Source organism: Gymnogyps californianus, chromosome 21 (assembly GCF_018139145.2).
Source record: "Gymnogyps californianus isolate 813 chromosome 21, ASM1813914v2, whole genome shotgun sequence".
NCBI classification, from domain to species: Eukaryota; Metazoa; Chordata; class Aves; order Accipitriformes; family Cathartidae; genus Gymnogyps; species Gymnogyps californianus.
Window position 1 is genome coordinate 6204676 of NC_059491.1, and position 106927 is coordinate 6311602.

The following is a 106927-nucleotide window of genomic DNA, read 5'->3' on the forward strand; positions in this document are numbered from 1 at the left end:
TCTGTCTCAGACTGAGTGAGAATGCTGAAAGGAGCAAAGACGCCCACATACTGCTGCATCCAAACAGTGCTTATACTTAAACTGGGACAGTAGAATTTGTAACAAACAGTTCTCCTTTGATAGATACCTATCCCGGCGGAAGGGCATCCCTATTGCACTTTGCACCCAAACACTGAGCCAGCAATATGGCTATGCAAAGTCTCTGTCTTTCCCCCAATCCCAGGTGTCACATCTTCTTTTTGTCATTTAGGGTAAAACCCAGTCCTTGACATTACTGGGACCACTAGCATTGATACCATTTGATGCCACTAATTCTGTGAATAGAGGCAGGGCTTCCCTGCAAGACACAGAAATGGAAAGGAAGTCACAGCCGATGTGTCATGTGGCAACAGATGAGTTATATTTCAATCTTTCAACTGGTAAGGTGGCACATTCAGAGATTCCTGGGGGGACTTCTGCAGCCTTTTTTTTTAGTGCTGTTCTGAGCTATGCAGCCAGTCAGTTTTGTTCTGCTGCTTCATCTGGTTAGCATTTCCTAGGTTGTTTCATTTTGGCATTTAATACTTTGCCTTGGGAGATCTTCAAGCATGCTTCATATTAGCAGTCAATAGCACTCAGGGTGCAGCGAAGGACAGGCTAGATAGGGCTACATGTGTGGCTTGTTTGAGAATGTCTGAGTGTAGGTTCAGCCCTGCACAATTCTCATGCATAACCTTGCACTGCACTGCTTGAACTGGAAATGAGATTGAAGGATGACTCATACATTTCCACATTCAGCTTCTGCAATGAACTTCTGACTCCTTGCTCATTCCTTAGAGGCCCCATCTTTTCTGTAAGAATAAATGATGACAAGAAAGCAACTGACCCAGTAAAACATTGTAGTCTTACCCTGCAGACAGGTAAAGCATACATTGGGCAAGGAAGGGAGGGTTTGAGAGGGGTCATCCCGACTTCTTGGTTCTGTTAGTTCGTTTGCCATACTTGGGGAAAAGACTGCTGTTATGAACGGGACAGGAAATGGTAAGTTGTAGCTTTACTGTGTGGGGTTGGGTTGATCACTTATCAACTTCCCTAGCCCTAAAACGGGACAAGCTTTCTTTCAGAATGAGAGATGAAGAACTCATGATTTGTACCAGGCTTTTAGGCAAAGAGTTCAGTCATCTAGTTCTAGGGAAAAAGCTAGGGCCAAAGGAAGCAACTAAGTATCTGCCAGCCATTCTAGCTACCTGGCTATAGACTTCAGTGCTCAACCCCAAAGACTGACCTAAACGTGACTCAGTTTGCCAGCACCTTGCAATTGCTTTTTTATTGGTGTTTATCAAGACTCTCTTTGTCACTCCTCATCTTTTTGTCATAGTACTGATGCGTGCACAAAAGCTTTCTCTTCCTCCAGAAAGCTGCTAAGTCCTATACACGCATTAGTCTTCCTGGACACTGACTACAGTCCAAGTATAACGTCAAACCTTCCCTCAGCTGCATTACGTGTGTAAGCAGCAGGAAGAACCGTTTGGCTGGGTGTTTGGAGTCAACAAACTCATCCAGGCACACTTTTAACCTCGTGGTGGCTTTCCATTTTGGAAACAGGTGCTGTGCAATACACATCAGGCAGCTAGAGTATCCAGACTATTTCCTCGCCTGCAATACGGCCGTCTGACAAGAAATCACCACTTGCCACGCAGTCCGCAAAGGCACGCTCCAGAACCACCGTGCATCAACTCACGTGGCAGCGGGCACGGTTCAGGGCAGCGGCCGGGCCTCCACCTCCCTCCTGACCCGACGACGTGCCGCCAGCGCTCGAGGACCCACCGCGGCGGAGGGGCTGCCGTGGGACGGGGGCCGGCCGGGCGCGGAGGGATGCCTCCGCGGGGCGCGGCGGGGCGGTGTCCCGGCTCCTCCCGCCCCGCCGCCCTCCCCCTGGGCGGCCCGGGCCCAGCCCCACGTGAGGCGGTCCCGCCGGCGGGAGTCACGAGGCGGGCGGGCCGCTGCTATGGAGTTGCCTGCCGTCAACCTGAAGGTAGGGGCCGCGGGGCTGAGCCGTTCCCGGGCTTCCCTGGCGGGGAGGGGGTCTCTCCGGTTGCCCCGTGGCCGGCCGTTCGCCCGCTCGGTCTCGGAGAGAGCAGGCTGCCCGCGGCGGGGCCGGGGGCTGCGCGGCGCTGGCCGAGGTCCCGCCGTGAGGAGCGGGAGGGCTGCGAGGGGCTTTCTGCCGGGGCGGCGGCGCTCTTCCTCGGCCGCGGCTCGGGGGAGGCAGGGGCGTGGGCGGCGGGATGGCATCCCGGGGAGCGGGCGCTCGGCCCGGCCCGCCCTCTCCTCTCACACGCTGGCCAGCTGAGGGCCTGGTCCAGGACCTGGCTGAGGGCCTGGTCAGGAGATGTGGAGGCCTCCGAGGAGGAAAGACTGATGTTTCTAAACCTTTTTCATCACATGGGCAAACGTTGCAAAAGCTCTTGGTCATTAAGACCGGCAGGCAATGACTCCAAGGTTCTCTCTTACTTCAGGGCAGTTGCTAAAGTGGCCAAGGACTGGGTTGGGACAACAGCTGGTTATTAACTTGTGTCCATGGAAGTTTCCAGCTCAGCTGACCAGAGCTAATCCAGGATAAACAGTACACAAGATCCTGAGGAGGCAAAGTTTTTGCTTGTCAGGCAAAATATCATAGAAAGATGATCCCACTTACTTTGGGGTTATCACCTGGTAGATAATGAAATTGCGTCTCTGTTGGGGGGGGTGTACTTCAATTGGGGACAATTTGAAAATTTCGGTGAATATCTGGTAACCAGAGAAATGGGAAATAAGGCACTTAACACAGTTACATTACGCTTTTCACTTTGGGAAGAAGCACATACTTGCGGAGAAGCTGGACGATGCCAAAATCACTTTTTTGCTTTTGATGTTGGATATTGAAGCCTTCCCTGATACTAGACAGGTGAAATTTTCATCTATTTTTTTTGTTTTCATATTTTCAGAGCCCTGAGATTTCTAGGTGTGTGTGTGCCTTTTTCCAGCTTCACTACTTTGTGTATCATGTTTGGTATGGCAAGTTTCAGGTGCTTTTGTTGGTTAAAACTTTGCCTAGAGAATGAAAGCGTCACTGATCACATCAGGTTTTTTTCTGCTATTGATTCATAAAGCTGTAAGCAGTGGCCTTGGAGCAGGCTGCCTACAGGTTGGGTGGGAGGATAGTATTATCTCAGCTGCCGTTGTGAATTCAGCTTTGTACAGGAAGGCTTTCATGTGGCTGTGCTAAATAAAAGCTTGGCATTCATATAATGATGTTTCCCCCTCTTACTAGTTCACCAAGAAAAGTAACTTCCCTTGTTGGAGGTAAGTAAGCAAATGGATTTTTCAAGGCCTGGCATGTGGATTATATTACATTCTGGAAACTAGCTGATACTTTGCTCTGACAAGTTTCGTCTGTTGTGTGATTCCCAGGGCGCTAGGAAGATTAAAAGATGTTGCCTTCTGCTTTGTTTTTTAACTTGGTTTGTTTTTTTTTTCCCCATGCTAAAACAACAGTGAAAAATAAGGACATTTAATTAAAAAGTTTGCCAACATGAAATACGTGTTCTACCATGGGAGGTGGAGATAGGGGAGCTGAAAAACACAGACTTCCTGAATGGATGAGTCACCATGACAACACAACTAAAATGTTGCCTTTCTTCTCTGATTGCAGACAACCATTCCCAAATCTCTTACTCGATAAGAGTGAGCTTGTCCTGGGCAAACTGTTTTCAGCATTAAGAAATTCCTTGTTGTCAAGTCTGCCGGTACTGCTCTGGGGCTGAAGAGCTGGGCAATAGGGAGTTAATAATTGTACCTGCATCTTTGTACTGTTCCTGAGTTAGGGCCTGCTTCCCTGAAACATATCACAAAGGGAAAGATTCTTATTCAGTAAGGGACTGGAAATAACACACACTGCTGCTATTCATTGGCATGATCTGCTTACAGTTTCTGTGAGGTTGAAAAGATGAGCCTCATGACAGAGGTAGCTCCAAGAAAACTGTATGACTGAGCTGTGTTTGTGCCAGAACATAGCAATGTCTTAGTCCTGAGGTCTCTCTTTAAGCTACTTGCAGAGCTATAAAATTAATGTAGCAGGTTTTGCCCTAGAGTGGATGAGGAACATGCCCATGAAACAGCATCAACTGGCTTAGCTCTAATAGTAATGCTCAGCAAAGCATGTGGGAAGCAGCATAGCCATATTTTTGCAGTGAATGCTTGACACCTAGGATTATTGTAATAACTATGCAGAGCCTCGAAATACGAAGTTTGAGTTTGATCAAGCCTGGACAATACCCTGCAATCCATGTGCCTGGAAACATACGTTTGGTGCTTGGGCATTTTAAAATGCTAGGTCACAGAATCGTAGAATAAGTTAGATTAAAAGAGACCTCTGTATGTCATCTAGTCCAACCTCCTGCTCAAAGCAAAGCTAACTTCAAAGTTAGATCAAATAGCTAAACTCAAAATTCAGCTGACTTTTAAAAATCTCTAAGGATAGAGCTACGACAACCCCGTTGGATAGCCTGTTCCACTGCCTAACCGCTCTCATTATTATCACTCTGTTATAATAATGAGGAGCATCCTCACAGGTGGCCACTCAGATCTATATTTTGGTTAGCATATCCTCAGGTGAAAATGTCACTCAGAGCAGATGAGCTCACTCTCAAAAAAAAAAAAAAAAAAAAGGTAAAATAAAAAAAGTTAGATACTGCAAGAAAATAATTGTAATTTGGAACCATGTAATTTTTAACTTAGTCAAAATTCAACTTTTTGCTAGGTTCTGTGCTGAAGCATTTTTAAAGGAGTGAGTTCCTGTTCCGAAGAGTTTCCCATCTAACAAGACCCAGGCAGACCCAGGCTCTTTTTATGCTTGGCAGTTAGTTCCATCACATGCTGGGATTTGCAGAGAAGCTAGGAATGCCCCTTAGCTCTCCCCAGTTTCCAGTGGGATGCTTTTAATCACATGGTCATCCTTCTGCCCAGAAGGGGTGGGGACAAAGGTCCCACCTTTCTTATTTTCTGCTCTCAGCACTAGTTCAAGTCTTAGGAGTTATTTTCTCAAAAGAAGAAACGTATGCCTTTCTTAGGTACACTTGAACAGATGGAAAAAATTTAAATTCTTCTGCTGTCTCATCAGGAGACTGCCTGCAAATTATCTAATCTCACATAGTGACTGTAGCTTTAAAGAATGTTTTTCATTAACACTACATTTTCTATGTTAAAGCATACCAAGACCACCAGCTAATTCCATAGTGCCCTGAAGAACTGTCAAGTAAATTGGACTAATAACCAGGAAGGAATGCCTTGTTTTTATTTCGGCAGTCCTTCATACTCTCAGCCCTAGTTTACCTGATTTTATGCTGATGAATAAGCATGCTTCATAATTTAATAACTGCAATATTGATCTAGACAGCTTTTAAAAAAAAAAAAAAGGCCACCTTGCCTAATTATGTTAACTGGTGAGCCTTGAGGGGTCTTGCGGGTACGTAACATGCAATTCAATACTACCTAATTAGGAATTTCCCCGACGTTGTGATATTCTCTTGAGTAAATGCTATTTGCATGTCTCCATTCTTATCTAAGAACATCTTGTGTTTTACTGATGAGCAGTTTCTGCCTGGTCTCCGTGGTACAATTTGGGAGAAGGGAAAGTGGGGGGTGGTGGTGAAGCATTTTGTAGGCTTTCATGAACAATTAAAAAAAATCATTAATAAAAATCTGTTTAAGCAGTGTTTGAGGTTACAACAAAGTCTAGGCTACTCAGGGTGAACGCTCAGCAGATGTGCTAGGGTACTGCAGAAGCAAGAGCTCTGTCTTATCGTAAGACATCTACATTGTGGTATCTTGGCAGCGCAGTGTGAGCCACAGCAGATGTGTCACTCCTGTTGATTTCCTGGCTGTGCTTCACTCATGTCACAGCTTCATTGGTTATTAACTCTCTTCTTGAGCAACTAGTTTTATATTAAGTTAGAGCATGGATAGACATTTTAAGTCAATGAATGTAGCAGGATGTCAGTAGATCTTAATTTTTTTTTTTTTAGTGTCTTAATGGTCCTATCTGCACACAGCTTTCCTGTGTCCACCAAGTAATTTAGCCTTTTGCTACTTACTCATTTCCCAATTTTCTTTTTTTTTTTTTTTTCTTGTGGGAGTATGCGGGGGGAGTGTGCTTCAGAGGGGTGGTGCTTTTTTTTTTTTCCTGTAACCGATGTCAGTATAAATGCCAATTGGAGCCTTTCTCACAGCTAGAAAAAAAATGGAAGAGCGCCTGTTTCCCATGGATCCTCTGATATGTCCGGGCTTCAGCCTTTCTTTTATGAGGCTGCTAATAGAGCCTGTCTTTCATATTCCTGTTTTCACAAATGTTGAGAGAGTGAATATGAGTGATCTCCCTTTGAGATTGGCCAGCAGGCTCAAAAGCGAGTGAGCGCATGGATATAGGTGTAGAAAAAGACTGAAGTAGTATATTCTTGTTCCCACTTGCTGTCTTAATAAACATGTAGAGTATGTCTCCTTGGTTACAGAAATGTCAAGTGCTGATGAAGAGAATCCTTCTGTCATTTGTTACAGTAAGATGCTTTCTTCTTGGATTTGTCCCCTTGAGCACAAGGATCAGGATCATTAAGGACATTTGCAAAGTACAGAATCTGTGACAGCATTATCTTACGGCTACTTAGGGCACTGCCGGCATTTGGGCCCTGGTGGCTTCACTGGGAGTGAAAAGGACTGTGTACTAGGGCAGGATCGGGTTCTCAGATTCCTGGAAGATGCCTTCAGGTCTGTTAATATTGCAGTGAGGTTGAACCACTGCTCTGAACAGACTGGAAGGAGGTAAAAGGAGGATTTACTGAGGACTGGAGTGAAATTGCTGGGAGCTGCAGGCATGACTATCCATGGACTTCTTGGTGATGGGATGCCAGATTGGTCATGTATAAACTGCTAGCATAGTGTGAATCAGATTGCCTGGCCTTCTGTACAAACTCTTCTGGAGTTCCAAAATCAATAACCCATTTAGAAAAGACTAAGTGGGCCCTGAATCAACTGTTGACAGAGATGACAACAATAATGAATGACTACAGTGTAGCACCACAGGAAATACTCAGCAACAGAAGCAGAGAAAAATGGTTTTGTGTCTTCACTGTCCCAGTTGCTACGCCAGCTTTCTGCACTGGTTCATGGGTCCAGGGCACTCTTCCACCCGTCCCTCGGAAACAAGATGGTGTCATTTCACATCGATCCTCCCAGAGTTCTCCCAACTTGCTGACCTGTCTTCCTCTCTGTTTTTTTTCATAGGCCATCATTCTGGTACACTGGCTGCTCACAGTGTGGTGAGTGATTGGTAACTGGCCTGGCCTGGGTGAGAAGAGGGTATTCCTTCAAACTAGGAATGGGACATTCTCAGGGAATCGGCACTCCCTGTTTGTGCCTGTCTGTGTGCAAGAAGATCCTAAATCTAAGAGTAAGGTGTTTGTATGGGAACAGGGATGAATGCAAACGAACTGTTGCAGGCCTATTGTGAATGTGGGCTGGGTTTTTTTGTCTTGTTTGGCAGGGGATGCATGAATTACATGTTTCCAGCCTCCTATGCCTGGGGAAATTTCAGTGTCCTTGCAGTGGGGATCTGGGCTATTGTGCAGCGAGATTCCCTTGATGCTATCATGATGGTGAGTGTAAGGGTATATGCCTCCACCAGGCTGCTCAGGGAGAGGGTGGAGGGCAGAGACAGCTTCTTTGAGTCAGTGATGATTTTCAGCTGTTCCCAATACAGCAGTGAACAAGTCAAATTCCCTGTTTGGGTGGTTTTGTTTTGTTTTTTTTTAAGAGAGCATATAAATCTATAAGCACTGTAAACCATGATGAGAAGCATTCGCTATCACTTATTTTGCTTCTCAGAGGTGAAGCATACTTGATTCTTACTTTTTTTACCTGCTGTTGTGACTTGTAATGCCAGAGGAGGACTCAAAGCATTTAATATGCTTGAGTTGGAGGGGCTTTTTAAAACCCTTCTCTGCACGTTAAAGAGATTGGCAAGCAAAAATAAACAGTCCTGGGGCATATCACGAGAAGGTGTCTGACAGATGTGAAGAAAACGAACGAAATACAAGATCATTCATTTAGGAATCTCTGTCTACCTGGGGCAGTGTCAAGGGTTAGCAATGTGTGATACTGGGGTGAAGGCATGATTGTGTGAACACAGATCTTGCAGGAAATAGACGCAGTGACTGACTGTTACTCCTGGTGGTTAATCCCCTATTCAGTTCATGTACCATTCTCTCTTTGTTTCCAGTTCCTGACTGGCCTGCTGCTCACGGTCCTCACAGACATCATTCACATCTCTGTCTTCTACCCTCCAAACAACTCTCTCGCTGATGTGAAGCGTTTCAGTATAGGCATGGCCATCTTCAGCCTCCTCCTCAAACCTGTGTCCTGCTATTTGGTGTATCGAATGTATCGGGAGCGTGGAGGAGAGTACACCTTTAACATAGGTAGGATGCTTACTCTGCCTCCATGTCAGTGTGGGCCACCTCCTCTGGTGTTAGGGAGACCACCTTGCACTTTGGACCCTTCAGCCTGCGCTCTGTGCAGCTGGATTCTGCCCTCCTTTCTAGGGAGGGGGGGTGTTCTCTCTCTCTTGCTCATGTCTGTTCTCCCATTTTGTGGTTCTGGTGTGTCTTAGGCCTTAAATTTACATTCTTCGTCTCTTCCCTTGCAGACCTGGAGTCCTTGTCTGACAGCCATTTTGCCCACAATGGTATTGATACCACTGCTTTCTCTCTTACTCAATATAACTGAGAGGCTTCTCCTCTCTTCCTCCTCCTGCATTTGTGTGTGCTTGTTGGAAGCCTTTGGGTGTCCTTCTCTCTTTGCCAACCCTTTCTTTTCCTTCTAGGGGAAAGCAGAGGCAGCATCCCCTCTAGCTGGATTATGCATGAGAGGGAAAGAAGCTGGATTTCTAACTCCATGCTTTCTCTGGGCCTCACATGTCCTAGCTACCTTGATTGCTTTGGACCTCCATTTCCTCACCTCAAAATGGGACTGATGTTTACCTCATGGGACTTTGCCTGGAGGCACTCATTTTTCTCCTGGTTGTACTTGCTAATGATAACATGGCAGCCTTGCCAGAGAGAAGGGGCTGTGGCTGGATGTTGTGGGTCTTAGTCAGATTTCCCAAGCATGCCTGGTGCTACTTCATGCTGGGGCACCTGCCAGGGATTGTTTGCTGTGTGGGAGTTCACCCTGGCAAAACCAGCAGCCTAGCACAGTTATCTTTTTGCCTTCCTAAGAAGGCTGTGCAGGACAAAGTATGGTATAACTGCATTACAGTGTTTGAAAGCTATCTCTTGTGCTGCTTTGGTGCTAGCAAAGAAGATAATGCTTCCTGTGAAAAGAGATGGATACCTGCAGAAGAGGAGAGGCCATGGAAGGAAACCATGGCTTGGGGCGCTACGTGCTATTTGCATCTCTCTGCTAGCGGAATGTGGATGTCTTCTCCATCAGCTACTTGTGCAGATGCCAGACAGATCTGTCTTAACTGGGTCAGAAGGCCTGTGAGTCAACTGCAGTGCCTTGCTGTGGGCCATGTTTGTGCCAATTTTTATAAGCTGCTCACTGTGCTTGTAACTGGGATTTGACATTTGTATTCCATGGAAAGTGTATGTATCATGGAGGAGTTCATCCCTTTGCTTGGAATTTGGGAGCGCTCCTTCTTTTCAACCACACTATCCAACACAGGCATGATACTGTCTGAGAGTCTCCTCTCAGGCACAGGTTGGAATTCAGACACTTTGTAGTTTCATATCCTCTCCTGAACTGTCTTTCTCACAAGATTTTCAGTACAAACTGTGGTGCTGTTTTGTTGAATGTGGTTGACAAATTTCCTCTGTCATTTTCCTGCTGTCTGGCATTTTCCTTTTGAACCTAACAGTGTTGCATTTTTCCTGGTCTTCTCTGTCTCGTTTTCTTTCCACGCAAAATCCCTTTTTGTTGCTTGGCAGCATCCTTTCTGCATAGAACAAACCTCACGGTTTGGTGCCCACCTTTGATTCAGACTGCTTCCAAGCCATGGCAGATGCCTGGCCTATAGATGAAGAGCTGTCCAGGCACGTTCTCTGTCTGTCTCTCTTCTTTACCTGCTCATCCCCTGGACAGTAACATGATTTTGTACCAGTCTTGTACCACAGGCAAATTGTTCATAGTGCAATTGGGAGCACTGCTGGATTCAAATTTAGTGCCATGCTGTGGCATATTCGAGGCATAGCTGCGTTGTTGGGAAGAGTGGTTCATGGATGAATCATGCTCTTAAATCTATGCTGTCAGCTAGCCATGGTTCCTGCTGCTTCTGGTTTTGTCTGTTCATTTTTCCACTAGATCTCATAAACTTGATCTTGCTGAAATATGCTATTACAGGAGCCTGTTAGGCTGCTACATAGTATCACGGGTCTTGCTTTCCGCACCACCATGTGGCTACTAAGAGAGCAGTCCTCAGGGAATGAAGAGGCAGGTTTAAATGCATCTCAGTTATTCTGCCTTTGTTGCAAAGATGAGTTTTCTTACCTCCTGCCTGTGTAGTAAGGATCACAGAACACAGGTGCTGGGGAGCTGGTAGAGCAGCTAATGTGGTGTGCTCCTGAGCTGTTGGTTTCTTCTAGGGCATTCGGTTCTTGTGCTTTTTTTTCCCCCAAGCTTGTTCTCTTCCCTCTCCATTCAGGTGTCACCCATGCAGGCCGGGATCGCAGCGCCTATGAGCCAATTGATCAGCAGGATGCCCCTCCACAGCGGCCTGACTCAAGCAAGACAGCCCAGCAGCCATTCTGAGGCCCTCTCTGCAACAGAGAACGGACGCTTCCCTCGCCCAGTCTAGCCTTCTGCTCTTCCCATGTCCGTTCTGATGGAGCAAGACCTGCTACTGAGCAAACAGGAGAGGACCTGATTTTACATTTCCTTGCCTCCCTGAAGGTTAGGCAGATGGGTTCCTGTAGTAAATCCAGCAGATCTCGAAGATGTCATGTTGAGCACACTGACTCTTTGTAATCCTGGTACTCTCCTTTCCTCCCTCCCCCTAAATCCCTCCTCTGTATATCTGAATGGACGCAGCTTCTGCAGTCTTCCAAGTCTTGTATTGTGCATCCTCTCTATTGTAAGTAAGGGAACCACTCAAAATATTCCTGGACAAGCTATCTTTAAAAGGCTTATGGACTGCCCTTAAACAATACAGTTTAGCCTGCTTTTATGCAGATACATTTCCAGGAAACATCTGGGAGTTCCTGAGGGCTGGTTTTGATGGTGTTATTTAACTAAGATTTATGACCATAACTCCCTATGCAAGCTGTGGTGGTTTGCACAAAGCTGGGGTTGGTATAAAATGCTCTTACTGGGCCAGGGAGCTGCTTGTGCTCCCAGTATCTAGTCTCGGGGTTTATTCACAAGTTGAATGTCCTTCAGGATACTTAAAATGGCTGTTGGATGGAGGTTATTGATACTCTGTGCCTTGAAATGTCCTTTTGCCTTCAGCTGCCTATCTTAACAGAACTTGAAATGTTACATTTTTCTAAGAAAACTATAAAATGAACACAGTTTTTCTGTGTTAGAAAAAGTTACACTGGTCACCTATGTCTCATTTTGAAAATGTAGGTATTCCTGAGGGTTTGGGACTGTAGCCAGGCAGTATGTGAGAGTCATTATGGGGGAAGGTCTACAGGGCTTCGATGGCTTTTAGTCTAAGCTTTACTCAGACAAGTAGAGGGTACGGCTTGTAAATGTGTGGGTGGGAAGGTGGGCTAGTAAAATGAGGATTGGGGAAAGGAAGAGATGGGTTTATTTACACTGCAGTGGTGAGCTCTGTGAGGTGTGACAAACTACAAACTCTAATCTTACGCACAATAAATCTGCCCTGCTGTGGCTTTCAGGTAAAATCCTAAAAAAAAATGTTCAACAGGATTCTTTTTCAGAAGAAAAAGAGTATGTCAGCTTTGGCAGAATGAAAATACTAGTGCTAGGAAGATCTGCGTTTTTCTGAAGCAGGTTCATTTTCAAAGTTTACATCTATTATTCTACAATTGCATTTCTCTTGACAAGACCTGCTGCTGCATTGACTTTTCAGTGACCAAGAGCCCTGTTAACTTTGCTCTAACCTCTAGAACCATTTTTAAAACCAAGCAATTTTTTCCCGAGTTTGACTGCTTTAAACATAAGCAGATGTTTCCTCCACTATGCTGCACAAGCACTATAGTGACCTGCTGCTGTACCTGGACCATCATCATTTATGCCTGGACCAAGCACACGGTAAATGCCATAAAAGTGCGATAGTCTGGTTTACTCTCCTGAGATGAGTGATGTGCATTCATTTTGCAGGCTGCCATGCAATAGAGCATAGGAACAGGAATGGGTCTACTCTTGTGATCAGATGGGGAAGAGAGAAGAATAGGTAGGCAGAAATTTCTGGGGCTTGCAGAGGAGTTGCAGAGCTGGCCTTTATGTTTTTTTCAGCTACTTTTATAATAATAATAAGCTAATAATAATATTTTTTTTAGCTAAACAGTTAATGTTTTTTTCAGCTCTTCAGAACTGTACAGTGACAGCAAAGATCCGTGAATAACGCATTTAAACGCTCAGGTTTTTTCTTCCCTAAACCTGTGAAGCACAGACTGAAAACAATTGTTTTAAATGCAATGCTTTTTGTGTATTTGCGCCAACAAAGAGTCACATCTAGTGAGGCCTTCCCAGCCATTCTCCATTGCAAAAGATGCCACAAAATCTATTGATACCCATCTAGCTGACCTGCTGTGCACTTTTCTGTGGAGAATTCAGCGCATCTGGGAGCTCAGGGGAGCAGAGCAAGTCAGGGGTTATGCTAGGCTTACTGTGCCTCAAGGATACCTGTTTTGGGCAGTAAATCAGGGAGGTGATGACAAAAATGAGGCCCCTCTCCTGGCTTCTGAGGAGGAGGGCATTTGTTTCGGCAGTGCTTACAATAAGCACCAACGCGCTCTTGGATCAGTACCTGGTTTCGTAGGGCGTGTGGGGAGCCATCGAGCCTGTCGTGCTGGAGTGCAGCCTTGCTGATCCGGGCAGCCTGGCTTCACCGCGGGGCTCCTCACCCAGACGTGCAGCAGGTCTGATACTCTGCTCAGGGGTTTTTTTGCTTTGGTTTTGGGTTTTTTTTGTTTTGTTTTGTTTTTTTAAATCCTCGGGTCCTGATGTGCCCGGGGTTTTTTGGTGATGAGCCGGCAGCTCTCTAGGATTGACCACAACCCTCCCGGTGCGGGTGCCTCCCTCAGCGGCATCGCCTCTCAGGCGGCCCGAGGGGGCGCGCGGGGCCTGCCCGCGTGGCTAATGGCCGGCCTCAATCGACGGGGCGGCCGCGCGCCGCCCGCCCGCCCGCCCAGGCTCGCACCCCGGCACCGCCGCCAGCGCGGGCGGGGCTCGGCCAGGCTCTCTTGGGGGTGGCCGCGGGGCCCGGCGGTGCCGCCCAGCGCTGCTGACAGGAGGCGGGTTCGGGGCGCTGGGCGGGCGAGGAGGAGGAGAACGTGCCCCCTCTCCTGAGGCGCTGCCCCGGGGGAGGCGAGGTACGCCTCACGTCCCCTGGGTGAGCCGCCGCGGCCTGCCGGGCCCCGCCTCGTCGGGGCCGCCTTCAGGACTCAGCTTTAATTAGCCGGGGGCGAGAGCGGCTTTCCCGTGGCCATCTGCAGCCCCGGTGACAGGCGGCGTTGCTAATCGCGGGGGATAAGCTGCTTACAGCGACCCAGCTGGAGTGCACTCGCTGCCGGGGTTTGGGCATTAAGAGGGGACAGAGCTGCAGGTTTGTCCCTGCAAAGGAGGTGCAGGCACAAAGAGGTACGTGTCCCGTCCCTGAGGTTCTGGGAGGCCCAGTGGCATGTTCAGTGGCGGCTATCGGAGTAAGTGCCTATGAGGGGTGCGTCCGCACCCGCGGAGGGCGCTGGGAGCCATTGGGGATGCTGAGTGGGGGCCTGGGGCATGTGCCCTGGCCGTGCCAGCTGAGAGCAGGCCTGAAACGTCTCCCTTGGGCTGGAGGTGATGGCCCTCCCGCTCCCACCACCGCATCCTGGACACTGGGTGGTTCTTGGGTGGCAGCACCACATCCCGGGACACCAGCTGGTTCTTGGATGGCAGCACGCGAAGAGCACTGGCTCGGCTGTTCCTCAGGTGCCAGAGCAGTAACTGCCCTCTCTCTGGTTAAGGGAAGACTGCTTATGTGTGCCTGTTGATCTCAAAGGGGCAACAAGAGGCTCATGCGATAGCAGCGATGGTTCGGTTTGAAAAGCCTTGTTTCTAAGGCATGTGAAGCGTGATCTTGGACCAGTCACCGGTCCCAACTTGCAATGTGAAATGGATCAGCCTTGGTTTGCAGGAATGGGAAAATTAGCATTGTCTGTGCAGTGCTTATGTGTTTATTATGGGTCTGTCATTGTTACTGTAATGCTAAAATGGCATTCACTTGAAAGCTTGATTTACTTTTCATGAACTGTGCTATTTACTTTTGCTAACAGAAATACATTGATCAGCTTAATTTTTGTTTGCTTAATTGGATTTGTTTCAGATTTTAACGCGTTAGTGTGTTGCTGCAAAGTGTATATAGTAAGCATGCGTTAAATGTTTTAGTTGGAAACATAAGAGCTAATACGAAATCCATTGGTCATGGATTTTGCAGTTCGCAAAATGTGCAGCTTGCCTTGAGTATAGAAGAAGTTTTAAAAAAGCACTTCATAAAATCTTGTTACCTTTTCAGTAAGATTAATTACTCCTTAAAAGTGGTTACACTAAAGTCCTGAATGGCAATTTTGGGAAGGCAGACAAACAGGATTTTTAAAGGACGCTATCTCTTCCTGATCTCAATGAGACTGAAATTAGGAATGAGTCAGGTGAAGACCACCACCTAAAATAATCATGGCAATGTGTTGAGAACCTGGTACCTGGCAGAAAGAACTGAAATGGAGAACTAAAAAAATTGTATGAGTTATCAAGAAAATAGATTATGTCTAGGTTCTTGAGCAAAAAGTAGTCCAGTGCCAGATTCCAGGTGTTCGTGGAGCAAAACAACACTCATAAACACAATGGTTTCATGTCCTTTCACAATTCAAATCCTTTATAACACCCTTTTGTGATACATCGCTTGTTGGCTGGATATTCCTGGGATGCAAGGAGTGCTTCTACGGAACACCAGCCCCCTGCATTTTGTGGTTATGCTTCATGCAGTGATAGGCACCCTAAAGAAGGCAGCCATGCTTTGTCTGTTCACTCTGTAGTTGCCAGCTTCTGCTTGTCTGGAAAAAATAATGGGATCTTTCTGTTCATGGTACACTTGGTGATGTATGAAAGGCAGTAACAGCAGTTCCCAAGGATAAAAGCAACACTGCATGACTATCTCCTGTTGCTTTAGTAATTGAGTTTACTCCCCAGTTTGTGGTGATTACTGAAAGAGTTTGCACGTGAGAAGGACACGCAGGCTGTTTGCAAACAGGGATGACTGAGGCTCAGATGCTTTCTTAGAAGAGAATGAGATAAACGTGGTTTGGAAACAGAGAGCAATTTGACAGGAGGCTTTCTGGTATGCGAGTAAGTTTGAAAAAGACAGCGGGCATTGATTTCATAGGCCATGCTGTGTCTTTGTTTTCAGGTTGACTGGGGTGTTTTTAAGATGATACAGGTGTGTGTGTCTTTTCACAATACCATTTTCATTTTTTAAAAGGGGGGTGGAAAAGAACGGTGGTTAGAATAACAGTGTGATTGACAACTTCTTTTAAAATTTGAGGGAATGAAAGCACAGTCCCCTCAAATTGCACTTACCTGTTAGCAGCAACTTATGAGTCTGTGCTCAGCATGAGTGTTATAGGTATAACCATCTGACTTAGTGGATAGACTGCAAATTAGGTCTCCCATCTATGCTGTAACTCTTCCAGGTTAGGGGACAATGTAGATTCTCTGGATGTGTAAACATGGTTTCATCCTTTAGTGTGGACGAGAAGAAATTGGCCTCCATAGCCTTGAACCTTTGCAGGGCTGTAGCATGATACGCGAACAAATTTTCACTTGTTAAGCAGTTCAACAGTACCTTAAGTCGAGGCACTACCTTTCCTATTAGCCCTGGAGAAAATACAAGTGTGGAGGAGATCTGAGCTGGATTTCCAATCAGTGAAGAGGGATAAGCATTGTACTTCAGCTGGAATCACGTTACTCTGACTTCTGTAAAAACGTTTTCTTTTAGACCTATTCTTGTTTGGTGTCACGTAGATCTGCTTAGATGTAAAGCATTCTGGAAAAGCAGCTACAGACTACCTTGTCTTGGCAGCAGGATAATTCAGCCTTGCTAGCAACAAGTTCTTTTTGAGGTGGCAGGCGCATGCGTAATGCTGGAAGTCTTTGTTTTCCAGGTTTTCTGTTGAGAAGTGAGTCTGTCCCCTTCAATCATTCCTGCTCTGCCAGACGTGATTGTCTGCTGAGAAACAGGAAGAGAGTAGTGTCCGTAATACTTTCAGGACTGAGGCTGGTGGATTGGAGACAAGAAATTCATAAGGAAAGTACCCAAAGCCTTTGGCAAACTAGGCAAGATGTGATGAGAAGTATGCATGCTCCTTTGTTTATATTTCTTCTTCTTTTTCTTCAGAGCAAAGAAACATTCAGAAGAACGTGAATGTTGATCTGTATTTGGGCACTAGAAGTCAAGTAGACATTTCTCATGACTGGCTTGAGGCTGCGGCATTCAGTGTAATTCCCAGCCAGACAGCAGAACAAGGCCAGCTGTGTACCGCACCTCTGTCAGCTAGGAAGAGAGATCCCAGTCTGAGACAGACTAATCTCTCCTGCCCTTCTCAGCCGTTCCGGGACACCACCAGTTGGTTCTCCAGTTCCTGCTTCCTGCAGCAGAATAATCTCTGCTCTAGGCTGCAGCAGCACAGCACTAAGTGTGTGGCTCATAGGATTCCCCATCTTGCTTTGTTAGTGCTCCCTGCTGTGAATCCCTCTCAGAGACACTCACGCCTTGAGACATATAGTTTAGAAGGGAGAAGGAGTGAGAGTATTGACTTTCCTCAACAACACCATCAGAAAGCAAAGGCAGCTGGCAGCTGCTCCATACACACTGCTCGCTATCGCTATTTAGAAAGTAGGAACGAGAATAGTGACTATCCAGTGGAAAAACAACAGCATCAGCCTCCTGCTGCGTCTTGTATGGATCCTGTGAATCCTTCGCTGGTCAATGCATGTTTGTCATCTCGTACTGTAGATTCCCCTCTTAGGCATGAATTAGTGGTGTGTCCCTCTTCAAGGAGCTCAAGTGAAAGTGTGAACGCTTGTCGTAGTTCAGCCCTGACCTTGGGGGATCTTGACCCATCTGGTTTGGAGTCCCTTCAGTCTCTTTTGCAGTCCTCACAGATTTCTGCTAGTTTGTACTGTTCAATCCAGAGGCTTAAGCAAGAAACTGCTTTGATGGGTATACGGGGCTCCCTCCCTCTGGAGCCCAAGTCTTCTGCAGTCAGTGGCAGTTTGTACTTTGCTCCTGATGATTCACCTCCTAGTATCCTGAGCGCAGGAGAACAGCTAGCTGGAGTAAAGACCAGTGCTGCTCAGGCAAGACTGAAATGGGGTGTCCCATTTGCTAAAGACTGGAGCCTTGCTGCAGTGACAAGGGACTTCAGTTGTGCAGAACCTCTCTCTGTCTCTCACAGATACGGACACATTGACTCAAAAACATGGAGAACCAAAATTTCAGCTGACATCCAGCCAGAAACCCTCTCTTCTGGGGTGGGCTCTGGCGGGCTAGTGGATACAGAAGCAGATTTCTCCTACAATTGCTCCCCTTATTTCAGATGCCAGTCCCAGGCAAAGCCAACTCTGGAAACTGGTAGTCTTTATGTTCACAGAAAAAGTCATTCCCCTGAAAAGGCTCTTAAAGGAGAAGAGACATCTCTTGGGGCATCCCTGTGTGCTGTATCTTGGAAGAAAGACCTTCCAGCCAGTCTGTATCCAGAGGGTCTGCAGGTGTCACTAGAGACAGATTTGGGGGCGGCTCAGATGAACGTTGGTGTAGCCATGTATGGGACTCCAAGGGAAGTGCGTGTGAGAGTCGCTTCTCCTCCTGGAGATAAAGGGTTTAGACCAGTCCAGCAGCTTAGTATTAAATCTGTAGAAGTCAACAACTCTGAACCTCATGTTAAGTCCAGCAAAGAGTCAGAAGAGGTGTGTGACTCTAGGTCAGGAGCGGCCAGAAGAGTGGCTGTGGTGGGAAGCAGCCAGTCCAGCCCTTTCGGTATTCAGGTTGTAGAAGGCTTTGGTGAATATTCTGACATAGATTGTGTGAATGTGAGCAGAGAAGGAAGGAGAAACAAATACTCCTACCAAAGCAGCTGGAGGAATTGGGAAGCTGACGCCAATGTCGACCAGCCTGAAGAACCTTCTGTGGAGAGGAGTGCCAAAGAACCACAGTGCTGTGAAGAAGGGAGCCAGACACAGGAAACTGTGTCCAGAGAGGTGAGGGTGTGCTCACTGTGTAGCATCCCTGTTCACAGATATTACTTGTGCTTGTTTCTACTTCATGCTACAGGTGCAGAGTTGAGGTACAACAGTGATGGGGATGCTTGTCCTATAATTTTTTCTGGCACTGAATGGCCAGATTATCCTCTTATGGTCCTGCTCCATCCCAACATACGGATCTTTCCGTCTCGCATGCTTCGTCCTAAAGACCAGCTTGTTAACTTGGTTGTCCTTGGGAATGTGAACACCTGTTTATATTCTCCGAATCTGCATGCAGAGGGAAAGCATTAAACTGGTTTTTACTCTGTGCATAGTTGCAGGGCCCTGAGATTTCAGTTTTGTTGTGCTTTTCCATGTCTGAAGTATGTAAGAGTATTCACAGAACAACGGTGGGGGCAGTGTCAAAGGCATCTGACATAATACGCTACCCGGAGGCAGCACTGTTCTGGTCTCCGTCCAAAATGACTTGCCGTGCTAGGCACAGATAAATTCTTCAACAGAGTAGAGTAGTGTGAATAATCATCTGAGTTACTGTCTTTTGTCTGTTTGCAGGTCTTGGAGAACAGCTGCTGGTCATTGAAGGTGAATGAGCAAAGGTAAAAGACTCTCTGTTTATGTGTGAGTGTGCTGGTAGTTAACAGGGCAGGAATACTGCTGGAAAGTGGCTAAGGAGCCATGTTCCTGGGAATGTTTGGTTTTAGGACTTAACCTACGTTATTCTGCTGTGGTTGGCTCAGGGGCTGCATCCGTTTCTTTTCAAAGGGTTGCCATCTAGAATGGAGCATGCTGTAAAAAATAATTTCTGTATCTTTTAAATTCTAGCTTCTAAATTCAACCTTGGTTGTTGCTAGCAATGAAAAAGCATTGGTACCATATATGCTACTTTTCAGTGCAGCAAATTCCGGCATGCTCACTGCATAGTTAGCAAAGATCCAAGAACTGGGCTTATCCATGAGATGGGATTCAAATTTGTGACCTGTGGATGAGATGTGTGTGAGTTTCCTAAATTGGTTGCAACAGTGAAACCTTAATTTGCTGTGAGGCTGCAGGTTTTTCACTCTTCAGAGAGAATGATTTGAAACACCTCTTTTCAGCTTGATGGCTGAACTCTGATTGCCACCTCCTGGCTGTGTTTAACTTTCCTTTTTGTTAACTGGAGCTCACTTTTTGTTTTTTCTCTTTAAGTTTCCAGCACTTGTGTGACAGACAAATGCTAACTAGGTGTTTCCAAGCCTGGAGGGGACACATCCTCTGGAAAAGGGCTGCAGCCAGGCAGCTTTACAGACATCAACTGCTTCGGAAGGTCCTTGGTGCTTTGCAGTGGGCTGTGCACCAGAGGAGGATGCAGCTGGAGGTAGCCCAGCAGAGACATGCCTCGGCTCTGCTAGCTGTCAGCTTCTGCAGGGTGAGGATGGGCTAGGGACAGTAGAAGTGGTGCCATGAGTTTTCTGTTGTGCAATCAGAGAAGGCAGAAATCCTATTTGGACAGGGAGGAGGAAGGGGTACCCTGTGTGAAATTCAGTGATGTGGACCCTGATACTCTGCCTGCAGTTTGTTCTAATCATGTGGTTTCTCCTTCAGTGGAGGGAAGCTGTGGCAAAACGGAGCAAGAAGCAAGCTCTGCAGCCTGAGCCATATTCTTATACCCAGAGTTCATCAGTGGGGTTTTTTGGAGTAGGAAGATTAGCAACTATGACAACCTCAGCTCAGCACCAGCTTACAGTAGGATACTCAAAGGAAGCTGAGCAGGCTTGTAGGTAAGCTGAGAGCATTCTCTTTGTGTTATCTTGGACAAGTGGAGGTTTACAAACACAGGGAGAAATTTTTCTCAACTGGTGGGAAACTTGTTTCCAGGTCCTTGGATGTATTGCTGCAGATAAGCACTGCAAGAATTAGTAACTTAGTTTTAAGAACTAGACAATCCTATTCCAGAGCTTCTGTGCACTAGTGTTTTCAGTCTGATTTGAGTGTCTGACAGAAATACTCCTGTACTATTTCTTGAGTTCAGCTATCACCTGCATATGTGATACAGGTATAAATGAGATTGGAGTGAGGCAATACTACAGCCTCCAGCAGGACAGTAGAAGTGTCAAAAGAAAAACCTTTTGTTGTGCCTTCTGATTTTGAAGGCAGAAGAACAAGTCCAGACAAAAAGAGAGAGCTACCTAGGGAGAAGGAAGGCTCTGGATTCTGTTCTCTGAGTGCCGCTTTGGACAGATGCGTGTTAAAGCATGCTTGTGACTCTTTCAGGGTGGAGAGAGGACTGTGGACACAGCTTCATCGTAGGCAGAGAGGAGATGAGTTCTGCTGGAGAGTTCAAGCAATCAGAGATATGAGACGGCTAGCTGGTAAGCACATGTTCCATAGCCTTGGAACAGCTTGGAGGTAATCAGTGTTTCACCATGTTTCTTGGTTTGTGTCTAGTTGTTGCTTTGACCAGACTCTTTCAGAACCTGATCCTGCAAATAGCTGGGCCGGTATCTGTGATGGTGGAGGGTGGCCCACTCACTGTGTCATACACCTTTTGCCTTGTTCCTTGTATTAATTCAGCTGCAGCAGATGCTGTTGCTCCAGCAATGTGAGCTGTCTCCCTTAAGTGCCCTTTCTCAGACAGCTGGAATTCACCCAGAGGATGTTTGCTGTGTGACACTAAGTTGTTTGAAGTTCTTCTAAGTTATTTTTTCTTCCTGTCAATCTCTTCCTGCCCTGCAACACAGCAGCTTTCAGACTGTGGCGCCTGCAGAAGGAGCTGCTGAGCAAAGAGGAAGCCAGGCTTTTGGAAGCCCGTGCTCTGCTGGAAAAGAAGCAGCTACAAAACATTTTCTGGGTGTGGCGTTCCCGATGCTTGGAAATGGAACAGATTTTAGCACTGAGAACTCGGATCCAAAGAAACTTGGTCTCCCGGTAAGTTGATGAGGTCTATTTTTCATGTGAAAAGTCTGTTCACTGTGAAAGTCCAAGGAATGACAGAGCTAACCCAGACAGTGATGTGTTGTTCCATCTTAATGCCATCTATTCTTTTGTTTTAGGAGTTAATAAAGATGAAAGTAGGAATAGAAAAATGAAAAGGAACTACTGTGGCCAGAGACGTTACGACTTGCCTCCTGTGCGCTGCCAAAGCTTTTTGGTCCTGACCTTTGATGTTCTGAAAGACCAAACCCGAGAGCACCCACTGTGCCGCTGTGCTCTAAGCATGACAGTGGTTTTTTAATGAAATAAACAAATAGAAGCTCAGAAGATGACAGCGTCTGTCTGTCTTTCCTGAACTAAACCCAGTCTCAGGAGGAGACACAAGCTTGTACACCTGGTTTTCCATGTAGTTTTATTTTCCTTTGGTATTCTCAGGTGCTTCAGTGCATGGAAGGAGACTGTTGAGCAGAAGGCACGTTACAGGTGCAACCTGGCCCGTCTCAGAGCAGTATCACTGAGGAAATACTTCCAGCAGTGGGTTCAGATGCTGCAGGTCAGAGAAGGTGATAAGCAGGCAATGGTGAACTACTTCCTCCTACGATGGAGGCAGCGTTATGGTGAGCAGCTTGGGGTCTGTGCAGAATCTAAGATTTGGAGGTGCTTAAGCTCCTTCCTCCTCTTCTTGTATGGTGAAAAACAGCTGAAAACAGCCTGATAACAGAGAGGCTCAGGTGATACAGGGTATTAACAAATCAGAGTGCGCAGAGGACTAGTTGTTCTGGACGTGTCAGTGAAGCTACAGGGAGATTTGTTGCTCTGCTTCATAAACCTAGCAGAAAGTCTTAAACCTTGCTGAAAAGAAGCAGTTTGAGGGCTGGGCTGGGCTGAGTTTCTTAGGAATGCCTTCTGACAAACGTTGTCTCTTGTCACTCTCTGTAACTGGTTAAGGACCAGTTATAAGCTCAGTAACTGACAAGACTGCGACAAAGAGGCATGAAGAACAGCCATTGTGGACTGTAGAGAGACGGTTTCCGGAGAAAACAGGCTACTCTTTTGATGACTTCTGCCAAAAGGTGACGCTCCAGAGAGTGTACCTGCTGTGGAAAGCAAGGCTGTGCGAGCATCACAGAGCTGAGTGAGTGAAGAAGAGCCAGTTCCTGGAGCCCTGCCCTCATTGGTAGTGTCCACTTGACTTGCTGGTCCTTCTGGAAGAACCCCTTTTACCATCTATCATCCATTGTGTCTGTACTAGTGTCCCCCTCTGGTATCCCTTTTCAGTCACTTTTCTGTCTCAATATCTTCTGTCTCAGTTCTTTCTCTCAGACTTTGGAGCAGTGTAGACTCAGAAAAGCTCTGAAATTATGGTACCAAAAGTGTCTCGTGCTGAAGACAATTGAACAAAGTCCTAAGCACTCGCACAGGACTGTCTATGAAGAACCTCTTGCCATGCTGTTTTCTGAGGACCTCTCAACATCTTCCGGATTTGACAGCAGTGCTCCAGCTACTCTGGCCTCTCAAAGCTCACTGGAAAAGGTAAGGAGGTCTTGATACATCCAGACTGCTCTGGGGTATTAAATTGCTGGGATTTTTCAGGGGAAAATTTCTGCTTCAACGTGATATTGTCACCAGCAAACTGTGCTTAGTATTTAGGCCTGAAGAGCGCTGAGCCTGTAGGGTCCTGGAGTTTAAATGTAATCAGAAATCGTAAAGTCACTTCTCTCTGTGTCCTTCCTGGTTCATCATTTAGTGATATGGGGAGGTGCTGAGCTAGTGAGGTTCTCTTGTGCACTTGCTGCTGTTTGTGGCTGCAAGGTGGAAGGGGTGAGGTACAAAGAGCCTCATCACTGGGAAAGTGCATATGCCTGTTTCCCCTTTTCTCAGCGCAGAAATAACTGTATAACTATTCAGTATAGAAATAACTTTGCCATCACTTACATGTTTGCACTCCAGAGCTGTGCTTGCAAGCCTGCCGTTCCTTCGGATGCATCCTGGGTTTCCCTGAATGCTTGCCAAAAAGAGGAGTAAATGGCATGATCAGAACTGTTAGCTGAGTGATTCCACTGTGAGGACACTTACCTCACAGCATGTTCTTCCCTCTATACCTGCAGGAATGCAGTTTTAGTGACAGCAGCCAGCAGAGCTTCTCCTCCATTCTGACTGCTGAGGATGTCACACACATGCCATATTACAGTTCTTTCCTGCAACTACACCAATGCGCAGAGCTGCCAGCTGAGCTGGGTGGGGAGCTGTACTTGCAGGCCTCCTTTCCTCCACAGAGTACTGGATCTGGGTGAGTTGGAGACTGGTTCCTTGGGATGCTGGTAGCAGTGGCCCCTTGTTTGGTCTGGCTGAATTCCTTCCTTCTGGATAGTCCCTCATGTCACCTCACACCATCCTTCCAGATACTTTATCCTCTTTTTTCTTTCCCTTTTCCCCTAACACTTTTGTCTTGCAGAAGAAATTGGTTTGTGGGAGGTCAGTTCCAGTCTTTGGCACTGCAGAGTCCAGACAATAATGTCCAGCCTCTCACCAGTTACTCTACATGGGAAGAGGTAAGGCTGAAAAGTGGTGCGATGCATGTAAATGTACAAGTGTTTTCTGCATAGCTCAATTTAGCGAAGAGCCTTTGGGTTTCAATATCAGCATATGGAAGGTCTCGCTGCTGTTCTGTCTTTGTTCTTCTCTCTCAGACAGAAATTTTGGGAGATTGAGGCATTTCTCAAGGTAACTCTTCCCTGCTATTTGCCAGCTGAGTTGGAAATTGGCCGGGTGTCAAGGATTTAAAAGGGATGTGTTAGACCCTCATGTCTGGGTGTTCATATGGGGGGGGTGGGGTGTGGGGGGGTTAGCAACAGGGAGCTGGGCAATCATAGAAGTCACAGTGGCAAGGAGAAGGGCTGAGCTGCATGGAGTAACTGTGTTACAGCAGCAGTTCAAGGCCCTTTTTTGCTTTTCTGGATTACAGGACTGCAGTTCTGACAAGGAGGTGAAGAGTTGCTGGCACCAAGCAGAGAAACACTGCCTGCAGAGGTACTTCATTGTCTGGTCAGCTCGGACTCAGCAACTTGTAAAGGCCCAGCAGTACTGCAGGCTCATTCAGCTGTCTCGGTAGTTATTGTGATTTCCAGAAGTTTCCTAAAGCTGTCTGTTTTGAGAGCTCTACACTTCCTTTTTAAAAAAAAAATTCTTTCTCTAGCTATCTTTTTCTGTCTTCAGTGGGAGTTTTGCAGCCCATTATTTTGTTGGTTTTTTTCCTGCTTCAAAATTATTATATCTGAACACAATCATTTCTGGTTTGATGGGATGCCTCACAAATTAGAGCAAGCCCAGCGCTGCTGCTGATAAGCCCTGGTAACTTCCTATCCACTGAACTGGCCTTGCTCTCTACTCATTTGGAAGTTGAAGAGCACAACAGGCTTGGCACAGCTAGGACAGAACACCTTACTCCCAACAGCTTGCCCTGTCCATCGTTTCCCCTGACATTTAATGTGGAAAGGATGTTAACAGATCAGATGTATTTCCTAAGCTCTGTCTTGTGTATGTTTATTGTTAAAGTTTCACTTAAAAGGGTGTGAATCTGTGTGAGTTGTTCTCAGTTCTACAGTTGGTGCAACGACCTTTGTCTTTCTCAGAGCCTTTCTCAGCTGGTACCACTGGGTCATGGAAAATAAGAACCGAAATGCAACAGCAGCCCTAAAACATCGAGTTCATTGCTGCCAGATGGCTTTCAGCCTGTGGAAGAAGAGACTGGCCCAGAAAGTGGAAGCCGACCAGAGATTCAGGTGTCACATTCACCAGATGACTGGTGATGCTCTGTGGCGTTGGCATTCCTGCTGGCAAAGTGAGTTACCGCATCCTACAGCAGCACTTGTGTCTGTAGGAGAGGGATGCTGTGGGAATGGTTGGGATGGAGAAAGTCCCACTTCTGGTTGTAACTGTGCACTGCTCCTCTGGAATGGCAGATACTAGTCCAGGGGTCAGTAAGTGCCTGTGTCACTGCCTTCGTGTGGTTTCAAGTGGGGCACGTGCCCTGCTGTTTTGTAGTGCTTTGTGCTAGGGGAGATGCTCCTTTGGCAGCTGATTGGAAAAGGGGTGGATCTCGCCTTACCTGCGCTACCAAAGGAGTGTTCAAGCAGTGCATTTTAGCAGCTGGGGAGTTAATGGAGTTCAGATGCCACATTCCGAGCTTGAACATGTTTCCTCAGACCCAACAGTCAGGCTTTGCTTCAGTGGGAGCAGGGTGTATCTTTTGGGGCTGCTTAACAGTCCTGATCCTGTCCCTCAAGGGATTCCATGTGCTTTAAGTGCTAAGTACTTACACTGTGCCAGGGAAGGAACACTCCCAATTTTTGATGGAAAACTGCCTTGCAGATGAGAGTAGAAGTGATCTGTGATCCTTTGCTTGGGGAAGGGCAGGGGAAAAAAAAAAGCCTGACTGCCTTGCAGACAAAAAACTACAAGGTGAGTTGAAAAGTCTCTTCAGCTGCTAAAGAGAGGACAGGAAATCTCAGAAAGTCTGGTCCCATTTGGTATTTGCAGCAGATGTATTCTTTGCTCTTGTCTGGACTCTGTGATGGGACAAAAAAACGTTGGGCTCAGCTCAGCAAGCTCTTGTGTTCTCTCACAGGGAAGCGTGCTGTGAGAGAGCTGCAGCAGCGATGGGTTCAACACAGCTGCCAGGAGAAGAAGAGGATGGTCCTGCAGACGTGGTATTGCCAAACAAGGAAGCAGAAATATGCTGCTTTATTCTGGGAACGTCTTCTCCTGCACAGGTTTGTTTCCTGCCCTCAAAGCATTTCTGAGGGAAGCTTTGAGTGAAGAGCAATTTATGTAGCAGAGAATCCAGTGTATTCAGACCCAGCTTGAGTTTGAAAGTACAGATAACTTGTGTGTAAATGAAGCTTCTGTAGGAGTGCTTCCCTGAGGGTGTTCCTACATTAAGGGGTCTGTTCACACACTCCCCATCTCGTTAGTCTCATTCAAAACTTCTTTTCTTTCCAGAACTTCTGTTCAGTCTTAGTTATGCAGTGTGGTATTTGTAAACTAAGCAAGGGAGATGCAAACAAATTTGTGTAGTTTAAAAAAAGTGAAAGTCTCATTTCCACTGGAATTATTCAGTATTTGCCAAAAGGAATACTGGGCAGAGGTCTTACAGAGATCTGATGTTTACAGACATGAATCTTTTAGATTCTGGACACAGCGTGTTGATTTTAATCTAAACTAATGTCAAAAATTGAGTTCAATATATTCCTGCAGAAAAGCAATATTCAGTAAGGCCTATGAAGAGAGAACCATGATACTCAATTCATCTCGGTGTTAGTTACAATATAGGTGAAGCTGTAGTATGTTTTGGAGTCTTATGTTATGGTGCCGATCTTGAAAACACAAGAATTTAATCGGAAGAGCAAGGTGTCTGCTGCCAATCATTAACAACTTCTTTTCTCTCTTAGCTGTTGTTTAGTAGCTTTCTCATTGAAATCTGTATTGTTTGTGGTTTATGTTCTGTGAGGCTACTGTCTGCCTGAAACACAGCAAAGTGTCCAGCTGTAGTGAACCAGGAATTGTTCAGGTGGTTCTCTTTGAGATAATTCAGGAAGATAAGAATGAATAAGATTATTTATGCCAAGGATTCATTTAAGGCATGAGAAGTGCAGGTTTGGCCCTGGCAGATTTCCTTTTGAATTGCAGGTTCAGGCTGAGAGGAGACAAAGATCTGCAGAGGAAAGAGCAACTAAAAACCCAGTAAAACCTTAGTGGCTGTGATGCTTAGACTCTGCACTCACCCCACCCAATTGCATTTTCTTCTGCAAATCAATCTGTGTGGTGGCACCCTAGTGGGAAGCGTGTTTGAGAGAAGTCCTTAATGTTGCTCCTTCCTGTAGAGTGTGTCCCCACCATTAATCTTCCTTCTGAGTTCTCCTTTGATGAGAGAGCGCTTCTAATTTCTCACCTGGATATGGTACAGGCTGAGCCCTGTCTCTTCTGAGGGGGGCATTTTTCATGCTAGAATAACCTGCAATAGATTCTCTTGATCTTCAGAGAAGCCTGCCAGGCAGAGGATATTTACACCTCTTCCCTATGGTGCAGTGGGGTGATTTGCATAATGAAAGTCCAAGTGGAACAAGGAACCAAAAGGATAAGCCAGGAGTTAAAAGCAGATTGGCTTCTGGGGTTGCAGAGGAAGACTGGCGTCCTGTGCATCAGCCTGTGAGATATAGAGAGATTATCATGGGTGCAGATTTACAGTGCTGTTAATAGTAACTCCTGTAGACATTGATTTTTTTGGAATAAAATTGTCTCCATAAAGATTCCAGTTGTACATCCCATGTATGCAGGCCCTTAGTTTCTGGCAGCCAAGAAAAAAATTAAAACCTGAATCTTGACAACAAGCTGCTGTCTTAAATGCAGCCTGGTTCTGCAGCAAGCAGACTTAAGGAGTCTGCTGGGTTCCATACTGAAGGAGATTTTAGCAGTTTTATTCTCATCCCATAAAGAAAAAGCCTTCCTCAACCATCGTCCTAAAGGTCAGCTGCTGGCACAGAGAAAGATTGAAGACTAACTAATTTAATTCCTTTCTTTTTTTGAGGGGTCCACTATGTGTAGTGGCAAGGCAGCCTAGGAAAAGCATTTGTTTTGTAGGCAAAGGAAAAACATAGTATAACATTGCATTCAGTTTGCAGAGGCCTTTGAAGAGGAGGAAATGCTAAAATGGCCAGAAGGAAGCATACATACTCCTGGGCTTTGAGGAGTTGAAAGGTAACAGTGCTGGGAATCTGAAGTAAAATGAGGGCAAGTTTTTAGCAGAAGGACACTGTAGTTGAGGAGTCTGAACTTACACCTCCCAAGGACAAGGCACTGGAAAAATAAGTAACACGGAGAAAGATACATAAATGTTGACTGCAGAAGGAATAGTAGGAACAGCGTTTTTTCTTGTTGAATGCTCTTCTGCTTGCCTTGACCACTTACGCGTGACACTGCAGGGTGGGGTGAGAAGGTGGAATTGTTCTCTAGCCTGTTCAGTGCTGACATGGAAATGTGACTTTAGGCATCTGCCGCTTTTCTGTGCTTGTATTGTTTTTCAGGTGCCTAGTCACGTGGGCCCAGGTCACTGCTTGTAGACTGAGGCAGCACGAAGCCCTCTCTTGTTTTAAAAGGGTCAGAGAGCACCGTCTCCTAGTTGTGAGCTTTACCGAGTGGAGGGTGAAATTCTTGAGAGCTGAACAGCGGGTGCCGGGAGAGAGAAACCACAAGTGGCGGGAACCCTCTCAGGGTAAAGCCTGTCACCGCTGGCGATTGGCCTCAAGGGGACAGCAAGCCCTGCGCCTAGGATCTGTGGCTACTGTAAAACAGGTAAGAAAAGATGAAGGTCCCTATGAGACAGTTATTCTTAAATGCCTGTTCTCTCGTGAAGACCTCAGTGAGTCACTAGGCACTGAGATACAGTGACAAGGCTTTGTATAAAAACCTGGTTTGACTCATGGTGACTGCTTAGTCCCTGCCTTGAAATTCTTTAGACTGTGCACGCAACTTCATCACCATAATCTGGCACTGATAGCAGCAACCATCTGGAGCACAGCAAAAAGGAATGGGGACATTTTGACCAGAGAGACAGGACTACTCCTTCCTCTCTTCTCAAGAATGAGATGGGATAATCACTGTCCCTGCAGAGCAGAGCAAGCTGTCAGAGTTGCAGCTTTTTTAAAAGACTCACAGCTAGAAAACCACAAAGGGGTCGATTGATTTGGAAGGGCTGAGTCAGTCCTGCTGGGATCTCATCTGTGCAGTTTCCAGCCTGGGGTCTAGCACATTACTTGCAGGGATATGAACATAAGTGTATCTCTAAGGCTAGTTTGTGTGTGTGCTGTCTGTGCGCATTGTGTTTAGTCTTAGCTGCAGCTGTGTTATTTCTTTTTGCAGGCCTGCAACTACTGGACAAAAGCAGCTGCCTTTTCCCAGTGCTCACGGCAGTGCAGTACCCTGATAGGCGCTAGGAAGAGCAGGAAGATGTCTCTGTCTTGGTCCATGAGTAAGAAAATGCCCGCTCCTCTCTTCCTTTCATGGGGCCATGTGGGGAGTGTGAGTGAGGAGGGAAGGGCAGTAGTGTTTGCCAGCCAGGCGACTGGGATTCCTCTGTGGAGTAGGTGCTCATGGCAGTCAAACTCTGATTGTGGCTTGCTTCTGTGTTCAGGAGCCAAAGGACTAAGGGCCCATGACCGCTCTGATCTCTGCTTCTCTGCCTCTGAGGTTAGCTCCTGTGTGATTCCTCTTTTCTTTCCTAGAAAGCAGAAGAGGCAGAGAAAAGGGTTCAGCACCAGCTGCCCCTCTTGGGCTTTTTCCCAGTGCCATTCACCGCTGGCTGGTGATCTACAGAAACCAAAACAGGGCTGAAAGGTTGCTGCTCCCTCACCTGGTAGAGAGACCTGGTGTGGTAGGACCCTCTCCTGCACATGCAAGAATCCAGAACAAAGCAGAGGTGGACTTGGAGGAGTGGGATGAGAAGTGGCTTGGGTAAGTGGAGTGGAGGGCTCTGGGCTTCGTCTTGTTGCTGCTGTCAGGGAAGGACTCCCTTGTAGGGCTGTTGGGCTGATAAAGCTTATTTTCCCCTCTTGCCTATAGGAGGAAGTATCTGAGGTGGTGGCATCACACGGTGATACTTCACCAGTGGCAGCGTGACAGGAGACTGCGCTGTCTGGCAAGGGGATGGCATCAGTGGAAAGAAGCCAGCAGGGTGGTGGTACTGGCTCAGGTGTTGGTGAGTGTCTGGTACTGCCACCAGGGTGGCAGTGATGGGTGTTACTGGGCAAGCCTGCTCTGCTTGCAGCCTCATATACATCCTGGGAGATGAGACCTGGGGATTTAACAAGTACCAGAGTGCACCAGAAGTCCTGATTTGCTGCTGTGGCTACTTTTTCCATCTTTCTCTTTGAAATGCCAGCATGGCAGACTGGCATATCCACATATTTAGTTGTGCTTTATTCCATCTTACAGATGGGAAGCTGAGACAGGATGATTTGTATAGATTGTCTGTAGCCTGTGCAAAAAGTCCACAGCAAGTATTACAATCTTTGTCCTTATCTGTGTTCCTGATACATCCCTCTGGTGTCCACAGCCTACCAAGGGCTGTCATTTGGCTTCCCCTTCTGCTCAGGCCCTAGCCATCTATGGAACAGACCCATGTTCTGTCTGGCTTCCTTGGCATTAGCTGTGTAAGATGTGCTCTGACCTGCCTGCCCGTGGGACAAGATGACGCACATATAGCGAGCGCATCCATAGTCACTGAGGAGCTGTGCCAGAGCACTGATGGAGCACTGTCCTTTCCCCAGGGTACTGTGACTTAATTAGCCACAATATTTGCAGGAGACAGTAGTTCAGCAAGAGCTTTGTTAGTAGTCAGCTTTGTTTGTTACCAATGCAAAGTCATTCAAGAGGGACCCAGCCGAGCAGCTGGAAGCAAGGTGGGACAAGAGGGAAGTGAGGTAGTTGCCTGCCAGAGCCCAATTAATCTGTGCACTGCCTCTTTTTCCTGGCAGGACCAGCAGCGGCTGATAGAAAAGGCCTGGAGGGTATGGAGACGACGACATTTGCAAAGCTGTGTGGTGCAGAATTTTTTGGAGGAGGAAGCCAGGAGCCTGCTATCTCAGGTAAGCATTTATGACTGCTTTAATTCCGTGGACATCAGTGGACCAAAAAGCACCCCAAAGGGACAACTAGTGTTCCCTGTATCTCTCTCCCTGCACAAAGCACTTGTTTAGGGAGAAGCTGAATACATTAAGGAATGGGACTTGCCTATAACAAAGGGAAATAGCTTCCAGCTTTATATGGGGTCATCTTTGGGTGTTTTTCAAAGCTTTGTGTCAGCAGTCAGTTTCCCTGATGTGTGCCCCCTTCCCCACTGTCACCAGAGATGTTAATCCACTAATCCCCTGCCTCTCAAGAGCCCACTCAGGAAAGATACAGGCTCCACATTGGTGCAGGAGGACTGTGCTGACTTGCACCCAGGGGCAGGCAAATTGCTATAAATTTGACTGAGCAGGCAAAGCCTTAGAGCGCAAATAGCCAGTTTGCTCCTCTGCCTGCCTCCCAAAGATCCATGCAGGATTAGGTCGTCCTTTAACGAGATGAGAGCAAATACTGAAATTAGAGGGCAGAGGGGGCATTGGTCTTTCTTTTCTCACATTGATTTGTACTCTGCACTTCACTTAGTGGCTACAGGAACATAGGGGAGACAGGGAAGGGCTCTGAGTGAATGGTGAGGCAGTTGGCATTAGCCATTGCTAGATGAAAAGCTGTGTTTACAGGTACTGTGAGGGTGGCTGCAATCCCTCAAGGGTAACCTGAGTATTTGATTTGTCCACTTTACTATTTAAGGCCTTTGGAAGGTGGCGCCAGCTAACAGCATTCCAGCTCAAGGACAAAGGACGCTGCTGAATGGTGAGGGCCTGCCTGCAGCTGCTGCTCATTTCAGGACATGTGGAGGATACAGCTGGCTGTCACAACAAAGAGCTGGTCCTGTGCAATCAAGAAAGCGAATGCTCTGCTCACGTGATAAAAGCAGTGCTGCACGCCAGAAGCACGATAGCCAAAGGACAACCAGGAAGAGATGGTACCTAGTGAAAGTTCCTCTTTAAAGGACTTGTATCCTACCTCCCTAGAAGCACAACTTTGAGAAATTATTCCCTTTTGTTGTGAGGTTGCATTCCCTTCTCCTCTGGATCCTGATTTTGCTGGAGTTCTGATTAAAGGTCAAAAAAACACCTTATAGGCTCTCCCTTTACTCAGTGTTTTTTTTCCTGGACAGGAGTTTAGTGTCACGCAGGGGAGTAAGCAAATACGTCAGTCTTAAAGAGATGAGCAGGAGTCTGCCTGTGCAAACGCTACATCCTGTTGATTCCAAAGTCTGGACTGTCCTCGGTAGGTGTGAACACAGGTCTTTATTTTTAGATTTGGCTCTTCCCCTGGGGGGGATTCCCACATGGCTCCCACCTCCTCCCCCTGTCTAGGTCCATCAGCTCTTCATTAAGCCTTTCAGTGGGTGGCCAACCTTTTGACTGCTTCCTGCTGGTTCCTTTCTGTGCTGAATAGGCTAGGGATGAAGAAACCTGCTGGGAACAGCTGAGCACCAAAAGCTTTGCTGAGGCAAGACAGGCGTGTCTGACCCCCAACCTTCCCATTACTTGCTTCTGTGATTGATGCCCTGTAATTACCCTGGATATATGAGCCCAGTCTCAGACAGCTGTAATGAGAGGGTCTGAAGAATCTGGAAAAGGCTTTTCTTCCTTGCATGTTTGAAAGAGATGCTCACAGTGTGGCAGGGATCTCGAAATTCCACTGGGAACTGCCCCGAGGTCTTGTTTTCCTAGCCTGTGGTAGCTTTGCAGGATTGTTAAGTACACAAAGCAGCCTCCATAGCTGCTCAATGCTGTGGGGCCTAAGGCTGTTAAGAAAAGATAGGCTTTCTCTACAGGCACTGGAAAAGGACCACTACAACTCCTGTAACCTTGCAGAACTGAGCCAAAGGTTGTAGCTGGTTGCTTTTGGTAAATTCTAGGATTTAAGCTTTCTCTGCTCTACCATGGAGCTTTGTCCATACTTTACTTAGGGCATGTGTTGAAAGTGAAGGCAGAACTACCCCATAAACAATTGGTTTTCTTAAAATTTTCTCTTGTGCCAGGCTGATTAGTTTGCAAACAACATGAGTCTTTGCTACTTACAAGAGTATGGCCTAGTACAAAGGACATTTGTATTTGTGTATTTTATTGTACTTAATGTAAGAAATAGTGTGATTCTTACTCAGTCTCATCCAGAAGTGGAATTCACATATTCCTATTAAAAAGAAAACAGGAAATACAATAAAAGGAGAAAAGTTAGGGAGAAAATTTGAACCTTCTTCTGGAGTGAGTGCAAAAGAGCCTGATATGATCAGTTGTGAAGAAATACATCTTAGTGCAATGTAAAAGCAATTTGAGCTTCTTTTCAGGGTTGGTAACTGCTGAAATAGTCTCCTTGCATAGGCACTGCTGACAGGAGTGTTTCTGCCCCCAAGGCAGCATTTCTGGCATGAGAAAGTTACCAGAATCCCATTGAGTTTTATCACATTGATGCACAAGAGTTCTCCTGTTACTGTAATCAACATAGCCATGATTAGCACCTCTTTATCCTGCAGAGCTGGCCTTCAAGCTCAGTCTAGAGCCTCAGCTCAGAGGTTCAGGTAGTTCTGGCTGTTGTTCAGTGAGAAGGGGTCAGGGAGCCTTTGTGTTGGGGATAGAGCATGTAGTGTGGGTAGATCAGAGAGCTAGCCTGGTCACTGGGTTTAGGAGTGTGTGGTCCACCATCAGCACAAGAGCTGCTTTTCCTCCCCCTGCAGTCAGTGGACAGAAGGAGGAAGTAAGGGATTAGAACAGGAATTTTCACTGCTGAGTCGGAGAGTTCAGCAGCTCAAAAGTATCATCCACAACCTGCCAGAGGCAGTTTTCAAGTGGGAAGTCATTGTCCACCAGGTTGACCAAGTAGTAGTTGTCATGGATGTACTGGATGATCATGCGAGAGGGTGACTCCTCTTCATAGAGCTTGGCCCATTGCTCGATCCACAGTGCAAAGGCCTCATCCTGCCAAGGAAAAAAAAAAAATGTTGGCAGTGGTGTAATGCACATGTTAGAGCTGCATTTGCATATTACTTCATTTAGGACAACCAGTGTCACACATGCCTGGCCAGCCTGCAGCTCGTTCCTTAGTAAAAATTGCAAGAGTGAGCAAGGACCCTCATGCTTTCCAGTCAGTGGGAAGTGCCCAGAGCTGAAAGGAGACACGTTTGCAGTAAAATGGCTCAATACTGCCCCTGTGCGTGTAAGAGGGGAGGGAGAGCTACTGCCCAGAGCTCTGGGGCCCGGTACAGTGACAGTGGTAGCTCCCAAGCCTCCTGGTACTGGGCGCTAGGTGTCTGTGAAGAGCTCTTGCCGGAGCAAAGTTCTCCTTACACTGAGGGAGCAGGAGGAACAATATCTGGACCTCTGCAAGCTAATACCACAACAGTACTCAATTGTGAGAAGTGTCACAGACTAAAAACAAACCAGACACTCTGAACTTCCAGGGCATCACAGCAATGTATCCAGCAGGAGGGAGGACTCACCTTCCAGGAGAGGAAGCTTACAGGATCCACTACAGTGGGCTGGATGATCTCTCTGCCTGGGAAGATGCCCCAGGTGACAGCATTGGGTTGCAGATCTGGAGCATTGGTGATATTCTGGCCCTGCCAAAGGAAGGAAAACCTTTCTGAAGCAACTGCTGGAGGAGGGATTGAGTGAGTTGGAACAAGTGCATTTACCCTCTCCTTGTTAAGAGATCGGACAGCTGCTGCGCATCACAGCTGACTTGCTTCACTTTCCCTTCCCTTCACGTCCCACTTTGTTCATAGTGATATCTGAATCTTTGATATTTGCCTCTCTCCCAAGGTGGTGAAAGGAAAGTGTCCTGTAAACAACAGCCTACCTTGACATTGACAATGTGGTAGTTCACTCGCAACTCGTACTTCTTCAGCACTTTGAGCAGTGCCGTGACGATCTCACTGGAGGTGAAGAACTCTAGGTATGCCTACAGGGCGGGATGGGGAAGGGCAAAAAGAGTAAGAGCCTTTACTCACGGCAGGGCTGGGACGCATAGAGGCAACCAAGAGAACAGCTGTACAGTCTGGGCTGCTTGGAAACCAGGCAGCTTAAGACTTGTATGTCCATTCCCAGAAACATGTACTACAGAGGATGCTTGAGCAAAGGGCAGAGCAAATTACTAAGGGAGCTGGCGGGGGAGGAAATAAAAAATTAGGGAGAGCAGAGGTAACAGCCCAGGAGCAGCCAGCTCAGGAAAGCTACAATCTTCCTAATTTTCATCCACATAAGCAGGCAGGCTGGAATAAGCTCCAGAGGGCATAACCACAACTGCTGTGCCGGGGAAGCAGCCTGTGCCAGACAGAGTGCTTGGAAGAGGCCTGAGCTTGACCTCTGTTCTACATGGTACCCTGTGAACAGCAGTGTCCTGCCAAGGCAGCCCAGTCTGTCAGGAGCAGAAGTCAGGGGTCTCAGCTGGGCTCTCCTAAGCACCCTACCATTCCCTGTCCTCATCTTTTGTTCACAATTCTCCCTGTGTGCTTATACAACCTAATTCTGTACTTGCTCCATCTACCGCTGCTCTGTGCTTGGCTGCTCCCAACAACTGCTTCCCCTCCCCCCGTTTCCTGGCTATTGTGTGAGATGATGGATTTCCCCTCACCTCAGGGGAATTTTTTCCTTTGAAAACATAACTGCATTTGCCATCTGCTGGTCTCATGGCTTTAGCGGTTTGGATCCCTTTGAACAAGGCTGCTTTGTTTCCTAGTATGAGCCACTTGCTTGGCATTTACCTTGATGGGAGATTCCTATCACAGCCATTAGTGGCAAGGCTCTAGGGCCTGAAAATGCATGACAGTAGGAGGCAGGCCTGGGAGATAAGGCCTGCTTGCAGGCCAGAGAAGGAACCTGGCAGCTGTCTGAACAGCGCAGCAGTAGTGCTGTGGGTTGGGGGCAATTGGTGGAGAACTCTGCCTTAGAGAAGGGCAGATACAGTAATAATTGGGCATTTAAAAATTACCCTGAGAAGATGGATGGTAGAGATACTACCTCATTGATTCCCATTTTATGAAATACATGGGTGCTTCCTGTATCACTGAATGGCATGTATCTGTATCTGAAACTTCATAGCCCTGCTCTAGAAAGAAGTTACCAATAATTACTTGCTGAGAGTAAAACCAAGAAACTCTATAGATGTTCAATACACGTTTAGAGGTGGGGGAAAACAGCTATGAAGTAAGCCATAGAGATGACATAGTCTATCTCTTACGACACCAAAGGAGCTTTGCCTCATCTCAGCAAGAAGGCATTAAGATAAGGAGCAGGCAGAAGGATTATCTGGGTGAAAGCCTAGGACCTCCCTACCTAGCAGAGACCAAACTGGGTCATAACTCTTTGCTGCCTAGCCCAGAATAGTGCAGTACCTTCTGGAAGACATAACCCCCACTGGGCCCCCAGCCTACAATGGGGTCTGTGGATGGTTTGCCATTGATGTTTGGCTGGGAGTTGATGGTCAGGATTCCTCGTCTGTTAACCTTCTCCAGCTGCTCCTTCAGAAGATTGGTTTCAGTAGCAAGAGGGTCATCGTTCCAAGGCATACACGTAACCTACCGTGAGGAGAAAGGATGGCTCACAATGGATGTAACAACTCTTTCGTTAACATCTGGATGTTGAAGGAATTCAGAAGTGCCCTAATGGTCTCAAACACACCTACTTCAGGACAGAATTCCCAGGTTTGGTTCAAGGGGCAGGATATCTTCAACTCTAAGAATGACTGCTGAAGTCTGTCGGTACTGGTCCTGTCATATTGTAGCAGCTTTCCTTTTATGTTGAGCCCTAGCTCTGGCTGTTGGATTCCCTTCAGCCACTATCTCAGCAAGTCCTTTTGAATAGGGAAGTGCCAATTCTTGTTTAGAAGAACAATGTGGTACCAGGAGCAAGAGGAAATACGCACTATTGTCTGTGCCACACTGACCATCCCTTCCTGGGCTGTCACTCACCTTGTGCCCGTTCTTGTTGGGTTCTCCAGTGATGTAACACGTGAACACCTCAAAGACGCTTTCCTCACCAGTCAGCTCTTCTCCCCACATCTTCAGGAGCTCCTCCCGGGGAGACTTGCTCTTCAGGTAGAAGAGGTAATAGTCCTTCAGTTCCCCAAAGGCTGGAGAGGAGGAGTTACCCCTGTAAGGGGAGCAGACACAGGATTAACAGGCCACTGAGGAAGATGAGCTGATTTGGTGATGCAGGAAGACAGCCACCCAGGAAGAGAACGCATTCAACAAAATCCACCTGGAGACCAAAAGCTTCAACATCTTGGTGCCGTTCTCCTCACCTCATTCAAATCCAAGCAACTGGGGACCACTTTGTTAAGCTGCCACCTGCTCTGTCAAGCCCAAAGCATGCTCAGGACACCCACTAACAACAGAGACCAACTATGGAGCAGGCTTTCGTACCACACCTCTACCTCACTGCCATTGCAGGCTGACAGCTTACCATCGGCCATTGGGGAAATCGTCCCATTCTTGAGTTCGATAGATGTAACTCTTTGGCCTAGAGGCCCAGAAGATTGGCCGAACATCTTCAACTCTTCTCTTGGGGTGAGCACTGACTGCCCAGGGCAGAGGCCGCCTGCATGGGAAGAGCAGATGTTAACACAGTTCCTCTGTTGACTTTCCACTAGAGGCTGGAAGCCCTTCCCCTGGAGAAGTTTGCCTCTGGGGAGAGCAAGTAACAGGGGCTGAGAAGAGTTCTATTTGTCAAGAAGTAGGACAGAAAACTGTTCTTCCTTTATGGAAAATCTTTTCCCACTCAGTTCCCTCACAGGATGCTCGGTAGGTGTCTATTAAATGGTTAAGTACAGGACTGACAGCTGAAATTGGATGAAGTAAGGGAAAAGCACTGTGTGAAGCTATTTTTAACAAGAAGAAAATACAGCTATCCATTTTCCTTTGCTTCCTCTTGTCTATGCTGAAGCCTGTGGACTCGGAGAGAAGTCCACATGCCCTTTATCAACTGCAGAGAACCCTAGAAATCCACAGTGGGAGCTTACATAGCACCTAGCCTGTAAGAGGGGTTGTGGCAGACCTCAAAAACCATGTTTCTTCCAAGTGGCAGCTCTAAGAGTTTAGGTTTTTAAAGTTCCAGAACAGGCTACTTTAAGAACAGGCTACTTTAGAGCCACTTGGCTAAAACAAATTCCTCCTTCAGCTGTCCCCTCTATTCCTCCCAGCTTTTGTCAGAGACCTGCAGGAAGGGTGAACTTCTAAATGCAGAAAGGTGCTAAGAAAAAAAAAAAAAAAAAAAAAAAGGGCAGCAGAGGAGAGGTGCCAACCCATCCATTGCTTGAGCCTTCAGTAGATGGGATGGATGGATGTGAAAGAGGAGCTAACAGAAGCCAGCCTGTTCTGCTCACCTGGGGTCCTCCTTCCATATGCCCAGGCGCTTAAGGACTTCAGTAGTAGCCACTTCCCGATTGAGGGTGTAAAAATGGAGCCCATGTACCATGCCACTATCCAACAGCTCCCGGCACATGGACACTGCCAGCTCCACCCCATAGTTCCGGATAGCCGCATCATTGTCCTTGATGGGTTCAATCACATCTTTGATTTCTTGAGGCACTTCCAGCTTGGAGAGCTTCACCAGCTGGCGCAGGGAGTGGTAACCCTGGGTGAGGATGCAGGGGATTTTCATTTTTCCAAGGCCCTTTTCTGACATCCCAGTAACACAGGTACTTGATCTCGATTTTGTGGCAGAAGATTTAGAATTGGGGCTCCTGGATTCTACTCCTAGGCCCCATCTCTAGGATGGTAACGCAGTCCTGGTCATGTCACTAGGTGATTTCTTCCCATTTCTTTGCCTGAGCCCAGCATGCTGACAGTGATGACTAACACCTTAGGACTGGTGGACCATTGTCCTTTATATCCCTTTTTGCCATATGGGCACAGAAAACCTTTTAAGCTTGTTATTACATGCCTAGGAGTTTAATTTGGCAAACCATCTACAGATTTATCACATATTTAGCACTCTCACTTCCCAGAAATTTTGTGGAGGATATTTACAGACCTCTCTCAGGCATGACCCACAAACACCTAACATCCTGCATCCTTATTCCCTCCCTGAACCAGAATTACTGGATTTCACCTGTATGGGGAAGATGCCAGGAATAATGGGGCAGGTGATGCCAATGGCTTGACAGTCCTTCATGAACTTGAGAAAGGTTTCTGATCGGAAGAAAAGCTGTGTAATGATGAAGTCTGCCCCAGCAAGGACTTTCTCCTTCAGATGCCTCAGGTCTGCCTCATAGCTCTCTGCTTCAGGATGACCCTTGGGGTAGCCTTTGGGGGGAAGGGGGGAAAAAAAAAGTGAAACCGTGGTGGTCAGGACAACATGCTAGAAATTAGAAAGTAGCCAATCTGATTGTGCTGTCACTACAGCCCAGGTCCAGAGAGGGACTGCTGAGCTGATTTCCCTATCTCAGACCCTACCCCACACTCTGCAATGAAAGACATTTACCTGCCACACAGATGTCAAAGTAATCATCAAATTCATTGCGAATGTGCTTAACCAGGTCAACAGCATAGTTGAAGCCATCTACTTCTTCCTCCCATTCCTCACCGACAGGATCTGAAAAGAGAACAAATCTACATCTCTCTCCGTTTGCTGGACTCAGATCTGCTAGTGCTGTAAAAACCTCCTGCTATCAAAAGGAAGACAAGATGAAACTTCCAAGTTTGCAGTTTTACCCATGGACTGCTTTTATCTACCCTTGTGCTGGAGAGACTGCTAACAAAGGGATCAGGTGAAATGCAGTCTCAAGATTGAATTCCTGTAGCAGAAGGAGCCTCTAAATCTTATTTCTCCATTTTTACCCTGGAATTCAACACAACAGCAATACAACCTCAGCCCTACACATTATAGGACAAAAGGATTCACCTCCACGCAATGCCATGATGTTCTTCAACCCAAGCCGCTTGGCCTTCTGCAGATGCCCTGTGATGTCATCCTTGGTCTGATTGCAGCATGTCATGTGCAGGATGGTCTCCAGGCCACAGTAGTTGACTGCAGTGTTGGCAATAATCATGGAAGAGGTTTCCTTGTCAGATCCTGGGTCCCCTGCAGGGTGCCACGTCACATCAATGAAGAGTGGACCACCTGCTCCCATGCGGTCAAACCTGTGGATTTTAGAGCTGTGTTAGCCTACCATGTAGCCAACTCCCCTCTCTTTGCCTGGGATATCTTGCTCACTGCTGGAATGCCAGCAGGCAGAGCGAGCTTGGATGACAGCAGCAGGAGAGACCAAGAAAAGTGTTGAACTAGGAGTTTAGCAAGTGGCCAATGTAAATGGGGAAAGTCATCCTTTAAGGCTGTATGAGGAGCAGCTTACAATCTCTTTGAAGAAGAGGCAACTTAAGTGTTCTCTGTAGAATAAACTTCCTCCCAGCATGCTCTATTAGACTGATATGTCTTCTGATAGACAGCAATGCAAGTCCCATTCCTTTTGAGATGGGAGACTATGCTGCAACCCCCTGTTCCCAGCTTTAGCTGTAGAGGCCACAAATACAAAAAGATGGACCAGATCTCTGTTGTGTTCCCAAGTGTGCCTAACAGAAGAAACAAAGACTCCCCCAACTTGTCTCTCTCCTGCTCTGGGTTGGAAAAGGCCCTTCTGTTTAAAGTAAACCTGGCACTGGCATACAGAAGTTACAAAAAGAGTTATGAAACTCCCTCTTCTCCTCCAGGTGAGTACATGGTGGCTCCCGGGGCTCCCCACTAGGCTCCAGGATAACCTTTAGCTCTGGGGATATCTATCTCGGAGGCTAAAACTGTAGTCCTCAGTAATAGAGGCACAAACCATAGTGGCTGGATGATTCTAAAAACAAGTGGGAGTCTCTGTTCCAGAGACTAGGGCACACTGTCCATCACTTAACGTTCTCTGCTTTTAATAGGTACTTTTCTGCTCTGTTGTCCCCCAGCACTCTGCTTCAGCCCCAGAGCATGACAGTGAGGTTGCTCTATCTTCACAGAGCATGGGAGAGGGGAAACAGTCTGGCCCCCTCAGTAACCCCACCATGACACTTAACTCTTCAGGGCCTCCAAGGAAGACAAGTTACCTGGTGTCCATTACCCTCCTCAGCAGGAAAGCACAGCCCCATTACCTGCTTCATCACCTGGAAGGGGAGACAGAGCATGGGGCAGAGCCTGCCTCATTAGCTATTTCCCAGCCCTCCTCCAAAGACACTTCATCTCTCCCCTCTCCCACCCTGCAGCCCTCACCTGGAGATGAGATTGACAGCAGCATTGGCTGTGCGTGGAGGGAAGAACTCTAAGGAGAACCACTTGTCTCCAGAGTCCTGCCGTCGACGCATCTTCTCCCGCAGTCGCTCGTGACGGTCAGCATCGAGGACAGGGGTGGAGCAGCGTGAGCTGTCCTTGGAGCTCTCGCTCCCGCTACTGCTGCCACCATCAGACTTGGAGCTGGAACTGGCACTGCAGGTATGCTGGGTCTCATTGACCATGGTGAGCTCTCTGGAGGAGGGGAACACAAGGAGCACAGTGGGTACAAGACAGGACACAGATCTCAGCAAGGAGCTGTTACTGCTGGGGTGGACAGCAGATGATGAAAAGGAAGCCTATGCCAAGATCCAAAATTAATCATCATCAAGGAGTCCCTTTTGCCAGCCCTCGCTATAAGCTGTAGTGGGGGATCTGGTGAAAACACAATAAAAAGCGTGTGTTTAGATAGTGTTGAGAGAAATAACCCAGCAGATGGCTTCATGCCACTTTGATGCAGCTCGTCTGTTCCTGCTGGGTCAAATTTGGCTCTCAAAAGAGTCAGGTCAACATCACTTTTGCCCTGACTACAGCTTAGCAAGCCACGATACCCATGTGCATTAGGTGAGGGCCTCTTTGATCTTGTGGCCTTGGGCTGGACATGCCAGCAGATTTTTTTTTTTTCTATGGTAGCTGGTTCTTGGACTGTATCCATCTTCAGAGTTCCCATTCTGTTTGTTCCCAAAAAGCAGTGCTTCTTTACAGTGTAGGTAGGAGAGCAAGTGCTAGTGGGGCGGGTACACAAGAATGCACAAACTATTCCTGTGTCAAAAAAAAAAGTGAAGAATCCCCTCCGATCAGGCCATCCCCAAAACTACCATCCTTTGTTTTGTCTTTGCTGGCATCACACAGTTGCATTTCTAACAGTTAGCCTTCTTCCACAAGACACACCATCTCCGCAGACAACTGTGCCCTGCGCCAATACCACTGCACACACTCGGCTCTTTCCTTTACCAGATACGCTGTTCATGTTTCTTTCCTTGCCAATTGTGGCTGCTTGGAAACAAGGTCAGCAGAGACCATCCCCTTCTCCCTGCCTTGCAACATGATGAGCTGTGCTTGCTCGGCTTCACAAAAAGGAAAACGGCACTGCAAGTCAGTGGTACAAGTGGGTCTAGGATGCCCAATTCCACTTAGCTCCCAGAAGTGTTTCACCCTATGCCTTTAAAATTAGGTAGTGATTACAGATAATTAGAGAAGAGCTGCCATAAAATTTGGATCCGCATTATTTGCTTATGTACCTGCCAAAACTTAAAATTGTCACTGGGAAGCAGCAAGCTGCCCAAGCATTACGTAATATTGGAGCCTGTTTTGGAGGAAATGGTTGCGTGAGCTAGTGTGCACTTTGTCCTTATCATAAGCTCTGTGGGTTTAGGTCACGCAAGAAGACTTTGAACTCATCTTCTACTGTTTACACTGGTTGCCAATCAAGAAAACCCCTTTGGGAGAAAGTCTACTTTTACCACCTGGGGACCTCTCCAGCTGGCAGGAGATACCAGAAAGGAGCACAGGCCTTCTGCTGCCAAGAGCAACTGGGAGTCTTAAATCTCTTGTGTACCAACATAGTGCGCCATGGTAAAAATCAGCACCACAGACCTATTGACAAGTGAAGCAAAAGCAACTTGGTGCACAGTAACAGCCCTGACCAAGCTCTCTCAATAGGACTTTGCCTGACGTCCACGTGGCACTAATCTGGGAGAATTATCCCAAAGCATATGTTGATCAAGCTAGCGGCACAAAATCTCACTTCTAGCAAGCATGCCACAGCACTGTAGGCAAATCAAAGGACCTCTGTTTTCCCACTTGAGATTTGACACCCATCACAAGGGAAAGGTTCATGTATTAATGTGTCTACAGGATGAGACTTGCTGTTGAGGAAAGGTCCTTACCTTACTGGCAATCTAGAACCACAAAGACAGGAGAAATGCCCCACTTAAATTTTGTCTACAGGCAGCATTTGGAGCACTTACCATCAGATGCATCACAGATTTGCTGGCAGAAGCTTGCAGTTATTGCAAAGAGAAAAAAGACTTTCTAAACAACAAAAACAGTTGCAAAATAAGACAACCTTAAACACCCATCAGCTCCACTGGGTCAGCACTCCTGCTCCTCTGTCTCTACCACGCTGCAGAGCTCAGAGCAAAGATGTGTGTCCCAGCACATTGATGCGGATCAGCATGGATGTGCCTGTTGTGTTGATGTGATGCTGGTGATGCCTGTTTGCTTCGCTGTAGGTTATTTTTCTGCTTCCAGGCCTGAGCTGACACCCACACACGCAGTGTGGAGGTCTGCATCCTCCTAAGCTTAGTTCTACCACCCAAGCTAAACTCGGCTGCGTAGACGTACACTCCACATGGGGCATGCACGCCTGCAGGGGACTTGTCCTGGGCCACGGTATCGGGCTGACAGCCCTACGGGGCAGACGAGGGGCCCGCGGCTGGATCTACCGCCATGCCAGCAGGGCGGCTGATGCGGCAGCGGCACGGCCACGGAAAGGCCCGTGGGAAAGGGCCGGAGGGGAGCCCGGCACCCCCGTGGGCTGCCGGGGCAGAAGGGGCGCCAGCAGCGCCGGGGGGGGGGGGGGTGTCCCTGCTGCCGGGGGGTCCCTGCGTCGCAGCCGGGCTCGGGGCCAGGGGGGGAACAAGTTGCACCCTGATCGTTCCTTCACCTCAGCTGAACCCGCTGGGAGCGCGGCTCGGCCCGAAGCAGCCGGCGGGCAGACCGGGCCGCGGCGCAGCGGCAGCCTGGCCCGGCATCGCGGCTCGGCCCGCCGCGGGGGCAGGGATCGGGCCCCCCTTCCCAGGGCCCCGCTCACCTGCCGGCGGTGCTAGGCGCTGCATATCGCGGGCGGCCGCATCCCGCGGCGCTTTAAGGCGGGGCGGGGCGGGGCGGGTCACGTGGTGCGGCCGCGCTTTCCCTTCTCCGACATGGCGCCGCGACCTCAGCTCCCCGCGCGCGCCGGCGGGGGCGGGGCCAGGCGGCGGCCGCGGCGGGGTCACGCGCGGCGCGGCGGGTGGGGCCGGGAAGGGGCGGTGGCGGCGGCGGAAGATGGCGGGGTGCGGGTCCGGGCTGTGCTGCTGCTGCTGCCCGCGGTGCTGCGGCGAGCGGGAGAGCCGCACACCCGAGGAGCTGGTACGGCCGCGGCCCCGCGCGCCCCCGGCCGCCCCCGGCCTCGTGCCTGCTGGCGGCGCCCCGACACCGGGCCTCGGCCCGGCCCCGCCGCCGCCGCGCCGGCTCTGGGGAGCGCCCGAGGGCGGGCGGCTGTAGGGGGCGTTGAGCGTTGCTATGGCGCAGGGCCCGGTGCCTCCACCCCCGGTGCCGGCGCCTCAAGGCCCGGTACCTCCGCCCCGGTGCCGGCGTCTCAGGGCGCGGTACCTCAGGCGGCGCTTGGCCCAGCGCCTCACAGCCCGATGCCTCAGCTGGCGCCTCATGGCCCGATACCTCAGCCGACGCTCGGCCCGGCGCCTCAGCCCGTTCCCGCTCTTTTGCCTCCTGTTGGGCCCGGTACCTCAGCCGCTGCTGGCAGTGTCTCGGCCCGCACTGTCCCGGTACCCCAGTCAACGTTTTCTTTGGCTGGGCCTGGTATCCCAGCCGCTGTGGCCGGTGCCTCAGCCTGCACTGCTGCTCCTCCCGGGTACAGGACCCCTTGCAGCCGTTAGAGGGGATTGGCTCTGGCAGGGGCTCTCTCCAGCTGCCCGGCATAGGAGAATGCTGTCTGTGCAAGTTTCTTGTCCTGTGCTTCCTTGTAACCCGTTGCTGTGAAGGAAGCTGGAATGTGGGTTTAGTACTCTGCTTTGCTATGCTGTGGGGAGCTCCTGTATAGAAGTAGTGTATTCTTGCTGAGGGGCAAGCTTTAAGGTAAGATCCTATACAGTTACCCCAAAGTAAGGGGTGGTCTGGTAATCCATACTCTGACTTCATAAGCAATAGTGGCATAGGCCTTCCCTAATTTTGGCTTTGCTGCCAATGTTCTTGAGCACCTGTACATGCATTCATTCCCCTGATGATTTTTGCTTTCCCACATTTGTTTTGCAGACAATCCTAGGAGAAACTCATGAAGAGGAGGATGAGATTCTTCCACGCAAAGACTATGAGGTGGGAAATTAGCTGATAGCAGCTTGTGAAATTAATGTGAAAACAACTGCAGACAAGTTTCGATCTGTTTGAGTTTGTAATGGGGCAGGTACTCAAAATGCATCACTAGTTAGATTGCATTGGCTCCAGCAGAAATACCCAGAGTTGCTGCGCTTGCAAAGAACTGCACCTCATCATTACACGTTTCTGGGTTAAAGCCCTGTGAATAGAGCTTGAACATCCACTGCTTAAGTCAGGCTCTTGTTGAGAAAATTGATTTTCAGAGTCTGCTGCATTGTTCCACATTTTTAGTGTGAGATTTACAGGCTCTAGTGGTCTTCTTTCCTCATGACTGTAGAAAGCGTCTGTGGCTACTTGGTCACTGTTGCCTTACTGCTGTCTCTGATGTCATGCTGGCTCACCGCAGATCTTCCCATCTATCGGATCTTGCTTCTTACAGGAGATTTTTGCTTTTTGCATGTCTGTATAGTGGCCCTGAGCTATTTAGAGCAATTGCTGTCAGCATGGGTGTCACCAGCTCAGCCTGTTACTGCTTGGCTTAAAAAGGTGAAGTTGGTGTAGACAGAAGCTAGCGGTACTTTGTGAGTACGACTGGGCAACTCTATATTGCTTTTAACTCCCTGCTGTGATAAGTTTAAGAATTGATGCTGTTCATCTGGAGAAGAATTCCTATCTAGTGTTCCTGTTGTAGTGAGAGGTTAAATATAAAGATCTAATGTTATGCCCTGCACTGTCAAATTGGAGGCACTTGAAGTAAAGTCTAAATCTGTACAATGTGACTTCTTTAAATTAAAGTTGTATTAATGAGTCGTGTTCCTGTTTGGTTCGCTGTCTCTCTCAGTGTGGGCAGTGAAATTGGTCTGTTCTTTTATTTCCTGATTTTCAGGGTCTGGCTCTGCTGGAAATATTTAAATGAAGTTGTTTCCAGGAGTTTTTTCTCCTACTGTTGTTTGCAAAACTTACTGGGGGGGTAGTAATGACTTCTGTAATCTTTAACAAGGTCTTTTATCCATAGTTTTTTGCTCAGTCTGTTGCAGCTGATTCTCTTAAATTGACCTTTTGGCATTCTTTCAGAGCTTGGATTATGATCGCTGTATCAATGACCCATACTTGGAAGTTTTGGAGAGCATGGACAACAAGGTAGGACCTTGTTCTTTCTTTTTCACTAGCTCGAGGGCTAAAACTGTGGAAATCGCCCAGAGAAATTTGCCCAGAGAAGTTGTGGATGCCCCCTCCATGGAAGTGTTCAAGTTCAGGTTGAATGGGGCTTTGAGCAACCTGATCTAGTGAAAGATGTCCCTGCCCGTGGCAGGGGGGTTGGACCAGATGATCTTTAAAGGTCCCTTCCAACCCAAACCATTCTATGATTCTAAATACATTCCACTGTGGGAAGTTTTGTCGTTTTTTCTATTCTTTATGAAAGAAATTCTATGTGCTCTCTTGGTTTCTCTATGAAAAGAATAAAAATATGTGTTTTCAGTTTGCTGTTGTCACCATCTTCTGTTGATTTATCACTCTAGCTGTAACTGAGCTGTGGAGCCTTTTTCTGATCCCCATTTCTATGTTGCTTTGACCTGGCTTTTTTTTTTTTTTTTAATGCTCTTCCTAAGCAGAAAGCCCAGAGGTACGAAGCAGTGAAGTGGGTGATGGTTTTTGCTATTGGAGTCTGCACAGGACTGGTAAGGGTCATGCTGTTCGGGGAACGAGGAAAATTCAGGAGACTAAGCAGGAATAATTTAGAAGTCAGTGGCCGAGGAGTAAAGAGGAGGAAACATTCATGAAGTGGAGAGCTTAGTAGCTGGAGTTGTCTTTTGGGAATCACAGCACGTCGTTGCTAGATTATTTTTCAAGAAGCCTTTTTTTCTTTTAGCACTTGCTAGGCTTTCTTTGCAAAGTATTCTGGCAAATCCTTAAATTCTGCATACAGGAAAACTTACCCAAAGTGAGCAATTAATAAAAAAGGATGCCAATTTACAGTTGAACTGTATTTTTTTATGTTTGGCAATACTAACGTCACTGCGTGTGCTTTCTAGAGTGTTTGAAAATTAGCTCTGCTGACTGTATGCCTCAGTTAAACACCAGCTTTCTTCTGTACCGTGAAGTATGTTGTGGGTGTTAAAAATGCTACCAGATTAGTACTCTGAAATGCATCTCTTCAGGAATAATTCTAGGATGGATCTGTCCCAGTGAGAATGAGGGAGGCAGCAAATCTGAGCTTCCGAAGTTACTTTACTCTGAACAACGCTTTTTTTGCCGCCTTCATCCTCTGTCCTCCCATGTGTGCATACTTCTGGTAGAACTTACTAGAGAGCGGTCTTTGTTACTTGTATGTAGTAATTTCTGATGGCAAATCTGTCTTCTTTTTCGTAGGTGGGCCTCTTTGTGGATTTCTTTGTACGGCTCTTTACCCAGCTCAAGTTCCGGGTGGTACAAAGCTGTATCTTTTACCTAGTGTATGGGTTCCTGTTAGATTCAAGTGACCTTTTCCTTTCTGTTGCCATGTTTTGCTCAGAACAGCTGACTCTCAGAATTCTGCCATCAGTCATGTTGTTGATGATTAATCAAGTTTTCAACTTGCCTATGTAATTCAGCACTTGAAACCAAGGAAAGTTTCCAGTATCATGTACATAGGCAAAGGCTAATCCCTGAAAGAATGAGTGGTTTCCCTTCCTTGTAGCTCAGTCTTGAGCTCTGAAAAGGAAGCCTGGCTTCCTGATGGGTTGTGTCAGCTGCCCTGGCTGGATTAGGAAGTGCAAGCTTGGCTCCTGATGCCAGTGGGACCCCCAGACAGTACTGAATGATTGTGTGTTGGTGGGGGGAAAGTTGTTTTCCTTGACCGTCCCTGTAGCGGTGGAAGAATGCACTGAGAAGGGCTGTCTTGCGTTGTCCTTGCTGGAGCTGCTGGGGTTCAACCTGACCTTTGTTTTTCTTGCCAGTCTTCTGGTCCTGATCCAAGTAAGACTTAGGTCTGCTGCTGCTCCTTACACAGCCTCCCTTTCCTCTTATACGGGTCCTGGGTATGAAGTATCCTTGCTGGAAGCACTTTCTGCCCCCCAAGACATCAAATTAGCTTCACAGTGCTAATTGTTTTAGCTAAGCAGGGTCTCTTGGTCCCTTGCTGTGCTCTCTGATGAGATATTGTTGGGTCAGCTATGAAATCGATGCAGCACAGCATCAGTGTTTCTTCTCTGCAGCCTGTAGCAGCTGGATCAGGAATTCCTGAAATTAAGTGCTACCTCAACGGGGTAAAGGTTCCAGGGGTTGTGCGTCTCCGGACGGTGGTGTGCAAAGCTATGGGAGTGCTCTTCAGTGTGGCAGGAGGTAAGAAGGGCTGTGGTGTATTGATCTTGTTGGGGTAAGGAATCACTGAAGGGGCAAAAATGCTGTCCCTGCTGTACATAGGGCACAAAAGGCTCCTCTTGCCTTTCCAGTAAAATGATTTTGATGGCCTGGAGCAGCGTCATGAGCCCTGAATGCATATATAGAGTAGAAAAGAGACAGAAGGATCAGGACTATCAGGGGAACAGGTACTTTTCTGGGTGGGCTAGTCAGAAGTGACTCTTTGTAGCTCAGTCAAAGAGGGAGACCTGAGAATTCTCCAGAACACATTGTCTAGAGCAGCCTGAAGGAGGCTATGTTCTAGGCAGCAGGGCAGAGTAACTTGGAGAGTTCAGGGTACTTGTAACAGCTGTCTTTGAATGGTTCCACCCACTTGGAGTGCAAAATCTCTGCAAGTCGTCAAAAACATTTGGGGGGTTTAGGGGGCAGGGATCAGCACCTTCCTTCACCTTGAGGGGAGAGGGAGGAGTTGCAGGCTCAGCACAGGGGACTGTGCCATGGCATGGGAGTGGTGAGCTGATCTCTCCTGGCGTTGTCAGCAAGGGAGCGTGGGCGCAGGGAGCGTGTTGCCTCATCAGTCCTGTTTTTTCAGGTCTTTTTGTCGGGAAGGAGGGTCCAATGATTCACAGTGGTGCTGTCGTGGGTGCGGGTTTGCCACAGGTTAGTGCTGGCCTGGGTCGCTTGCCTGGTCACACCACTGCTTTGTGAGTACTGTGAGGAGTAAGTTTCCATCTCCTATGTTTCTAAATCTTTACTTTGTTTGTAGTTCCAGAGCATCTCTTTGAGGAAGATCCAATTTAACTTTCCCTATTTCCGCAGTGACAGGTACTGTACCCAGGATGTGGAGGAGGGGAGAGGAGGATGAGTGAGCAGACTTCCTTGGGAGAAGGGTGGCGGGCTGGGATGAGTCAGTCGGTTGTTTTTTCAGTTTCTCTTTAGTGTCCTGCAGTTTCATTCTGCAGCAAGACAACACCAGGACTTGACTCTTCCATGCTGCTCTGCTCTGGTCTCCATGTTCATTGATGTTCTCTTGTACTACTCAGCAAATCTCTACCCATTTAAAACCTTTAATCTGAATGGTTAAATGGCTTCATTGTTGGGAACAAGCTCAGTTGCTCGCCCCTTATGACCAAGATATACTACAGAGAAGGCTGGTTCACCTGAATGTGAACAAAATCTTGCCCTTCCCTCTCTGTAATTCTTTCAAGTGATGCTGGAGTCCCACGGTTTGGGATGGTTCCTCATATACTGGGCAGCTGCGTAGTGCCAGAGTTTTGTTCTGTGTTGGTGCTCTAGAGAAAGAGCATGATGCTGCAACGACATACTGAATAAATAGTGTTGCCTGCCATGGCCAGCACTTCTCCCAGCTGTCACTCCTGTATCCCTGGGATATATCCATAAATGGGAATGGTCTCTTACTTTGCAGAACCTAAGCACCTCCAGAGCTCTACTTTGCTAAACTGGGATTGTTTTCCTCTACATTTCAGGGATAAAAGGGATTTTGTGTCTGCTGGAGCTGCTGCAGGTGTTGCAGCTGCCTTTGGAGCCCCAATTGGGGGCACTCTCTTCAGCTTGGAAGAAGGTTCCTCTTTCTGGAACCAGGGACTTACATGGAAAGTGGTGAGTAACGACTCTGGCTCTTTCTGTGTGTCTCTTCCTTGAGCTGGACCTTTGGGATGTCCGTGAGGGCATTCAGATTATCCTGTCTCCTCCTGAGCTCTCCTGGCAGGAGGGAGATTGCCTGCTCTATCAGTGCTCCAGAATTACTACAGATCAAGAGCAGAGATGAATCTGGTACTATCTGGAACTATGGGACAACTCTGTAGGCAGCAGATTTAGTGTACCTGGGAGAAAGGGCTTTTGTGTCTGGGCTCTTTGCAGTCCGATCCTTTGGGAGCAGACAGAGTAGGCAGGTGCTGGATTTCTTTCTGGTTTTCTCTGCCTTTGGGAGCTGTATTGCAGCAATGCCCTGTGCCTTCAGGTTGCTGATTTCTCTGGCTGTAGTGCCTACTTTCATGAAGTTGACAGTATATTAAAAATGTTTTGGATTTCATGATGCTTTTGGCATTTCTTATGCCCAATGCCCTGTTGATGGGATTCAGTTAGTCTACTCTTTCTCGGCAGTGATAAAAGGAGCCAGGGGATTTGCAAAGATAGCTACTCTTTCAGAGCCAATGAAGACCTCAGTTCCAACTGTAAACAAGTTGTGTTAGTGCCTTGTAATTGATTTGCAACTGCAAATTAGCATATTTGATTTAAAAAAAAAAAAGAGCTTTTGGTGCAAGAATTACTAGGTGAGATTCCTAACTTCTTGTGCAGGAAACCAAATCAGATGATTATAGTAGTCCATTCTAACCCTGCTGTCTTTTCAAGCAGGGAATGCGTGTTAAACCTCAGTGGATTATTTTCCTAAAGCCTGAGAACACTTTTGAGGTTCCCTTCCCCAGGAATAAGTCTCAAGGAAGAGCTGACTGTGCTAATCTTAATTTTGGGAGTCTTTACTTCTTCCTTTTTTTTTTTTTTTCTTTTTTTCTTCTTCAGCTTTTCTGTTCCATGGCTGCCACCTTCACCCTGAATTTTTTCCGCTCTGGGATTCAGTTTGGAAGTTGGGGGTCTTTCCAGCTCCCTGGTCTGCTGAACTTTGGGGAGTTTAAGGTAAGATTTAGTGCTGTTATTTCCCCCCCTGCCCCCTCCAGTCTCTTGTCGGTTCACTGTTTCTTTCTGGTTTTTTTCGATACACGCTTATATTTCAATGAAGGGCAGTTGATATTTAGCTGCAATACATTGATAGGCTAAGACAGAATTGTTCCCCTTTGGTCATAGCTGCTGAAAGTCTCCTGCTGTGGAGACAGAAGCATTGGTAGGAAATTGCAGCAACCACTGTAATGCTTTTTTTTTATACTTTTCTACATGTAGTGCTCTGAGTCTGATAAGAAATGCCACCTCTGGACAGCTGTGGACTTGGGCTTCTTCATTCTGATGGGCATTGTAGGAGGCCTTCTTGGAGCCACCTTCAACTGCCTGAACAAGAGACTTGCGAAGTACCGCATGCGGAACGTGCATCCCAAGCCAAAGCTGGTCAGGTATTTGTGCTCTCTTGAGTTTGTGCAGGGATCTCTGATCTGTATTCAGTGTCCAAAGCAAAAGCATCAATCTAGAAGACCCAGTGAGTGGGATTGGAGGAAATCCCAGACCTATTCTTTTTGAAATCACAAAATGAAGCCTCCAAAAGTGAGCACCAGAAACCAGATGTTACAGTCCTTGTGCATTTTTGTAATTACTCTGATGGTACAGAGAGAGCTGCAACCCCCCTTATAAGGGCTACGAAGGGAGATCTTTATTATAAAGGCTATAGCTGAACAAACCAGAGCTTTGTCTCCATGCAGTATTTTTTTATGTCTTGTCCAAACAGATGTGGAAGGAATAGCTGATCCCACTCTTTTTCCTTTTTTTTTTTTTTAAATTATCTTGGTTAATTAAATCTACAACTGAGCTAATATCTGTGCTAGTTAGAGAGGGAATTGCCATGTAATTCTGGAAAATAGCTGTTTGTTTGCTCTAGACAATTCCTAAATAAGAAGCCCAGGTTTAAAAAAAAAAGTGCATTTCAGCAGTTAGAAGAGAGAAGAGATTATGAGAGACTATGCATCAACCTGTCCAGTCCTGTCTAGCCTTTTACCCTGTAAAGATGTACAGAACATCATTTCCATGTGAACAGCCTCATCACCGAACCCTTCCCTGTGGCTTTTTATATGTGACTGCTATGTATTCTCTGGGCAGAAATAGCTCCTTTTTGGGGCAGGCAATTAAAAAGGGGAATTAACACAATCCCTGCCAACTGAGTCATAATTCAGCTTGACTTGCAGAGTCCCCTGCTTCTGATGTTAAGCTGTGGTGACTGCTGCTTCTTGCAGCCTTATCAAAGTTGTGTGCAGAGCTGGGACTGGGTTGCAGGGCTGAGTGTGACTTCACTGTATGGTTTCTATTGTGTACTTGCAGAGTCTTGGAGAGCCTGCTGGTGTCGTTGACTACCACGGTCGTGGTCTTTGTAGCCTCCATGGTTCTGGGGGAATGCCGGCAGATGTCTTCCACCAGTCATAGTGGCAATGACACTCTGAGCCTGCAGGTGAGCCATCTTATGTGAAGATTATATGTCCGCATCATACTGTTCACCCTCGAGAGAAACACAGGCACATAATGAGCTTTTGACAGCATGCAGTACATAACAGAACTTCAGTGAAAGCTGATGGACAGTTGCAGGAGCTTAGGGTAATAATAAAAGCTACCCTTTGTGCTTTTGTACTTTGGCAAAACAGCTCAGGCTGTGCATCGGGGAGCCCATTGATGCTGCAGGCCCCATCTCTGCTATTGATGTTTGGTCTGAACTTCCCAAAGTGTGGGCTGAGAAGGGTTACTCCCATTCCACCCAAAGGCTAATGTAGGAGAGAGTGGATTTTAACTGTTCGTGTCTTTTGTGTCCTGCATTAGGGTATGTCAGAGGATGTGAATTCAAGCATCAAAACTTTTTTCTGCCCGAATGAAACCTACAATGACATGGCCACACTCTTCTTCAACCCTCAGGAGTCAGCTATCTTGCAGCTCTTCCACCAGGATGGTGAGTGGCTAAGAGACAGTGCCTCATCCCATGCTTAGGCTTCAGAGCTTCATCTTGCTTGAAACAGCCTTGTCATAAGAACCACAAGGCTAAGAGCATCTTCAGGCCTTCATGGCTCTGGGGGACTGCTAGTACAACACTTGAAAGCCTCCTCCATGGGAAGAAAGGCCTGCTTTTCCTCTCTTTTTCACTTATTCATTGTCTTCATGTGTGTTTGGACTGGGAGACTAAGTAGCTGTTGTGAGATGAGCCTTCTGTGAGCTGAGGGGTGGATGGTGCAAGACTACTGTCTTTGTCCAACAGACATGTGCCCCTTTAGTCACGGTTCTTCTTGTGTTGCAGGTACTTTCAGCCCAGTCACACTGTCCTTGTTCTTCCTTCTCTATTTCTTACTGTCCTGTTGGACATACGGGATCTCTGTGCCCAGTGGTCTTTTTGTGCCATCACTGCTTTGTGGGGCTGCCTTCGGACGCCTGGTCGCCAACCTCCTCAAAAGGTGCATTGAGTGTGCGTATGTGTGTGAGAGATGTGCTGCAGACGCACGCTGAGCTCTCAGGTTAGTTTAATCTCCGGGCTCTGTGTTTTGCCCTAGCTACATTGGCCTGGATCACATCTACTCCGGAACCTTTGCACTGATTGGGGCAGCAGCATTCCTGGGAGGAGTGGTCCGCATGACAATTAGCCTGACTGTCATCCTAATTGAGTCCACCAACGAGATCACCTATGGGCTCCCAATAATGATCACCCTCATGGTGAGTGCAGGGTCTTAGCTCTGGCTTCTTGCAGGCTGCTTGAACATGTGCTGGCCCTGAATCTCTGTTCCTTCCAGGGCTATGATAAGCCAAGGACTCTTGTACTTGGAGCAACAACTCAGTAGACCTTCCGTTTGCTCTGCAGGTAGCCAAATGGACAGGAGACTTTTTCAACAAAGGCATCTATGACATCCATGTGAACTTGCGAGGAGTGCCTCTTCTGGAGTGGGAAACAGAGGTGGAAATGGATAAGTAAGGCTGCTTCTCTTGGCAGGGCTGTGGTAGGGTTCTTGCTCAGAAAGGAATGCTGTAATGTGAGGCGATGATGCTTCATCTCCAACAAACCTGGCTGCTCTGAGAGGAGCAGCTGTGAGGAGGACTGTTGTGAGAGGAGTTGGGAGTTGTGCATCAGGCCTGCGGCAGGAAAGAGGTGCTGGAGTCCTTTCTGAGGAGGGGCGGATGGGTGGAGATCTGAGGAGCAGATTTGTGAGGTTCAGCAAGAACTCTGTGAAAATGTTCCACTGGATTTGACTTCTTGCAGAAGTTCATCTTCTTTCTACCTGTTGTCTTTTCCTCGTAGTGTTTAAACACTTTCTATGTTATAAGTCGAAACCTTTTTCCTTGCCTGTAGCGCATCATTGATGCAATGTTATGTTAAAAAAAAAAATAATAAAAAAAAATTGTGCCAGCACTGCCAATAACACAGTGAAGGTGAGCACACAGGTACAAGGAGCTGGCAGAACTAAACTGCAGCAGACTGCTTCAGGATCTCGTTTTGGGACTGGTTTGTTTCCTTGTTTGTCTATCACCAGCCTTCTGTCGCTGACATGATGCATGCAGCAATCTTGGATTTCTGTTTCCTCAGACTACGAGCCAGTGACATCATGGAACCCAACTTGACATATGTCTATCCACACACCAGGATCCAGTCCCTTGTTAGCATCCTGCGCACAACTGTCCATCATGCCTTTCCTGTAGTGACTGAGAACCGGGGCAATGAGAGGGAGTTCATGAAGGGAAATCAACTGATAAGTAACAACATCAAATTCAAGGTAAAAAGTTGCTTGTTTGATAAGTTGAAGGGTAGAGAGCTTTGTTTTGCAAGTGGAAGGCCCTTTCTTTTGTTATCTAGGCTTTTGTCAGTGCAGAATTCAGGTCAGAGATAAGCACCTACTGCAATACAAAATTTTCAAGGACTCAATTTCATTCCATTCTCTGGGTCATGGTAAAGGCAGAAGAGTGGGCTGCATTCCTAGGGGCAGAAGTTAAGAGGACTAAGTAATCTGTTCAGGATAGACATAGAAAAAGTTTGGATTTGGCACTGAAGTACTGAACCCACCGTTGAGATCAGTAGTAGGTGCCTAAATGCTTCCCTCCTTTCTAGGGGGGGGTAGTGGGGCAGGTGCTTTAGTCTCTTGGGAAACTTAAAACTTAAGGTCAGAATGAATAATGAACGTGCTTGTGGCATACTCGTGCTCTAGCAAAAAAGGGTGCCTGAGTTCCTAAACTCCAGGTTCTCTGTCCAAGGAGAGTACAGTCCTATTGGCTATTCTTACAAGTACTGCAGCAGCACTGTCTAAGGAACACCTTATCTGGTGACATAAAGCTATGATCAAATAGTTCATAGTCGCTCTTGGATAACTGTTGACCTGCTTAGTGAGTATATGGAAATTGTTTGTTGTATCCAGAAATCTAGCATCCTCACCCGAGCTGGAGAGCAGCGCAAGCGTAGTCAGTCTATGAAATCCTACCCTTCAAGTGAATTGCGTAACATGTGTGATGAGCACATAGCAACGGAGGAGCCACCAGAAAAGGAGGATCTGCTGCAACAGATGCTAGAGAGAAGGTGAGATCCTGGTAGGCACAAATGTATGGAAACAGGGTGTTTCCATATGTTGAGATGTGTTGTGATGCTTCCTACAGTCCCTGTCATTCCATATGTCAGAGGAAACAGTGCTAGTATCCACATTTTAGGAGAAGTGACTTGTCAGGTCTCATGAGCCAGTGCTGGGGCTCACACCTGTGACAGAGTCCTAGGCTAATGGCTTGATGGTGTCCAACCTGTTAACTTAAATTTCCTTCAAACACCTATCCAGAAATATTTCCTGGAGAGGATGGAATACCTGGGGAAATGTCTTGTCTGTAGAAATCGATGCCCTCTTGTCTGCAAAAACCTGAGGGCTCTGCAAAGCTCACTTCTCCCAAGAGAGGAGCTAATGACCTAGTGCCATAATACTGATACTACCTTTCTGCTAATTGGGCTGAGTCACCAGGCTTGTATTGGAGTTGCTTCCAAGCAGAAGCCTAGTCTAGTGAATCAGTTTCTAACCTGGTGATTGTGACTCTTATGAGTGGAGTCCTGACCCTGACGTTTTGCCAGATGCTTCAGCTTTTATTAGAATCTGAATAATTTGGCACTGAAAATTGCTTTAGTAGCAAGTGATTTGAAATTGAGACTTAGGAGACTTCTCCATTCTGCTGCTGTTGTCGTACTCTGCCCATGGTAATGGCTCTTGACCCCTCTCTGCTGTTTTGTTTGGTGGAGAAAAGACTTGCTTGTCTCTAGCAAGAGTCCCTGAAATGTTCAGGAGAAGGTTGCAAAGAGCTGAAATAGTTGTTGTTTTGGAGGCGGGGGTATGTGTCTCTGCTTAAGTTCATGCAACTTATAACATGTAGTGTTAAATCTGTCACAGATACACTCCCTACCCCAACCTGTACCCTGACCAGTCTCCCAGTGAAGAGTGGACCATGGAGGAACGCTTCAGACCTTTGACCTTCCATGGCTTGATCTTGCGCTCACAGCTGGTCACCCTCCTTGTCCGGGGTGTTTGTTACTCTGAGAGCCAGTCGGTGAGTCTTCCTAATCAGGAATTGTAGCAGAGACATCCCTGCCCTCAGCTGAGAAGGTTGGGAACAATATTTATGGGCTGCCAAAAAGAATTTACCTATTGTTACACTTTAAGGAATGCATCTGTCTTTTAAAAGCTGCAGACAGGTAATGTGAATTCTCCCTTGCAGCTCTAGAATAAAGAGAATTGAATTTCTGTTCAAGTATCCCCAGGAAAAGAGGACAGCTACTGTATAAAAAATAAACCAACAGACCTGTTTGTTGCATAAAGGTGCAATCCTGTCAGAACTGGAGAATGGAGGGCAGATATTAAATACAAATAGAGCAACCAGCAGTGTACACTGTGTGTTTTTACTGCTGCATGCCAAGGTCTTACCAGAAGAGCATCAGCTGTATCACTGAGATCAGTATGAGCATTTGTGTTTGAGGCCCATCTTCCACAAGGCTGATTTGTTGCTGCCCTCCGGTGTTGAGTGTAGATCTGTCAGAGGTTGGAGAGCAGATCCATTGCTCTGTCAGTTAAACGCCTGTATAGGCTTGGGCTTGCACTACTGCATTCTGAGATGAGCTGCTAGGAGTACCTCTGCAGAAGTTGTATGCGTGGGCATGGGGGGAGGAGGAGATCTTGGTGAGCGATTGGGAGGCATCGTTTGCTGTGCTGCTTGCAGCCCAGGTACTGTCTGGGATGGTGACACATCGGTTCAGTGGGATTTGTTTCAACTGCAGAGTGCAAGTCAGCCTCGTCTGTCCCATGCAGAGATGTCAGAGGATTATCCCCGCTATCCAGATATCCATGACCTGGACCTCACATTGCTAAACCCTCGCATGATAGTGGTAAGAGATGCACTGCAGTATGACAGTGTTTCCTGATATATGTTTAGGACTGCCCCAAGCCTTTAAAAAAAAGCTGAGAGCGTGTTTGAGTCCACCCTTTGGTGCAGTGACCAACATCCTGTACTTCTCATGCATTCAGTCAGCCTTGTCTGCATGTGGAAATCAATCCTCATACCTGCTATGATGTAACATCGCACACAGGTGCTTTACTTTCAGAATAGGATGTTGCCTGTCTAGTTTAACATTCTTCTAGATTAGACTCCTGCCTGAGTGAGATTGGACAGGCAAACTGCTGATATCTGTTTGGAACTCTGTGTGGTGGCAGCTCAGTCAGTGGCAGGCCTGTCATTGTCTTTGTGTCAGGAAGGTTGCTGTGTAGGCCAAAGTGCTTTTTTAATATACATTCTTCTTTTCATGGACCTACATTTATCCTGCTCAGAGGCTTTCTGCAGCATTGGGCTATTGAGATCATGGGTTACAGTGTTCAAACAAACTGTGACAAATTCAGGTTCCTGAAATAATTTCATATTTGTGGAGAAATAGAAGATGCTCACAGTCCAATACCCTGTCCAGAGATCAGTGCATTGGAGGACTTGTAGGAATTGCTTGTTAGTGATTTCCAGAGATAGTGAAAATGCTTCTTGTAAATAATATAATTGTTTTTCTTTCTTAGGATGTCACCCCATACATGAACCCATCACCCTTTGCTGTCTCTCCAAATACTCATGTGTCACAAGTCTTCAACCTGTTTAGGACAATGGGACTCAGACATTTACCAGTTGTGAATGCAGTTGGAGAGGTGAGTCCTTATCTCCATTTCGTCTTGGCTGAGCGAGGAAGCCATTATGTCTTTTGCAATGTTTTCCACCTTTGGGAGAATTAAGATCTCTTTTAACATCAAACAGAAATGCTTTAGAGAGATCAGAATATGATCTTCTTAAGGCCCTGAAGTGTTGTTGATTACTGTGACTTTGTTACCGTCTTTTGTGTCCAAGCCTGCTTCCTGCTTTCCCTGCAAAGGGCAGGACATGCAGACTCCCTTCTGTCTCAGGTTGGCAGCGTGTGGAAGCTCTTACTGTCTTATACCTGTTGAAAGGCCTTGAGCTCATCAGAGGCCACTAACTTGGCTTCCACTTTGACAGCTTTATTCAAGGCCAAGAGCAGAATTTCCTGTGTGTTGGGGCAGGAGGTTTTTCTGGTGGAAGGGAACTTGCATTCTGTTCTTACTCATAGGAGCAGCAACATAAAGGAGTCTTTGAATGATTTGTGTTTGGTTCACTGTACTTGTCTTTTTGCCATCTACAATGCTCAGGGATAGTCAGTAGGTGTCAGTAACTTCCTATAAATGTAGCGAGAAATTGTTTCCCTTAGGCCTGAACTGGTCTGTCCCTATGAGACACCAGTGGTTTTTCTGCCTCTTGGGGTTCCTAATGGCTACTCTGCAGAGCATGCTGGTTGAAAACAAGAGATGTTGACTCGTTCCATGTGTAGTACAAGATGCTCTTGCAGTACTACAGAGCAGCCTAGTTCTAAACTCTTTCAATGTGTAAAATCAATGAGGTGTTTCATCAGCTGAAACGTGTGGTTTGGCTGTTTCCCAAGCAGGCTGGGAGAGGGTCCCTTTTGTGACCTGCCAGCTAGTGATGGCCAGTGTGCAGTCACCACTTCGCTGGTCTTTACCATTTCTTTGTTTTGGTCTTTAGAACTTCCTAGAATGTATCTGATATGAGCTATCTGCAGTCATGTCGTGTGGGATACCAGAAATGTATGTAATGAAGCCATAAGAGACAGCTTTGTTATTTCCAGTTACAGTTTTCACTTTCCAAAGGATTTAGTTACATGTGTATGCTAACATGGACAGGATTTCCCTTCCTATGCAGGGGTAACTACTGCTGTGTCCAGACACGATAGCAGCAGTTAAGCTGTCTGTTTGGGTGTAGTTAAAGCAGTGTCTTGCCTGTAGATAAGTGCTGGGAGAGGGAGGGGCATTTTTTTGGTGAGATTTGAACTTGAACCCACTCTAATTCAGCATTGGTCAAGAACTGCTTGCAGGTTCCCTCTTTGTTGGGGGTTGGAAAGAACAACAGCTCTACCATGCACGTCTCTTAGTGGCACATCTGTGGTACTGACTTGTATCTTTTTTCCTCTTTTCTTCCTCTTTAAGATTGTTGGGATAATCACTCGGCACAACCTGACCCACGAATTTCTGCAGGCAAGACTGAGACAACACTATCAGACCATTTGATGCCCCTGCCCACCCTGCCCCACTGTCGGTGTGGCTACCTCCCTCTTCCAAGCCTGCACACGCGCTCGCTTTCTGCTTGGACCCCACAAGGCCCAAGACTTGCCGTTTGGCTTCTCACATGCATATCAAGCCTGGGGAGCTGGAAAACATCTTGCTAGCCAGAGAATTAGAGGAGCTGCCTGAGTCCAGAGCTGTTGATTGGTCTCAGGCACTTGGTTTGACCACTCTTGATCCCTGTGCCCCAGTTATCTCCTTTCATCAGATGTTGTCCTGACACTGTATGTTCTGCTATTTTGTTTTGGTTTGGGTTTCTTTAAGGGTTGAAAAAAAGAACCATCTAGCTCCACTGTGTCCTGCAGAGAACTGCAGCATCTGTTCCCTATCCTCCTGTATGTCTCCCTTTTCCTCTTCCTCCCTTGTTCCTGCAACTGTTGCCTTATTTGTGTGAGAAGGGGGTTGCTGTGAAGGCTGAGAGGATATACTGAAGTTTGCAGTTATCAAATAGCTGCTCTGGAGGATGGTTTTCCTCAAAAGCAGTATTAAAAAATCCAGCTCTTTGGAAATACACCTCTCTTTGCGGGTGCTTCCAGTTGCCCATGTGTTTCCACTCTGGCTTCATTTGTTCCTGATTTCTCTCCTTCTTTCATGGGGAAGCGTCCCTGCTGTGATGTTTTTGACAGCAGCTGACTTTTGAGAGCAGCTCGGCAAATCAGGAGTTCAAACAGTTCAATTCCAGTTGCTGTTTGGGATTATAAATATTTAATACATTTGCAGAGCATCTCAGAGAAGGGAGATCTCTTTCCCTGTTAGCTGTTGCTGTTATCTCCCTGTAAGAGACTCTTCTAAGGCACTTTGTGGTACTCCACTTTGTCACTACCCTGACACTCCTGCATTTCTTGGCATTTCTAGGCACTTTGTCCTTGTACTGATCCAACAGTGAGAGCCTGGGACACCTTTCCAGCTAGGGTTAGAGACCAGGGAATGCCACATCCTCAGAGCATGGTGAAGTGTTGCGTTCTGGAGGCAAATAGAACTGATGCCCTGTCTCTGGGCTTGGTTGAATTATCTCTGTGTCATGAGAGGAGCTGCTGTAACTTCAGGCTGCCATGCAGGAGGGATACTTAGTGCTGGTGACTAACGGGCAGGATCTGCTGCAGGGTGATAAGTGGGGCTGTCTGTGCTCTAAAAATGCTTGGGATAATCTTTGCAACTGCAACAGCCGAATATCTGTAAGGGTAAAATCAGCACTTAGAAGCCAGTTGCAGCCAGTTCACTGCTTTAGCAGGTACCATCCTGGCCAGCACCTGTATTGTTCCAGCAGGCACCTGCCCTCCTGAGTTTTGCATACAGATAACCCTCAGTGGGAAGCCAGCATTGTGCCTCCAGGGGCTGCAGAGCTGATTGGCTTGATAAAGCACAGAGCATTCTCTCAGCCAAGAGACTGGGCCAAGTAACATGGGGAGTGTATCCCAGAAAAGCTTCTACACAGCCTCTAAGCACTCCAGTTAACCTGTTGTCTGCCATAAGGAGCTGGCTAGGTGAGAGCTGTGGCAGAAAGAAATGAGACGTTATTGTATTTTCTGAATTCAGGTACTCATCTATGCTGAAGATTTTCCTAACTAAACCTGAAGAACTTGTGCCCTTTCCTTACATATGTCAGAACACTAAATCTGTTAAAACAGCCTCTTTGACTGACTTTGTGGAAGCTGATTGTTCGGGGCACTGCTCTACAAACTGCTGGCTGCTGAGCCCTACTATGTTTAGGGTTAGGAGGAGGTTTTGTGCCCAGGTCACCAGCCATGGTCTTGATGTAGGGCTCTTTAAGTCACTGGAACCCTTAGATGTTCATGGAGTCTTTGCAGTCTGGATAGTTGGTAGACAGATGTGTTCTCTGGCTGTGCTTGCAATAAGGACAGCTGAGTCATGGGAGGCTATTGAATTTTGTCCAGCAGATGAGAGAAAACTTGGTCTACAAGTGGTTCCTGAGGCCAAGTTTTAGGGAAGAATTTGTCCTTGTCATACAGTGCACGGCATAGCTCAGCTGGAAAGTTTGGTTTTAGCAAATCTGTTTATAAGCACTTAGATTTTAATTTTTATTCCTCTGCATTGACATCTGGAGGCCTTTTTTTCACTTAGTGTTCTTTCCCACCTATTGCCTTATTAAGAGAGGAAGGGCAGATCTTCGTTTGTTTTCAAGAATGGATTTATACCATTTCCACAAAGGAAAGTGTGGGCTGTGGTATGTGCAATGGCAGTTGTTGCAAAGGAAGCTGTGTGTGTCCCAGGACCCTTTGTTAACTATGGCCACTCTCCAGGGCTGCTTGGGAAGTGACCTATCTAAAGAGCAGGGAATACGTTCATTCTTTTCCCTTTCTTACTGTGGAACTTGCAGCAACAGCTCCTGTCTCCTCCACTAAAATAGTTTTGCTGACTTCTGAATATCCTAGCTCCATTTCAAATCAGGCATGCAAGCTCTTAAACTTCCAAGAGTAAAGCAAAGGTGTTTTCCTACAGCCAGGATCCATCTTGTGCCTTCAACCTGGACTCCTTAGCTGGGACAGGTGTGGCATGTTCCTTAGAGCATATGAGTTAGCATCAGCTACCGCTCTTGACTTGCAAGTTCTTTCCCTGTAAGTAGAGTAAGGATGTTTGTTCTCTCTGGATAGTCTCTGCAGATGATTTCTAAAATGCCTGTGTTCCCTGAGCTCTGGTCTTGCACTGAGCTATCCCAAGAAACTTCAAGCACCCTTTTGCACTCCCTGAAGCTGGACTGTAGGTTTGAAATATGCTTCTGTTAACCTGCCTTTCATTCAGAGGATTTGTGCTCATGGGCAGTTACAAATGACAGGAATCCTGTTTTGACGGGATTTCAGATCACTCTAATGTGGAATTAGCAATCCCATACTGTCAGAGCACCTGTCAAGGATGCCCTATGTCTCTTCATGACAAATCTTTTTCCTCTTGCTCATGTTGAATGATTGTGTGTGGAAGGTTCCTTCTCTTCCTGCACATGAATAGGGCTCCTTAGATTGTTTGCCTTGAGCTGGTCATGTCCTATTTTACTTCTGTACACAAACTGCAGCAGTGTATTTTGCTGCTGGATGTCTTGTCATTGCTGCTGAGGCCTGGAGCTGGGCAATCCAGACAAGACAGGCTGAAAAATCTTGTCAAGGTTTGTCTGAGCACCAGCTGCGCTTCCCCATGAGAAGGCCACTTGCCTTCAGCCTGTTGTCAGCACTGTCTGCTCTGTCTATGCATCTATCTTATTCAAATGTTTCAGCTGGAAAACACACCCCTTTCACTCCTTCAGTAAAGAAGTTTTAAATGAGGATGGTGGGTCACCCTGTCAGCTGCTTTAAAGGGAAATCTCAGTGTGCAGTCACTGTTATGTAGCCTGCCAAAAGGGAATTACAAGTTCATCTGACTTTGGAGATGCAGCATTTCCCTTCTGCTAAGGACTGATGCAAAGGGGCTTGTGTTGAATCAGTCTTGTTCTCACACTTTGGTCACTTAATTCCTTTCTTGCAACACACTAACTGCTTCTACTCTGGCTCTGGTTGCTTAGTGATTTACTAAGAAACTTACTTCTAACATAGGTGCCTGTAACCTTTTACTCAGAGCAACACTAAAGGAATAGTAACCAAGAACTGGATTAGTATTGATAGCAAAAGTTAGGGGGTAGAGTGGGGCATTCTCCCCTGCCTCATGGTTTCCTGTGCAGTGTTAATTATGCAGTTTTGAATTGTTAACTTACTGTGAGCCATTCCAATGGTAGCAACTTACCTTTCCATTTGGTTTTTTGCACTGTTTTTTTGTTATGAAATGATGTAAGCTAATTCCACAGTGTATATAAATTGTATTTTTTTTAAATTTGTATGAATATATTTTTATTTGAACTATGGCACTTGGGAAGTATTCATGTAACCATAACATGTCTGAGAGTAAAATGTTTGTGTGTCTCCTTCAGCACTTTCAAGGCCTTTTGATGTTTCTAGTGTTGTCTTATTTTTGCCCTTTATTGTAATAAAACTAGTAGAACATGGCAATATCCAAGAACATGATTTGAGGTAGATGAGTAGTTGCTATTTATGAGCTGTCTGGATCTAACAGTTTGTGGAGAAGGTGCTCTGAGGCTGGGCAAAGATAGGAATTAGTGTAGTCCTTTAGGCTGCGACCACTCTAGTCCCATGTTGTCTCACAACAGCTGTTTAAAAGGAGGGAATTACCAAATGTTTGATAAGGATCTGAATTGTGCACATTGTGCTAGAGGCAACTGCTGCTTTTCTTACCTGAGAACTCTTGCTTTCCACCTTCCTCCCAGTAAGGTAATGAAACACATTTAGAGTGCAGTGTTGCACCTCTTGTTTTACAGGTGGCTTCTCAAGGATGTGAAAAATCTTAATTTCATCTTTAGCTTTTATTTAGTTTGTGGCTATCTTTCCTGCTTTATCTTGCGGTCTACCTTATGGAAAAGAACTTGTGACAATTTTTGATCTTTCATCACATACTTACAGGCTAAAAATGTGCGTAAGTGCAGTCTTTGAGCACTGTAGAAATATCTGACCCACAGGCTCACTGCCTTTCCACGTGTGTGCTGTTTTTCTGGATCAGGTAGCTGTGTTGTACAGGATGCATGTAGTAGCTCTCTGATGCACTCTAATGTTAACTCTAAAGTTAGCCAGCAGCTCGTCTGACTCCTGCCGTCAGTCTCTTGCTTGGTGTGTATGTAATGACAGGGAGAGCCTGAAATACATAAAAGCATCTGTTGGGAGGGGATGGCAGAAAGTCTGTGTTTGCGAGCTAAGTAAGAAGTGCCATGGTGGTCTTAATTAAGCTGTGCTCCTAGCAAGGAGTCAAGGTAGAAGAGAGGAATCGGGGTAGAAGAGAGTCATCAGGAGAAAAGAGCAGGGGGAACTCTGCTTCAGCTCTGCTACTGCCTTGAGTCATAAATGCAGTAATGTAGGAGGGAACGAGAGAAGCATTTCCCTCCTAAAATTGCGGTACCTTAACTGCCACTTTAGCGTAACAGTAAAGGAGGAAATAGCCTATCTGTCTCTTGTCTACTTTCTCGCCTCCCACCCCCAAAAAAAGGGGTGGGAGAGGTCTGTCTGTCCACGCTTACAGACACAGCTTGACAATTTGGTGTAATGGCAACTTCCTTGCAGCCAAACCTACTAAAGCAGCCAGCTGGACTGATGCAGATACCAGACTCTTGGTTAGAGCCTTTGTCAGCTTTAGGGCTGCTTTGGGTGTCAAGATTATAAGCAAGGTGATTGCTATTGCAAAGAATAAAAGCAGTAAAGTTTCTTGCCTGAAGAAGGAGGGATCAAAACCAGTTATAAGTGGTGGTTTGTCTTGCATTTTATCATGCATTATAGAGGTGGTTACTAGAAAAGCTGTGTAATACATTTATGCTTAAAGCAACTCATTAAATCCAACCATGTGTCATGATCCCCGTACCTGTAAACTGTGTATCTAGCAGAATAATTTAGTGTTGTTCAGTGAGATTTTTTTATTATTATTTTTTATTTGATTTGCTGGCAAGATACAAGGTGCCTACTTTAGCATATATGCATACACATACAGATGTGTATCATGCAGCAAACACAGGAAGAAACAGAGGATGGCCGCCCTGAACTTCGGCTGCACTTGTGTTGCAAGATGAGAGAATGAAGCTGCTCTTCTTGTCCAGGGTGCTGAAGCGCTTTTCAGCGCCAGTGGGATACACTCAGCCTCTTCAGCATCCACTGTAGCTTTTCAAATGGAGTGTGTGAAACAGCTTGTTCATAGCTGGAATGAGATGGCAGTGAGTTCCACCACCATCTGGGAAGTGAGTGGTATCAGTTTGTGAGGTTTAGACGTTGAGATCACTGTTTAATAGTAAGCAGGATGTCCCTTTCTCCAGGCTGTTTCAAAGCTGCAGAAATAAAAGCATGAGTTGTTGTATGGGGCATGTATGGTTTAACACACATTTCAGTGATTCTTAAGCATCTAGGAGCGGGAGACTGGAACCCATATATACCAGTTTGAATAGACGAACATAGAAAACAATACTGTGTTGAAGAACTCATGACTCTAACAGAAAAAACAGGACAACCCTGAGACCCTTGCTGACTCCCCCAGCAGCTCCTTGATTGCTTATACTAGAGAGTATCTCTGTGGGATGGCTGACTTTACACATTGATTTTATCTTTCTTTTGCTTCTTCCCAGTTCCCAGCATAGCAGCCTGACCCTAGCTGCCTTCTCACTACCTTCTGTTTTCTTAAAACTTCCCCTCCTCCCAACTCTGCTTTTTCTATACAGGATTCTGCTGGTTTTCCAAGAGAGCATTCAGGAGATGGGAAGGTAGGGTCTTACAAATCCTCCTTCCTTCCTTCCTTCCCACATAAAAGACCCCAAACTGTGATTACAACTGTAAGCGTTATTTTTGTCTTTTTTTTGTGGAAGTATATCACTCAGGGATAGAGTCTGCTGCTAGGAAAACAAAATACATGCATGGTATAACTGTCTGCTTACAAAGGGTGTGTTGTACTGTTGAGAGGGGAACTGATGTGCTCAGGATTCTTTGAACTAGGAACCCCTGTTGTACTAATTCCTTTTGTTCAGATAGGATGATGGAAAGGCTGGCCTCAGAAACTATTACAAGCAATCAGTGAAAGGGCCCAAAGGCAGCAGCTGTTTCTGGTTGCCAGCAGTGAGGTACAAGAGCTCATCCTGTGGTCTTAAAGTTTCTTCCTGCCTTTTTGTTTCACTTCGGTGTTTTACTTCTCCTCGCTATGAGACTGATCTTGAAACCTCTTTTCTTTATACTTGCAATGATGGCAAGAATAAGACTCAAAGAACAAAGCCCACTGCGTTCTATCACTTGCTCTGGTAAAGGATTGGGGATTGGAGCCAGCAGAAGATTCCCTTTTAAAGTTATTTTTCCATAGCAGCTGTCACTGGAGTGGCAATGGTTCAGCTCCAGCAGGGAATGACAGCACAGGGACATCTGCTGCAAGAAACATTCTTGATTTGTTTCAAGATGTTTCACACCTCAAAGGTGTAAGAAAAGCACCAGAAAAGATCCCCCTTCCTTTATCTCTCAGCAATGTCTCTGGACTCTTCCTTCTTCAGTGTGAAAATTGAGACAAGTGTTGGACAACTGGGTGCCAACCGTCTAACGGGAGCTGTACCTCTGGGTAAGCATGCGAGAGACTCGGGGAGAGGCTGTTCTCAACACGGCAGAATTGTCAACAGGCTTTCTGCTAAATTCTGAACTATATGACCATGCTGCTGGTAGCCTCTGTCTTCGGGCACGGTGCCAGTGTACTATCATCTGTAAAGAGTTGCTGCCTAGGATGACTGGGACACACTTATCAAGCAGATGTCAATCAGCAAAGGCCTTTGGGGGCCGAGCTTCAGTGAAAGTAAATCAAGCAAGCTGGATATGGCCAGATTGTTATGCGAATTGGCACAGCTCCACGCTTCCCTGCAGCAGCGGAGGGTGTGTGCCCTATACTTCACGTATGATTTCTTAGAGAAACAAAGCAGTGGTGACAGCTCCTCTTGGCATTCTTGCCTGCAGACTGGGATTTCAGTGAAACATTTCATCTAGTGGGAAGCTGGAAAGGGATAGTGCAGTGTCTGAGGGGGAAAGAAACCCTGAAATCTAATTTGCCAAAAAAACCACGCCGACCAGACCACTTTTCCAAATGAGGCTCATGCCTTACAGTGTACATGAAGCATGCTAGTGTAATTACTGTATTTCAAAGTTCAAAGGAAAGAAAGCTGCTGAATTATGCACTGCCAGTCAGGGTTACTGCCAGAAGCTATTAGGAAGTAAGTATGAAGTCTGGCATTGCAGGAGGTGGCAAATGTCATTAGAGCTGGGTGGAGGGTGTTAGCCTGGTCCTTCTCTGATCCCACTGGGATATTTTTTCCTTTGCACAACGAGCATGATAGCAGTTGGATGCATCCTAGGTGCTGTGTTGTGGGGGGTTGATTAAGGTTTATAAAGCACTCTGCTGCCTGACAGGGTGGAAAAGGGCAGGATTTCAGGACCCTGCCCCATGCTTAGTGCTGAATAGTTACTTGGAATCTAACCTGCATTAGCTGCTTTTGACATCAGCTCTTGCTTTGCAGTGATAGCTTTGTCCCAAAGGCATCCTGTGGTTAGACTGTTTCTGAATTTTTTACAATTACAAGCTACACTGATTCCCTGTCTTGGGGTTGACAGCACAGTTTCTAAAGCAAAACTCTGAAGTGCCTGTTTGGTTGCATGGCCACTAGCCTTTTTCCTACACTATTATTGACACGTCACCAACCTTACCTTCCCCTAGGGGAAGTTTCTCTAGAAGACTTGAGATGTATCTTGGATAGGTGTGAAGACTTAGTAGGAATTAATGTAGAACTGAAGATTAACATATCTTCAGTTCATGCCCTCACAAAAGTCTGATACTGCTTGTTTCTCCTCCAGTCCAATCCCATATTTTCCTCCAAACAGCTCTACCAGGATTAGTTTCCAAAATTTACAGGCGCCATAGGCAGATCCACTACAAACCTGAAGGAAGCTACCTCACGTTTAGGCGTGGGTCTGTGCAGAACTGGCTACTGCTGGAAGAGAGCAGGGCCTAGTCGAAAGGAATACCTGCATCCTTTCATGGATAGCATGTGCAACTGTGAAAATCCACTGCAGTGACAGCAGCAGCAGAAGAAATAAAAGGCGGTCAGGTTAGCACCTGATGTGTATATGGGACCACAGGACTGTCCTTCGAATCTTTGAGCCGTGAACACTAGTCCAAGTTGCTGCAAAGTAAGGTAGAGCATGAACGTGTAATGCATCCCATGCTGTGGTAACTGCTTGTGCCTCTCTTCTTCGCCTGCTGTAAAGGTCAGCCTGCTGACCTTTGGTGAAGAACAGAGCTGTGCCACTTGCCGTTGATGCTGCTGGGTCGCAGTGTGTGTTCTGTGAAACCGATGATAAATTAATTCACTTGCTAGCTTGCTCCAAGATCCTTCATTTCTGCACCTACAGGCTGAAATTCCTGTCCTCGCTGAAAGCAAGTTCCTGGTGTAGCCTTTTGTTTTCTATATGCACCCTCTTGGCCACAGTATTTCTGTACCCTCTTTAGAAAGCAGTCAATACAGCTCTAGAGAGACATTTAGCTTTCAGATGTCCTTGCTTTCTCCATAAGCAGTGGGCTGCTTTTGTCTGTGTGCTTGTTTGGGACTGGCAGTTCCCAAGACTGTTCCCTGCTCTCTCTGATCCAGCCCTCACAGCAACAGTGGTAGCTTCACTTGTCCTTGGGGGTGATGCTCTTTGCCTGTAGAGCCGATCAGTGCTAAGTTTCTCTCATTCAGCTTTTCCAAGTGCTTGTTTCTGTGTGCAGTCCTATTCTGACCTGACTGTGAGATTTCCCTGGGGGATCTTTACAGCTCAGTGTGTTTATGGGAGTAGCAGTAAAAATCCAGCCACAAAGATGCTTTTTTCCTAGATTGCCTATTCTCGATTAGGTTCTCCCAGACCGCAGGGTCTATTAACATACTGTCTGCAAGCCAATACAGACTTGTTCCACCAGGAACTGGCTTGCTGTTAATACTGGACCCACCTGGCTTTGGGTCAGGCAGTGCCAACTCTTCTTGCCATTTTTAGCACATTCCACTGAACTCATTAGTGTTTTGTGCCTTGAGGGGCTGACAGGGAGGGACAATTTACAGTGTCTGTGCAAGTTTTGCTTGACTGGGTAAAATTCAGCTCCAGCAAGGGCTGTTATTGTTAGAGTACGAGGATTGTTTTTACTTTCCTTTATAGCAGCACATGGGAAGTCAGGCTGTTGCCCGTTGCTAGTGTGGCGGGACCCACCTGTGTGTTCCCATCTTGCTGCAGTGTGAAACAGGTGGCTGCAGGGGTGTCTTTGGAAAGCCTGTTTGAGAAGACAAAGTCCCATTGTCACCACAAAGGGTCCCCAAAGGGTGACTTCACACCACCTTGCTTTGTGAAACTGCCTCTGAGTAAATGCAAAGTTACTGTAGCTTTTCACTGCAGAGATGTCTCATGGTAGCTGCTGGAATTTTGACCTGAGAATCGGTTCTCCTGCTAGGGAAACCTATGTGGCACGGTTGCACGCAGTATTTTATCTTTGGCTGGCGCTGCTGGAAGGAGAGGCTCTGACATGTGATTTGTATCACACTATGTGATGTTTCCCATTGGAGTGGAACAAAATGATTCCCTCAGAGTGGGCTTCTGCTCTTCTTCCCTAGGGAAGAACCACAAGGCCCAGTGTGGCAGGGAGCACGCAGGTGCCTTTCAGAGGCCATGTCAGCAGTACAGGGAGGACTGGGAGGGCGGCTTGTCAGAAATGTGATGTGTGACATCAGCCCTATTAAAGTGGTACAGCAGCCTTAGCTGTAAACAGGCATGTGCAGGAGTGGTGTGCCATTCAGCACTCAAACTTGCGGTTTCACTGTAGCTATGGTTCCTGAGAGCTGTTATCAGCAACTGTCATGGCTCTGGCACATCTGCCTCCCCATAGCTTATCTTGACCAAGTATCGTTCCTCTCCCTATGCGCATATGCATAAGCAAAGTCAGAATTAGACTTCGGCAGTTGAGTCTGTCCTGGTGCTTCTGTGTTCTTAGGCCCTGAATGAGCTTTCCGGTGTGCTCGAGTAATGGATGCTGGGAACAAGACCCAAAAATAACACCGTTTCTAGCGGTATGTGCAATCACACGACAGTTGCGTTGAGCCTGAGCTCAATGCCATTGCTGTGGCTGACTTGGGAATCCAAGCTATTTGGTCCTTAGGGTGCTAACTGTATGTGGTCTTGGCAATATAACCCTCTTTGGGGGGGAGAATGTGGTTTGGGCCAAATTCAGATCCTAGGTGTGAAATCTAGCTACAAAGGCTTAAATGAAACCTTTATCAGACTTGCAGTGTTCCCATTTGCCATGTTTAGAACAACTTTGAGGGGCCATTCCCAGAAAGTGATAAATGTTATGTACAAGCTGCTTTGTAATTAGAGTGATTCCCATCTGCCCTCACATGAGAAATACCATGATAGGATTCAAGCCCGTTGAGGATCCATCAAGAAACACTGGGGATCAACACCTCAGCCACATGCAGAGTGAGACAAGACACAGTTAATGATGTATCTTTCTGTTGATGCTCGTAACCTTTATTTGGGCAGTGCTAGAAAGCATATACAATGAATTCCCTTTCCTCCCTCTGGTTATCTTGAAACTTTTAGAGTGTTATGATTTTTCTTATTTCTTTTCATGTAAATTTTGCTTACATGAGGGATTTGTGGCTGTTCCCTTGACTGAATAATCTATACCAGCAAAAGGACCCTCTTGTTACTGAAACCCTGTCTATAGGAGGACTCATGTTGGTCTTTCAATGTTGAGCAAGCTTTTTTCCCTGCTAATCTGTTATAATTTCTTAGTGCAGAGGCAAAAATTCTAGTGAAAAACTCATTTTTGTTTCTACCAAGTTCATACTTTCTCCGTCTTGTGTAAGTAAGATCCAGCCTTGTGGGTACCAGAGTACCAATAAAACATAGGCTTTTGACTTTAGGAAAATACAAGAAATTTTAATGCAACAGACAGGAGAGAGGTCCAGCATAGATGTCTAATGTGTTAGTTTTATTTAAAGATGGTCTCTTGGTGCTAGAGTAAGAAATGTTCTTTAAAAAACGTCAAATAAATAAATAAATAAATAAATAAAAATAGGAATAACTTTCTGTTGAAGAGCTTAGAAAGCATCCGGCTTTCATCTTGGGAGGAACGGGTACTGTAAAGCATTCTTCAGAGTAGGGTATAGGGAGGTTGTCCTAATTCTTCCTGGAACCTGCAAGCCAAACATGAAATAAATGTTACTAGAATCTGTTTCTCTCTCAGTATATGCCACCATTGTCAGCAGTGCTTTTACCTACCAAATCAATAGGCACAGGGTTTCTTCTGAAAAACCAATACTAGCTTAAATATTAGGCTAAAATGAATTCCATTCTCAAACCATGTCTTATTAAAGACTTAAATGAGAACCTGCTCCTCCCTTGTCACGACATAGATGCAGTCTGTTCTATTCAGCAAAATATCTTAGGTGGGACTCACCATTGCAACCCATTCCACTCAGGGAGCCGATTCTATCAATTCTTCTCCCAAAGCAGCCAGAATTCATCATCCTGGGCATCTGCAGCCCCCTCAGTCTCTTGAGGAAGGGGTTCCTGTAGGACAGAGGGGTGCTGGGTGCTAGCCTGGGTTCAGCCTTCTGGTCATCGCTGTCATCTGTGAGTTCTGGTGGGATCTCCTCCTGGATTTTGGGTTCTTGCAGGTCAGGATTGGACTCTAGGGCTTCAATCATTGCAAACTTATCCTCCAGTTTCTCCAGCAGAGCCTACAGAGAAGATTAATTTCATGAAACTCCTAGTTCTGTGGTCATTTGCTAGCTCTTCCAGTCATCCAATTCTGCATTCATCAATGGTCCCATAACCTCCCTCAGCCCTAGGGAGACTGTCAGGTTGGATCCCAGGGTTGCTGGTGGTACTTGAGCTCTGTCCCCTTCAGTAAATCCCTGTTCCCATTCATTCCACCTATGGGTAGCTCTAGCTGAGAGCTGAATGAAGCTGCTTGCCACGAAAGTGTATCTTACTGGCAAGGTTAGAGAGCTCTTGGCAGAGAAAAAAAGCAAGGTCTGAGTTGCACAGGGAGATACTACTCAACCCACCAATGGTACACAATCTCAAAGTCCCTCTGAATCCATAGTCCACTCCCATGTTCTCAGAACTTGCCTGCGATGCTGCTTGCCAGCAGTTGGCTTTCTCTTTTTTTTTTTTTTGCTGAGACCGTCTGCTTGCTTGTCACCCCTGGCTATTTCAATGGACATCACTTGGAGAAGCTCTTGGTGTTTTCACTAATCTCTATCCCAGGAGTTACAGGATTGCTTCTCCTTAAATAACATGCATCTCCCTGAAAATACCTGTATGCTAAATTTATGTCTACTATGTGACTTCTTCCTGGGTACCGTTCTGTATAATTTTTAAAGCTTTGTGTAACAGGGATCAGATAACCTCCTCAAGGGCAGCTCAACCAATTAGAGGAATCTAATTGTCTATCTCTGGAAGTAGAGTGGAGAGGAGTGAGCCTTATGGCTTGCTGGACAGTGAATGCATTTGGAAGCCACTCTTCTTAGCTAGCTGCTGGAAACAGCCTAGAGGCATGAGGCAGCTTTAGCTTTGGCTGACACTGTCCTATTCATCTAGGGAGTTTGTTCTCAGGGTCTGATGCTGTGAGAAGCTGGTCACTGGTACCAGTCCAAGGAAAGTTTGAGCTTTCAGACTTCATCTTGCAAGACTGAGTCTTAAGCTTGTATTGAGCTGCAACAATGGATGTTCTTTGTCATTCATTAAAGTACGCACCTGGTAATTTCATAGCTCTAGAAGCTTTTCTGGATGAGTCACACTAAATGATCATACTATTCCTCTAGCAACTTTTCTATAAGTTTGACTTTGGGTGCTCCACCTTACCTCCTCATCTCCCATCCGCATGCAGCCAGTTCTCTTTAAATCCACAAAGCTAGAGCCGTCTGATTGTCCTGCTTCACTGTTCCTGCCACTTAGTGGGATAAACAAGAGCCCACCTGAAAGTTTTCTATTTGTTCTTATGGAGCTACTGTGATGCATTTTTCCCTCTCTGGGACTTAGCTCCCAGGAAGGTGGATCTTTAAGAGAAAAAGAACTGAAAACCCAAAGCAGGCATCCCACAACATCAGAATTTTGTTTCCCACTGCTACCCAGTAGCTCAAGTGAACCCAGGACTGGAGGATATTGCTCTATAGAGCTTCTTTGTACCCCTGTGAAGAACTGAGACTTTGTTCCCCAGCATATGATTGTTGATGTGGCTATCCGACCGTGCAAAAGGCAAAAACACCACCTCACACTCTGCTAAGCACCCCAAAAGTTTAACCTTGCAAAAGGAGAGAGTCCTCACCTCCATACTGGCCAGTTCTTTGGCAGGGCTGAGGCTGTAGATAGGGTTGGCTCTGCTGGACTGGAGTTGGATGAGCAGCAGCAAGAGGAAGCCACAGGAAAATGAGCCTTTAGTGTCCATGGCACTGGGTTCGTTGGGAATGGGGAAGTTCAAGCTGTTTCTTCTGAGATGTCTCTTCAGGTCTCTCTCTTCCTTGTCCTGTCCTCTCTCTTCCGAAGCTTGTCTTTTATACTCTTTGGGTGTGATCTCTGCTTCCTAGGTTATCGGTGGATTTATCTGGGGCACATTCCAGTCCCACTGCAGGCATGCAGCTCTGTCAAGGGAAGATTCCCTTTATTAGCTGTCATTAGGCAGCAGCTGCTGTTGCTGAGGAATGTATGTCACAAGTCAGTGATTTCATGTCACTCCCCCTCCTCTTGATACCAGGCGCTGTGATTACATACTCCAGTTGGAAATTCTTAGCAATTTTCTTTCAAGAGACCCCTATAGTCAGATTTACAGAGATGGGAAACAACCCTGAAACTGCTCTAAACTCCGCTCAGTTAGAAGCTTTCCATAGGGAAATTACCTTTTACAGGGAAAACAATGGGCTTTTCAGATGAGTATTTGGTGGAGAGTAAAGGCTGAAGATAAATCTACTTTTAGGACACCTAAAGTATTGTGCACACTTTCCTTCTATATATGGAATATGCACAGCCACCGCATACCATGGAGTGTGCTGAAAATCCCAGGTTTGGGCCACTTCTCTGTTCCCATTGCTGTCGGGGTGATATCACCGTTGAGACTTTGTATTTGTGTGTTGCCAACAACAGAGGCGCCCTGATCTGCACCTCAATACAGACGATAACTTCTAGACTGACTCTGCAGGAACACGGAGTACCTCCAGCCCCCCCGACAACTGACTTCGGCACCATTGAAAAACACTAGTCTTTATTAACAGCTAAACATTTAAATCAATGGGATTTCTTTAAACATCGATGGTAAGGCTTGACCCTACATCAATAAAATTTAAAGAAGAGATGGTCAGATTCAGGAATAATCTTTTTGTACTGTCATACAAGAAAGCAACTTGCTCGACGAGAACTTTAGATAGATGGTTTTCGGTGTTATTCAGCGAAGGTATCAGAATCTGACCCCAAGGAAGAATGAATGAATTTGTGTATATGTGTGTTTTGGGAGGGGTTAAAATGAAAAGTTTATTTTAATATATTAAAAACAAAAGGTATTTATTTGTTTCTTTGAGAGATGAAGTTTTCAAGATTAGCTAAAAACTGCCCATGCTTAAAGGAGACATTACAAAAATGCAGATTTGCTGCAAATTCCTCTTTCAGCATTGTCTTTGTGCGTATAGTGCAACTAAAAATTAGTCTTTTTTACGGAACTGCAGGAGAGTTCTAAATCGTGAAGCATATTGCTTATCCTGCGTTTTCCTAACGTTTCTTGTTATTCTAAATTGAATCAAGAATGAATATATAAGCAAGTTGAATATGTCAGTCTAGTAATGATTTGTTGACTTTTAATACGAATATAGATCTTGAAAGAATCTCCTGAGTACAGTTTCTAAATAACAGTAGAACGATAAAATATTTCTCATGTCTTAAATGTCTTAACATGGTGTTTGTGTACAAACATGTGCACAGACTGTTCACATGATCAGCTACCAAAATTATACTAGAAAGGACATTCTCAAGGTTGTGAAGTCAAGCTCAAATGCTACTTTTTCCTAATATAGCCCGAAGTCAGCCCAACTCCGCGTGTGTTCTGATGAAGCCCTTTATTATAAGAGCACTCCCTATTTTTCCCCAATGCTTTCTTTTTTCAGTGCATGGAGGCAGTACTCGTCTTTTGTATTATTGTGCGTCCCAACACATTCTTATTTTGTGCTATTAAGAAAGGACTAAGATCCTGATAGCTTTTTTTTTTTAATTAACACTCCATGCTGCAGTGTCTGTATAATTCACTAATTAGTTACAAGTATTCTTTTACTGCTGCTCTTGGGTGTGTATGTGCTTGTTTGCACTAGGGTGTAACTTCGTTTTGTAAACTGAGAAAGTGTGAGAAGATAAACCAGAATTATTCATTAATATTGAGTGTCCAATTTAAGATAACTAGGATGTGTTATTAGGGGTTTTTTTGTTTCTTTCCTTTCACACTCCCCCCACCCGCTAAGTATTCTCTAGTGCTATCTCTGTGCAAAAACATTCTGTCACTTGATCTGAGTTTTGCCCGAGAGCTCAGCACATCTGTAAAGCAACTGCTGGGGTGCAAAGCCAGGAGCAAGAAGCTGAGGAAGACAGTATCAGTCACAGGTGTGAAATATTTAGCTTTGAGTGACCTGTCCCTGTGAAACAATCTAATATTCCAGGATTTTTTTCGATAACCTGGACCCAGAGGTACTCCTTTCTTTCACTGGTTTGTTCTTTTTCCATCTTTGGTATTCCACAGCAGATAAATGAGATGTAGGGGCCTGACTTCAGCCTTGACAACACTTTTCTAAGACAGGGAGATTTCTGTGCGCTATTTCATGTACTATGTATGAAAATATGTAGATGGGATAAAATGGCTGACCATCACAGTAGCTATTGTATTTTCAAAGCCAAGTTCTGCCCTCTATTATCCATCTTGCAGTCCTGCCAAAACAAATGGAGTGTAAAATGTCAGAACTCAGCTCGTCGTTGTTGAAGCTATAAGGCTCACTTGTTTGTTTGCTTGTGGTATCTCAGTATCATCACCCTGGCAAGATTAATACAAACTTTAGGCTTTATAGACCAGCAATGGATAGTCAGGATTCAGGCATTGCCCGTGCTCAGCTGGCCATTTGCCTAGTAACACCCCTGTTGCGAGTCTTAACAGGGCAGCAGGTCCTTACAAAAAGCATAGCGTGACCGGTTTTAGGATTGAGAAATTGGCACATTTCCCCAGCATCCCAGGGTATGGGATAGGAGGTGTGGGGACATGAGGCTCCATTAGAAAGCAGCACCGGTTGCTCAGAGCAGAGAGGGAGAGCATGAAGGGTGCTGCTGGCAGCCCCATGTGTGGATCCCTGCGAGGATGGTACACAGACAGAGCTCAGCTGAGGGTGACACAGCCCCTTCCCCAGCAGGATGATGAGATGTCCTTGTTTTTCAGCCCTGTAAGGCTAAGGACTGTAAGCCTAGGGGCTGGTGTCATGTGGACTCTTTCTGCTGATAGATCTGTCCTAACTGATGCTTCTATCTGCTGCACATCCTTCCAGTGATGTCCATTCTCCTATTGCCATTTTGCAGCTGAAGAGTGCTAGAGTGTGAGCTGATTGTAAAGAGTCTGTAGTCCTGTTCTGAGGAAGAGGCTGGATTTGGATTTCTTTCATCTCCCAGTGACTAAACCCTTTGACAAGACTATGCAGTACCCCCCAAGCTCTCTTTCCCTGACTCGCAATTTGGTTAGATTAAGAAGGAAATGAAGAGAAAAGGCCATCAGTGTGGGGAACAAAAGAGAAATGTAATAATGTCCGGTGCAGGGCATGCAGCACCAAGATCATACGACAAGCCATGCTGAAATTAAGATAGTTAAGTAGTGCCTCACTTTTTCCATGGGGGAGGAAACTTATTTTCATCCCAAACATGGAGTGTTTCTCCCGCTGATGGGGATATATTATCTCTGTGATGTAGCTGCCCCTTCCTTTGCTGGACTCTCTAGGCTCAGTGCAGGCAGCACGGGCCCTGCCTCTCTCAGTTCCTTTAGAGGAGGGTGTTCGGCAATGCCTTGAGTCTTTCTGTCTGTTTAGGGCTCCCTGTGCTTCACAGCCTTGCCTTGAGAGGCCGGAGAGGGCTTTGCACGAAACCCGGGCAGAAGAGCAAGGGGGCTTTGCTCGAAGCCGAGTGACATGAGCTTGGGGATGAGCGGTCGTGCGAGCAGCGCTGGCCCGGGGGAGGTGGGCTTGGCTGCGCTCCGGGCCCGGGTAGCGGGGAGGCCGAGCCCCGGGCAGGCGGGGGGAGCCCGGCGGGAGCCCGGCGGGGCCGGCACTCGGCGTGCGGGGCGACTGGCGTCTGTCCCGGGTCCTGAACGCCTCGCGGCCCTGCGCCCGCAGCGGCAGCCGTTCAGCAGCCGCTGCCAAATGTATTTTTAAAGCCGTGTAGCCCTTCTGTCCTTAGTGGCACCCTGTGCCGGTCCGCCGTGCCAAACTTGGCACTGATACCAGCGGCTTAGCCCGTGGGACAGGGGCGCGTGTAGGACACTACCGGGAATTAACCCCAAGCCCAGTGCCCACCTCCTGGGAGGATTCACTGCTAGCAGCGGTGAAGCCATCAGGAAAGGCATCCCAGCTCGCTGCCGCGGTCCCAGAGCTGGCAGCGGTGCTTGACAGTGCCCCTTCAGTGCAGCGTGGAGGGTCACTGGACTGATCATTGTCCTGGAAGGATGCAACCACTATCCTTCTTGCTGCTGCAACCCTCCGGCAAAGGCTTGTCCAGACCGGGTGGGATGCTCTGGCCAGGGTCGGGACCGAGCCCTTAGGGCCGAGGGAAGGGAGCGCTCTGGAGGGGATTTCTGTATCTTCTGACCGTGTGCTATGCCGTGACCGAAAAAACACACACAAAAGGCAATGCAGGCTTTGTACAAAAGTTTATTGCTCCATACCCCGCCGCCGCGGAGGCTCCGGGGGAAGCCTGACTGTCTGGCTGCTGGACACCGGCCTGGAGGCTCAGGAAGCGCTTGGGAGCCGGTCCCGGCTTCAGCTTCTCCCTCTCCTCCAGAAACCTGGGAGAGAAGGGCAGAGAGCTGCTGGGGGAGCCGCTCCGAGGCTTTCAGCCGGGGACAGCGGCCGCTCTCAGCGGCTGCCCCGGCCGCCTCCGCTTTGGCGAGCAGGGGCGAGCTCCGGCCTCCCCCGCTTCCCTGCGCCGCGGGGAGCCGCGGGCTCTAACCCGGGACCTACGGGCTTTGTACTGGTTGCATCCCAGCGCCGTCTGCGCGCCGATCCTCTCCATCCTCGTCCCAAAGCAGCCGGAGAAGTGCCTCCGTCTGTAGGAGGAGAGGAGGCTCCTCCACTGGCTCTGCCCCTCCGCCGGCTGGGGAGGGCTGGGCGCCGGGAGCGGCGCACCCGGCGGGCCGCTCTGCGCCCCCGGGAGGTCCCACTCGGAGCCGCCGTCCTCTGCTCCGGCCACCGGCTCGTCTTCCGGGCCCGGTTCCCCTTCCTCCTCCCGGAGCTGCCCCAGCGCCTCCAGGAGGTCCTGGAGAGGGAAGGAGAGGGAAGAAGCGACGGCCGCGGCCAGAGGACAGGGAGCCCCGCTCCTGCCCGCTTCGCCCCGGCGGGACGGGTGCGGGTGGCCGCCCCGGGAGCCCCGGCCCGGCCCGCCCCGGTACCTGCAGGGACCGCAGCTCCGCACCGTGCTCGCCGCCGGCCGGCTGCGCTCCTGCCCATGGCAGGACGAGCAGCAGCAGCGAGGCCCCGCAGCAGAGAGCCGGGAGCTGCATCCTATCCTATCCTATCCTACTATCCTATCCCTATCCTATCCTACCCTATCCTAACCCAGCTCGGCACCGTATCGCTGCTTTGCCCATGGATACCTCTCCTTATATCCCCACTCTCTGCCCGGAGGGAGCTCAGCTGCCTCCTGCCAGATCCCCGCAGGAGCCGGAGTGCCACACTCTGCCCCCCGGCTTTGATAAGGGAACTGGTTACAACTGGCCCCACAGGTGACCGTCCAGGAGAGGGGGGTCTCCTGAGTGCAGCAACTCCTCCAGAGGGAGAGAGCTGCCCTGAGTCATCTCCTCCCTTCCTGGCAGCACTCATTTTCCCAGAGATTTCCTCCCCCTCCAGTCTCCATCATTGTTAGGTAGGAGTTGATGCAGTGAAAGGACCTTGCACTTTCTGCCTGTTTGCTCTGCCTCACATCTGCAGGCATGCAGGAGCTGTGAGCTGGCCCAAGCAGGGGGTTGATTTCCCCTCCAAGGGGATGAGGGATGGATCATTTCTCCTCCATGGTGGAGAGAAGTGGGGGGAATTGGAAATTTTCCTCTGTCTGCAGCAGCTCCCAACAGCTTTTTCTTCTCTGTATACATATTTTTGTGCTATGTGAATAGACCATGCCCTGAGATTTGGGTTTAGGAGATTTTCCTTCCTTGCAAGGTCAGGTGATGATGGTTCTTGACTTCCTCTGGCATTGTCTGCAAACCCTTCCCTCTGTAGCTAAGAGGCACTAACCTTTTAGTGGCCTAAGTCTGCCTTGAGCAATGGTATAGCTGACCACTTTGCTATAAACGTTACTTGCTCTCCAGCCACACCTCAGCTACAGCAGTGAGTCAGTCACCACCCTCTCCTCATATCCCACCATCTTTCCCATAAATGATGGTGTGTTCTGTCCCACACAGCTTGGGTTGGAGTGGGAAATTCCTATGGAACAAATGTTCTTTCCAGAAAGCCCAGGGGCCTTGCCCAAAGAAAGAGATTTTGTAGATCTTTGGATTTAGGCTCCCCAGATAAAAGACTCTGAATTACCAATTTGGCAACTGTAACAGGCAGCCTGTTTGTATGAAACTTTCTCTTACTTTGCCTCAGAGCTTTACAGCAGTTTCTTATTAACTTTCAGTAAAACTTTCAGCATCTCTCCTGTGTGAGTGGCAAATTTCAACTATAAATGAGTACAATTTCCACTGGTCCCGGGATGCAAATCAAGATGACCCTGTTAGATCCTTACAGAATGAAAGGCAGAACCCATGATATCCAGCGGGTAGAGCAGCAGACAGGGTCCTTTCAATCACTGCCTGGGTAATATTAAAGCAGTTACACTAAGTCTCTGCCTTCTCCCCTCCTTGTTTCCTTAGCCAGTACACTCATAAATCTCTCTGATTTCACTTGATATGCAGTGATTTCTGCTTGGGCCCTTATTTCAGAGATTGTCCTAAAGCTCAGCAAAGCCAAAGAAAGCCTTTCCTCTGAGTTCAGAGGGTTTTGAACCAAGCTGTTGTGGACTTATTACTGCTAGGTGCTGTATGAACAAGCAACAACATACATTACGTTTTTACATCTCCTTCCCCCATTTTCTTGTCCTTCTGTTCCACGAATCTGCCTACACCTGACATACATAATTTATCTTAGAGTGGAAGCAAACTAGCCATGTCAGCTGGTGTGGGACAATGATCCCTACATCCAGCAGTCTTAACAGTTGGCAAGTGGTTTTGTTTAAAGCATCACAGCAAAGAAGAATCTGGCAGAGAAATGAGGTGCATATTTTGAAAGTACGGTACATGAATGAAGGAGGCTCGCATCAGGTGGGAGTGTTATGTTGATACATAGTGAGAGCAGATAGCTAAGGTGAGGATGTGCATCATCGTCGATTTTGTGTGTAGTAAAGACAGACAGGAGTGGAAAGGGATAAAGCAGTGAGAGTGTATAGGATATGTGTGATGACCAAGGGAAATAAATACAACTTAGCCCTCTAGTAATAAACTAGGCAGACTTGAGTTTTGGATGAGACCAAATCTTGATTGCTGCCTAACATCACTTATAAGCAGGTACCCCAAGAGCAGACACATTTGAGAAAGATATCTGAATGTTTCTTTCTGTGTAGGAGTAGTTTTATTGCAGGCTTTTCTCCGTGGCAACTTCTGTAATCCTCTGTAAATTCATGCACTGCTGCTTAGTGGAGATGGAAATGACACAGCTAGAGATGAGCTTCCCCCATCTGACTGGCATGCTAACTTCAAAGGTTAGCTTTGATTATTTAAATGCTAATAGAACTCAGCAAATTACCTAAAGTACAAACACACCTGGCTTCAGTCCTAGGGATCTAATTATAGAGCCTTTTATGTGAAATAAATTGTTCTTGCTTTCTGAAAAGTGGCTTTTTAAAATGTTCACACAAAATGCCAGGTGATGGGATGGCACATTACCAGCTCAGCCTCTGTGGAAATGGAGCTGTTATCTGTTTCTTATTCATCTTCTGTAGGATTCTGTTCACAAGTGCTCACAGCTCAGTCTTCAGCCTCCTCTGACCTCTGTTATTTTATCTGCAAATAATTTCAGTGACCCACAGTTTATGTTAGTGTAGCTGAGTTTGGAAACAGGCTGACGATGTTCAGGAAACAAACTCCAGTAGCACTTACCCTTCATTGGATTTTCAGTGAAATTTCAACATCAGGAAGCTTTTATGCCTATGAGAATGTGCCTGCCCCTAGGGTTACTGAGAGCTGGGAGTAAGCTATCAGACCCAGCATTATTAGGAAGGAGGCTGTAACCTTCCCATTAGCACCAACTGTCACAAGATACTAGCTCTTCATTGTTTGACACCATAATGTCCATGGGCTGTGTGGATTAACCTTTCCACCATATAGGTTGCACCTGGGCCAGCCCCAGGGCCAGCATACCTGAAGAGGGACTCTGTTTAAGAAAGCTGGATGCTTCCTGTCAAGTTCCCACAAGTAGGCATGTCTGCTGCTTCTTAGCATAAGTAAGTTGTTGTGTATTGGGGGAAAAGAAGTGAAAATCTCTTTTTGACTGTGTGTTAAGTTAGAATAATGAATCAGAAATCTCTTTGCTCCTGTTTGTGCAGGGCAGAGGTCTTTGTATGATGGAAGCTACGACAAGGGAGAGTGTTATCTGTATAGCCCAACAAGACTCCAGACCTCCAGGAGAATTTGCCCATGAATTATTGTGCAGTCTATGGGGCTCCATCTAGAAAAGCTGTTCATACTGATCAGACCATGGCGTTAGTTTTAAGACATGCATAGCCTGTCTATTGATATGTGAATTATGCTGAAAATGGATTTATTCTTTCATCTTCCACTCCCCACTTTAATTCTTCATCTGACTGGTGAAATGCTTCATTTTCTTGTTGTTTTGTTTAGGAAAGGCAACACAGACTATAATAAATTCATTATATGGACTATTCTGTTGTTCAAGAGCTTGTACTCAGGGGTGCCTATGTAAGTGATGAGACCATTCTTTGCCAGCAAGTGTCTGTTTAGGGCACTTTCACTGTTGCTGCTGCTTTGTTATCAAAGTTAACTTAAACAGAGTACGTAGCAAACAGCATAAGACCTAACAAAAACTGTTAACTAGAGAAGCCTTCGGGATATGTTGTTGAATTTTCTGCTCAGGATATGTGTTGATAGCCTCATAGCTACTGGTCTGAGGAGAGAGATTCTGGAGGATGGAATAGCCATAGACAGGTAGAATTAATGGTAATTTCTAAATGTGCAAGAGATATTGAAAGGGTAAAAGATCGCAAGAAAATAGAGAGAGAAGCTGTTGGTAGCTTGTGCAAGGGGAGAGTATCTCCATTAACAAATCATTCTATGCTTTCTGGTCTCTGATAGTCAGCTCTTAAGTGTTGAAACATGTGTTTATGACCTTGTACTGATGTCCTTCCTAGAGCAAGTCTGTGGCATCAGGGTGGAAGCTATATATTGCAAATAGCATGAGAGAAGAATAAAGCTTTCTCTAGTTTGGCTCTGAATGGTTCTCCAACAGGTCCTGGATTGCCTTCATTCTGTGGGAACTGTGGTGAGAAGGAGCAGAACCAAATCAAAGAGTTTGTTTAAGTGATTGAGGCAGGCCCAGAAACTAGAGCTCTAGCTGCTCTGTGCAAACAGGCTTTCTTAAATGAGAGCTGAACTGCCAGAGATTCAGAGCATGTGCAGCTAGAGGGTTGTTGATGAACTTGCTTTGCATAGATGTTTGTGCTCCATGTTGCAGTTTACTGCCAGGGGTCCTGTTAGGAAAAGGCTTATTACCAGAATATTTTCTTCCAGGAGCATCTGTCTTGTGGCCAAGAAAATGGCAGGAGTACAACTGTGTAGCCCATCTGTCCACTCCAAGCAAAAGGCTGGAAGTGAACAGCTGTGCCTTCATTTGTGCCCGTCAGTGTAGACATTTGTGTGAGCAGCCTTACTGATTTCCATGGAGCTGCTTGCAGAGTTCAGCTCTCATCAGCATCAGGAGAGCACAGTCATGATCTTGGCAAACCAGGCTTCGTACAGAATTCCTTTGGCTCAGGATGTTTGCCAAGTCGCTGTTCTTAGATTTGTTCATAGTTAGATTCAGTGAATACTTGGTTTGCTTAAAAAATAGAATGGTCAGATACATTTTTTTTTTTTTTTATAACCTTGACTTTACTTTTTTTGTTGGAAAAGTGTTTTGCAATATCTGGATCTGCCTATGGAAGAGTAGGGTGCCCTTGAACTTTCTTCAAAGGGTAGCATTTTTTTTTGGACAAGACGAGATATACTAGTAAGAAACAATTGTTTTCCTCTGTCAGTTGCAGATCCAAATGCAGAGTAACAGCTTTCTACTGGTATCAGCTAAGACAGCTACCCTTTTAGTTCAAATTGTGGTGGTCAGAGACTTGGGGCTTTGTGTCCTGGTTTCTGATGACTCTTTTGTGAAGATGGCTATGTCAGTCGTGTTCCTGTTATATTTATGTTTAGATAGTAATATCTTAACTTTAGAAAGGTTCTTTTGGTAAAAAGGGCTTGTTTGATTGTGTGGGGGTTTTTTGTTTTTTGTTTAAGAGCAGCTAAAAAGTCCTTTTTGCCAGAAAGCATCCCTCTGAAATGCTTCTGAATTCTAGTGGATTGTGTCTAACTGCAAACTGAGGCACTGTTTCAGTTTCAGGAATGATACATGAAAGAATCACAGCAAAGACTTGAAGCAAATTCACCAAATTACGGAAAACAGTTTATTATCTGTGACATAATGAGACTTGTTTATTTATACTTTTAGTACACAAACAGTAAAAATATTTTTTGTAATTAAATTTCAGATAGATGTTCACAAGTTATTACTCTGATACAAATAGGCAGTACAGCAACGGTGTATTCTATTGGCCAAATAATTCAGGGGAGGGGTGGGGTGCAATTTGCTCAGGACATCATGCAGTAGATGGATTGGTGGAGCTGATGTGAATAAGGGCTGAATATCTCACTGAAAGGCAACAGGTCCTTTGAAACCTCAAAGTCAGTCCTGTCAAGAAAGCAGACGAATAAGTAAAAGAAAGAGAAGTGGACAGGATTTCACGCATGGAAATAAACTGATTTCTTACTGTTCTAGGGCCAGGTTCAGCTCCACTGTTCTGCTCAGAGTTTCTTTGGATTGACACAAGCATCCCTGGGGAGCTGGTGAAAACCTCTCTGATCTGGCTTCTGTGACTAGATGAAATGCATACAGCTGACTTGGAGAAAGGAGTGAAAGCAGGTAAAGCAGAGATGTGGCATTCACAGGTTTTAAGGATACGTCTGATGACAGTGAATTCTGAGGAGGGTAAAATTAGTAAACTGTGTTTGCGATAGGAGGGTAGAAGTTACTTCAAGGCACCATTTCCTTAAAGCTGAATTAAATCTGCTCTTCTGCATATTTATGCAAGTTATACATGAACACACAGACCACCTGCCTCTGGCTTTCTCTTACCATAGTAAGCAGTTAGCATCCCAGTCCACTCAGTGACCCAATTCTGTCCAGCTTGACACCAAAACAGCCCCTGGAGAGGCCCTTTTTGCTTCTGCCTCGGTATCTACGGGCTAAACTTAGGAGGTTGCTGAAGAACCTCTGGACAGCACTATCACCCATGGACATGCTCTCAGGCTGGTCCCTGGTGTTTTGGGTCCACTGGAATTCAACATCTTGCTGACCAAAGGCACCTGTTGGGATCATGTCGTTTTGCTCATGGTCCTTCTCTTCTGAGACCAGGGGATGCTCCAGGTCCTCATCTAACAGTTTGGACAGACCCTGAAAAAGGGAAAGGTAGATGGTGGAGAGGGAGGAGAGGAGAAGAAGGAGGGGTTCTGGGAACTCTGTCATTATTTTTGTATAAGCCATGCTCAGTGCTAAGTTTGGAGAAACTTATTTTTAACATCTATCAAAAGATGAAAGTACTGAAGTGATTTTTGAAGCTGATGATGGTTATCTTTAGTTTCTTCTGGTTCACCAAGCTGCTCTGAGCTAGCACTGTATGCTCTCTCAAAATGCTCTAAGGCTCTATGCTATTACCATATTCTATAGTTCTGAGCTGACAAACTGCCAGTTAAGTCTTTCCTGGAGCTGGGGATCTGGGGTATGGGATAAATTGAGAAAGACAGTGAAAGAGGCTTGGTCAAGAGTGAATAAGGAACAAGAAAAAATGGTTGATACCTTGGAATAATAAGAGAAGCGATGCAATGACAGGAGACATGCTGAAATTGGAGCTAGAAGGATTATATATTTCTTTGCAGACTGGGAGGTTACTTCATATTTGGGAATACCAGATCCCTAGTCAGGTAGCTGAAATGTGTTTTCCTAATGACTTGGAATTCCTGGGTGTGCACACAGACACACACACACTCTCTCTCTTTCTCATGTTCTACCTCTGAGACTCGCAAGCAGGGACTGCATTACTGCACTACTGAGTTGAGGAGATCATGCAGGCACAACCCATTAATTCCTTTTTCAGCTTAAACCAGGGGCTTCAGGGAGGAGCATGCAGGTGACTGCTCTAGGGCTCTAGACTGAAGTCCTTCCAGAAAAATTCCTTTTACTCCAAAAGTTTATTGCTTCACTCGGTCACAGGATGACCCTAAATCTGCAACCCCCAAATTGACCCCACAGGAAAAAACATTTTCCTTTCAATTGCCTCTTGTGATCAGAAATTTAAACCCAGTAATCGATTACTTTAGTTTCCCTCCATTTAATAGCTCTGTGTCTGCCCACCTCAGGGTTCCTGCTGTCATGATCTCTTTGAGTGTCTCCTACTGCTTTAGCTGGGGTTGGAAGAAACGGAGCTAATCTGAAGTGTCTAAGTTCTAAAGAAGGATCAGCTTCTTTCAGTTCTATTGAGCAGCCAGTCACTTACCTGTAAGCTGGAAATGGGCCTGGCCCTTGCCTGGTTTTGACTGACAATAAGCAGCAGAAGGAATCCAGGGCAAAAAAGAAGTTTCAGATTCATCTTCATGTTTTGGTGTCTCTGATTCCTCCTCCCCTTGAGTCTCTCCAGTTCAGTGTTGCTCTGTGTCTCCAGCTACCAGCCTTTATATCTTTCTCCAACCCCTCCCAAGTCTACCTTTTGAGTTCCTGCCAGTGCAAGGATTGGTTTGAGGTTCTGATCTGTTTTCATTCTCCCAGGAGGAGGAGGGAGGAAATAGTTCTCTTTTCTGATGGTGAATAAAAGGAGCATTTTACACTTAGGCAATGCAGCATCATTCTGTTGCTGTGAATCTGAAGATCTTCGCAGCCTGCTGTCTTGGTGCCACTTATGTATGTCAGTTTGCTTAGCTCAGTGTTCCTTGGGTTGACTGCTAAACCTTTCCTTTCCATCCAGAGAAAAATAATTGTGAGAGAAGTATAAAGTAAGACAGGAAGCAAATTGTATCCACGACACATTCACCTGGCTCCTTTGTCACCGTGAAGTACCAAATCAGAGGGACGGGCATTTTATAAAACACGCTATGTAAGAACTAAGTGTTATTACCTAACATAATGATATGGCATTAGTAACCTATGAGACAAAAGAGTGTGATTTGGAGAAGAAGGGAAATCCAAGTCCTAAAAATATGACAAGTAAGTTGCGTTAATTACTGGCCTGAGTGACAGGGAGTGTGGCTGAAACCAGGCTGGTGTGCACAGAAAGCTTCTACATGACTTAAGTTGAGGAAGAAATTCCTCTTTTCCCCTGGATCCAGCTTAAAACATTTCCTGTATGTGTTCTTTCTCAGTTTATCATGCATAATTTGTATTCAATCTGAAATTAGTCTGAAAGGAAGCCCAGCTCCAACATCTGTCTTACAACATGTACAGTTACAGGGACATTAAAAAGCTTCAGGATCAGAATGTGTGTTTGGTGGGGTTTTTGGTTGTGGGTTTTTTTGTGGTTTTTTGTTTTGTTTTGTTTTTTAATGAATTGAAGCACCAGCTTCAAACAAAATGGATTCTGTGAAATGTTAGGGAGAGCAGAAGAAATTGAATCGGTTCTTAGCCAGGGTCTTGAGGGTATTTAAATCACTGCTGTTGGCCAGACCTCCCTCTACTGTAAAAGCACCTGGGAGATGTGTGGGTGCCCTGATAAAGATGTATATAGATAACTGATTCTCCAAACCCCCCATCTGTTCTAATGAGTTTTTTACTAGGTTCCATACCAAGAAATGACCCTTTTTTTTGTTTTGGGGGCAGTGAGGAAGAGCAGCGATAAAAATCTGTTAAGTTGCATGTTTTGTAGGAGCTTGAAATTTGGCCCCACTGAAAAATGGAAATGTTCTTGAGTATGCAATAATACATCTTGATCTTTCACTGCATTTTTGCACACATGATGCAGAAAGTTAAAGGGCATTAAGCTGGATCTGTATGGAGGAAATAGAAATGAAGGACCATCTGGCACCTTTCATCTGATCTTTGAGGTTAAGAGTCTTGTTGGTACTGAAAGCTTGGAAAAAAATAATTCTGTGATGTGCAAGCGGGTTTAATGTTTTCAGCATTTTTTCATCTGCAGATCAGTTTAAGACATAATTGTTATGTGTCTCTAGAAATGGGTATACTAAGGATACAGCTTATAAACATTCCTCTATGACAGAAAGGGAGGTCTGATGTTACTAAATTGTTGGGATATTTTTTGTTGTTGATGTTGATTAAAACCACATTTGATCTGAATCTTATTAGAAAATGAAATCATCATTTCAGAGGCTTGAGGTGTGTACTTTGCAGTGTAACAAGACAGTAGGAGAAGGTCAGGGCAGTTTCGGGCTTGTCTCTTCTCTGAAAAAGCTTAGGGGTTTTTTGTTGATTTGATTGGCTTGTCACAAGTCTGCATATACGTGGATAATAAATCTTCTCGACCTCAAGATCTCTGAACTTGTTTTGGGGGACTCTTGAATTGTCTCTCTGGTAACTGTTGGAAATGTATACACTAGCACAGTCCTCATCTGTGACTATATTGGTAAAATCAGAATAATTAAGCTTGGAAAGGACTTCTGGGGGTCTGTGGTACAATCTCATGCTAAAAGCAGAGCCAACTTAGATCAAATTGCTCAGTGCCTTGTCAAGTTGAGTTTTTTGAAAATCTTCAAGAAGCAATGATTTCCTAATATCTAGTTGGAATTTTCCTTGTTGCAGTTTGTGTCCTTGCCTCTCATCCTAATGCATTGCAGCTGGATGCTGTCCATAAGCAGAACAAAAGGATGTTCCATCTCCCAAGACAATGACACTGAATGTGAGTGCGTTTCACAGAGTGCTGCATAACCTAGACAATGAGGACGGCTTCAGTCCATCTAGTCAATGGCTGGGTTCAAATCAGATTTAGTGCAGTGGAAAGAACTAGTTAGAAACAGAAAGCCATCCAGCAAAAGTCTCTGCTTTACATTCTGGATCTTCTCAGGGCTCAGAGTAGCACTGAAACTCAGTGTCTGAATATTCACAGCAATTTCAAAAATTGCCATTGGCGTGGTGGAGTTAAGATAGAGGCTTCCTACAACAAACTTCAGTCTATAAGAAGGGAGGAACCCCTGAAGACAGTAGAAAATATTTGGGAGACAGGAAATAGCTTCATGCCCATTTCTGAAGTGTTCTGTTGTATGGTAAATCCTCCACATAGGGTGGAAGGAAGCATCAAGAAGAAGGCAGGTTGGCGTGTGTTGCTCATCTCCAACAGTAAATTGTTTCCTAGCTTACTGAGATATTTCTCCTGTACCAGCAGAGATCTTATTTCTTATTAAAAGAGTAGAGTTAGGGCATACTATTCCTTTGGGGATATATCTGCCTCATCTCTACAGACTGCTGTGGGGAAGCCAAGCTCTGAAGTTGATAGTGTGTGGCATGCCTAGATAGGTACCATTAGAGCACTGCCGCACTCATTATCCTCCTCCTTCCTAGCTCAGTGACCCCTTTCAGCCTCCCTCTCCTTCCCAATTGCTCAGGCCAGCAGTTCCTGGCTCACTGCAGCTGGCTGAAAGGGCAGTGACGCTTTCATCAAAGTGGGATCGCCAAGTCCTTGATGGAAGCTGGCACCAGGGGCCCCTCATTATGAGACATTAACATTTAGCTGTGGTATCCAAGCATTTGCCTCGTTGTCCCCCTCCCTTGCCCTCTCCCGAGTTGTGTAGCGGCTGAGCTGAGGCAGGGTTCAGCGCACAGCATCATCATGAGCCCGGGCTTGGCTGGTAATTACCCAGCTGCAGGTGCTCTGCTTGCTCTTCTGACACTTTATTGCCTTCACCCTAGGTTATGTGCTGATAGCAAGGCCTTGTTGCAGGAGGGGGCGCAGGGGGATCTGCAGGAGCAGTTCTCTCTACAGAAAAGGGACTCGGCACAGAGACTGTTGAGCTCACTTACCTGGTGTAAAGCTGGCATGTATCCACTGGATTTGCACCAGCACAATCCAGAGAAGAATTTGGTCCCTACCTCAGGGATGGCTGGGACTGTGTACTGGGAGGAACTCTGATCTCCTAGTGTCTGTGATAGCCCATCTGTGGGGAATAAACCAAACCTTCGCTATCGGCTGACTCAGAAGGAGTGTCCCTTGTGGGCTGGTCATCCCACAGGGCCCACTGCACATGTTTCCTCTCCTCTTCCTGTCCAACAGCACCTTCTGTGGGACTGTAAAGGCCAGTAAGAGAACAGATTCAGTGCTGTCACCACTCTTCTCTGGGTCCCAAGAATGCATTTTGCCTTTGCCTGATCTGTTCTGCTCTCACTAATGCTCTCTGATCTCTTTGGTAGGGGTGAAGAGGGGATATTTTCCTCTGTAGCCCTTTGGGACAAGAAGGGGCCTAGGCCACCTGAGGACAAGGAGGGCAGCAGGCTGGCATTTAGTAGCAGGTCGTAGGTGGTTCTGGAGCATTGGGTTTTGATGGCAAAATTTTAATATTAGGTTTGTCAGGCACATTTATCACATTCTGCTGACGCTAATGAAGCCCAGCAGGGAAGCAGCCGTGAGGGAGGGGATGAAATAGCTGGAGATTGTGTTCAGTGCTAGTCAAATGGCTGTGTCAGTATGCTCTGTGGCTCACTGCTGCTTGCTGGGAGAGGAGTTGGGCCCAATTCCGATCTCTGCTGCAGCAGGGGTGGAAACAAAGAAGCCACGTGGGACTTCTGTACCTGGCCTGTAGCAGCCAAGATCAGTCTGACTTCCCTCGTTATCCCCCAGTGGATGGTATTAGGGAGAGAAGTGCAACATCCACTGATTCATTGGTGGGTGTTCCTGGCCCCCTTTCCATGATTTGTCTCCCAAAGGAGCTTTTTCTTCATGCATGAGGGCATTTTTAGGTTCAGTGGTCCTGCTGTGTGGTTTGATGCTAAAGATCCCTGACTTTGCTCTGTGCTAGTCTTGCTGATGTTCATTACAATTTTGCTGTAAATTCTTTTGACATCCAGAGGCAAGCTGCTTTTCCCAAGGTGCTTTAAGCACAGAGTCCCACTGCCTGTGGTTCAGCACTCTTCAGCAAATGGTATCATCAGCTCCCAAAGGAAAAAGTGGAGAGGGAATGGATCAAGTTATAGATGTAAATAATAGTCGTAGAGCAGCATAAAGCAGATGAAATGTGAAAACTTCTGGAGACCTGGTATGAAAAACACAGATGGCTTTTACAGGCTGTAGTACTGGAGAAGATTGTCAGATTAATCATGGCAGGATGATGGGAAGAAAGGAAGGGTTTTGTATTAGACAAATGTGAGAAGCAAGTGGGAAATGAAGGCTAGGCAAACATTGTAGGATCAACTGAAACAAACTGAGGATTTTTGGAGACTCTAGTAAAATGTATCCTGAAACAAATAGGAAACAAGCTGAGGTGTTCAGAGCAATGGCACAAGACTTCTGGTTGGTGCCTGGTGAGAGGCAGAGGCTTAAAGAAGTACTCATGTTCCATAAATCCTCACATGAAGCTGTATTTTTGGCTAAGCTTCATCTCTAGCAAGATGAACAGCATCTTGCTGCCCAGTTGTTTTGGAAAGGTGGGAATGTCTACACAGGCAAGTGCAACTGAAAACATGGATTAGCTGTGCATGGTTTTAAACCATGTAGGTCTTTTTAGTCCTGTGGCAGCCAGTCTTCCTTCCCCTTGATCTTTAAGTTGGTCCTCAGAAATTCTTAGGCTGATCTTGCACTAAACTGTTCAGAATCAGTCTTTCATTTTCTGTGTTGTATTAGAAACCCTTGGTATTTGAACTGAGGTCTAATTGGTCTACATATTATTGCCTCACTATAGAAAGATTGGACTTGCAGTGGGAGCTAGGTCAGGCCTCAGTTCATAAAATTGTTTGTATAGCGAAGCATAGAGCTAATTAGCAGCTGAAAGCAGAAAGGCTGCTACATTAGTCTGCGGTTCATAACCTCTGACAGGAGGAAGAACGAGAACCATTCCTGGGCAGCATGGAGATTACATATCCCCAGTTGTTTTCAGCTGAGAGAGATTTCCTCAGCAAAACTAGAAGGTCATTCCTGTGAGATCCCACCTAGCCTCTTCACTTCGGGTTGGCTGCCTTTGTCATTAAGGAGGTGTGTGGTGACCTCTCCTGGTGAATAGAGGATATGCCGCCAAGTTCGGTTAGAACAAGTTCTGGTTAAAGAAAAGAAAACAGAGCAGACACTGTGAGAGGTTTTGATAAGATGACCACTTCAATCTTTGATTGAAGAACATGGTACGTACAGTACGAGAAGGGGCTGAATGGCTCTTTTGCAGGCTTTAGACTCTAGTAGCCATGTAAGTATGTGTGGGTGGTTATGTCTTGGGAAGGCACATGGTATGTGTGTGATATATGAATGCGTGTGCATGATATTTAAAAGTTTCTGGGTACAGCAGAGTGTCAGATGTTCTGGTGGGTGGCTAAGTTTAGATCCACCACTAGATGTGTTGATCTGGGCTCTTGTAATGGATTTTGCAGAATGTAAGTTCCTGTAAGAGGAGATGGGAGTGGGGAGGACATTTCTTAAGCATTTTGTCTGGAGTTACATTTGCCAGGTTTTTCTTTGCAATCTAGAGCATCCTGGAATAGCTCGGAGCAGTGTCAACAGTGCCCATTGATCTAGAAGGTTTGCTAGCCAAGAAGCCAAATAAAGGGGCAAGAGGTCACACTATCCCATTGTGCTATTTATTGCTGCATGCCATTTGTCAGTATAGAGCGTGCAGAAGGAGAAGCCATTTCTAGAAATGGCTAAACAGCTACAGGAATGAAATGGCACCTGTCCTAGAAGTTGCTGTGGTTGTTTACTTCCCCTCTGCCTCCCCTAATGGACTGATGAACCTAAGAATAACTTGACTAACTAAAAATGTAGCCATTACATAAAGCCTGTCCTCCACTAAACACTGTAGATTTTCGTCAGCCTGTGAGAGAGTGGTGCTGTGCATAACGTCAATTTGGTATTCCCAGAGCAGGATCCCAATTGTCCATTAGTTTTGACACATCTCAGACCTGTGGACTTTCCTTGACTAGAGAGTTGTGTAGGTAGGTCCCTGCTTTTTGAGAACAGGGAGGTAAACTATCCTGATTTTTGTTTGGCAGAGAATTCATGTGTGTATTATTCTTCCTCCTGATAACATTTACAGTCCTCTTTGTTGATGCTTCTCATCAGTTCAGGCACAACTGGATATTTGCGTGTGTCTGCGCTTGCTCACTAGGATTAGAAGGCAAATCTGTCATGGCACAGCGTTGCAAGCAGTTGGTTGTTCCAGGGAGGCCATCCTGGAAGTCCGCAGTGGATGCACATTAGGCTGTGTGTGAACAGAAAGAGAGCTCCTTCCTGCCTCGGGTGGGTGAGCTGCAGTGGGAGGAATGCAGCCTCATCCAGAGCTTAGCTAAGCTGCTCTTTCTTAGTAACTCAGTGTAGCTATGGTGACTCTTATCACCCACTGTTCTCGATTTGACAACCCTTTGTTTTCCCAGAAAATACTCACTGTGTTCGCCAAGCTTCTGGAAATAGCTACATCCTTTTGTGGTGGATGATGGCATGGCCATGGGCCAGAGGGGCAGGATATTTTAGCTGTTGCTTGTCAGCACAGCGAGACGGGCGAGTAGCGTTTCAAAAACTAACACTTCTAAAGCTACGATAAGGTGCTCAGGCTACAGGGCTGGAGCCTGTGTTCATGCTTGAGATAAACTCCACTGTCAGCGCCACATTCACACCTACCCTGTCACATTAGGCACCCCATGGTCCTGCCTTTCCCACTAGTCACTTGCTACAAAGCCTTAGCACAGGGGTATCAGGCCCGGTGCCTTCCTCTACAGAATCCCCAGGGGCTGCATTGCTCCATGTGCCCTTGGGGTGACATTGAGGCGGCTAGAGGAAATACTGTGGGTTGGAATAGATTTGTCACCGAGGATTGTCACCCTGAACTTTGGACTCAGCCACTTCCCCTTGGGACACACTGTCTAGCCATTGCTGTCTGGACAAAAGAGAAATGGGTGGACTAGCTATATGTCAGGGCTTGTGGTGTGAGTTAGGGGATGTACAGTAGTGGGGCTGCTTCCTCGTGTGAATGCAAACACCAAATGCGCTGTCTGAAATGACAGAGATTGGGGGAAGGCAGTTAAATCTGCCCATGGATGCTGAGGAAAGCAATGATTTCACTCCAAGTTACTTAAAGTCCCTCTCTCTCTGTAAAAGTTAACTTTGAGTTAAATGTTTAGTGGCTATGGGCTGGACAGAGTTATTCTGGAATTACAGGATTTCATTTAATTAATTTACAGGGACAAAAGACAGTTGTGTTAAGCAACTGAATGCTGCTAGAAAGCTGAAACCCTTGGGGCTGTGCCAATGAGTGAAAGAATCATTCCTCTAACCAAAATAGTTTAATCACTGCAAAACCAGAGTTTAAACCTAGCTTCAGGATGAGGACAATATGGAGTTCAAAGGTCTCCTCCTACATGTATGGTGTCAGCTTCAGCTCACAAAAGAGTGCTTCTTGTAAAGGGAAGTTGTATCATACCCACACTTCCAATGGGCTTATATGGATGGGGAAATGAACGGGATTTTTCACCAAGCTGAAGAGGTCCTCTGTTCACTAAGTGATTGGAGAGTTAAGGTTACTACTTAAGTTAATATAACTGTCAACCAGACTGCGAATCCATGAGACTGGTCACTGTTGATCAGCTGGATGGATACAGCTTCAGTTCTCTCTCCCTCTAGGTGTTTCAGTCCAGACCTTGAAGGATTTTTCAACCTATATGGGGCTAAATTCTTTACTCTCATAAATGATACAGCTCTATTGATGTAGGGAAGGTTTTGGCCATTTGCACAGATAAAAAAACCATTGGCTTACAGCTCCATGTGTGCACAGACATCTGCATGTGTGCAAGTCAGCAAATAGCATTTTTACACACAGTTTTGCTTGCACTCGGTGGAGCGGTCAGGCTTGAGTAGCAGCTGCACGTGGAGGAGTTGTGCAGTGTGTCTGTGCATGCCTGATAGGCTGTAGGAAATGTTGGACTTACTTTCTATCAGTGATTTAGCTCTGTGGCCTGTTAAAAGAGGGCCCTAGATGCCACCTTTAAGCCTGAACTTTAACACCCTGGTTACATTGCTGTGCCCCACTGGAGTGAGTACGATGTCCAAGAGTAACTTTGATCTGTGTCTATCTGAACTTCCTGATCTGTGAACAATTTCTTCTGTGTATCCACTCACTCTCTCCCCCAAGACTAGTCTCTGTCTGCTCTGCTTTGAAAGCTGGATGGGAAAGCTATGCAATAGTAAGCAGTAATGGAGACCTAGGGTAAGAATACGGCCACATGATCTGTCTGAGTTGGACACCTTACTAGTCCTTTTTACAGGAAGTGGTGCTTCAGTGCTTTCTGAAACACGGGAGAACCCTCCAAAGGGTCTTCATTTGAGCACTCAAAACCCATCTTTGAGAAAACCCATCTTGTGAACAGGTGTCTATGCTGTAAACCCTTAATTGTGTTTAATTAAAACCAACATGCTAGTATGGCTCCTCTTTGCACAGCTGATAGATGCCACAAAACTTCGGAGGCAGAGAATGCTTTTAGTGTCCCTTGCCACTGGAGATTCTTCACATAACTTCTGCATTGTTTGACCAAGAGGATTTGTTTTACCATGTCACCTCCCTGAGGATAGCAGCACATTTTTTGCCTAGTGTTGAAGTGTGAAGACCATTGTGAGCCATGACATCATATCTCAGGCCAGAGCAGATCAGGAAATGACCAAGGAGGCCTAAAATATTGGCCGTGGGAAGAATGAATGGAGGAGAGAAGGCATATGATACAGCAACATTCTTTAGCCTAGATAGGTCAGATGCACCTGACAAGTGTAATAGGACCAGGAGATCTTTCACACTTTAGCACATGATGATATTTTAGCGCAGAGAGATGGCTTGTAAGAGGTAGAGGTGAACTAGGGTGCAAATCCACTAGATGACATGCTAATAAATCAGAGCTGTCCTTAGACAATAAGGAGTAAAGGGGATATGGGCCTGAACAGCTAGACTGCTCTGAGTCTGACCTTTCTTTAACTCTAGGAGGCTTAAAATTAATTCTGGGTCCCAATCTCTAACCACAGCTAGAACAATAAATCCCTCCAGACACATCAAAACTACCATTGAGGAAAGACACATGTGTATATTAATGGCTATGGCTGTTTTGGTGGGGTGGAAGGTAAGGAAGGTGGTAATAGGAGAAAACCAGCTAACTATATTTTTCCAGAAAATTTAATGTTTTTTGCAAAAAGAAATCATTATAAGTATTGGTTCATAAACTCAATGGTTTCAACTGTTTTTGAACTGATGTAAACCAGAAGGGGATTAGTCAGCTTAAAAAAAAAAAAAAAGGCAAGGAGGGGAGAGGTTTGTAAAGTAAATTATCTCTGAGGTCTTGCTCAGTGGGTTACAAAGCTGAGGGCTTGTTTTGGTCCAAGGTTCCAACAGCTGTGGGGCTTATCACTGAAGTCAGACCCAAGACAAACCTTCAGGCTGGGTCACGTCAGTCCCGTTTTGCCCACAGCACAGGAGGCCTTCATTAAAGTCCAAACAGACCTGACTCACAGACAGATCTCATGCTGTCTTGCTGCTGGTTTTGTAAATAATCTGCTCTCTAAATTGATAGAGCACGTTTCTCTCTCTGTAGTTCTCTCTCCTTGTTTCCTTGTGTCAAGCGTTGAGAGCAGAATGATTTAAACTAAGACTTAGCTGCTTTTAGGCCTTTTATTCTGTAATTGTATGGGGGACAGGATTGGCCAGTGATTAAAGTATTGCTTTGAGAAGTGAAAATGTGCATCACTTTCATGATCTTGTCTGCAGTCTAAGCAACTGTTTGTCTCTGTATTGCCCCCCTGCACAAAGTGTGTATGATGCTCCCCTGTCTCACGTGGGTGTTACGAAACTAGGTTGTTGTCTGTGCAGCTTTGCAATCGTAGAGGCAAGAATGAATGAGAGCTTTTGCAGATGCTCAGTAATTGCCCGATCATCAGAAAGCTTCTGCTGGAGGAGAGAGGCTGCATTTAAAACTTCTATACCTCCTAACTGTAACACTGTGCGGCTTTGCAGAGCTATTTTTTGCACATCCCTAATCATTATACTACTGTACTTTAAACCTCAGAACAGATCCCTGCTTGTACCGGTCTGAGAGCTTGATTTGGTACTCCTTTACTTAGCTTCAAAGCAAGTACCTTCATTGAGACAACAAAATGTCCCATCCCTCCAGGCTGAACTTCTAGGCCCAGTGCCCACTGATTTGTTCCCTAATGATTCTGCCAGCTTAAGGCTGCTAAGCACAAGTGTTGGTGAGCCATGTGTGGAAGGCAGAAAGTTCAGAAGGCAGGAATTCCTGGAGTAGCAAGAGGAGGGGGGCATGACAGGAAGAGGAGACTGATACTTCGCTGAAGAGCCCATCACAAATAGTGCAAGAATAACAGTTCTCTGTCATGGCTACAGATTCCCTTATCTGGGAGCATTAAGCGGTGGAGCCTGTCGACACTTCTGCCTCGCGCCCTGCTCTGCACTCAGCTGCCTGCAGATACAGAGTGGCTTGAACAAGTTCCAGTGCTCGCGCTCGGAGCTTCCCAGGACCCCGCAGTGCGGCGCAGCGCGGCACCGTCGGGCAGCCAGGTGACATCACTGCCAACAGCCGTGTAGGCGCTTCCTGTGTCACATTCCCAACTGAAGAGCCTCTTGCCAAATCCTTGTCGTTCTGCGCGGTCTTTTTAGGAACAAATGGTCTAATTTTAGCCTGACTGCCACAAACACCTTCCTGAAATAGACTCTGACTCTCTCCTGCCTTGTACATGTTCTTGAGAGTTTAAAAACAAAATCCCTAGTCCTTAGGGTCCACAGCTAAGGCCTCTGTCAGCCTAAATTTGGGCAGTGTATACTGAAATACTGAGCAGTGCAGTGGGGAAACTGCTGTCACTGTTAGACCCATACTGAGCTGAGCGAGAATAGGAATGTTCCAGAGAAACAGAAACTTAGGTGATTGCACATCACAAAGTTGTATGGATCTGGTCCAATCTGGATGAGTTGTTCTGTATTTCAAGGACTTTGCAATAGAAAGAACTTGTTTTCTGGACTGGCTGCAGCCAGATATGACATTTAGAAGTATAGTGAAAGGACTTACTCAGTGTCCTCTGTGGCTTGCCTAGGACAATTGCTCTAATCACCATCCTTTCTTTTTGGGGCCTAACTAGATGAGCACTGGCCTAGGAGTCAATAATGGTTCTGATCCCATAGCAAAGTCAGTTCGTATCTGCCTTTGCTGTCCTTGAAGGGCATGTGCAGCAGTGACCTGCTCTGAGAACAAGTAAAAAGAAGAATTAGGAATTACTGTGAGATGAGGACAAGGAGCACAAACTCCACAAAATCACTGGGCTTTCATGCTCCTGCCTTTTGCTGTTTCCGTGAGCTTGAATATGTGAGCTCTTGTACTGAAGGATCAATGCAAGCCTGAACTGCTGTTTTTAATTAGCAGAGAGTAAAAAGCCAGGTCTTTAAAGAACTCTCTAAATAGGAAAGGAAAAAATGTTTTAAGGCAGCTGTTGTCTTTATGTCACTCTCTTGGGAGTGACACACACACACTTATGTTCCTTTAGACCTGCTAATTAAGCAGCTCCTTGTATCTGCAGGTCAGTTGACCAGCTAATGGACTCCCTGCAGTTTCCAACACACCATGTCCTGAAGGATAAATAGGAAAAGGCAAAAAGGCCTTGGGCATCCAACTGGATCCTGGGCTGACTTGTCCATGGGGCCTTTTCTGAGCAGTACTGAAAGCAGACACGAGACAAAAAACAATAGCCCCCGAGGTTGTTACCCTGGGGTTTGCCAGGGTCCTTGGATATATGGCCTAGCCTCTGCAGGGTGTGAGACTATTAGCCAGGGGAGCTTCCCAGCTTGCCATCATTCAGCTGAGAACTAAAAATACCTTTGGCTCACATAAGGTGAGTGCAACGCGGCTGGTGTTACTGAATATTCTAAAGGCCAAACACCTGGCACCTGGCTCCAGCTGGGCTTTAATGGATGAGAACAAAAGTGGCAGTAGGGTTCATGTGCTGAGCATCCCAGCAGGAGCTGGGACTACACCAGCATGTTAATGGAAGGACAGAAGGGACTTGGGGGACAGGACTTCTCCATTCTGGATGAGCACCTGAATTACCCCAACTACTGCACAGTCTGGGATAGCTTTTGCTCTCTTTCTCTAGCAGTATCATCCAGGATCTTTGAAATGTCACTGGCAAGAACTTTGTCAAACTGATTAATTTCAATGAACTATTTTTGTTCATAACAAACTTCTTAACACCCTGAAAAGTGCAGAGTGTGCAGTGCAGAGCCCACAGGTTAGGTAACATATCGAACAAGTTGTCAGCAGAGTCAAGTGCTCAGCCTTGATTTTTTTGGCTTCCATTTCTGCATCTGGGCCATAGAGATCATCCCAACTGTCCTGGAATATGTGAGAGTAGGGAACAGTCACTGCCAGAGTGGGTTTAGAAACCAGGACGAGCTAGAAGCTGACAAATACTCCAGGATATGTGCTCTCTTCTATTTCGTTCTATTAATCTGCCTCCCTTTTTACCTGCTCTCGGAATTCAAGGGCATGTTCCTATTTAATGCCTTGTCTTCAAAGACTTGTTTTGCCCTTCTAGCTTCTCTGTCCTTCTCCATCTCAAGAGGAAAATGCTGTGGCAACTCAATGACATTCCCTTCTTCTCCTTTCACTGCTTGTGACAAAGTGTGTGTGGGACTGGAGTCCAGTCTTCTCTTGGCAGCCCAAAAGGATGCTTAAAGAACTGTGAATGCACCATTTATCAGGCAGGCCTGTAATGACACCTGGCGTTCAGTCTAGGAAAATGCTGATTATGGCTGCTCTGGCCTTGTGAGAATTCAGATGTGAACAGGCTGGCTGAAGGAGGAAGCAGAGATTCTTTTTTCTAGATCTGCTGAGAGAACCAGGACAGCTTATTATCCAGATTCTGCATCCCATGTAACTCAACAGTATGACGGGTGCAGGACGACTAAAATAATCCGTATGATCTTTATGGAAATGAGGTGTAACCTTTGAGTGATACTCAGGGAAGGCTATGGAGAAACTGCCTTTGTATATCAAACTGAAAAATGGAAACTGTTTTTACTCCTGCAGGATTTGTCTAGTCGAAGGTATATCTCTGTGCCTTTGACTAGGTTGAAATCCACTACCCCATCATAGAGTAAACTTGAGACTTTGTATTAGTCTGATCCAGACCCAGGTTTTCAGTCCAGAAAACGTTTCATCTTACCAAAAGTCAGTCTCAGAGTCAGGCCAGCCAACCTGGTACAGCCTCAGCCTTCATCCACTCCAAGCCTTGTTGTATGTGAGGCATAGACAACCCAAAAATCTTTGGAAACCAAGCCACCATATCAAAGCATCAGCCATATGCATAGAAAGCAGCTCATCACTTCCTCCTTCCTCTCTGGAGAGGGATTGTTCAGAGTCGAACCAAAGCATATTTCGTTAAACACTAATTGCTGTCTATCATCAAGCACACAGGGCCACTTTCTACTATTTTCTAAATTAAAAATCCACACTGAAGCCTCTGAAGAGATGAAGATCAGAACAGGCTCAATTTTCCATGCAAATAATTTGCCTCTGATCTTGACCCAGGATTTTCATAACAATTGGAGACAGCGTGGGGCTCCTGTGGCTCTGAGCTGCCCTGCGGTACCCAGCTGTCCCTCTCCCCAGTGGTGTTCCTTTCATGCCTGCTTGTGAAGGGATATGTGCACCTGAGGCATTTTCCTTTGCTGTCTTGAAAGTCATGGCTCTTCAACAACATTTATCTCTGTCCCCCCTTCCCTGTTTGTTTTTTTTCCACATTTGATCCCACTTGCTGAGTGCTGACAGGAACCAGATGAAAGGATTCCAGCCTTTCAGTATCCATACTGGGCATCAACCAGATTTATGTGTGTGTTTTTGAGTACATATGATTTTGTGTTTGTTTAACGCTGTGTGAGCATGCCTGTGCAGCATCTCCAGCAATACCATCATCAAGCATTTAAAAAAACCAACACACCACCATCCCCTTGGATTCAAGAGGCTGACTTTAAAAAGAGTTGGGGTTTTTTAAGTGTTTGATTTGTATTCCTCATGGCTTTCTCTGATGCAGCTTGCTATAATATGATTTACATTTGTTTTCTTTGGTGTGAAAGTATTGGAGCAACTTACCAGCTACCTTAATGGGAAAATCTTAACCACATGCTTGCAGGTATCTTTTAACAGAAATGAAATTGTATTTGCAGCCATGTAAATATTCTATGTAGACAAGTTCTGAGATTTGGGGAGGTGGGAAAGGAAGCTGTGCTTGAGATGGGCACATTATCATTTTAGGTTTTCATAAGTTGTGAGGCTAGAGTGACCATTGTGATGATGGAAGCAAAATCCTGCATGAGTTGAACCACTGAATTTGTTTGAAATAATTCTTGCTTGAACTGGTGAATATATTTTTAGAACAAGACCTGATCTTGACTCATAAGACACTAGAGATAGAGTTAGTTCTGTGGTTCATTCTTTTTCATGTAGAAACATGCATATTGCATTTATCATTAATATTTCAGCCTCCAATTTTGGCTTACCTATCTGCAAGACTGAATAGTACTTTACCTGACCTTCAGAGATCCCCAACCCTTGGGAGCAAGTTAACCTTATCACCTCAGTCTAAGCTTGCTTTACATAGAGCCACACAGACAGTCCTACAGTGAATTTCTCTGAGCTGACTGAAGGGAGCAGCTCTTGGCTTTCATTCTGTAAAGAGACAACAATATGAGGTTTTTCAGTTGTTCTTATTAGGCAGGTGAATGACAAAGAGATACCCCGACCAGCTTCCTTTGAAATTCATAAAGCTACTTTTATTTTAGAAAAAAAAAAAAACAAAGACCAATTGCAGCTTCGCAAGCTTGTCTTCCTCTTAAATACATACCTTTATTTTTGTTGCCTTTTGCAACCATTAAGCACTGCCTTGCCTCCCTTAAAAAGAACTTTAGTCTGCTAAGATCTTTCTCTTATGCAGTAGTAATGCTGTACATGAACCTGTCAATTGGGAGAGGAGACAGGCCAAACCCTTTCTCCCACACTTGTGCTTCTGTTCCCATCAGAATCGTTCCCTCACTCTGGAATTGCTCAAAGAAGGTGGCTAGCAGGGTGGGGTTAATGACAACAAATATGTGCAGCCCACTTACAAATGAATTGAACTCCGTGTAGAGTTACTAATTGTCAATGTCAGGAAGTAATTCAGTTTGCTTTGATTTCTCTGTGTCATACACAGAAGAGGAATTTACGATGCTCTGCTCATCACTGCAGAGGTGTCTTTTCCTCCAACAAGGAAAGAAAAGCAATGTACAATTTGATGGGAGAAATAGCTTGTCCTTCTAATGTCTCCCACACAGCTAGACTGCATCTTTGTGTCACCATCAACCCCCTTGGTGATTGGATAAGGGAAAAAATACACGTATGGAGAGGAGATTCCTCTGTAGTGGAGAAGAGCTGGAAAGACAAAGTGCAGCAGAGACTTAATAGAAGTAATTTAATATTGTTCCCACTTCATTTGTATCTCTGAAAACAATGATCAAAAAGAGTTGTTTACCTGTCCTCTTTGCCATCAGGGTCTGACAACTCCCTCTCCTACTATCTACAGTTACACTTGCCTTGCAAGCAATAGTTTACTGGAGAGATGTACAGGCTAGCTTGAAATAAGCTGGCTTAGGTTCTGAAAATGTCCTCACTATGTCTGGACTTCGATGGTTAAATTCTGTCACCTACAAATATAAATCTAGAATAGCTTTACTGGAGTGAAAGGAGTCACATTGCTGTACATCTTTTATCTACCATTTGTGCTCCTCATGGAACTCCACCTGCACTTTTCTGGCTTCTCCTTTTTTAGAGACACCTTTCTAAACTTCTGTTGGTGTTTTAGGTTCCCAAGTAAACTTACTAGTTAAAAATGTGACTTATGTGTTCTTATGGCTAAGAACAAAAAGTGAATGTTATTTAAAAGGAATGTGTTTGCCTGGGGCAGTCCAGTCATTTCTTATCCTGTCACATCTCGTCTACAAAACCTGGGAGAAACTCATTTTTCAACATTGCTTTAATACTATGGTCTCCAAGCTGTGCCTTGTGTTCTAAACTGCCATCTTTGGCATCTTCCCCCAAAGCAGGCAAGCCCAATGAAGTGAGGTTCTCCTGGAGGCTCTGGTGGGAGCTTTGATGAAAGCCATTCCTCTGCTTCTGGCTCGTGCCATGGGTGGCACTCTCGGGGGTCCAGGCTGGTCTGGAACTCCCTTGAGTGTGACTGTCAGGGCTCCGCTCATCCCAGGGCACTGCAGGGCTCTGCTCAGGCAGTGCTGCTCCCACAGCACCTGCACTATGCTATTGACAGAGAGGAACACACATTAGAGCTTGTATTTGTACACGGCAGAGCCCTCTACTTGCAGGCTAAAAATGCAAGTTCTACATGTCTTAGCCCTTAGTGAATCGCTCATTATCTGGGAAGTCTCACCCTGCTAAACGTTCACCTCCTTACTTGTTGGACAGATCCCTGGCTACTCTCAGTCTTCTTTTTCTTGGAGATTGCTGGATTCCAGTGACACACCAGGCTGTCATTTTGGACACTGTAGTTCTTGTTACCAAGAAGCCAGTAGGTTTTCATTTTCCCTTTGCCCTGGGACAAGAAAACGAGAGAGCAGAAAGCAGCTATTTTCATGGGATATGAAGCAGAGCAGAGAATCACTATGGCCAGGGCTACTACCTGTATTGCATTTGTTCTCTCTCCTTCTCTCATAAGTGGCTGCTGTTTGGGGAAAGAATTGTAGTTTATATGCAGTTTGGGTGCTAATAATTCTTTCATTTCAGAGAAAGGCCTTGCTGCTCACTGGCAGTGTTGCTAAGGGCTTAAAATCAGCCTTACACCCGTGTGTCTCTGTAACTGAATCCTAACACTTTCACCCATTTTCATGTGGTTCCATGCAGGTGCAGACATAGCAGCTGTATTTCAAAGCACACAGTAACACTTTTTCATCGATTAGGAGGAGTAATGTATAGCCACTTCCAACTGAATTAGCAAAAGAACCTTGGGGCCATGGTTAAAAACTGACTTGCAATTCACAGAAGAGCAGTGGCCAAATCTATCATCTCTCTTTCCTATCTCATTAAACGCCTTTACTGTTGCAAAGTTACAGAAAAGCTGTTACCTTGACTTCAATTTCTCCTCTCAGTTCAATTTCATATGCATCATCTGTGAGAAGGGCATCATATGTAGCAGAACTGATATGGATCTTCTGTGCTAGGATTCAGAACAGAGCATTAGAAATGAATGATCCCTCTATTCCCAGAGACCACACACCAGCCCTCCTGCATTTATCAGCCCAGTGTTTCCACCTCCACTTTGGAAAATGTCAGGTTGAGGAAGAAGCACAGAGAAGGGGAAGATGCCTTAAACATTTGTTGAAGACTCTGTGACACTGTACACAGATGTCAGCTAAAACACAGGAAGTTCAGCAGGTTAACTGACTCACTGACATGACTGTGCAGTGCTGCACTGGGTATATGCACAGCAGCATTGTACAGCAGTAAAAATAGGTGGTATTCGTAGCAAAGGCAGCATAAAAGGCTGGACCAAGAGAACATGCACTGCCCTCTTCTATGTAGCCATGGTGTTTCTACCTAATGTCTTTGTGTTGAAGTCCTTAAAAGCAAACTCAGCTTACTTTGTGCTATTTGGCTTTTGTCACTCTTGTTCTCCTCTTATTTCCAATCGCTTTCCAGAAATGGCATAAGGGATGTGACTGTACTTGCCCATGTGAATACACAAGAGTTTCTCTTGCTTATTTGATAACTAGCGTATGTAGAGGGATAGTGGGGATTGCAGGTCATGCATGTGCTGGTTCTTTAGATCTATGGTAATTAGTTCTCTAGCCTGGGACATGCCGCAGAGAATCTTCCTTCTCCTGTATGAATCTTATTTCACACTTGCCCGTGCCCAATGTGAGGGGGTGTTAGGGGTTTTCCTTTCACTGTAGTACCTAAGAGACGTAGAGTGCAGGTGTGAGCCTGACTGGCATGTAAGCAATGCACAGATTGTGCCCGAGTCACTTACGCAAGCTGGTGGACTCCATGCGGGAGGCTGTGTTTACAGTGTCCCCAAAAAGGCAGTAACGAGGCATTTTGTACCCCACAACTCCAGCTACACAGGGTCCTGAGAAAATACAAGGCGGAGAGACCCCAATAAGAAACAAGTGGAAAAAGTGCAGGGAGATGCCAAATGCAGACACCTTTGCTAGTCACTCTGGATCCTCAGAGAGCAATGGGAATTGGGAATACTCAGTGCATCTAGGGCCTAGCTGCACAGTATTTACTTAAGGAGAGAAGTCACGATTTGATTAGCTGTAGCTAATTGGTGCTGATATCAGAGGAAGATGCACTTTGCCAATACTAAGTTGTTTCACAGCCCTTTCCACACTGATGCAAGCAAAAGTAATTTCAGCCCACTGTTACTGCTGGAACCGGGAAAAATACTGATCCTGAGGTCCTGCAGAGAGTCAATGGCTCATACAGAAATGCAGAATTCTTTTCTCCTCACACAATTAGACTGTGTTCTATTCTCTTCTTCTCATGCCTCCACCTCAGCCTGCGTACCTGTGTGTATCCCAGCCCGCAGCTGCAGTCTGCCCATTGGCATGTGAGGGATCACAACCTGACGAACTGCTGCCACCAGATCCAGGGACATTTTGGCAATCTCGTCAGCATGTTTGGTGCCATTCCTCTCTGGCAGGCCACTTGCTACCATGTAGGCATCTCCAATGGTTTCCACCTGATGGGAAGGGGCACGTGTCACTAAGTGGCAGGCACCAAGCTTTTCTTTCAAAAGGAGATCAGAATAAAATACATATCTCAGCTGTCCACCACTTGCCAAGCTGCAGTGTAGTCCCTGTGCGATAGCGGGTCTTGGATGTCATGGCTTTTGGCCAGCTGGCCTGGTGTATTTGATATTCACTGGGGAACAAAGTAAGAAAGATTTCAGCAACTTCCAGATTCCTTGCCTGCAGGTTTGTACTCACCTTGTAAACATCGTAAGACTCAATCCTGCTGTCAAAGCAGACGTACAGATTGTTGAGCATCTCAACAACTTGCAAGGGAGTACAGGAGGCAGCAATGCTTGTGAACCCCACGATGTCCGAGAAAAAGATAGTCACCTGTCACAGGGAGAAGGAAAGTGTGATGCTAAGGTCTCCAGGCAACAGTGGCAGAGCCTTTGAAGAGTTTGGGGATTTGTGAAATTCTGAGCAGAACAGCCTAAGGCACAGGCTGCATGTAGAACCAGTGTTGCAGAATTGAATAGTTCTGTTAATCCTAAATTAACAAGCTCTGGCTCTGAATTGTTCTCTATTACTTTGACAGATAAAATTGTGCTTATCTCCAGAGTTTATCATCTGCACTTCTCTGAATACTTTGTGTTAGATGGGAGACTGAAAGTCAAATGCTTTGAATCTTGTAAGCTGTGATCAAAAGATTCTTATAGAAGTAGG

General features: G+C 46.2%; 7 protein-coding genes across 9 annotated transcripts; 3 read left to right on the forward strand and 4 right to left on the reverse strand.

Annotated features, from left to right (window-relative positions):
* The first annotated feature begins 1961 nt into the window (after window positions 1–1961).
* On the forward strand, window positions 1962–11687 carry AGTRAP (angiotensin II receptor associated protein). Of its 2 annotated transcripts, XM_050909392.1 has the most exons (6): window positions 1962–2014; window positions 7294–7328; window positions 7553–7664; window positions 8288–8486; window positions 8714–8752; window positions 10709–11687. In XM_050909392.1, exons 1-6 carry the CDS (start codon window positions 1988–1990, stop codon window positions 10813–10815), a joined length of 519 nt encoding a protein of 172 aa, XP_050765349.1. In that variant the 5' UTR covers window positions 1962–1987; the 3' UTR covers window positions 10816–11687. The 2 variants fall into 2 exon arrangements, with proteins under 2 accessions (XP_050765349.1, XP_050765348.1); XM_050909391.1 differs by lacking the exon at window positions 8714–8752 and having other exon boundaries at window positions 10709–11684.
* A 6358-nt stretch (window positions 11688–18045) lies between these two features.
* Window positions 18046–32155, forward strand: C21H1orf167 (chromosome 21 C1orf167 homolog). Its single transcript, XM_050909661.1, has 20 exons — window positions 18046–18483; window positions 19039–19082; window positions 19672–19891; window positions 20068–20243; window positions 20737–20834; window positions 21204–21390; window positions 21832–22013; window positions 22345–22531; window positions 22707–22929; window positions 23505–23686; window positions 23852–23948; window positions 24362–24504; window positions 25029–25237; window positions 26024–26168; window positions 28479–28746; window positions 29314–29422; window positions 29676–29904; window positions 30013–30148; window positions 30927–31037; window positions 31765–32155. Exons 1-20 carry the CDS (start codon window positions 18046–18048, stop codon window positions 31822–31824), a joined length of 3444 nt encoding a protein of 1147 aa, XP_050765618.1. The 3' UTR covers window positions 31825–32155.
* A 984-nt stretch (window positions 32156–33139) lies between these two features.
* Window positions 33140–44177, reverse strand: MTHFR (methylenetetrahydrofolate reductase). Its single transcript, XM_050909449.1, has 12 exons — window positions 44137–44177; window positions 41265–41516; window positions 39924–40162; window positions 39504–39614; window positions 39132–39325; window positions 38404–38654; window positions 37485–37619; window positions 36992–37172; window positions 36416–36598; window positions 34882–34983; window positions 34523–34642; window positions 33140–34001 (listed from the first exon to the last, which is right to left on the reverse strand). The coding sequence occupies exons 2-12, from the start codon at window positions 41504–41506 to the stop codon at window positions 33804–33806; spliced, it is 1956 nt and encodes a 651-aa protein (XP_050765406.1). The 5' UTR covers window positions 41507–41516; window positions 44137–44177; the 3' UTR covers window positions 33140–33803.
* A 192-nt stretch (window positions 44178–44369) lies between these two features.
* On the forward strand, window positions 44370–63950 carry CLCN6 (chloride voltage-gated channel 6). 2 transcript variants are annotated; one of them, XM_050909447.1, is made up of 23 exons: window positions 44370–44453; window positions 45357–45416; window positions 46491–46556; window positions 47030–47095; window positions 47787–47853; window positions 48265–48371; window positions 48611–48737; window positions 49348–49415; window positions 49522–49580; window positions 50243–50375; window positions 51297–51410; window positions 51672–51838; window positions 52755–52881; window positions 53244–53370; window positions 53713–53866; window positions 53963–54122; window positions 54268–54374; window positions 54988–55174; window positions 55811–55968; window positions 56816–56972; window positions 57697–57804; window positions 58478–58603; window positions 59969–63950. In XM_050909447.1, exons 1-23 carry the CDS (start codon window positions 44370–44372, stop codon window positions 60047–60049), a joined length of 2610 nt encoding a protein of 869 aa, XP_050765404.1. In that variant the 3' UTR covers window positions 60050–63950. The 2 variants fall into 2 exon arrangements, with proteins under 2 accessions (XP_050765404.1, XP_050765405.1); XM_050909448.1 differs by lacking the exon at window positions 46491–46556.
* Window positions 63951–71179: 7229 nt separating this feature from the next.
* Window positions 71180–74139, reverse strand: LOC127024783 (natriuretic peptides A). The gene is made up of 3 exons (XM_050909456.1): window positions 74015–74139; window positions 72140–72422; window positions 71180–71876 (listed from the first exon to the last, which is right to left on the reverse strand). The coding sequence occupies exons 1-3, from the start codon at window positions 74132–74134 to the stop codon at window positions 71860–71862; spliced, it is 420 nt and encodes a 139-aa protein (XP_050765413.1). The 5' UTR covers window positions 74135–74139; the 3' UTR covers window positions 71180–71859.
* Window positions 74140–78608: 4469 nt separating this feature from the next.
* On the reverse strand, window positions 78609–79465 carry LOC127024782 (natriuretic peptides A-like). Its single transcript, XM_050909455.1, has 3 exons — window positions 79355–79465; window positions 78927–79221; window positions 78609–78751 (listed from the first exon to the last, which is right to left on the reverse strand). The coding sequence occupies exons 1-3, from the start codon at window positions 79463–79465 to the stop codon at window positions 78726–78728; spliced, it is 432 nt and encodes a 143-aa protein (XP_050765412.1). The 3' UTR covers window positions 78609–78725.
* Window positions 79466–85409: 5944 nt separating this feature from the next.
* LOC127024784 (C-type natriuretic peptide 1-like) lies at window positions 85410–86913 on the reverse strand. The gene is made up of 2 exons (XM_050909457.1): window positions 86815–86913; window positions 85410–85715 (listed from the first exon to the last, which is right to left on the reverse strand). Exons 1-2 carry the CDS (start codon window positions 86911–86913, stop codon window positions 85410–85412), a joined length of 405 nt encoding a protein of 134 aa, XP_050765414.1.
* Between the last annotated feature and the right edge of the window lie 20014 nt (window positions 86914–106927).

Coding starts and splice junctions, on each gene's coding strand:
- AGTRAP (XM_050909392.1), top strand. CDS start 1,988: ATGGAGTTGCCTGCCGTCAACCTGAAG. Junction 7,665..8,287: donor CCCTTGATGCTATCATGATG/GTGAGTGTAAGG, acceptor CTTTGTTTCCAG/TTCCTGACTGGCCTGCTGCT. Junction 8,487..8,713: donor AGAGTACACCTTTAACATAG/GTAGGATGCTTA, acceptor CTTCCCTTGCAG/ACCTGGAGTCCTTGTCTGAC.
- C21H1orf167 (XM_050909661.1), top strand. CDS start 18,046: ATGTATGGGACTCCAAGGGAAGTGCGTGTGAGAGTCGCTTCTCCTCCT. Junction 19,083..19,671: donor TTGAAGGTGAATGAGCAAAG/GTAAAAGACTCT, acceptor TTTCTCTTTAAG/TTTCCAGCACTTGTGTGACA. Junction 23,949..24,361: donor GTTACTCTACATGGGAAGAG/GTAAGGCTGAAA, acceptor TCTGGATTACAG/GACTGCAGTTCTGACAAGGA.
- MTHFR (XM_050909449.1), bottom strand. CDS start 41,506: ATGGTCAATGAGACCCAGCATACCTGCAGTGCCAGTTCCAGCTCCAAG. Junction 40,163..41,264: donor GCTGTCAATCTCATCTCCAG/GTGAGGGCTGCA, acceptor TAAAATCCACAG/GTTTGACCGCATGGGAGCAG. Junction 37,620..38,403: donor ATATGGAAGGAGGACCCCAG/GTGAGCAGAACA, acceptor CTTCCCATGCAG/GCGGCCTCTGCCCTGGGCAG.
- CLCN6 (XM_050909447.1), top strand. CDS start 44,370: ATGGCGGGGTGCGGGTCCGGGCTGTGCTGCTGCTGCTGCCCGCGGTGC. Junction 47,854..48,264: donor GTTCCGGGTGGTACAAAGCT/GTATCTTTTACC, acceptor CCGTCCCTGTAG/CGGTGGAAGAATGCACTGAG. Junction 57,805..58,477: donor TAAACCCTCGCATGATAGTG/GTAAGAGATGCA, acceptor TTTCTTTCTTAG/GATGTCACCCCATACATGAA.
- LOC127024783 (XM_050909456.1), bottom strand. CDS start 74,134: ATGGACACTAAAGGCTCATTTTCCTGTGGCTTCCTCTTGCTGCTGCTC. Junction 72,423..74,014: donor AAGAACTGGCCAGTATGGAG/GTGAGGACTCTC, acceptor TCTTCTCTGTAG/GCTCTGCTGGAGAAACTGGA.
- LOC127024782 (XM_050909455.1), bottom strand. CDS start 79,465: ATGCAGCTCCCGGCTCTCTGCTGCGGGGCCTCGCTGCTGCTGCTCGTC. Junction 79,222..79,354: donor CGGAGCTGCGGTCCCTGCAG/GTACCGGGGCGG, acceptor TTCCCTCTCCAG/GACCTCCTGGAGGCGCTGGG. Junction 78,752..78,926: donor ATGCAACCAGTACAAAGCCC/GTAGGTCCCGGG, acceptor CTTCTCTCCCAG/GTTTCTGGAGGAGAGGGAGA.
- LOC127024784 (XM_050909457.1), bottom strand. CDS start 86,913: ATGAAGATGAATCTGAAACTTCTTTTTTGCCCTGGATTCCTTCTGCTG. Junction 85,716..86,814: donor GGCCCATTTCCAGCTTACAG/GTAAGTGACTGG, acceptor TCCCTTTTTCAG/GGTCTGTCCAAACTGTTAGA.